Raw genomic sequence first — 144,179 nt, 5'->3', positions numbered from 1 at the left:
CAACTGTGAAAAATTCTGAGAGAGCTGGGAATACCAGGCCACCTGACCTGCCTCTTGAGAAATCTGGATGCAGGTCAAGAAGCAACAGTTAGAACTGGACATGGAACAACAGACTGGTTTCAAATAGGAAAAGGAGTGCGTCAAGGCTATATATTGTCACCCTGCTTATTTAACTTCTATGCAGAGTACATCATGAGAAATGCTGGGCTGGAAGAAACACAAGCTGGAATCAAGATTGCCGGGAGAAATATCAATAATCTCAGATATGCAGATGACACAACCCTTATGGCAGAAAGTGAAGAGGAGCTAAAAAGCTTCTTGATGAAAGTGAAAGAGGAGAGTGAAAAAGTTGGCTTAAAGCTCAACATTCAGAAAACAAAGATCATGGCATCCGGTCCCATCACTTCATGGGAAATAGATGGGGAAACAGTGGAAACAGTGTCAGACTTTATTTGAGGGGGCTCCAAAATCACTGCAGATGGTGACTACAGCCATGAAATTAAAAGACGCTTACTCCTTGGAAGGAAAGTTATGACCAACCTAGATAGCATATTCAAAAGCAGAGACATTACTTTGCCGACTAAGGTCCGTCTAGTCAAGGCTATGGTTTTTCCTGTGGTCATGTATGGATGTGAGAGTTGGACTGTGAAGAAGGCTGACCACCGAAGAATTGATGCTTCTGAACTGTGGTGTTGGAGAAGACTCTTGAGAGTCCCTTGGACTGCGAGATCAACCAGTCCATTCTGAAGGAGATCAGCCCTGGGTGTTCTTTGGAAGGAATGATGCTAAAGCTGAAAATCCAATACTTTGGCCACCTCATGCGAAGAATTGACTCATTGGAAAAAACTTTGGTGCTGGGAGGGATTGGGGGCAGGAGGAGAAGGGGACGACAGAGGATGAGATGGCTGGATGATATCACTGACTTGATGGATTTTAGTCTGAGTGAACTCCGGGAGTTGGTGATGGACAGGGAGGCCTGGCATGCTGTGATTCATGGGGTCGCAAAGAGTTGGACACGACTGAGCGACTGAGCTGAACTGAACCTTAAATTGGCTGAGAGTTGTAACTACAAAGTAAAGGTGATGTGGCTTCAGAGATTGGACAAGCTGGGTCTAAGAATCCAGTTCTTACTCAGATTTTCCAGATGCTCTTAGGAAACTTTGAAGAAGTCAGTTGACAGCTTGGAGTGTCAGTACAGCTGGCTAGGGATTCTTCGAACTTCCATCTACCATAATGTATTGGAAGGGTAGGACATGCCCAAAGCTCTGGTTCTCTGAACGGTAAAACCAGAGAAAGAAGTGGGGCCTCTGCTTCATGGAGTCTCTCGTCTAGGAAGGGAGACTGGTGATCTGCAGCTAAATACACACATAAATGCATACTTACCGATTGAAAAGGTGGTGTCAAACTGGAGACAGAATAATGATGGAGAGCAAAGAGGGAGCTGTACATACGTGGTCAGGGAGGAAAGCCTGAGGATGCATCACTGAAGTAAAAAGGTAGGACAATGGAGGAAAAGCAAGTTCGAGGTCTTGAGGACAGGTAGCGGTTAAGGTCATGTCAAAGACAGCAGGATTACGTCCAGGACACAAAAGGAGTTCCTTGTGGCTGGAAGAGGAGATGCAAAGCAGGAGGGGGCTCAAAATGAAGTCTGAGATAGTAACCCCTATTCTTTGGGATTGTGAAGCCAGTGCTGCTGTATTTGTGGTCTGCACATGGGCTGCAGGTCTGCAAACTATTGGCTACTGTCTGTGATAGGAAAAAGAGTGGTGTACACAGAAATCAACTGTGTTACCTAGGATGCTTTTTTAGTACACTTATACACACACACATGTAGCAAAGACTTTCTCAGTAAAAGAAGGAGTGGGCAGCTTGACACTGATGTTCTGATGTAAATTCCTTACCTTGATGAGGACTGATACTTTGAGCATATGATGGACAATCACTGAAGGACCTTCAGTGCTCATGAATGTATATGTGGTGGTGAGGGAGTTGGTGGGAGGATGTTATGCTGAATTCACTTTTCAAAATAATTTTTGTGACTATCGAATAGAGAGTGGAGTGGGAAGAGGCAGGCGAAGAGTGAGTCAGGACCAGTGGTCTAGGGAAGAGATGGCAATGGGCCTGCACCAAGGTGGTGGCAATAGAAGTGGAGGATTACTGGGCTGATCACTGTCTTTTTGGAGACAGAATCAATAGGATTTTCTCCTGCATTGGAGGATGGGGAATTAAGAGGATCCTTTACACTTGACCTCCATGTTTCTGCTCTGAACAGCCTTTTGAATATTCATGCCGTTGATTGAGATAGTGACAGTTGAGGAGGAACGAGTTTAGAATAGGGCAGATGGTATATTCGGATATTAATAGTGGTAGTTCTAATAGTGGAGTTTTTTGGAAAAAAAAAATAGCCTTTATGAAATCTTCAAATTAATAAATAATAGCACAGTCCACTTTTTTTTTCTCCTAAAAATGCCTCTTTTGAGTTTTTATGTCCTCGGCAGTGGAAGCGTGGAGTCATAACTACTGAACCACCAGGGAATTCCCATGAAATGCTCCTTTTGAGAGCAAAGAAAAGAAAGATAAAAAGTTGTGTTGAGATACAGATGTTGGGAGTGGGTTAGGTTCATTCATCAGCTGAGGGATCTTTTCAACATAAGTGATTTAGCTCTCTGACTCAGCCAAGTTATATAGCTGCCATGATCTTGAAGAGAGCTTCTGAATGGTTGAAATTATAAATGTTATACCCACGAATACCAAGGGGTGTGTCCAGGGTGAGGAATAAGTTTCATCTGAACTGTCAACTCTGATTAATTTTTAGTGAATGCTCAGAAAGCTCTTGTGGAGGCCACATCTGGATTGAGTGAAAAGGCTGCTGCCATAGATTTTTCAGTGTGTACCTTGGATGCAAGAGGAATCGTGGCAGCAGACAGGCCAAGTGTCTGCCGACCCTCTGCATCCTTCAGGTATAGAAAATGAATTGGATAAATGTCTCAACATGTGTGGCACTAGATATATGGTTCCCAAACCTGCAAAATGGAACAAACACTAAACTTTGAAGAGGACTGTCTATGTGATTAAACTTTGGGATGGATTCCAAGAACTGGAATACAATGTTGGAACTGTTCCTTCCTTTGACCATGATACTGGAACCAAAGCTCACTGATAGTAACTAAAACGCCCTCTGGGTTATTAATGCAGTTTTGCTCTGGGATCCATTAGAGATACACCAACAGCCTGATAAAGAGTGGGCAAGTTCCACAGGTCTGCCAGGGCTAATTGCCATGGAGTCAAATTATATGGCTGTACTTGGTGATACAGTGGACCATTCTCAACTTCTCCCATTTTATTCTAAATGCACGAAGACTGTTTTGCTTTCTGTTTACTCATTTCAATTTAATTTGGCTCTATCATCCCTTCCACTACCTCTGAACCTTTCCCAGCAAATGATGGCTTTTTCTCCCCTACCCCAAAGAAGATTCTGGTGACTGTGTAAACTATTTTGGGTTGCCAGAGAAACAGAAGACTAGTTTCAATTCATCAGAGAGTGGCAACATTTTGATGGAAACTTGGGTAGGGTGCTGCCAACCTCTGCTCAGGTTGTACAGATAGGAAGTCTGATGTGTGATATTAGAGTTGGCTATCCAAGGACTCTGCCATGACTTCATCAGTAATAATGATAATAATTTTCATGCGAAACAGAAGGGAAATAATGATTTGAGGAAGTTGCTAGAACAAATTACATTAGTTTTAGGGCCAAAATTCATGAACAGCTTCATTTTTCTAGTGGAGAGAAGACCCTAGTAATTTTTATAATTTAGATACATTTGTCAAGGAGCTACCAAATCCACTTGACATGAGAAAAAAATGAGTCAAATTTTTTAAAAAATTACTTTTAATTTACCCTGGGATGTTTGCTATGGGAGTGAAAACTTAATTGAGATAACAAGTGAATGCTTGTTTATTTGTTAATATTTGGGTAGACTCATTGAGTTGGGGATGATTGAGGTCATTCAGTCGACATAGTTTCAAAGACTTCATTCTTTATAATAGCACAACTTTCTTTTTATTTATTTATTTATTTATTTATTTTTTTAATTTTAAAATCTTTAATTCTTACATGTGTTCCCAAACATGAACCCCCCTCCCATCTCCCTCCCCATAACATCTCTGTGGGTCATCCCCATGCACCAGCCCCAAGCATGCTGTATCCTGCGTCAGACATAGACTAGCGATTCAATTCTTACATGATAGTATACATGATAGAATGCCATTCTCCCATATCATCCCTCCCTCTCCCTCTCCCTCTGAGTCCAAAAGTCCGTTATGCACAGCTGCGTCTTTTTTCCTGTCTTGCATACAGGGTCGTCATTGCCATCTTTCTAAATTCCATATATATGTGTTAGTGTACTGTATTGGTGTTTTTCTTTCTGGCTTACTTCACTCTGTATAATCGGCTCCAGTTTCATCCATCTCATCAGAACTGATTCAAATGAATTCTTTTTAACGGCTGAGTAATACTCCATTGTGTATATGTACCACAGCTTTCTTATCCATTCATCTGCTGATGGACATCTAGGTTGTTTCCATGTCCTGGCTATTATAAACAGTGCTGCGATGAACATTGGGGTACATGTGTCTCTTTCAGTTCTGGTTTCCTTGGTGTGTATGCCCAGCAGTGGGATTGCTGGGTCATATGGCTGTTCTATTTCCAGTTTTTTAAGGAATCTCCACACTGTTCTCCATAGTGGCTGTACTAGTTTGCATTCCCACCAACAGTGTAGGAGGGTTCCCTTTTCTCCACACCCTCTCCAGCATTTATTGCTTGTAGATTTTTGGATCGCAGCCATTCTGACTGGTGTGAAGTGGTACCTCATTGTGGTTTTGATTTGCATTTCTCTGATAATGAGTGATGTTGAGCATCTTTTCATGTGTTTGTTAGCCATCCGTATGTCTTCTTTGGAGAAATGTCTATTTAGTTCTTTGGCCCATTTTTTGATTGGGTGGTTTATTTTTCTGGAATTGAGCTGCATAAGTTGCTTGTATATTTTTGAGATTAGTTGTTTGTCAGTTGCTTCATTTGCTATTATTTTCTCCCATTCGGAAGGCTGTCTTTTCACCTTGCTTATATTTTCCTTTGTTGTGCAGAAGCTTTTAATTTTAATTAGATCCCATTTGTTTATTTTTGCTTTTATTTCCAGAATTCTGGGAGGTGGATCATAGAGGATCCTGCTGTGATTTATGTCTGAGAGTGTTTTGCCTATGTTCTCCTCTAGGAGTTTTATAGTTTCTGGTCTTACATTTAGATCTTTAATCCATTTTGAGTTTATTTTTGTGTGCGGTGTTAGAAAGTGATCTAGTTTCATTCTTTTACAAGTGGTTGACCAGTTTTCCCAGCACCACTTGTTAAAGAGATTGTCTTTACTCCATTGTATATTCTTGCCTCCTTTGTCAAAGATAAGGTGTCCATATGTGTGTGGATTTATCTCTGGGCTTTCTATTTTGTTCCATTGATCTATATGTCTGTCTTTGTGCCAGTCCCATACTGTTTTGATGACTGTGGCTTTGTAGTAGAGCCTGAAGTCAGGCAAGTTGATTCCTCCAGTTCCATTCTTCTTTCTCAAGATTGCTTTGGCAATTTGAGGTTTTTTGTATTTCCATACAAATCTTGAAATTATTTGTTCTAGTTCTGTGAAAAATATGGCTGGTAGCTTGATATGGATTGCATTGAATTTGTAAATTGCTTTGGGTAGTATACTCATTTTCACTATATTGATTCTTCCGATCCATGAACATGGTATATTTCTCCATCTATTAGTGTCCTCTTTGATTTCTTTCATCAGTGTTTTATAGTTTTCTATATATAGGTCTTTAGTTTCTTTGGGTAGATATATTCCTAAGTATTTTATTCTTTTCATTGCAATGGTGAATGGAATTGTTTCCTTAATTTCTTTTTCTACTTTCTCATTATTGGTGTATAGGAATGCGAGGGATTTCTGTGTGTTGATTTTATATCCTGCAACTTTACTATATTCATTGATTAGCTCTAGTAATTTTCTGGTGGAGTCTTTAGGGTTTTCCATGTAGAGGATCATGTCATCTGCAAACAGTGAGAGTTTGACTTCTTCTTTTCCAATTTGGATTCCTTTTATTTCTTTTTCTGCTCTGATTGCTGTGGCCAAAACTTCCAGAACTATGTTGAATAGTAGCGGTGAAAGTGGACACCCTTGTCTTGTTCCTGACTTTAGGGGAAATGCTTTCAATTTTTCACCATTGAGGATAATGTTTGCTGTGGGTTTGTCATATATAGCTTTTATTATGTTGAGGTATGTTCCTTCTATTCCTGCTTTCTGGAGAGTTTTTATCATAAATGGATGTTGAATTTTGTCAAAGGCCTTCTCTGCATCTATTGAGATAATCATATGGTTTTTATTTTCCAATTTGTTAATGTGGTGAATTACATTGATTGATTTGCGGATATTGAAGAATCCTTGCATCCCTGGGATAAAGCCCACTTGGTCATGGTGTATGATCTTTTTAATGTGTTGTTGGATTCTGATTGCTAGAATTTTGTTGAGGATTTTTGCATCTATGTTCATCAGTGATATTGGCCTGTAGTTTTCTTTTTTTGTGACATCTTTGTCAGGTTTTGGTATTAGGGTGATGGTGGCCTCATAGAATGAGTTTGGAAGTTTACCTTCCTCTGCAATTTTCTGGAAGAGTTTGAGTAGGATAGGTGTTAGCTCTTCTCGAAATTTTTGGTAGAATTCAGCTGTGAAGCCGTCTGGACCTGGGCTTTTGTTTGCTGGAAGATTTCTGATTACAGTTTCAATTTCCGTGCTTGTGATGGGTCTGTTAAGATTTTCTATTTCTTCCTGGTTCAGTTTTGGAAAATTGTACTTTTCTAAGAATTTGTCCATTTCTTCCACGTTGTCCATTTTATTGGCATACAACTGCTGATAGTAGTCTCTTATGATCCTTTGTATTTCTGTGTTGTCTGTTGTGATCTCTCCATTTTCATCTCTAATTTTATTGATTTGATTTTTCTCTCTTTGCTTCTTGATGAGTCTGGCTAGTGGTTTGTCAATTTTATTTATCCTTTCAAAGAACCAGCTTTTGGCTTTGTTGATTTTTGCTATGGTCTGTTTTGTTTCTTTAGCATTTATTTCTGCCCTAATTTTTAAGATTTCTTTCCTTCTACTAACTCTGGGGTTCTCCAATTCTTCCTTTTCTAGTTGCTTTAGTTGTAGAGTTAGGTTATTTATTTGACTTTTTTCTTGTTTCTTGAGGTATGCCTGTATTGCTATGAACTTTCCTCTTAGCACTGCTTTTATAGTGTCCCACAGGTTTTGGGTTGTTGTGTTTTCATTTTCATTAGTTTCTATGCATATTTTGATTTCTTTTTTGATTTCTTCTGTGATTTGTTGGTTATTCAGAAGTGTGTTGTTCAACCTCCATATGTTGGAATTTTTAGTAGTTTTTCTCCTGTAATTGAGATCTAATCTTAATGCATTATGGTCAGAAAAGATGCTTGGAATGATTTCGATTTTTTTTGAATTTATCAAGTTTAGATTTATGGCCCAGGATGTGATCTATCCTGGAGAAGGTTCCATGAGCACTTGAAAAAAAGGTGAAATTCATTGTTTTGGGGTGAAATGTCCTATAGATATCAATTAGGTCTAATTGATCTAATGTATCATTTAAAGTTTGCGTTTCTTTGTTAATTTTCTGTTTAGTTGATCTGTCCATAGGTGTGAGTGGGGTATTAAAGTCTCCCGCTATTATTGTGTTATTGTTGATTTCCCCTTTCATACTTGTTAGCATTTGTCTTACATATTGCGGTGCTCCTATGTTGGGTGCATATATATTTATAATTGTTATATCTTCTTCTTGGATTGATCCTTTGATCATTATGTAGTGGCCTTCTTTGTCTCTTTTCACAGCCTTTGTTTTAAAGTCTATTTTATCGGATATGAGTATTGCCACTCCTGCTTTCTTTTGGTCTCTATTTGCATGGTATATCTTTTTCCAGCCCTTCACTTTCAGTCTGTATGTGTCCCTTGTTTTGAGGTGGGTCTCTTGTAAGCAGCATATAGAGGGGTCTTGTTTTTGTATCTATTCAGCCAGTCTTTGCCTTTTGGTTGGGGCGTTCAACCCATTTACATTTAAGGTAATTATTGATAAGTATGATCCCATTATCATTTACTTTATTGTTTTGGGTTCGGGTTTATACACCCTTTTCCTGTTTCCTGTCTAGAGAATATCCTTTAGAATTTGTTGGAGAGCTGGTTTGGTGGTGCTGAATTCTCTCAGCTTTTGCTTGTCTGTAAAGCTTTTGATTTCTCCTTCGTATTTGAATGAGATCCTTGCTGGGTACAGTAATCTGGGATGTAGGTTATTGTCTTTCATCACTTTAAGTATGTCTTGCCATTCCCTCCTGGCCTGAAGAGTTTCTATTGAAAGATCAGCTGTTATCCTTATGGGAATCCCCTTGTGTGTTATTTGTTGTTTTTCCCTTGCTGCTTTTAATATTTGTTCTTTGTGTTTGATCTTTGTTAATTTGATTAATATGTGTCTTGGGGTGTTTCGCCTTGGGTTTATCCTATTTGGAACTCTCTGTGTTTCTTGGACTTGGGTGATTATTTCCTTCCCCATTTTAGGGAAGTTTTCAACTATTATCTCCTCAAGGATTTTCTCATGATCTTTCTTTCTGTCTTCTTCTTCTGGGACTCCTATAATTCGAATGTTGGAGCGTTTCATATTGTCCTGGAGGTCTCTGAGATTGTCCTCATTTCTTTTAATTCGTTTTTCTTGTTTCCTCTCTGATTCATTTATTTCTACCATTCTATCTTCTATTTCACTAATCCTATCTTCTGCCTCCGTTATTCTACTACTTGTTGCCTCCAGAGTGTTTCTGATCTCATTTATTGCGTTATTCATTATATTTTGACTCTTTTTTATTTCTTCTAGGTCCTTGTTAAACCTTTCTTGCATCTTCTCAATCCTTGTCTCTAGACTATTTATCTGTGATTCTATTTTGATTTCAAGATTTTGGATCATTTTCACTATCAATATTCGGAATTCCTTCTCAGGTAGATTCCCTACTTCTTCCTCTTTTGTTTGGTTTGGTGGGCAACTCTCCTGTTCCTTTACCTGCTGAGTATTCCTCTGTCTCTTCATCTTGGTTATATTGCTGCGTTTGGGGTGGCCTTTTTATATTCTGGTATTTTGTGGAGTTCTCTTTATTATGGAGCTTCCTCACTGTGGGTGGGGTTCTATCAGTGGCTTGTCAAGGTTTCCTGGTTAGGGAGGCGTGTGTTGGAGTTCTGGTGGGTGGAGCTGGGTTTCTTCTCTCTGGAGTGCAGTGGAGTGACCAGTAATGGGTTATGAGACATCCAGGGTTTTGGAATAATTTTGAGCTGCCTGTATATTGAAGCTCAGGGGAGTGTTCCTGTGTTGCTAGAGAATTTGAGTGGTATGTCTTGTTTTGGAACTTGGCCCTTGGGTGGAACTTGGTTTCAGTGTAGGTATGAAGGCATTTGATGAGCTCCTATTGCTTAATGTTCCCTGAATTCAAGAGTTCTCTAATGTTTTCAGGCTTTGGATTTAAGCCTCCTGCTTCTGGTTTTCAGTTTTATTTTTACAGTAGCCTCTAGACTTCTCCATCTATACAGCACCGATGATAAAACATCTAGGTAAAAGATGAAAAGTTTCTCCACATTGAGGGACACTCAGAGAGGTTCACTGAGTTACAAGGAGAAGAGAAGATGGAGGGGGTAGTTAGAGGTAACTGGAATGAGATGCGGTGAGATCAAAAGAGGAGAGAGCAAGCTAGCCAGTAGTCACTTCCTTATGTGTGCTCTATAGTCTGGACCGCTCAGAGGTATTTACGGAGTTATACGGGGAAGAGGAGAGGGAGGAAGTAGACAGAGGTGACCAGGAGGATAAGAGAGAGGAATGAGAAGGAGAGAGACAAATCCTGCCAGTAACCAGTTCCTTAGGTGTTCTCCACCGTCTGGAACACACAGAGATTCACAGAGTTGGATAGAGAAGAGATGGGGGAGGAAAGAGACAGAGGCCACCTGGTGGAGAAAAAGGAGAGTCCAAAGGAGGAGAGTGGTCAAGCCAGTAATCTCGCTCTCAGGTAAACTTGGGTAGTGAAGTTTGGGTTTTTCAATGTACAAAATTGACAACAGAAACCTAAGAGCAAAGATTAAAAATCTAGAGTAGAGGTTGGATTTTAAAAAATACAATATTAAAGAAAAGAAGCAGAAGGAAAAAGGAAGAAAGAAAAAAAAAACAAGAATTATTAAAAAACAAACAAACAAACAAACAAACAAAAACCAAAAAACCACCAACAACCATCCAAAGGCTATATATGGTGTTTGCCTTAAAAAAAAAAAAAGTCTTTTTTTTTTTTTTAAATAGTAATAGTAGGTTATAGAAATAAAAATTAGAGGAGAAATAGAAGACTTAACAATTAAAAAAAGTTAAAAAAAAAAAGGAATGATTTTAAAATTATTAAAAATATATCTGGCCGTTCTCTGATGTTTTGGGCCGTGTGGGATCACTTCCAAGGTGGTTCCCTCTGTTTAACTTCTTCTGTTTGCTGGTTTTTTAGGCTCACTAGTTCAGTCGCGCTGTGGGGAGGGGGGATGCTGCAAACAAATAGCACTGTCCTGTGCACAGTGTCTCAGCCCCGCCTGACCTGTCCCTTCTCGCGGCGCACAAACCGCTCCGGCTCTACGATGCTCAGCCGGGAACCGTCTGGGGCCGGCCCTAGGCTGCGTGCACTTCCCCGGTCCAAGCCGCTCAGGTTAGGCGCTCAGGCTGCCCTCAGAGGCACAGATTCGGCTGGGACTGCGTTTTGTGCCCTTCCCAGGTCCGAGTAGCTCAGGAGTTTGGCGAGCGCGATCGCCGCGGCATGTCACCTTTTCTGCCACTGCTGCTCAGCTTTCTGGGTGGACCGCTGGCATCCCCCGTGAGGCAGATTGTGAGTGTCCAGCACCCCCAGAAGTCTTAGCAAAGAGGCCTGCTTGCAGTTAGGTAAGTAAAGTCTCTCCGGGTCTGCAATTGCCCCTTTCCAGTCCTTACGGCTCTGGCTGCCTGTCCCCGGCGGGGGATGGTCTGCAGCCTGCTTTTTCCGTTCGGTCCTTTGTTCTGTGCTTGGTCCTGGCGGTGTCTTATGTTCGAGCTTTTCGGGCGGTAGCTATCCCACAGTCTGGTTTGCTAGCGCAAGTTAGATCGTTCTGGTTGCGCGTGGGGCGTTCCTGCCCGATTCTTACAAAGCACTGCAGCCCGCGCCTCCCGCGCGTCCCTGCCCTGCCCCCACTTCCCAATGGCGGATGCAGGCGTCTGTGCTGCTTTTCCGCTGGGGGAGTTACTGTTGGGCTTGTAATCTCTTGGTTTTAATTATTTCTTTATTTTTCCTTCCTGTTATGTTGCCCTCTGTGTTTCCAAGACTCGCCACAGACTCGGCAGGGAGAGTGTTTCCTGGTGTTTGGAAACCTCTCTTCTTAAAATTCCCTTCCCGGGACGGGCTTCCCTTCCCGGGACGGAGCTCCCTCCCCACCTCCTTTGTCTCCTTTTTCGTCTTTTATATTTTTTCCTACCTGTTTTTGAAGACAATGGTCTGCTTTTCTGGTTGCCTGATGACCTCTGCCAGCCTACAGAAGTTGTTTTGTGGAGTTTGCTCGGCATTGAAATGTTCTTTTGAGGAATTTGTGAGGGAGAAAGTGGTCTTCCCGTCCTATTCCTCCGCCATCTTTATCCCGTCCCCTCTTTTTTTTTTTTAAAAGAAACTTTTTGTTCAAGTTCAGTGCAAAACAGGTAAAAGTGAAAATGATTGTGTGGGCAATGATGTAGAGAGTTGAGAGCATGACCCACTTGGGTTTGTGCCTCCTGGGAAAAACCCACCTGGTTTTTCCATGAGATACCACTGTTCTAAGGACTCGATTTGAAAACTACTAAATGCAGTGTCCTCATTTTATAAACAAGGAATAAGATGACTTACCCAGAACCGTACAGTTGGTTATTGGGTGGACCTGCTCCCCATACATATGATCTTTCCATTACATTATGCTTGGAGTGTCAGTGATGACCCCCCTGTTTCCTGAGCTCCCCTCTAATCCTTCCTATTGCTCTTGTCAACAGGGTTCTATTTATAATCTTATTCTTTCCTTGTTATTTAATAGACTTCATCCCCACCACTGCAATTCTCGTAACAGCCTAAAGAAAAACTTTTCTGACTCCATGTACACATGAGAGTGCAGTGAGGAACAGCGGGTGTGACTTCCTCGATGGCCACTGCTCCCGAGTGTGCGCTGTGAGCAAGGGTACAAGTCCATGATGAATAGTGGGTGGGAGGGGAGCAGGGAAGTGCAAACTGTCTAGTCATCCTGTATTGCACTCTCCTGCCATGTGACAGAAGAGAGTGATGAGAAACTCTCTGCAGGTCTTGGGTTGTTTGAATGCTGCTCTCTTTCCCAGAACTGGCATTTTGTGTGGCCTCTGATAAATGTTAATTCTTATATCCTGTTTTGTGAGATTTTAAATCATGTACAGTTAATGAGCAGACTATTACAAAGCATAATAGTGTCTATCACCTGAATAAAAGAAGCAGTGTTAATTTTATGTGGACTTGTATTTCTAAGGCACTGATTTTTGGAGGTAGATATGGTTTTGAATTTCTCATCCATTTTTTTTTCTCATAATGAGGAAGGTGATGTTCAGAGTGGTGAAGAGCTGTGTCTGTGATGAGTCAGCTAGTGTGAGGCACGGAAACTCAAACTCAAACTCAGTCCTCCTCACTCAAGACCCATTGCTCATCCCACTGTTTGGTTTGATTTGATTGAAAAAAATATGCATCCTCCCATACAAAATATCCATGAGAGAAAGAGGGAGATTTTCCTATTTCTTTGATGGGGAAGGGTAGACAATAAAGACCCTCTAAGTGCTGAAGCCTTTACCACATTTACAGGAAATCTGCTTTCTAAAATCATTGTTTGCCAACTCCTTTGGTCATTTAAAAATTTTTTTTTAATTGGAGAAGGAAATGGCAACCAACTCCATTATTCTTGCCTGGAGAATCCCATGGACAGAGGAGTCTGACAGGCTACAGTCCATGGGGTCACAAGAGTTGGACATGACTTAGCAACTAAACCACTACCACTATGGGCAATACTATTTTTTGAAGAGATGGAGTAATCTATATATGACAATAATGAAAGGGAGAAGCCTTCACTGTATTAGCTTTGTCCTTAAAGAATAAATAATCGTTATTTTTCCTATCTTTGAAAGCAGTCAATTAGAGATTAAGAGTTTGGGCTCTGGAGCTGGACTGCCTGGGTCTGGATTCCAGCCTTGCTTTTTAAAAAATTTCTTGGCTGTAGCACATGGCACTCAGGGTCCTAGTTCCCTGATCAGGAATCAAACCCATGCCCCTGGCATTGGAAACACAGAGTCTCAACCACTGGCCTGCCAGGGAAGTCTATAGACTTGCTTTTTACTGGTTGCATGACCTTCATTGAGTTAGTTAACATTGTGGCTGGTATTTTTTTGCATTTGTAGAGTAGGTGAATAAGAGTAAATACTTCAGAATGTTCTGAAGATTAAATGTGTAAATATATGCAGCTGATAGAATAGTCTAGCATTTATTAATAGTAAGCACTTAAATAAATATTAATATTATTATTCCTATATGGATTAAAGGCACCCTCTAAATCCAGATGCACATCAAACTTATAATTGTTTGAAACTGGATGTGGTAAGTATTTGTTGTTTGAAGCAGCTACAGCTTGAAATAATTTGTTATGCAGACGTAGATAACCATACATCAACCATGATTAAACGTCAGCACCAATAAATATGTAGACAGTCTAGACAGAGCACGTCTGATGTCTAATTCTTGTTTTTTTATGTACTTATTCAATATGCGTTTAAACTATGCTAGGCTTTGTGGACACAAAAGTTATAAATAATTTTTTAAAAAGACACTGTCCTTGCCTTCTCAGAAAAATAAGCTTGAAAAATTTGTGGCAGATGTATTTATGCAAGTAATTTATTGTAAACTGTGGCTTGTTAATTGTTTAATTTGAATAATTTGTTAAATATGTAGTTAAGTATCTTTATAAGACAAGCAAACAAACCAGTCCTTCTGATTGCTGTGGATTCCAATAGCCATCTCTTTCTATGTTCAGAAGCTTTTAGACATTGTCAACCACCGATAGCCTCTTTTGGGATGACTTTGCTTGTTAGGGTCTTCCCTGGTAGCTCAGTTGGTAAAGAATCCGCCTGCAATGCAGGAGACACCAGTTTGATTCCTGGGTTGGGAAGATGACTGGAGAAGGGATAGGCTACCCAATCCGGTATTCTTGGCCTTCCCTGGTGGCTCAGCTGGTAAAGAATCTGCCTGCAATACGGGAGACCTGGGTTTGATCCCTGGGTTGGGAAGGTCCCTTGGAGAAGGGAAAGGCTACCTACTCTAGTATTCTGGCCTGGAGAATTCCATGGACTGTGTAGTCCATGGGTTCGCAAAGAGTCATACAGGACTGAGCGACTTTCACTTTCTTTCACTTTTTGCTTGTTAGAGACCAGAGCTGGTGGGAAGGTCTGTTTTCTGGACTTCATTCTCTCATGCTTTCTTGAGTGTAATTAACGTGGCACATCCCGAGTCAGGTGAACTGGGGGTGGGAGGAGGAGGGTGAGGACAAAAACCTGAGTAAGATGTGGTGTCAACCCTCAGAGAGCTAGGCAGTGAGAGGTGGGGTAGGGTGGGGATGCAAATAAGCAGGAAACGGTCTTGCCTTCAGAGAGCCCATTGTCTGAGCGAGTCAGTAAACAAGCAGTGACAGAGCGCTGAGAATCCTGCAGAGTGCTGAGGGGCATGGGAGAGGAAGTGACTGGGGCAGCCTGAGGGGACCGAGGAAGGCTCAGACAGGAAGTGGTATACAGAGTGGGTCAAAGGATGACTCACGGTTGAATAGAAGAGAGGGTGAGTTTTAAGGCAGGGAAAGCTGCATGTCCAAAGGCACGGAGGCAAGATTCACCAAGCGGTCAGTATTAGGGCACCGCCTAGCTTCAGTGACACGTCATTGCCCACGCTCTCAGCTCAGCCAGCAGAGTCTGGTATGAGCCAGTTCTTGTCCACCTTCGCAGGCTGTTTCTACTTCATAACCACTAACCACATTAGCTCCTTTTATAAAGATTTACATTGTTGTGTTACTTTCAGGTGTACAGCAAAGTGAGTCGGTTAAACATATTTGTATATCCACTCTTTTTTAGATTCTTTTCCCATATAGGCCATTACAGAGCATTGAGTAGAGTTTTCTGTTCTCTACAGCAGGTTCTTACTGGTTGTCTATTTTCGCAGTGTGTATATGTCAATCCCAATCTCCCAATCTTCCCGCACCACCCCCCGCCCCCGACACCCTGCCTGATAATCATGTTTGTTTTCTACATCTGTAACTCTATTTCTGTTTTGTAGGTAAGTTCATTTGTACCCTTTTTGTAGGTTCCATATATAAGCAATATCATATGATGTTTATCTTCCTCTCTGTGTCTGACTTACTTCACTCAGTATGACAATCTCTACAGCTATCCATGTTGCTGCAAATGCATTATTTCATCCTTTTTTATGACTGAGTAGTATTCCATTGTGGAGAAGGCAATGGCACCCCACTCCAGTACTCTTGCCTGGAAAGTCCCATGGATGGAGGAGCCTGGTAGGCTGCAGTCCATGGGGTTGCGAAGAGTCGGACACGACTGAGCGACTTCCCTTTCACTTCTCACTTTCATGCACTGGAGAGGGAGGTGGCAACCCACTCCAGTGTTCTTGCCTGGAGAATCCTAGGGACAGGGGAGCCTGGTGGGCTTCCGTCTATGGGGTCGCACAGAGTCGGACACGACTGAAGCGACTTAGCAGCAGCAGCAGTGTTCCATTGTATATATGTAGCACATCTTCTTTATCCATTCCTCTGTTGGTGAATATTTAGGTTGCTTGTATGTCCTGGATATTGTGAATAGTGCTCCAGTTAACACTAGGGTGCATGTCCCTGGATCATCATAAGCATGATCACTTCAGAGGTGCTGCCCTTTAGGTTTTTCTATACTTTACCTGTGTCTTTAGGTTTTTCTATACTTTACCTATGTCTTAAGGTTTTTCTATACTTTGCCTGTGTTCTTAATCTCTCTTTAACTTTTCTATGACAGTCTGTTTCCTGCCAGGATTTGGAGAGATAGTAGAGGGCTGGTCAGAAAAGGGAATGGCACCCCACTCCAGTATTCTTGCTTGGAAAATCCCATGGATGGAGGAGCCTGGTAGGCTGCAGTCCGTGGGATCGCGAAATCGGACACGACTGAGCAACTTCACTTTCACATTTCACTCTCATGCATTGGAGAAGGAAATGGCAACCCACTCCAGTGTTCTTGCCTGGAGAATCCCAGGGACAGAGGAGCGTGGTGGGCTGCCGTCTCTGGGGTCACACAGAGTCGGACACGACTGAAGTGACTTAGCAGCAGCAGCAGCAGCGGCAGCAGGAGCAGCAGCAGAGGGCTGGGGACCAAGTTAGGAAAGGGCTTGCATGCATGTAAGCAGCTTGGATCATGTTCATTTGGAAATGGAGAACTATCAAAGATAGATCTTTATGTAGGGGTAGGAGATAACCCAAGGAGTGCAGTTAACACATGGGATCAGGATAGATCATATTCTTTACACTTTAGATAGTACACTCTGTTGGTGAAGAATGAGTATGACCTGCTAACATATGCATATCTGTTTATTTGTAAGTTATATCCATGCATTAGTTTTTATTGAAATATAGTTGATTTATACGATTATATTAATTTCAAGTATATAGGAAAGTGATTCTATTTCAGTTCAGTTCAGTTCAGTCACTCAGTTGGGTCCGACTCTTTGCGACCCCATGAATCGCAGCACGCCAAGCCTCCCTGTCTATCACCAACTCCCGGAGTTCACTAAAATTCACGTCCATTGAGTCGGGGATACCATCCAGCCATCTCATCCTCTGTCATCCCCTTTTCCTCCTGCCCCCAATCTCTCCCAGCATCAGAGTCTTTTCCAGTGAGTCAACTCTTCACATGAGTTGCCCAAAGTACTGGAGTTTCAGCTTTAGCATCATTCCTTCCAAAGAACACCCAGGGCTGATCTCCTTTAGAATGGACTGCTTGGATCTCCTTGCAGTCCAAGGGACTCTCAAGAGTCTTCTCCAACACCACAGTTCAAAAGCATCAATTGTTCGGCGCTCAGCCTTCTTCACAGTCCAACTCTCACATCCATACATGACCACAGGAAAAACCATAGCCTTGACTAGATGGACCTTTCTTGGCCAAGTAATGTCTCTGCTTTTCAATATGCTATCTAGGTTGGTCATAACTTTCCTTCCAAGGAGTAAGCGTCTTTTAATTTCATGGCTGCAGTCACCATCTGCAGTGATTTTGGAGCCCCCTCAAATAAAGTCTGACACTGTTTCCACTGTTTCCCCATCTATTTGCCATGAAGTGATGGGACCAGATGCCATGATCTTTGTTTTCTGAATGTTGAGCTTTAAGCTAACTTTTTCACTCTCCTCTTGCACTTTCATCAAGAGGGTTTTTAGTTCCTCTTCACTTTCTGCCATAAGGGTGGTTTCATCTGCGTATTTGAGGTCATTGATATTTCTCCCAGCAATCTTGATTCCAGCTTGTGCTTCTTCCAGCCCAGCGTTTCTCATGATGTACCCTGCATATAAGTTAAATAAGCAGGGTGACAATATATAGCCTTGACGTACTCCTTTTCCTATTTGGAACCAGTCTGTTGTTCCATGTCCAGTTCTAACTGTTGCTTCTTGACCTGCATCCAGATTTCTCAAGAGGCAGGTCAGGTGGCCTGGTATTCCCATCTCTTTCAGAATTTTCCACAGTTGATTGTGATCCACACAGTCAAAGGCTTTGGCATAGTCAATAAAGCAGAAATAGATGTTTTTCTGGAACTCTCTTGGTTTTTCCATGATCCATCAGATGTTGGCAATTTGATCTCTGGTTCCTCTGCCTTTTCTAAAACCAGCTTGAACATCTGGAAGTTCACGGTTCACATATTGCTAAAGCCTGGCTTGGAGAATTTTGAGCATTACTTTACTAGTGTGTGAGATGAGTGCAGCTGTGTGGTAGTTTGAGCATTCTTTGGCATTGCCTTTCTCTGGGATTGTAATGAAAACTGAGCTTTTCTAGTCCTGTGGCCACTGCTGAGGTTTCCCAATTTGCTGGCATATTGAGTGTAGCACTTTCACAGCATCATCTTTCAGGATTTGAAAGAGCTCAACTGGAACTCCATCTATTTATACATATAAAATATATATACTTACATATGTATATTTCAAATTACTTTCCATTAAATGTTACTATAAAATATTGAATATAGTTCCCTGTGCTATAAAATAAATCCTGTTGCTTATCTATTTTATGTATAGTAGTTTGTATATGTTAATCCCATACTCCTAATTTACTTGTCCCACCTCTCTTTCCCCTTTGGGAACCTTAAGTTTGCTTTCTACACCTGTGAGTCTGTTTCCATTTTGTATATAGGTTCATTTGTATTATGTTTGAGATTTATTTAAGTAATATCATGCAACATTTGTCTGTCGCTGTATGATTTATTTCACTTAGTATGATAATCTCCAGGTCCATCTATGTTCCTGCCATGCATTCTTCTACTAACAACTTTTGCATAATGTAAAATATAAAAGTTGGTATTAAAAGGAGCAAGATAAAATAAACTGTATTTAAAATACTTCAAGTTGATTTTCAGTTTTTATGTCACTAAAAACCATGCTATTTGTGTTTTGGTTGCCTCGTTTTTAAGGGTCTTGCTAAAATTGTAGCTAATGTTTCATTATACACTTAGAGTGTCCTTCATTGTTGAAGATGGTGCATATAAATCCATTTTCCAAATAATCTTGATAACTTCTGTTGGGTAGAGGAAGGCTAATCTCTTGTCAGATCTAGTTACAATTGTTTTGGACATGTAGTATGGTGACAAATCACTTCATCCAAGAGTAGTTTGTTAATTTAAAAAATTGTTTTCCATATTTATAGCAAAGAAAACAAAGAAATTAGAATAGTAACAACTATTAAATAATTTGGCCCATGTTATTGACTACAGATGAATAATCAGGAATTTTAAGGTGCCATTTTAAACTCATACTAGGGGGAGAAAAAGAATAGGAGCTTTTGATACATGATCTAAATAAAACTTCAGAACAGTCTTGCAAAATCAGCATTATTTGTAGCTTTTTGTCATGAGGAAACTTCTTAGAAACATGCAAAGATCAAGGAGCTTTCCCAGGAGCTAATAAATGTCAGAGAATTCTTCAATTAAACTCTGGTCTATCTGTGCCTGGAGAACTCGTCCCTTACCTACCTATAAAAAGCTGATAAAGAAAGGGGAAATTTGGGATGCTTTTATCAGATGGCCTTGATTTTCTCAGTAAAATAGAGGAAGAGGCTTAGTAGACTTAAAAGGCTGTGTTCAGATAAAACTGGTGTGAAATGTGATTAACTAGCTTGCAGACAGTGCCCCCTTAAAAGCTGCTCTCTTCACTCCCTTCCACATTAAAACCAAGAATCTGACACTCTCCATACAGCCAGTTCTCTCATATTCCATCCTGGTTTCTCTGTGCTTCCTTCCTTCGCAGCTGGAGGGACCATGCTTGGCACTTATAGTTACTGGTATAAGTGAGTAAGGACTTGGCTGGGGGAAAAAACAAAGAATGCACATTTCCTTTGCTTGTTATTTTTGGCGTATTGTTTCTGGGCCCAAGTTGCAAGATGTTAAGGTGCTTGTCAAAAAATGTGAAGGGTCCTTAGGGAGGAAATGGCTGGAGGCCACTCATGACAACACTTGAAGGGGAAGGCCACCATTATAAGGTATAGAAACCTTGATGAGAAAGTCTGTTTTGATAGCTGGGCAGGTGATGTTAGCATAATTCCTATGGTGCTGGGGCACCATCTCATCTGTATAATCTCTTGAGTCTGACAAATCTGTGTCCTCTTTAACAGAGCCCAGCACTCTGAAAATTCATGATCATTGAAAGGGTTGGGGGCCTGGGGGTATCCTAGTACAGGTGATAAGAGAAGATAGCCTAGGTTTAGAGTAAGCAGTAAGATGCAGACTTGGATGAACTTTAGAAGGACAACCACAGGGCTGAGGACTAGACCAAAGAGTCAACCAGAAGGGAACAGGATAATTGCTGACTTATACACGGAAAAGCGAAAAGTGAAGTCACTCAGTCGTGTCTGACTCTTTGTGACCCCATGGTCTGTAGCCTACCAGGCTCCTCTGTCCATGGGATTTTCCAGGCAAGAGTACTGGAGTGGGGTGCCATTGCCTTCTCCAGGAGATCTTCCTGACCCAGGGATCGAACCCAGGTCTCCCGCATTGTAGGCAGACACTTTACCGTCTGAGCCACCAGGGAAGTCCTCTACGTGGAAAGAGCCCTTCTAAAGTCCCAGCTCGTTAAACCCTGGGTTTTCTACATGCTGTTCTGTGCACCTCCAGAGAAGGTGAGTGGAGAAACAAGTCACTTCAGTTCTTGATAAATACATTTTTTTCAAAGATTATAGTCTAAGGTGGGAGAGAAAACAAACAGAATTTTGTACCTGCAAAGTAATTCATAGTACTCCACTGGGATGCCATGGGAAATTCAAAAGCATTGTGTTAAGTGCATGAAAAGGTAGCACTTTTGATATCCTTCCCATTATTTCTGACTGAATAGGTCAAGCAGTTCCCATTGTTGAACCCTGGACATTTATTGTGGCTTGGGCAATTTTGGAAGGTGTTAAGATGCTTTAATAAGCACACAGAATATAATGTTTCTGCTGGGGCACACACTTGTGGTTCTCCACGCACAAAGGCACACTCCCAGCCTTTGCTCTCTTCTGCGATTAACTTGCTGGCAATAAAGAGTGCATCTCCAGGCCTTGCATTTGGTGGGGGAGGAGGATGGTGGGGGAGTGGGTGGCGGTGGGAATGAGGCCGGCTAACTCATTTACCCTGAGTTGTTAAATGCTTTTGGAAAAACTCACTAAACCTTGAGACCTGTCTGCTCTTTCCTATACTGAGTCCTCACTAAAGCTAAGTATCGTTTATCTGTTTAATGCTTGTTGATTCCTTCTTCTATTTCTTGGTGGCCACCGTAAGACTTGAGTGTTCAACTCGACAATGCATTCCTTACGTTTTCTTATCTCTTCCTCCACCCCATTTATCACACATTGCTGTCCTCCTCCTCTCATAGAAATGGCACACCAACCTGTTTTCCTGAAGATTGTTTTGATTTAGCTTGTTTATTCCTCCCTCAAAATCTTCTGCTTTCTCTCTCTTCTATTTGGTGTCTCTTCTTTCCTCTTTGCCTGGATTCACGGTCACTTGCGTGCTTACTAAGTCACTTCGGTTATGTTGGATTCCTTGGGACCCTATGGACTATGGCCCACCAGGCTCCTCTGTCCATGGGATTCTTGCCTGGAGAACCCAACTCCAGTGGGTTGCCATGCCCTCCTCCAGGGGATCTCCCTGACCCAGGGATCGAAACCAGCATCTCTTATGTCTGCTGCATTGGCAGGTGGGTTCTTCACCACCAGTGCCACCTGGGAAGCCCATTCATGGCCACATCCTTTGCTTATCCCAGATCTTTTCCTGCTGATATTAATTCCTCTAGGTAGGTGTGTGCTCATGTCTCCTGTTTTCCTCATAATACCTGTTTCCTCTTGAAGTTTTAGTTCTTTTTCTTAAGAGGCCAGCTGAACTCATAGCAGTGGAAGTAACCATAACTGCTAAGCTTTCCAAAAAGCATTTCTTTTGTACTTACCCTTTCTGTTTCATGACTCATGACTCTTTTTAACCTCTTCCATTCTTTACCACCACATGTGGAATGATTGAAGGACAGAGGGATGCTTAGTTTGGAGAAGACTCCAGTTCGCCATGTAACTTGTGTTCAGATCCATAAGGTCTCTGAGATGAGGGATGGATTACTTTTCTCATAAGCCTAAAATGGCGAATTTGAATCAAAAGGTAAAAGCTACAATGAGGTAAAATTTTAATATAAATCAGGGTGAATTTTATTATCACTGGAATTACCCAGAGATGAAGTGGATTGCCATGAGTAATAGCAAGGTTCCTGCTGCTGGAGGTATTCAGACTCAGGTTAGGTTGTTGTAGCGATGATTCAAACATCAGATGAGCTCTTAGACCAGGGTGCTTCTGAATCCTGAGATATTCAGGCCTTCACTGTATTCATGGTATGTTTATCTTTCTGTTTTGTGTACATACAAAAATAATAATGATCATTATGAAAAATTAAAAAAAATACAAAGCATACAAATGTCTATGTCCTCCTCCTTCTTGTCCATTCTCTCCCATTCACCAAGTCATCACTGCTAACAGTTTGGTGAGGATTGTTAGATAGATATGTAAACATCTTTCTACCTACCTGTATATGCACCTTTACCAAAATAGGCTTGTACTATATCTAACACATCCCAACTTTTTGTTTGTTGTGGAAAATGGAGGGCTGCCTTCAGGATCAGTATATAGTTCTCCCTCTCTGTTTTGATGGCTATATAGAATTCAGTAGTGTAAACAGGGCTCAGCAAGCATTTTCTTTTAAAGATCAGAGAGTAAATATTTTTGATGTGGTCCCTACAGTCTCTGCCCTAACTGCTCAACACTGTGGTGTAGCGTGAAAGTAGCCACAGATAACACATAAATGAATGGATATGCCTGTGTTCCAATAAAACCTAACTTTTTTATGCTAAAATTTGAACATTGTGTAATTTTCACATGTGATGAAATACCATCCTTCTGATATTTTCTACCACTTAAAAATATAAAAGCCATTCTTATTAGTTTGGGACTGCACAAAGACAGGAAGCAGGCAGGATTTGGCCATGGGATGTAATTTGACAAACCCTGGTGTAAACGGTTAGGGAGGATTACTTATTCTTCACATTTTGTGCCCTTTCATGTGGGCTGAAGCTTCCCTGGTGACTCAGATGGTAAAGCGTCTGCCTACAATGTGGGAGACCCAGGTTTGATCCCTGGGTTGGGAAAATCCCCTGGAGAAGGAAATGGCAACCCACTCCAGTATTCTTGCCTGGAAAATCCCACAGACGGAGGATCGTGGTAGGCTACAGTCCGTGGCGTCGCAAAGAGTCGGACACGACTGAGCGACTTCACTTTCACTCTATGTGGGCTGAACTCTGTTAGTATAAGAACTTGCTTTCTCTATGCCCTCACTGACTCTACCCTTGGGAAAGGAAATAGTGACTTGAAATGATTGGTGAGGTTGCAGGAGAATGTGGGCATGCCCCTTTTCTCTTTTCTTTCTCTTTGGGAACCAGCTGCCTGCAGGGAGCATACACTGGCCATGAGATGGCCTCCCTGGACCAGCATGGCGCAGGGGACAGTCTGTCTAATTCCGTGCCGTAGTATGAGAAAGTCCACCTGCCTTTCTTATTCAGATGTAAGCCACTTCATTCAATATCAACTTCATCAATAATAAAAATAAAATTTTGGTCTCTAATTGCTATACTCATTTGCCTTATTTTTCAGTTGATTTAGGCTACTTATCTGATAATATCTAACAACATCAACTTGGATTTACATAATTTATTTAGCCATTCCTCACTTTTTCATTTTTAATACTTTCTACTCCTTTAGTTAAGCAATCATGATCAAATCTATGGATTAATTTTTTATTCCTTCTTGTTTCTCATGCCATCTAGAAGGCCCTTGTCTTATGTGTCTCTCTTTGAAAACTCTCATAGATATCTCGAGATGATCTATACAGTCTTTGTACCCTGTCTTTTTCCTCTTCTAGTTTTATAGCCTTCTTCTACCAGCTTAATATTCCTACAAAATGACTTTGAGATGTCAGATATGTCATATATATCAATCTCTAGTGACTCTCCATCAATAAGCAAATAAAGAATAATTCCATAGATGATAGTCAAAGTTTTCTGCATTTGAACATTGCTTATTATTTAGTTTGTCTTTTCTTATTTTGCAAAAGTATGATTACATGTAAAATGGTTATAATAGTACCTGGCATATTGTAAACACCCAACACGTCAGCTCCATTAGTCCATTGCACTTACTGTCATCACTTTACAATCAGAGTGTCAACTCACTGTTTGCTATACAACTTGCTTTTACTTGTATTTCCCCATTTATTCAAGTCATCAGGTCATTTCCAAGTCATCGGCTCTACCAGTTGAAATCTTATCCAGTCTCTGAAACCTGCCTGGTGAACTTCTTCTTTGTGCATTATAATCTTACATTTTTAGAAATCTTAATTCAGCCGATGAGCTCAATAATGATAAGTTTTACAGAGAACTGAAGGCCTTGGGACCCCCAAGATCACAGTTATGTCTAGAAATTTCCATGTGAGCAAAAACTTGCTACACAGTGTCTGATGGTAAACTTTATGTGTCAACTTGACAGGGCTAAGAGATGCTCAGATAGCTGGTAAACATTGTTTCAGGGGGTGATAGTGAGGATATCTTTGGAAGAGATTAGCGTTTGAGTCAGCAGAGGGAGTAAAGAAGGTCACCTTTGCCAATGCAGGTGGACATCGGCCATCTAATCCACTGAGGCCCTGAACAGAACAGAAAGGCAGTGAATTCACTCTCTTTGCTTCAGCTGAGATATTCATCTTCTCCCACTCTCAGATATTGCTTCTCCTGATGCTTGGGCTTTTGAACTCAGACGGGAATTCAGCTATCCGCTTTCCCAATTCTCCAGCCTTCAGACTTGGATCAAATGACACCACCAGCTTTCCTGATCCTCCAGGTAGCAGACAGCAAATCATGGGACTTCTTGGATCCCGTAATGGCAGCATGTGTGTTTATTAAAAACTCTATTATTACTTGAGAGCTGGCGCTTAAGAACTGCCCCATTATAAGCAGAGTGGGCTCCTGCTTGCTGAGATAGCCATCAGGCAGTGGAAGTCAGCATATTTCTCTAGGCGTCCTTCTAGGTTTGTGGTCTTGAGTGAATGAAGTCTTTGACGTGTCCTGAGAATTCCAAGCACATTATAGGAATCTTCTGGATATCACAAGTGATTTGCTGTTTCAATGTCTGGCAATCTCCCCTGAGGACTCTACTGAAGTACTTCAAACAAGGCATAATTGTGGCTCATTGTAGCTTCTACAGTGTATGAAGATCAATAGTGAGAACATTAAGAAGGCATTTCTTCTGGTGGGAGAAATCTAAAGGCAGAACAACAGGCACAGAAAGAACTCTTCATTGATTACACGCCAGTTATGTACCAGGCACAGTGCCCAGCAGTTTCATACCCCTTTTCTAATTTAGTGAGCTTAATCATGGCAGGTACTTTGTGAAGTCATTGTAGACCCATTTTGCAGATGAGGGAATTAAAGAAAAGTGAAGCTTGTAGGGTGAAGTGCTTCGTCCAGTATCATGTAGTATATTAGTTATCTTTTGACACACTAATGCTACAGACACGACTGAGCGACTGAACTGAACTGAACTGAACTGAATGCTACATAAGAATGACTGCAAAGCCTATCCTTAAAATAGCAACTGGTTAATTAGTTCACAGGTCTGCAGGTTGGTGATTTAGCTGGGAAGTTCTTTCAGTCTGCACTGGGCTCATTACATGTCTGGGAGGCAGCTGACTATCAGCAGATTAGAGTTGCTTTGACTGGGATGATTAGAAGGCCTTAGCTATGCTCCACTTGTCTCTCATCATCCAGTAGGCTAGCCCTGGCGTGTGCTCATGGCAAAGGCAGAGGACAAGAGCACAACCTGAAACACGCAAGCGCCTTTTTAACCCTCTGCGTACAACATATCTGGTAACAATCTATGGAAAGAAAGTCACCTGGCTATGACCAGCATCAGAATTTGGGGGATTAATGTAATCAGTCTATCAACTTGGCTAGTAAATGCCAACTAAGATTTAAATCTGAAGGTCTGGCAGGCCAATTTTTGTGTACCATGAAACTTTGTTAGAAAGTGCTCCATTTTAATTGATCCTAGGAATTGTCATCACTGGTTTCAAAGAAGGTGCATTTATTTAATCCTCTGCATCTTTGTATTGTTTCCAGTTCACCTTCTGACTCAAGATGGATTTGACTTAATTCACTTAATTTTATGTTTTACTTCATAAAGAAGGAGGTGGTAAGCAGAGAAGAATTCCAATGCAATTGCTACTGATAGGAATCCTACTCAATGACCACTGGACTCTACAAACCTCTGTGAAGGGTGATTCTGCATGTGTACAGCTTTATCTTTTCACTGTCATTTTGATATTTCCAAGAAGAGATGGATGCAATGAGATGACTGTTGCTAATTTGCATCTAAAAGGAACTTTCCTTAGAGTGGGAGCTTTGCCCAAGAAGACTGCAAGTTCAACATAAAAGGTCAGAAATAGTTGTCCACCAGCCAGGATAGTGTAGCTAAGGAGTGCTGTAATTGTTCCCGATACCCTGGGAAGCCTTGATTTAGGAATGCATTCTTCTTCTTCTTCTTTTTATAGAAGAGTTGTGACCAACTCTTTGTATCCTGGCAGGAGAGAAGAATAAGACTTGACCTCCTTTTGTTCTAACAAGAGTCCGCAACTGCCTCATTCCATTATCTCAACGTGTATCATCTGTCAATCGTCAACTCTCCTTCCAGGACAGAGCGGCATTCTTCTTGTGTTATCACTTTGCAGTGTGGTGTCCTTTCTCATCTGGTTTTGGAATTTAAAGGGGGGGGAAAAAAAAGAGACCATGAAGAATGTGTAAGTTGGATGCTATTCATTCACTTATTTATAAATAAATGGAAACTGACAGACACCTCTTCAGAAAACGTTTACTGTGTGGACAACTGTTGATGACATGGGCTGAAAGACACAGTCTGGAGCCACCAGGACCAGCTGCTCCTTCAGCAGTCACCATTGTGCAGTCTTGCTTTCGTTTTGGCTTGGCACATGCATTTTCAGCCTGCCTTTACATTGTGTCTCCAGGATACTTTATCTCTGGCACTGTCTGCCAGAGACAATAGATGGGTCTTTTTACCAGGCCTGAAAGCTTGGGCTTTGTCTACTCTTGATCTCTGGTATTACCGCTGCTTACATAATGGACCTTGCCTGGTGCCAACAGACGCATCTGCTGTTGGCCCAGTGACTTAGCTTCATGAAAATGGGACTCGATTTTCTGTTCTTCATGCTGCCATGCTCACATTTGCTAAACTGGACAAATGTTTTTGTTTCCAGTGGAGAAGAAACACTGCTTCTAGCTTAGCTAAGGAAGCAGTGGATTACGCTGTTGGATTTACGCTAGATCTCAGATTGGCTCAATTCATAGATCCTGAATGATGCCTTTCTCAGCTACTCCAAGGGGTACCATTTAGAGGCGGTTAGGGAATTGATGGTTGGGCTCCTTGGGAATATGCTGCTCCCTGTATGGACTCTAAATTGTACAAGCCTGTTGCACAGTTACAACAGAGGAGTTAAGTCCTTGTCTATGAGTCAATCAGTTGATCAACCAACAAGCATGTATTTAACAGCTGCATGAATGTATGGCGCTGTGTTAGGCTCTGAGAATACAGAGGGGAATTGGTTACAATTCTTGCTTTAGAGGTTTATAGTTTGATTAAGAAAAATTATAATGCACACAAATTATACACACATACACAGTACATACACATAAGGTACATAAATGCGTTCAGAGAGGGAGGAATTTTAATTTAATTAATTGATTTTTAAAATTACAATATAGTTGCTTTATGGGGTTGTGTTAGTTTTTGTTGTACAGCAAAGAGGGGATTTTAGAAAGAGAGATCATTGTGAGCTGATATGCTTGGGGAAGACATCTTGGGAGAAATGAAATTTAACCTAATATGAAAGACTAACTGATACGTTGAGGGTTGAGTGAACCCAGATGGATAAAAATACACAGTCATAAACAGAGCTATTCTCAGATGTACAGTGGTTGTTTTAGAAATGAAAACACCCTATGCCTTAGAACATCATATTTTTAATCCACAGGACACACAGTGTCATTTGTGTTTATTTGCTATATCCTCCAGAGATCATAATAAACTGAGGGGAGAGGGGAGAGGACTAACATTTATTAACCGCAGGAGTTTGCCAAGCACTGTGCTTGCTATCTGCTTTTCATATGTTATCTTGCTGAATTCTTCTGCAGTCTTGCCAGCCACTCATCACTTCTAGTTTCAGATGAAACGGAGGCATAGAGAGGCTAAATCTCATTCCCAGGTCTCCTGGTTGTCAAGTGACAGTCCTCTGCATAATTTGCACCCAGCCAGTAATTTACATGACTTTTAGGGTAGTCAAGCTGCTGCTGTGCTTAGTTGCTCACTCGTGTCTCAACTCTTTGGGACCCCACTGACTGCAGCCCCCCAGGCTCCTCTGTCCATGAGGATTCTCCAGGCAAGAATACCAGAGAAAGTTACCATGCTCTCCTCCAGGGGATCTTCCCAACCCAGGGATCAAACCCAGGTCTCCCACATTGCTGGCGAATTCTTTACTGTCTGAGCCACCAGGGAAGCCCAAGAATCCTGGAATAAGTAGCCTGTCTCTTCTCCAGGGGATCTTCCTGACCTAGGAATTGAGCTGGAGTCTCCCGCATTGCTGGCAGGTTCTTTACCAGCTGAGCTACCAGGGAAGCCCAAAGTAGTCCAGAGAGTAGGGAAATTCAGTATCAGTGCTTTTTTTCCTTAAAAAAATTTTTTGAAATGCTGCTTACTAGATAAATACATCTTGAACAATTATGAAAATGGATTAAAGTTAAAAAAATAACAGCAAAAAGAAATAAACTGAAACAGTTGATGAGAATCCTTTTGGGACACAAACGTCATAGAGAATGGCACACGGCACAGGTAGAACAAGGGGTGTGTGTTGTGTGTGTGTGTGTTGTTGGGGTTGTATTCTTCTGAACTGGGTGCACTCTGCATATTTAGGTATTCACGAACAGGGTCAATATCTGATATATTAGAATTTTGTTACAAAATGATGAACAGTTGCACTTGGACTCTCAAGGTTGACAGATGTTCTATGGTTAAAATATTGCTTTGGGAAAACCAGAATAGAAAACCACTGCACCTAAAATAATCAGCCACAAATATGAGGGAGAAAATGGAACATGGAGACTTGTGGCAAAGGAGCACATTGTATTTGAGCGGCAGTTCTCAGAATCTTCCCTGTGGTAGTACTCTGGCCGGGACAGTCTGTCTCCCTGGGGCTTCCTCTTGTAGAGTCTCGGCCCTTTCACACTCTTGACCTTGGGACCCCTCCTGTCCTATTAAATGGAGCGATGAGGCTCCCACACACCAACCCCCGGGGCAGTGGCTCAAGGGGCAGCAGACTAGGGAATGTAATGATGTTACTTTCACAAGCAATTGCTTGTAGACTGTAACTTTGCCTTGGGTCCTTTAGCTATTCCTGGTGCATTTCCAGAGGCATAGGCCCTTATAGTAAAGCCCCCTCCCTCCATGACCCCAGGCTGGAAACGCCATCTGCTCTCTGTGTGCTCTTGCATTTTGGGCTCTTAAAGGGACCAGAGTGAATAACCTGGGGCCTACAGCCTGGGCTGGGAAGAAGATGAGTTCATCTCATCTAGGCCACTCTCTCAAGAATTTGTCCCTTCATGGCTTGCTGAAAAGCAACTCAATATAATTGCCTTTTTCACCAGGACTACCGGCCTCTGTCATCTATGGCAGGCTGTATTTTGCTGCAGGAAATGGTAAGCCTTTTTTTTGAAAACTTTTTCATGGTGACATATGACACACAGAAAAATGCACTACACAAATTTATATCTTAACAAATTATGAGATGATACCACTGTAATGTCAGAAAGCAGTGAGGAACTAAAGAGCCTCTTGAGGAGGGTGCAAGAGGAGAGTGAAAAGGCTGGCTTTTCAACGTTCAAAAAACGAAGATCATGACATCTGGCCCCATCACTTCTTGGCAAATAGATGGGGAAAAAGTGAAAGTAGTGACAGATTTTATTTTCTTGGACTCCAAAATCACTGTGGATGGTGACTGTAGCCATGAACTCAAAAGGTGCTTGCTTCTCCTTGAAGGAAAAGCTATGACAAACCTAGACAACATATTAAAGGCAAAGACATCACTTTGCCAACAGAGGTCTGTATAGTCAAAGCTATGGTTTTTCCAGTAGTCATGTACAAATGTGAGAGTTGGACCACAAAGAAGGCTGAGCGCCAAAGAATTGATGCTTTTGAATTGTGATGTTGGGGAAGACTCTTGAGAGCCCCTTGGACATCAAGAAGATCAATCCAGTCAATCCTAAAGGAAATCAGTCCTGAATATTCATTGAAAGGACTGATGCTAAAGCTGAAGTTCCATTATTTTGGCCACCTGATGTGAAGAGCTGACTCACTGGAAAATACCCTGGTGCTGGAAAAGATTGAGGGTAACAGGAGAAGGGGACGACAGAGGATGAGATGGTTGGATGGCATCACCAACTTAATAGACATGAATCTGAGCAAGCTCTGGGAGATAGTGAAGGACAGGGAAGCCTGGTGTGCTGTAGTCCATGGGGTTGCAAAGAGTTGGACACAGCTTAGTGACTTAAGAACAACAACAAATGAATTATAAAATGATTGCTCATATAATTGCTACTCAGGAAGGACACGGACATTGCCAGCACCTCAGAAGCTTGCTGAGCATTCCTTTCCAACACACTAACATCTTTTCTCTGAAGATAACCCTTGTTCCGACCTGGCTGATAATCATTTCCGTATGTGTGTGTGTGTGTGTGTGTGTGTGTGTATGTGTTCTGATTGTTTCATCCATTAAGCCTTTGACCCTCTTCAGCTTAACAAAGAAAGACTCCACAATCAAATCTGAAATGCTGCATGAAAGAGACTTTGGTCTCGGACAATGCTGGGGGCAAACCCCTGCTTTGCTGTTTCCTAGCTGTATGGCTTCAACAGGCTTCCTTGGTGGCTCAGTGGTAAAGAATCCACCCGCCAATGCAGGAGACACAGGTTTGATCCTTGGGTTGGGAAGATCCCCTGGAGGATGGCATGGCAACCCTCTCCAGTATTCTTGCCTGGAGAATCCCATGGACAATGGAGCCTGGGGGGCTACAGTCCATGGGGTCGCAAAGAGACATGATTTAGCAATGGAGCATGCATGCATAGCTTCAACATAGGTCATGCGTGGATCACAGATACTTCAGTTCGGTTTCCTTCTTTATGCAATTGTGGTGACAGACCCTACAAACGTGGCTGTTGTACCAGAAGCGAGGTAATACACAAAGCTACCTAACATGTTGTCAGGTACTTGGGGGCTCCTCTTGCTCAAGGACAATGATGAGAGGTACCTTCTGATGACACACATGGAGTCTTTCTTTGCTACTCCTGATCTCCATTAAAGATTCTACTTTTCATTCCCTACCCTAGATGGGGCTTTCTGAGTTGTACAGTTTGGTCATTCACCATTCATTCGTTCAGTGCACTGGGGTGAGTGCATGGAGGTATACAGTACCTGGCAAATAGTCCTCATGGAATAATGTTGGCTGAGTGAATGAATTAGTGAATGAGTCTCGTACCCTGGCCCCTTCTCTAAGACTTTATCATTTGGTAGAAGCAGTATGACGTGCACAAAAATGACGAGAAAAACATTTGTGAAGAGGCTGTATGGAGAATGGTTAAGAGTGCCAGCCTAGGACTTCCCTGGTGGAACAGTGGTTATGAACTTGCCTTGCAATGCAGGGGCACAGGTTTGATTCCTGGTATGGGAGGATTACCCACGCTGCAGGGCAACTAAGCCCGTGTGCCACAACTACTGAAGCTCGTGTTCGGCAACGAGAAGCCACCGCAAAGAGAAGCCTGAACATCCAACTAGAGAGTAGCTCCTGCTTGCTGCAACTAGAAAAAGCCCTTTTGCAACAACAAAGACCCAGTGCAGCCAAAAATAAATAAATGAAGTTTTTTAAAAAGTGCCAGCCCAACCATTCCACTTACTAATTGGGAACTGGGATGGTTTATTTAACAGTCTCTGTTTAGTTTTTCCTCCTGTAAAATAGAGCTAACAACAGTAACTCCCTCAGAGACTTGTGAAGGAGAAATGAGGAAAAATGGGTAAAGTGCTTAAGAAGAGAATGACACTTCATAAGTCTTAATTAAATGATTGTTGTCCTTGTTAGCGTTATGAAGGGGTGATAAAATAGTACAAGAATTTGCAGAAGGGATGCAATAGAGGGATAATATCTAAGGGGGAATTTTTAGGACGTTTTCAGGAGAAGATTTTATTTGTGCTGAGCTTTGAGCTGATGTAGGGTTTAGATTGAACATCTTTTTTGTCTTAGGGTGCTCAAAGGTGCTACTTGCTCCTCTGAGTTCTCCTTTCTCCACCTTCCACACCTGGACTCCTACCCATCTCTCAGTGTCATTTGCTCCAGGAAGACTCTCCTCAATCTACCTGACAAGGTTAAGACACTTGGTCTCAAGACACGTGGAGCCCTGCATGCTTGGTTGGTTTTTAGAGCATTGATTACAGTTCCTATATATAAATTTATTCATGGATGTATTCACTTAATTTCTAATTCCCCTATTAGATTGTTGATTCTTGAGCAAAGTGTTTGTGCCTTTGTTTTTCCCAGTGCTTCATCCCCAGCACCAGTATATACAATAGTAGACCCCAATAAATACTGAGCCTGGATAGCACCCCAATAAATACTTGCTGAAAGATCTCATTTATAGAAATAGAAGTGGGGGAAGTCATTTTGGGAAGAGGGACAAATACACAGAGTGAAGAAATAAGAAGAATCATAGATGTTGTTTAATTAACCTGAAATTCATCTAAGTAATGTGCTAAGAAAGGGAATGCTTCCTTTCAGATAATACGCATTGCAGCTATAATTCCGCAGAGTCCCTGCCCCTACTGCTGTTTTGTAACCAACAAGAAAGTCTCTGGGGGAAGTGGGGGTGGGCAGAGGAAGTAGAGCAGACCAAGGAGGGGCCATCTGGGAGCAAGCAAGTTGGTCTCTGTAAACCTTACTTTTGCTGAGGATGACCCAAATAAAGGACTGTGTGGTGCCTTAGGAATGGAAGTGTGAGTGACACGGTGGGGAGGCAGAGAGCCCGCAGACTGGGACCTTGGACTTAGGAGTCAGACGCTGTGCTCTAAGCCCATGTGGGCCTGCCCTGGTCCTGCCCACAAGAGCCTGGGGTCATGGTGAGGATAAAGAAGATGACAGACATAAGCCACTCAGCCCAGTGCCCAGCATTATGGGATCTGCCTCGTGGTTTCTAGCCACAATCACTGTTTCCACATTTCTCCTATTCTGTGATGTGCATTTCCTATTTCATTTCAATATGTCTAAACTCAGAACCAGACTTGCAATCTAAGTATACTTTTATTGTAACCTTTCCTTTTTATTTAATAAAGCTATCATTATACTGAAGGTAAATTCTAAGATCAATACCGTCTTAGAAGAGGATATTTAATTTTACTATTACATTTTATTTTCCTCAGAAAAATGACTTATATAGAGTTGAATCTTTTTTTGGCAAGATCTTTTAAATAATTTTTATTATTTATTTTATTTTTGTCTGTGCTGGGTCTTTGTTGCTACACAAGCTTTTCCCTAGTTGAGGTGCCTGGGCTTCTCACTGCAGTGGTTTCTCTTGTTGCAGAGCACGGGTTTCAGAGCTCACACTCAATAGCTGTGGCACACAGGTTTAGTTGCTCCACAACATATGGGATCTTCCTTGACCAGGGATCAAATCTGTGTTTCCTGCATTGGCAGGCGGATTCTATACTACTAAGCCATCAGGGAAGCCCCTTGAGTGGAATCTTAACTTGAGAGGAAAAAAGAGAAATGTTTAAAGTTGTCACGGAGAAGCATTACAAATGTTTCTTGTGCGTGCTCAGTCATGTCTGACTCTTTGTGACCCCATGGACTGTAGCCCACCAGGCTCCTCTGTCCATGGAGTTTTCCGGGCAAGAGTACTGGAGTGGGTTGCCATTTCCTCCTCCAGGGGATCTTCCCAACCCAGGGATCAAACCCATGTCTTTTGCATCTCCCGCACTGGCAAGCAGATTCTTTACCACTGAGCTACCTGGAAAGCCCATTAATATTTCTAGATATTTATAAAAGGAGACGATCTTGGGGAATCTTTCCAGAAACTGGCAGTTTGTGAGAATGGGCAGCTTTTGTTTCTGTCCTATTGAGTCACTTGTGTAATATTTTTTAAGAAACATAAGACATTTACTCAACTAGTGAAGAACCCCATAGGATAAAATTCTAAATATAAGCACTCCTACGCAAGAAGTTAAAAATGATTAGCAGATAGTTTATAATAAACTCTTACAAAAAGCATGTGCAGTGAGGACTGGGGTGGAGACAAGTAGGGATGTAAGACTCATTTCTACTTTTCTGTTTGAGGAGGCATTTAAGTAACTTCTCAAAGGCCAGAAAAATCAGGGACAAAGCTGGGAAGAAACTTAAGTTCTCTAATGCCAAACTTATTTTATTTGCTGAATACAGTTACTGTTTCATCAAGTATCTTTGTGTGTTTTATCCTCTCCATTCTACTTACTTGGACAAATTTTCAACTTTTGATTAAAAACAAATTCTTATTTGTTAACCAGCCAGGTGAGCAATAACTATGATTGGCAATTTGTGTATCTTGAGTTAATACCTAAACTTCTGAAAGTAATGTAGATGTCAATTACTATTAAAAACCTATTTCATAAACCTGAAAGTTGGTCACTCAATGTGTGTATATCCTTAGATATAATTTTTTAAGCCAGTATTTTGAAAATGTCTATGGTAACTGATACTATAAATACAAAAAGTATATATAGTTAGGCAGAAATCTGGGAGAATCTCATGTGTGTTGAGTTGTTTAAACCATCGGCATTTCCTTTGAAATATTTGAAATTTATATCATACATCATTTTTGCTATGAATTGGCAAAGGCTAAATCACACTGTTGATCAAAGGAAGGGTCAGTCATATTCTCACATACAAGTTGTGGGTATAAAAATAGTTGCAGCCTTTCTGGAAGGTAATTTGACAATATGCATAAAATTGCAAAGGTTAAAAGTCTTCGACCCAATAATACCATTTCTAAGAAACTATCCCAAGTGACTGATTATGAATGTACTTCACATTTTCGCTAAGGATGTTCATCACAGCATTGTTTACAATAGCAAAGCAATTATATATGTCAAATATATTGATAGAAAGTCATGGTATAATCATATAATGGAATTCTGTGTTGCCATTAAAATGATATCATTTCATGTGATATTGGTTGATGTAAAAGATGCCAGTGGAAAGAGCAGGTTACAAAATAGTGCTCAGCATGGTCGTGAGGATGTGTGAGTGTACGAGGTAATGTGTGTGCATGTGTGTGGACACATGCCCAAAATGTTGACCATCTTTGCGTGTAGTGGGTGGTTTTTATTTCCTCTTTTTCCTTATGCAGGTTTTCTGATTTTTTTTCCCATCAGCATTTATTACTGTCAGAAATTTTTTAAACTAAGTTTTCAAATATTTAAAAAGTTCACAGTGTCTTTTACAGGAACTGAATGGTGTACGCAGGTAGGTGCACCTGTATTGGGTCGTTTATCCCAGTAAGGAAGGGGCCTGCGATGGGAGACTAGTGCCTAAGAGCAGAGCTTGAGAATTTTATGACATCTCCTGGGGAGCCCTCAGGAATGTTAACAAACCACAGAGACGAAGGTACATGCCCTGCTATGTGATGGCACTGAGGGCAGTGTCTTTTCTCTCCGTGTTTTCCTTTGTATCTGTATTCCCCCAAATAAAATGCTTTATTTCCAAGAAAATTCTTCACGTCTCTGGAAGGTGCAGGTGACCTTGCAAGTCACCTTCTGTTAGTTCTGCTTGTCTTTCCCTCTTCTCAGGAGCCAGAGTGTGTGGCTTTACTGAAACATGCATATTTGGCTCCCTTTTTGGAGAAAGTCGGTCCCTGTGCTCCGTCAGTTGGTTCTAATTCCGTTTCTTTTTGCCATGTGTGTACTAAGTTGGTTCAGTTGTGTTGGATTTTTTGTGATCCTATGGACTCTAGACCACCAGTCTCCTCTGTCCATGGGATTCTTCAGGCAAGAATACTGGAGAGGGTTACCATGTCCTCCTCCAGGGGATCTTCCCGACCCAGGGATCAAACCCATGCCTCCTGCATTTCCTGCATTGGCAGGCGGATTCTTTGCCACTAGCGCCATCAATGTTATCACATTCATGATTTTTTTGATGTTCCACAAAGGTCTCCTGGTATTTCTCCTCCCTCCCTCCTTTCCTTCCTTCTTTTTCCCTCCTTTTCTCTTTCTCTCCCTCCTCCCCCCCACAGAAGCAAGAATACCTCTCTTTATGCAAATCCACCCACTCTGTATCTCTGCAAAGCTCTAGACTTAGAGCTTGGACAACCATCTTCCTTCACTGATTCCTCATTTACATTTTTGGTATTTGAAGACTTGAGCACTCTATGCCTGTGACATGCACAGAAGCTAGGAGGGGCCCTTCAGAGTCGGGGTTAGACCAGGGAAGGTAGGGCTCCTGAAAGGAAACGAGAGCTCAGTGAGGCTCCTTTTCATCAAGGAGAAGTGTGACCTGCAGTGCCCCACCACACCTGTCAGAGCGGCAACAGCATGCTCTCAATTCATGCCGCTCACTCCGTAAAAACCATCGGCTGCGAACTTGCTCTATACCAAGCAGTGCTCACCACATTTCTTGAGGTGGGTATTGTCATTTCCTGTGACGGGTGCTGTGGGTGCCCTTCCCTACCACTCACCCATCCATCCTTCACTGCTATGAGAAACATCACTGGGAATCAGGGTTAGGGGAGCTCCCCTCGGCCAATGGGAGGCGCCTTCCTACCCAGACCTCGGCCAATGCCAGACTGACCTGGGGTACAAAAGGCCAGTTCCCTTATCTCAAAGCAGAACTAACTCTCCTGTAATTTATGCTTCAGAGTTTCCTTGTCTGGCTTTTCTCGCCACCCCATCCTACTTCTCTCACTCCCTTTCTCCCGAGAGTACTCGCCTAATAAATAGCTTGAACAGGAATCTCCAATTCAAGCTCTGCGTCTAAAAAGGGAGCCTGACCTAAAACACCTCCCATTTTACAAAAGAAGGGATTGAGCTCAGAGTGGGTAAAGTATTGCCCAAATTAACACAGAAGAGTAGGAATACCAAGTCCAGTTCTGTGCAACTCTGTTTAGTTATTGTATGATAAATTTTTCCAGTGTTAATTTTGGTCAACAAACTTTCCCTCTCCAAGGAAATGTGAAACTCTAATGTCTAGGTCAGCAACTAGCTGGGCTTAAATCTCGAGGGGCAGGGTTGGCAGGCTGTGATCCAACCAGGGCACAGTCAGAGGGTGTGTGTAGGGTCTCTGTAGGGCAGGGCTTCAGCTGTCCCCACACTTCCCACCACAAACCAGGCACAGTTTGGAAAGGTATATCTGTTTCTTTTGTCACCAAGACTGTACAATAGTCTTAACATTGAATGAAGACAGCCAGGGATGTTAAAAATGCTGCAACCTAAGGGGCAGTTGTGTTCAACAAAGAATTGTCCTGCACCCATGTTGAGGAACACTTCAGAGTGCCCAGGGTCAAAGAGTAAGTGAGCCAAAGGCAGCCATCAAGTCCAAAAGGCAAGGGAATGACGGAGAAGAGACGACAGAGCTGGAGGGGCAGCTGGGCAGCCCCCGGGGCTGGGGCCAGCCAGGCTGAGTGTGGCTGCTGTGCACACAGCTGGCGGGCCTGGGCGTCCGCACTGTGGGCGCTGGGCCACTTCCGAAGTTCAGGACAAAGGAGGAATCAGTATGGATGTTGTGGGAACCCAGGCCGAAACTACGTGGCGTTAGATTCATTGCTCATTTATTTCAGTAAACAGGTAGTGAGCATGTTATTTTCTGGTGCTGTAGTGAGCAGTAAGAAAACCCAAACACGCTGATAATTGGTGTGTTCTGAGGGCTAAAAAGTCAATGCTAAGAAGTTGCTGCAGTCATGATTCGCCGTATTCTAATTTTGGCTGCCCTGCATTTGAACCTTATCCTATGTAGGAATTCTTTACCTTTTAAGTCTTGCTGGGCTGGAGGCCATCTCTCATGTGAGAAGCTGAAAATGCCAGATATCCACTTTCCCAGCTCCCCTGCAGGCAGCCTTGGAGAGCTGTCCCGCATTTTAAGCTGGGAAATTGTTACTAAGGAGCAGAAGGAGAGGGAAGAAGTGTTTTCCTGATGAACTCTGGGTGCTGTCTGGGGCCTTGGTTTCTAGCCACAGAAATCTAGAATTTGGATCTTCAGGCTTCCTAGTGGTGCAGGAAACTACCGAGCCTCCTTTGAATACATTCCTTAAATCAGCCAGTTAGTTTCTTTTGTGGGTGGGTGGTTGGACAGCATCACCGACTCGATGGACATGAATCTGAGCAAACTCCGGGAGAAAGTAAAGGACAGGGAAGCCTGGCGTGCTGCGGTCCATGGGGTTGCCAAGAGTCAGGCATGACTAAGCAACTGAACAACAACTGCTGAGAAAACAAAGATAAATCAGACAACGATGCTGTGTTCTTAGGAGGATGAGCAGGTAGAAGGTCAGACTCGGGGAGTGCCGCCATGTAGGCCAAAGCTGCCGCAGAAGCTCAGAGTAGGAAGTAATGATAATCCATACTGGGCTCGATTTGTAGGGGAGATTAAAAGCCAAGGAGACTAGTGTGACACAGTAAAATAAATAAGTAAATAAATGAAGGGCGAAACTCATGGACATTCTGTTACAAGTGATGTGGAACTGAGTCCCAGGATGCGGGAGATCAGCTTGACCTTGGAAGGCAAATGCCGGAAACGGGTTGTGGTGGGACAGAGACTAGAGACTGCTGGTTTCCCAGCCAGCCTTCCAGGGAAGCACTGTCTGTGGGCTCAGACTTCTCCCTGATTGTCTGTGAAAGCAGAGGATGAAGAGCCGTTCATGACAGATTTGTGGCCCAGTTTTCTATAACTTCCCAAAGATTGCGCTATTTCTTCCACTGTACGTTTGAAATCCGATGGTTTCCAGAGTACAGTGCAGCCTCTTGTGGTCTGTGCTATCTTGTGTATATTAAGTAGAATTTTATTTTAGGGAAGTTGGGGTGGGGCATACGTTTAATGCTCTGATTCCCTTTTCTTACATAACTGTCATTCACTGAGCACCTCTTCCATGCCAGACTCTTTGCCACATGTTATCTTTAATCTTTAGAACGATGCTCTAAGCAGGTATTATGAGGTTAGTTTTACAGAAGAGGCCTAAGGACTTGGCCAAGATCACAGAGCTGGACCAAGATGACAAAAATGTGAATCCAAGCGACTCTGGCTCCAATCTTACCTGCTTTCCATGACACACACCATGATTTCTGCCTGCCAGATATCCTAAATCAAGGATCATGTGTCCTACCCTAGGAATAAAATATCCATTTATCCATCTTAAGTTCATAGCACATACCTGGCAGGTGTGCCTGAGATACATATTAAGCATCCTTAAGGGGTTGATTAAGATCAGCTACATAATCTGGAAAGATCAGTGGTGAATAAGTCTTTCTGATTAAAAAAAAAAGCACTGATGGTTAAGATATTATATTGTAAGACCTCTTCCAGGCTTGAGTTCTCTAAATACTAATTAGCTTGGTTGATGGGATAATGCTGTTGTTGCTACAGGGGCCGGGGCTGGGTGGTGGGGTCAGGGGTGGTGGAAGGGGAGCTGGTGCTGTTCAGAGGCCAAAGGCACAGAAATTGACCTATAAGCTCAGATTTGCCAAGCCCTCACCACTGTGCCTGGGCTTTCCTTGTGGCTCAGCTGGTAAAGAATCCACCTGCAATGTGGGAGACTTGGCTTCAATCCCTGGGTTGGGAAGATCCCCTGGAGAGAGGAATGGCTACCGTCTCCAGGATTCTGGCCTGGAGAACATGGGGTCACAAAGAGTCAGACACAACTGAGTGACTTTCACCACTGTGCCTAGGGGGAATATGGACCACCTAGCGTGAGTAGACTATTAGTATTAGTGGTAATAATAATAATTAACATCTTTTGAAGACTATGTGTTTGTACTGTATAATGAATGCATTATCTATCTTTAGTCCTCTGCACAAACCTGGGAGGTTCCACTTTATAAATGAGAAACAGACTCACAGAGCTTCACCAACTACATCACACAGACAACCAGTGAACTCCTTGGAGGTTCAGATCCATACCTTTGTGTCTCCAAAGCCGGAATCTAAGGGATCATGTGGTGTTAACTGTAGATGAGTGGTTCCAGGTACACTTATGAAGAATTACTTTAAAGTCATTACCTGTTTATTCAGCAAATACTTACCACTGCTTATTTTAGGATGAGCAATAGACTCCTAAACAGAAGAGGCATGGCCTCTGCCATCATGGTGGGGGAGGAAAAAAAATCAAGTAATTACACAAATGAGCGTCTAAGAACAAACTATGCTGTGTGCTATGATGGAAAGGCATAGAAAGATGGATGAATACATCACAAGGGGACCTAACCTAATTTATCAGATCAGGAAAATCTGTTTGGAAGCAATGGTGACTGAGTAAATACCAGGAGGATGAGTGTAGTTAACTGGGAGGAAGGGGAGGGACCTGGGAGAAGAAAATTCCTGGCAGAATGAAGGGCATGTGCAAAGGCCTGAAACAGAAGGAAAGAACTTTTAGTCTGTGGTCAGTAGACGCTGCTGGCCTGGGGGATAAATTTAGGTTATAGATGTTTGTTTTGGCTCACAGACTCTTCTGGAAAATTTTAAGCCTTCAAGAGGAAATGTTGCATAAATATTCTGACTTCAAGCTCCTTTCAGAAAAGCATAAGGTCTGACAACCCTCGGCCCTCAGGGCTTCATGGCATCAGTGAAAAGCACTGAGTGTGTGACCAGTTTAGGTGAGGCGTACACTGTCCATTTCACCAGTCTCTTCTGCTCATTCTTGTTTCCCCAATGCTGAAGCAAGCTTCAGTTACCATCTGTCATCATATTTGCACTGTTGCAGTTCTTATACTGGAGAATTCTTTCTTTGTATCCCTGTCTCAATAATAAATGAAAGTTAGATCAAGAGAACCATGTGCTTTGCCTCAAACTCAGCATGTACCGTATTTCTTGGTAAATGTGGGCACTTAAGTCCCCCTCCCACTCCTATTTTGGTGGAAACAGAATAAAGGCTAGTAGTATGTACCACGTTAATGGCCTAAAATATGTCGTCTTTCTCGTCAACTGCAAATGCTTAGTGAGACTAAGACATGCCTTAGACACTGTGAACTCCCCACCATAATAGGCATGGAGAGCAGAATATAAATTGATTTTTAGTCACAGATATAAAAAATGCTGGTCTACATTTCTAAATGTAGGACAGTACCTGTTTTTAATTGCTACTCAATTTATTAAACATGATAGATCATAAGATAGCCCTTGTCCCAGAAATATATGTTACTTATTCCTTCCTCGGTCAGATAAATTTAACTTGGCATCTCCAAACCACTGCTCCTTAGCCAGACAGCACAAATTAATTCTGAACTTTTCTTAAACATTTATAAACATGTCAAGTAATGCAGACATCTCTGGTATGGTTTAAGAGTCCTGGGCTGTGATACAAGAAACCACTTTACTTTATACAATTAACACATTCCCACAGTCAGAGTGTAAATCACGCCACACATTCAGAACACTAGAGAAACTCACTGAGGGAACTTGTGATGAATCATTTTGTAAAGCAGAGAATTTGAATGTAATACCCAACATCCCTCATTAATAATTTTTTGCAAGAGCAAAGGATTTAATAAAGTACATATGCATCATACATGTGATATGATGCCTCAATGTCAGTTTCCTTATTTGCAACTAAAATTAGTTGATTTTGGTGTTTGCCTTGACGTCCATTCTTTCCTTCTTTCCCCATGTTCTCAGTGTGACTAAGCCCTGTGACAAGTCAAATCTTCAGCTCAGACTCAACCAGCAGAGGGTACTGTTTGAGCGTTTAAGTGGACTTCCCATCTTTGTCTTACCCATCCAAAGAAACAATTTCTGAATAATAGTCAGGGACAATATTCAATAGGCAAGTTCTGGCACGATAACAGACAGCAACGATCATGTTTCAGCATCATTTTGCAGGAAATTCCCTTTGTTCTCTGCTGCTCACAAAGGACATATGCAAAATGGACCTGTAGTTCCTGGTGGTAAATGTCTATGAAAGGTAGATGAAGAAGGTTCATAGTTATAGAGTAGAATCTCCTTCTAAATTTACCAAGTACTTATATCCCTTTTAGGTTTAGGGTTCTGAATCAAGATATCAGCCCCACGTGTTCTCAGCTTACTGGTGAATGATAATGAATAATTCCTGCAGTAGCAAATGACATAATAAAATAATCAGGCAGCCTGTGCACATTGTAAATCAATGAGCACAGATGTCTCCAAATGGAGGGGATATTTGAAGATACTTTACATCTTGCTGAGTTCGGAACACTTGAGGGTGGGTTAGCGCCTATTTATTAAAATAAAGTGAGCATCTTCCCACTCTAAAATCAAGCTCAGCATTAAATATAATTAAAAATATTGTAGAAGACTTTATCCCTTAATATTCACATAACTTTGATCAACTTTTGTATAGTAGTGGATCACACATTTCTTAGTAAAATTTCTATGTTTGTATTTTTACATTAATAATTTAAACATTTTTATTGAAACAAAAACCACACATGATAACAACAACAAAAAAGATAAAAACCCTTGCACTAAAAAGCAGTAGTTCTCTGCCTACTCTTTCTTGTTTTTAGTCTTTTCTCAGATACAACTTTTAACTTTTATAACGGGTTCTTTTGGTTATTTACCTCCATATCTTTAAGCAATATCCGTATACTGCTAAATCTTGGGTTATTAGTTTCGGGTATTATGTATTGTCTTTCTATGCTGATTCATGAGAATGTAACTTGATTAAGTCATTCAATACCTCGTTTACGCATATCTCGACTTTAGATCTTTATTGGTTACCTATGCGCTTCTAGATACAATACTTACTCCTTTTGCAACTCTGAGACGCTTATTCTTTTAACAAGAGACAGTGTATTTTGTGTCCCTATCTTTTCAGTTCTTCTCTCCCACTTCTCCCTCCCAATCTGTACCTCTTGTAATCTGTACCTCTACAATATCAAGACAAACGTTTGCCTTTCATCATCATTCTACCATCTTTGTCTATAGGTTGATTCTAAAATTGTAAGCCGATAAGTCGTGCTTATATTGAGACTCAAGCTTGTGTATTACAGTATCACATAGTATATTATTATTATACTTCTTGCATAATTTTTAATTTTTCTGGAGTTTCTAATTGTCTTTTTCTTTTCTGTGGTATTTGCCTTTCTTGTGTTTGCTTTTTTTTGGAGGGGGGGGTCCATTCAGGGATTTTGTTAAGTTTCTCCAGAAACTACTTTCTTTTGAAGCTCTTCATCTTGCTACCCTTAATCAGTACTTGTTATGTAGGCTGGCTAACGGGAATCATCCTGGTGTTATTTTTCTTTGTTTCATCATTTCTGGAATGTGAGTCTTTTGCTTTCTTCATGGACTTCTTTCTGATGCAGTACATACTGACCAAAATTCCCTAAGAAAGGATATGTGAGATGCAACTTTTTTGATTCTTTGAATATGTGAAAATCAGCACCTGCAAGTGAGATCTAAGTTCACACTTGAGTAATAATTTAATGAGATACAGAAAATATGAAATTACGCAGAATTTTAAAGGCAGTGTCTCTTTTTCTTGGTCATCTGTATTGCTGATGTGAAGTTTTGTGCCCGCTTGATTCTGATTCTTTGATGATCTGCTTTTTCTTTCTGCTTTTTTTCTTTCAGGAAAAGTTATCAACAGAGGCTTTTTTACAGTTACTGGTGGGCAGTTCCAATCTAAAATGTTTAGTCTTTCTGCTATCCAAAATGCTCCTATATTAATCCCTTCCATTTTTTCTCCCTTCCATTTTTGCTACTTACTTTCCATAATTCCTATTAATTGCCTATTAGTTCTCCTGATTCAATCCTTTTGCCTTTAAAAATTTTGTTTTCTGGGAGAATTTCTCAATTCTGTATTCTAAAATTTCTTTTTCCTTTGACAAGCATATTCTTTAAATCAAGTTTCCTTCTTAATCTGTTCTTTTTTCATAGTATATTGTTCTTGTCTTATGGATGCAATGTATTCTTCAATCATTCTAAGGATGTTAGTGTTTCTATAAAAATTTCTGTTCTTCACATTATCTCTTTTCATTTTGGAATCAGTATTTCCTATTTGTTTTTTTTTTTTTTTGGTCAGCGTATCTCACATTAGGGATTTATTTAGATGTATGGGAGTCTTTGGTTTTCTGTTCACATTTCAGAGTAAGGCAAACACCATGCCTGGGTTTCTGATTCACATAGTAATGAAATCAGCTGTGTCATAATACAGTTTTAATCTGTTTCCCCCGTATTTCAGTCGTATGTGTCATTCCAACCCCTAGTGTGTCTGAATTTTCAGAATTCTGAGCATCTCAGTGGTTCTTCTGGGCAGTTTATCTCCATCTCTCTTACTACACCACCTACTTCCCTTTTATTTTACTCTAAGCTCACTTCTTTATATATAAATATGCCTTTCATCTGTTAACATATCTCCATCTACTTGTCATCTTCCAAAAATTTAAGTCTTCTGTCAGCTAAAGACCACTATTTATGCTTACCTCATGAGTTTATACCTACTTGCATTCTTCACTGACATTTTAATGGGCTTCTGGATGGAAAAGAACATAAATACATGTGCACACTCTGTCATCTTTATCTGGAAGTCCATGTTAATTTTTGAATGTGTTATTTTATGGTCTGAAACTTCTAAATGCATATTCAGTATTCATTTATATAGCCCATGTCATTTGTAAAAATGTATTTTCAATGGACATATTTAAGAGATCTGGCATGTGTCATTTCCTTGGCTATTTTCTTAATATATGAAGGTAGAATAACAAGTTGAACATTTGTTTAAATCTTTTGAGGTATCAATCAACTGATTATATTTGTTCTTTAAATCAACACTGTGGAATAGGTATTGCCACGATCCCATTTTATAGATGAATGGATTTGAGTGATAAGCTTAAGATCTGGTGAGTGCTGGCCTGGTACCTAGGTCCAAACCTTTCTTTTCTATGAAGACATACTATGTCTCTTAGATACTACTTAGTAAAACCCAGTAAATACAACAGCATAAATAAATAATGTAATCTGCCTACAGAATAAATTCCTGCACTCATAAAGCTTCATGTGTTATGTTTTAGTTCTACTCTTGGTTGTACTTTTAAAATAATATTTAGAACTATTCCTGAATATTTGTTAAGGATGTTGCATTCGCAGCTTCTCCTCCCAGTGAACTCCTGGATAATCTCCACTGATAAAATAAGCCATGTTGCATAAAGGAAAAGCTATTGTTTCAAAACATCAGGGGCAGAGCTAAGGTAGAGTCAGACTCTTCTGATTGTCTTCAACTATTATATGCCTTACTAAATTTTAGGTCAGGTAATCTGGCTCTTAACATTCAAAACTGTATTAATTATGGGATTTTATAACAAGGTTATGCAGTGTATGTTTGCCAATTGGGAAAGAAAGATAATTACGCTTGAATGTAGGTCACATTTAAGAAACTCTCTTAGGCCTAATGGGAACCATTTTCCTTAAAAATCAAGAATTAATGATATTGAAGAGAGTGGTGTCTCTCTCATCCTGTGACCCAGTTCTTCTGGTCCAAGATTTTTTTCTCTACCTCTTTTTGGTGGCTATTGTTAGGAAGAGGTTGTTGTGTGTGCATGCTCAATTATGTCTGACTCTTTGGGGATCCCATGGACTGTAGCCTGCCAGGCTCCTCTGTCCATGGGATTCTCCAGGCAAGAACACTGGAGTGGGTTGCTGTCTCCTACTCCAGGGGATCTTCCCGACTAGGGATCCAACCCATGTCACCTGGGTCTCCTGCATTGGCAGGTGGATTCTTTACCACTGAGTCATCAGGGAAGCCCTTCTTAGGAAGGGAAACTTGCATAATTTCCTATAGACAGTTTGGGCCAGCAGTGGTAGCTGCTGAACTGGGGCCTGTTAGTTGTAAGAAACTGGTGGATGAAGAATTATCAATGAGGATGTTACAGAGACATTTTAGGGTTGATATCATAAGCAGATAATTCTCCTAACTCCCCGCAAAGTGTTTTATGTTGATTTGTATGAGAAGGAGTTTTAGTCTTTGCCCTTGAAAAATTATGGTGTGTCTAAATTGTCAGTGTTTTTTGCTTTCTTTTTCTCCTGAGCTTTTTGAGTTTCAGCATTGTCAAATGGCAAATCTAACAAACATCATTTAAAATTGGAGTGAACTCTCCTCAAAAACATGTAGGCTCTGTTGCATCTAATTAACCATTTTAATTGAGGCATGAAAAAATATTCCACTCACAGATTTCCCAACCACTGCCCTATCCCTCCCAAACTCACCCCTCACCATCAGGATAAAGGCTACAACAAAATAATGGACTGTTTAAAATTCATTGCATGGTCAAAAAAGAAACAGTTTTCTAAAGGTGTATCTGGGTTTCCTTGGAATGGTGCAAAAGCTTTGATTTCACCGCTGTAATTTAAGTGGCTTAGTGTTTTAACTTATGTTGGGACTGGGACAAAATAGCTTTTTAAAAAGAGATAGGAGAGCTAAATTTTAATTTGTAGTTTTAAATTGGCTAGGATTTATATCAGTTTGAAATGTGCTTATTTCCAGTTATTGTTTTCATCTTTTCCTTATCTTATTACTAATGGAATATTATAGTTAACCAGTAGTTGTTGACATTCTGAGGGTGAATTTTACAGTTGTGTTTCTCTTTGTCTCTTTTCCGTTTTTAAAGAATAAAGGTACTTTAACAAGCTGCTTTAGGGAATTAATAGTATCATAGAACATACTGTGTGCTAAGACCATCAGGCATTTTTCACTACAGGTGGGTATGATGCCTTAGAAAGATATCTGACAAATGAAGGATGATTGGGGCATTGGAAAGATGTGGTCCTGAAATAACTCCCCTGATTGGGTCCCACAGCCCTTCCTCCCAGCAGTTACTAGGTCCACAGGACGGATGTTGAGCTAGCTGGAATTCAGAAGTGAGAAAATAGGCCTCGTTCTTCCCGGGTCTGTTCAGACGCATTTGCTGTTAATTGCCACTTTGGAGTTCTTTTTTAATGATGCATGATACCAGTGTGAGAGTTGGACCATAAAGGAGGCGAGCACTGAAGAACAGATGCTTTCAAATTGTAGTGCTGGAGAAGACTCTTGAGAGTCCCTTGGACATCAAGGAGATCAAACCAGTCAGTCCTAACTGAAATCAACTCTGCATATTCATGGGAAAGACTGAAGCTGAAGCTCCTATACTTTGGCTACCTGATGTGAAGAGCCAAGTCTATGGAAGAGACCCTGATGTTGGGAAAGACTGAAGGCAGGAAGACAAGGTGGGGACAGGGCATGACATGGTTGGATGGCATCACTGACTCGATGGAAATGAACTTGGGCAAACTCCAGGAGATAGTGAGGAATGGGGAGTTGTGCTCTAGTCCGTCAGGGCACAAAGAGTCAGACACAATTTAGCGACTGGATAAAAACAACATGAGTGGTGTGTGAGTTTCTTAGGATTTTGAGCCTTCTGTGAATACGAAACTCTGCGATCACTTCTTACAAATAGGTGAGCTGTGGTACAGTAATCCAGCTGCTGCTTGTCTTTGGGGTGTAGTATGCTTAGCTAATCCTATCAACTATAATTCTAACTGGGTGGCTCTTGCAAAAGATGTAATCTTTAGGTGAAGGATATGTGAAGAAAATACTCCAGCCATTCTTGACACTTCCCAGGTCACGAAACAAGAACGTGATTTATTTTTCTAAACAACATTTATAAGGTACCCAGATGGATCTCCACTTAAAGGGTGAGGTTGGAATCTAACCAGGATAGTAGAAACATTGCCTTTATCAAGAAGGGCATTGTTCAGGGTTGTAAGGCAGGATGAAGAAGTAATGAATGTCATGCTTTAAAGACATGTCTAATTGCTAGGAGATCATTCAGGTAGCAACTCAATAGCTCTGCCCCAGTGAAAAACATCTACTTCTGCTTTATTGACTATGCAAAAGCCTTTGACTGTGTGGATCACAACAAACTGTGGAAAATTCTTAAATAGATGGGAATACCAGACCACCTTACCTGCCTCCTGAGAAACCTGTATGCGGGTCAAGAAGCAACAGTTAGAACTAACATGGAACAACAGACTGGTTCCAAATAGGGGAAGGAGTACATCAAGGCTGTATATTGTCACCCTGCTTATTTAACTTATATGCAAAATGTTTGTGTTAGTCGCTCAGTCGTGTTCGACTCTTTGTGACCCCATGTACTGTAGCCCACCAGGCTCCTCTGCCCTTGGGATTTTCCAGGCAAGAATGCTGGAGTGGGTTGCCATTTCCTTCTCCAGGGGATCTTCCCAACCCAGGAGTCAAACCCAGGTCTCCTGCGTTACAGGCAGAGTCTTTACTCTCTGAGCCACCGGGGAAGCCAGAGTACATCATAGAAATGCTGGGCTGGAAGAAGCACAAGCTGGAATCAAGATTGCTGGGAGAAATATCAATAACCTCAGATACGCAGATGACACCACCTTTATGGCAGGCAATGAAGAAGAATTAAAGAGCCTCTTGATGAAAGTGAAAGAGGAGAGTGAAAAGTTGGCTTAAAGCTCAACATTCAGAAAACTAAGGTCATGGCATCCAGTCCCATCACTTCATGGCAAAATGATGGCGAAACAATGGAAACAGTGAGAGACTTTATTTTCTTGGGCTCCAAAATCACTGGAGATGGTAAGTGCAGCCATGAAATTAAAAGATGCTTGCTCCTTGAAAGAAAAGCTATGACCAACCTAGACAGCATATTAACAAGCAGAGACATTACTTTGCCAACAAACCGTCTAGTCAAAGCTATGGTTTTTACAGTAGTCATGTATGGAAGTGAGAGTTGGACTATAAATAAAGCTAAGTGCCAAAGAATTGATGCATTTGAACTATGGTGTTGGAGAAGACTCTTGAGAGTCCCTTGGACTGCAAGGAGAGCCAACCAGTCAATCCTAAAGGAAGTCAACCCTGAATATTCATTGGAAGGACTGATGCTGAAGCTGAAACTCCAATACTTTGGCCACCTGATGAGAAGAGCTGGCTCATTGGAAGAGACCCTGATGCTGGGAAAGATTGAAGGTGGGATGAGAAGGGGATGACAGAGGATGAGATGATTGGATGGCATTACTGAATCGATGGACATGAGTTTGAGCAAGCTTTGGGAGTTGGTGATGGACAGGGAAGCCTGGCATGCTGCAGTCTGTGAGGTCTCAAGAGTGGGACATGTTTGAGCGACTGAACTGACCTGAATGATCTCTGGGAAGACATTCTTAAATGCTGGAGAGGAGCAAGATTTATAAAGGGGAAGGACTATGTTTCTCTGTGTTTCTTTAAATTTTTTTAAAGTCTTGGGATGACATATTAGTGTATGTACATGACAGAATAAATTCAAGTGTTTCTGGGACTCTAAGACTTTGTAAATAAGGAAATTTTAGGTAGGTCTAAAGGAATATGAGGAAAGTTGGATAAAGAGTCTCACAGGGTGGAAGTAAGTTAAAGATTCTGCCTTTCCCTGTTTGAATAACATTCACTGGTTTGAAATTAAAATTGTGGGAACTTGGGAGAAAACTTTAAACTCAAGAGCGAGATGTCTGTTTTAATATTCAACACAGCAAGTTGTGTCTATGAGGAGATGAGTAATTTTTGGATGATTTTTGTGTTTTAAAACACGGTATTTGGTAACCCTGTTATAAACTTTTGGGTATCTGCTGTGCTCCATAAAATAGCTAAAACAGTTTGGATTTTTTTTTTTAATGGCCAGAGCCATTAGATGCTGTAGCACTTGGATCTGATCCATAATGCTTCATAGTCTAACAGCAATCTCTAGAGCCCAGAGCCCTGGGACTGATTCCAACCAAACAGTAGGTCAGCACTGGAAAAGAAAGAAGCTGTTGCCCAGATTGCCACAAATGGAAATGAGAGAAGAGAAATGCTTATCAGGGTAAATAAACTCAAAGCCTTATTATTAGGAAGGGAGCGGCAAGGGAGCAGGAGAAGTAGACACAGGGCTGACATTTACTGAGGACTCACTCCATGTCTCACTTATTGTTAAATGCTTTTATGTCTTATAGTAGTTCACCTGCTGCTGCTGCTGCTAAGTCACTTCAGTCGTGTCCGACTCTGTGCGACCCCATAGACGGCAGCCCACCAGGCTGCCCCATCCCTGGGATTCTCCAGGCAAGAATGCTGGAGTGGGTTGCCATTTTCTTCTCCAATGCATGAAAGTGAAAAGTGAAAGTGAAGTCACTCAGTCGTATCTGACTCTTAGCGACCCCATGGACTGCAGCCTACCAGGCTCCTCCGTCCATGGGATTTTCCAGGCAAGAGTACTGGAGTGAGGTGCCATTGCCTTCTCCAAGTAGTTCACCTAGTCTTCACTAAATCCTAAAGGTTGTATTATGTTCATTATTACAGATAAAAAAGCTGAAGAGAGAGGTTACGAAACTTGCCCAAGGTCACATAGCAAGCATATGGTGATGTTTGTTAACTCAGGTGACTGACTCTGCCACAGGTAGGTATAATTTAGGCGGGTTGTCATTAGTGTCTGCTGTAGACCTGTAACAGTTTAGATCAATGTACGGTGGCCAAGGGTGATCAGATCATCCTGTTTTCTGAAGCTTCGAAAAGTCAAGGTAGAGAATTCATGGAACCTTGATCATCAGAATTATTGATACACTCTTGGCTTTATTCACTCATTCAACAAGTATTTATTGAGGTCCATCTACATGCCAGGTACTGAGCTGAGTAATGGTCCCACAGCAGGAGATGCAATTCTTGTACTCAGGAAACAGTAGACAAGAGGTGAATACATTCATGTTCACGAAGCGACTAGTTCAGTGAGTGGAAATATCATGTTATCCTGATGTACCAGGTTGCCATGGAATTAGATGCACAAGTGACCTGAATATTCTGGTTACTTACATAGACTTTACAGAAGTGGACCTGGCCTCACTGCATGGCACATCCCCAGATGAACATGCCCTCATCCATGGGTTGTTTCGTCCATGGATTTGCTGCTGTAAAATTGTCCTCCTCATCCTTCTCTGTATATGCCACTCACCCTGTTGGTCCTTCAATTTTTTTCCTAGTCTTTTCCTCTGGGGGACTTGCTTGATTCCACTAATAATAAAAGGAAAGTAGTAGGGCATTTCCGTAGGGCTGTACCATCTCCATTTGGGATGGGAGTAGTTTTTCAAGAAAGGGAATGGATTTTTCTTCTTTTAAAGGTCTTTTAAAGGTCACAAGAGATTTAGAATGCCCTTGAAAACATACAGATAAATTATAAGCTTGCAAATTAATGTAATAATATTTATTTAATAATCTATCAAACAATGCTGAATGTTTTTAAAGGTATATACATTATATGCAGAAAAAACTTATAGAAAAAGACATACCAGACCCTGAGGAGAAGGTTGGGATTGCAGCTGATGGCCAAATGGGATTTTGTCCAATTTATGCTATTATAAAATTTTATCTGGATAATATATTTGCATATTATTTTTATAATAAAAAATAATACTATGAAAAGAGGTAACTTGAGTGGAGAGCAGCTAGGAAGCTCTTGTAATAGTCCAGAAAATAGATGGTTAAGACCTGAAATAAAAATGAAGACAGTGTTGTGTAGGGATTGAGAATCAGAGCTCTGGTTCTAGACTGCTTGGGCTCAAATGCCTGCCCTGACACGCACTGTGTACCAGCTGGATAGATTACCTAACCTATTGTGTCATGGCCATTTCATCTATAAATGAATATGTAAAAAAAAATAACACCTACTCATAGGGTTGTCATGATAATTAAGTGGCTTAGTCTGTGTCGAGTGCTTAATACAATGGTTAGTAAGTCCTCTGTTAATACTGGCCACTATTTTAGAGGGGAATAGACAGGATTGGGTTGGGAGGAGTAGAAAGTGATGAATAACTGAAGATCCTGCTACCTTGGATACCAAATTGATGCTGAATATTTTATCTTGTGCATCATCATGCTTTTATGAGCATCACGTCCCACTGGTTGCCCTGAGGTCATAGGGGTATAGAATGTCATAATGTTTCTCTAGTAATTCTATGGCAGGTACTGGAAGTTGGTTTTCTGATTGTGAATTGCAGTCTGGAATGAGATGATTATATCACTTAGCCTCCTGTCTAGTTCTGTAATTAGTAAGTTGGTAACCATATCACTTATCTTTAGAGCTTGGATATATTTTTTCAGTTAATAATGTGACAATACACATTTCAACAGACATACAACATCTCTTCTCCACTTTTCCCTGCTTATTCTAATGCATTTTCAGTCGCTGATGAATCTGCTCCCCTAGATAATCTTTTGGGAAAACAAGACAGGTCAAAGGAGAAACATTACCTCTCAAAGTCCAACTGTGTGAAAACACAAAGATAAATATCACTCAGGGGGCAGTGGGGGCTGCTGCCACTCTGGCATGCTGCCTCTCTCTCTGAATTATTTTAAGGATTCAGTGAGGAAAAGTATGCTTTAAGAAAATATCAAGACTGGACACATGAGTATTTAATCTGTTGGCTTTCAATTTGTCATTTTTTTTCTATCCCACACGAAAACACTGTAGAGAAAATTCTAGATGGCTACGTTCGAAAAACCAGCTTTCACTGAGTTCATATTTCTCTTCAGCTTTATCTACCTGTCTCACCTTTGAATTTACTAACTCTTGAGTAATTGTTTAAGTTTTGACATTTTATTCTCTTCAATTTTTAGAACTCTGCTAGGATAACTGCCGAATCTTTGGAAAAGGGTGAATATTTAGTTTAGATGTTATCCTCCCTTCTCTATCCAATGTATATCTACATGTTTTTTTTCCTCTAATTATGACCCTAAATGAAGCTTTGATGGCATTAAGGCCTTTTCACCTGTGCTTAGGAAGCTCTCTGAGCCTTTCCTGAAGATCTTAATGTGGCTTGTAGTTGCCTTGATTTAAGTCATAATCTAGTCCATTTTCTAGCCTATATCATGCGTGCCTGCTTAGTTGCTCAGTCATGTCTGACACTTTGCAACCCCATGGACTGTAGCCCACCAGGCTCCTCTGTCCATGGAATCCTCCAGGAAAGAATACCAGAACGGGTTGCCATTTCCACCTCCAGGGGATCTTTCTGACCCAGGGATTGAACACACATCTCCTGCACTCTAGGTGGATTCTTTATGGTCTGAGCCATCAGGAAAGCCTAGCCTCATAGGTAGATCTAAAATAATGTAATTCCACATAATTCCTGCACTTTTTCTGTGCAGGCCCATATTCCAGGTCATAATGTCTTTATACACCCTACCTTAAGAAAAATTCTTCTGTTATTGATTGTTTTCTTCTTATTATTTGTAAACCTGGAGTGTTAGTTTATACATTTCTGGGTTTTCACTTCTACTGGATTTTTCTCACTTATATATCAGAAAATATCTTAATATGTTATTATGAATTTGAAGTTGTATTCTCAAATGAGAAGGTATTGATATTTTGTGAAATGCTAAAGTGTGTTTTTAAAAAAATAACACTTTACTGAGGTATAATTGGCAAAAAATAAACTGTACACATTTCAGATGTCCAACTGGAAAACAACTTTTGAGTAACAAATTCAATTCATTTTACATAGAAACTCCAATTTAGGTACCAGCCTATCTTTCTTCTTGTCATCAAAGCTAAGTGTCTGAATTAATCATCTTCCAGTAAAGTCCATTCTTAGTCTCTCTCAATCAGGTTTTTGTTCTCATGCCTCAGGTGAAATTGCTTTGGCAAGACTTCACGGCCAAATCCAGTGGACATTTTCCAGTCTTTTCAACTTGGAGTCTTTGGGACTCTTGCCATCGTCGACCATTCTCTCCCATCTTGAGAGTGTCACCTTTCTGGGCATCCACAAGGACACACTCTGCTGGTCCCTCTCCCACCACAAATATGGTCCCCCCTCATCCTCCTTTCCCTCCCTGGCCTTGAAGTGGTGGCAGTGCCGTGGCTCTACCCTTTGCTAGTCATCATCTCGACACCTGCACTCTCCCTGAGTGAGGGCGTGCACTCAATTTGTTTTCCTGAACAGATGCTGACAAGTTACAGGTGAACAGTTACAGCTTAAACTCCTTTTCTGACATCATATTCATCCACATAAACTTCTTGTTGGACATTTCTACTTGCATATACCTTAGGCACACAAATTTAGTATTTTTAAAACTTACTTCATAATCATTTTTCAAAACCCTTCTCTTCCTTCTCTATTCCTTAGCCGAAGACGTAGGCCTTTTACTGGGCAGATTACAGTGTTGGCGGGAAAACAATGTAGAAGTGTGTGACGTGATCACAAACAAGCTTGTGTTGCTTATGCCAGTTCTGTACAAGGAAGCAGCAAAGGACTCCGCAGTAGTAGCAGTGGTAGTCTCTCAGTCTTATCTGATTCTTTGCGACCACTTGGACTGTAGCCGGCCAGGCTCCTCTTTCCAAGGGATTCTCCAGGCACAGATACAGGAGTGGGTTGCCATTCCCTTCTCCTGGGGATCTTCCTGACCCAGGAATTGAACCTGGGTCTCCTGCACTGCAGGCAGGTTCTTTCCCATCTTGAGCCATCAGGGAAGCCCAAAGACTCAGTGGTACTACACAACTATTTGGGGAAGAGAACCCTCGAGACTGAATTCCCAGTGACAGGGAAGAACGGATGGATGCAGAGTATTCTGAAATGCAAGAATGTCAAAATGAGGCAAGAGATGTCAAAAAAGCCTTCACAGAACCCACGCATCTTCATTCCTTCATTTATTCAGCAGCTGTCTGTTGAGAATTTGCCATGTGTTGTGAACTCGTAGGCTCTGGAGAAGCATTAGTGGGGAAGAGGCAAGACTCCTGCTCTCATGGAGCTTATGTTCTAACTGGAAGAATCAGACACTAAATATGTAAAACATGAATAAAAATATAAGGCTTCCCAGGTGGTACAGTGATGAAGAATCGACCTGCCAGTGCAGGAGATGCAGGTTCTATCCCTGGGTCGGGAAGATCCCCTAGAATAGGAAATGGCAACCCACTCCAGTATGCTTGCCTAGAAAATTTCATGGACAGAGAAGCCTGGTGGGCTACAGTCCATGAGGTCTTAAAGAGTCAGACATGACTGAGTACACACACACAGTTATAAAAATAAAGCTTTAGAGAGAAGTACGCCTGGGCAATTAATAGCATAATAAACTAGAAAATGCTAGAATGGTGGGGAGGAGTCCATTAGAACTTAGGATGACGGAAACCTTTCCGTGATGTTTGAGCTGTTTGTTGAATGAGTAGATGAATCTCCCTCTCCTTTACCTCTAAAGAGCAGAAGGTTTCAAAACCAAATTGAATCATTAAAAGGAACCCACAGAGTGAATTTTGGGCAGTATGAGTTTTCTTAAAGTCTTCACAGCAAATCCAGAACAAATGTTTCTCTGTTTCACTTTCTTTTCTTCAGAATTTAAGATAAGATGCGGACTTACTGGGCTTGTCTCTCTCACTCAAATACTGTGTTTGTGCTTCGATGCTGAGGAAACTGAAGCGTTCTCAGTAGAGAGACCTCTGTCTGGAGTGTCTGTGGTGTGAAATCCTTAGCAGTGTGCAGGTGTTGGCCTCCAGTTTATCTCTGATGGTATCCCCAGATTCTACAGTTTCGGCAACATATAAAGAAAAAAATAGAAGTCTGATTTATAAGTGGCGTCCTGCATGTTTATTCAGGGAATTGAATTCAGGAAGCTCGTTTCTGGGAAAACAGCAATAATTAAGACAAATTCACATAAAGGTCTTACCTTCTAGCAGAAGGAAGTAGATGATAAGTAAACAAATAAAAATAAAATGCCAGAGTGATAAATACTATTAATAAAATAATGGGAGGAGGATAAGGGGAGAAAAAGTCATGGAGAAAGAGCAATCTTAGAAGGTATCTCCTGGGACAGGGGTCTCTAACCATTTTGGCACCAGGAACCGGTTTCAGGGAACATGATTTTGGCACGAACTGAACTGGGGATGGTTTGGGGATGATTCAAGCACATTACATTTTTTGTGTGCTTTATTTCTATTATGATTGCCTCAGCTCCACCGCAGATCATCAGACACTAGATTCTGCTGGTTAGGGACTCCTGTCCTGGGAGGCGATGTTTGCGTGAAGACCCAAGAGGTGAGAAGGTACCAGCCACAGGTAGGAGAAGTAGGCCTGAAAACCAGTCAGCTAAGAGTCTGGTTTATTCAGCAGAAGGATAATTTCTCATTTCAGTAAATGCTATTTATACTGCATCACTTTCACAAACATGACATTTAGACCAGAAAGGGAAGTCCATTTGACCTATAGATCTCGTAAAGATTTTTTTTTTTCCTAAAGTTGTCTTATGATCTTGAATGAACTGATGTCCTCAAAAAGTACATACTCAATTCCATCGTTGCAGACAAGATTCATAAAGACTTGATGTTCCACATATTTAGTTTTGCTATGGAAGCCGCAGAAGGATAAGAAAAGGCAATGCAAAAGAGGTCCTTTATGGTCTCACTGACTTTAAATTCAGTAAAATAAAATGTAAAAGCATGAATGTGTACTTGTCCTTGGTAGAGGGAGGAAGGAGAGCATCTCTCCTTGAAGGCTGCTTTTCCTAAGCTCATGTCTCTGCTCCACCATTGAAAAGCCCACAGCTCCCCTTGGCAGTTATAACTTTTCCCATGAAATAAGGAAAAAGAACTAAGACTCGCTACCACTGAAGAGAAGCCAGAAGCCGTTAGTCTTTGGTTTTCATTGCTTTTGGTTTCTGTTTGAAGATGCTCGTTCTTGGAGAACGCATGATGCTGATCTGGGGAATTTTTGTTTGAGGTTTTCGGGTGGCCCAGATGAGCTGGCTGATGAGACAGAAATCTTTTCTTTAAAAGGCATTTTAGGGAGAAGATAGGGTTTGGAGTGAGAGCTTGAGAATTGAGTCCTGTCACTGTTATACTTGCGGTTTGGCTTTCAGTGAATCACAGAACTCATCTTCTGGGACAGTGAGGACCAGGCGATGAGTCTGTGTTTGGTAATTGCAAGACACCTTGAAAATATTGCTTATTGGTTATTACTGTTCTCATTATCATTGTTTTTATTCTCCTGGTAGACTTCTCCTCCCAGTGACTCATTTTACTCAACAGACTTAATAATTTGAGGTTTTCTGTGCCATCCTGTTTGAAGGAGTATGTCCTAATTAGTTCAACACACAAATACTGAAATTTGAAAAGAAAGAAAATTAAATATTAGAAGGTGTTAACAAAACAGATGAAGCATTAATCTAAGGTGGGTTGGGGAAAAAGCCAGGAAAAAAGCATAAGTCAAGAGTTAAAAGAATGTAACAGAGGGTATGAAGGGTGAATTCTGCCAGGAAGAACCGTGGATATGTGGTGGCTTAGAGAGCACTCAGTTACTGTTACAGAGAGGTTAACAGGCAGAGCAAATGCCTGGCCCGGAAGTGGCCTGACCGCCTGTGCAGGGGCAGGCGTGGGACCAATTGGGCGGGACGTCCACAGCGGCACGTACCTCTGTGTCTCGTAAGCGTGGCAGCAGTCAGCCTGTGCTTTCCCAGTACAGCTGTCAACATCACAGGGCCAAGAGCAGGAAGGAAGGGCACGTCCCCACAGGCCCAGTGATGGGGCAAAGGAGTGAGTGATAATAACAGCTCCTGGCAGCCAGGCAGCAGCTAATCAGGACCAGAAAATCTGGTGTCTGTAGCAGGGTCCCTGAAAGCTTTCCCACCGTAACTGCATCACTCCCAGACCTACAGCCACACTCACACACACACAGAGACACACACACACACACCACCCCCTCTCCCTTTTATTAAAAGTGACAGCTATTTATCAAGCATAGCCACAAGAGTCAGAAGGCCTGTTTTGAGTCACAGTTCTGCCATCTATTGGCTGTGTGACCTTGGGCACGTTTCTCAAAGCCTCTATAACATGGGTCTGCAGGCTGCAGGGTTCCCCAGGACAGGGGTGCTGAGAGGAGTCAGTGAGATCGTGTACAGGCAGTGCTGCAGAGCTTGGCACATCATAAATACTCAATAATTAGGATGCATGAAAATGGAACCAGTGCTGGAGCCAAAACTGGGCCCACACTTGAAAATCAAGGTAGTTCCCACAATAAAGATGTCCTTGAACTTGGAACAGCAGCAGGACTTTGTTCATGCTGCGTCTCAGGGGATGAGGTGAGTTCCCTGTATGTCTGGTCTGCCTGCCTTAGGGTGGGTCTGTAGATTGGCACAGGGTTTGTACCCCAGGTGAAGGGCAGAAAGAGGGATATAGGCTCTGGAAACCTGGAGGGTACTAGTACATTGCCAGGCAGAGGTGTGAGTGTTCTAGAATGCAGGAAGGCTGTAGCAGGAACAAAAGCACATAGGCAGGCCAGGAAGCCAGAAAACAAGGGCTGAGAGGTCAGGGGGCCACGAAGAGGTGAAATCAGCGAGCCAACGAAGAGGTCCGGGCATACAATTCCAGAGAGGTGGAGGCTGGCTGAAAAGGCAAGCAAGCTTGAATGAGAATGCTTCAGGATCTGAAAGACTTGAGTTAATTGTTGTTTTAAGAATAGATGATGAAATGAAAGTGAGGGAGAAATTAAATGAGCAAGAGAGAGCCAGATGGATGGAACAAATCTATGTAGGAGAACGAGAGGGATCACCTGGTTAGGTGGACTTACTTTTGGAATGAAGGAAGCGTTCCTCTTCCAAAAAGGAGGGTGAAGGTGTAGAGAAACAGTGAGGTAGAGAAGAGAGAAGTTGATGAAGCCTGTATCTGGTGGCCTCAGTCTCAGAGGAGAAGGAGACAAAGGCATCTGGTGGGGAGGGTGGGGGCCGTGAGGCAAAGGCTTTAGGAAAAGTGTCAAATAGTGCCTGGGGAATTTGGTAGGAAGCCAACTGAAGATGAATCCCTCCCCTGTAGTGACTTCAGCATGTCTGGAATGCACCTAGCCAGGCTGCCTCATAAGGAAACTGAAAGTTGTCTATACCCACAGCCTCAAATAGCAAAACCAAGCTCATCCTCCCCTGCTCCAGCTGATACAAAGCGCCCCCACCTACTGTCCCCACTTCCTACCACAAACCTTCCCCTCCACACCCACTCCCCTCTGCAGACCCTACTCTCAGAGGCCGCCCAGGCAACCTGGAGGCCATGCTCCCTTCTCTCAGTTCTCATTCTTATTGCCATCCCTAGAGAATAAATATCTTCTTTTCTCCCTTACCCTTCCCTTACTCTCACTCCCTTTCTCTGATGTCTTCAATGTTTTTGTTTAGACCAGTGTTTCTCTAAAGTGCAACAAATCGCCTAGGGAATTTTGGTAAAATGCATATCTTAATTCTGGAAGTCCTGAGAATCTACATTTGTAACAAGCTTCCAGGTGATGCTGGTGTAGCAGGCTCTTGTGCCAGTTCCATGATACTTTCCTAATTTTTCCCTCATCACAGTTAACATTGCTGCTGTTTCTCCTACTGTATTTTGAGCTAGTCGAGGGTGGCATTGGTATCTTTGTACACCTCTTTATTCTCCCAAGTGCCTGGTGCATTCTCTTGTTGCTGGTGCCCAGTAAGTACCTGGGACTCATGACATATGCTGGAAATATCTATTTTGTGTTAGGGCTTTTTTTCTCCCACATTTTTTGTTTATTACTATCTCATTTCACTTCACCTGAAACTTGTCACCTCAGCCCTGGGCCCAATGTGTCACTGGAAGGAATCTCCATACTAAAATGTTAACTTGAACTATTACTTATCTCAAGAATATTTGAAAGAGGAATATCCCATTAGAGGTCAATGTCTAACATACGATATACAAATCATGTACGCAGTGTTTCTCATGTTCCTCTAGGTAATTAATTTTGTAGTGTCTTGCTGAGTAACAACTCTCCTGACAATATCTGAAGCATGGGAAAAGCATTCCTACCACAGAATGTCGTTTAGAATTTGCAGAAACTGAAAACCCCTTACTATCAGAATGGTATGTGTTAGAAAGTGTTAAGTCGCTCAGTCATGTCTGACTCTTTGCGACCCCATGGACTGTAGCCCTGCAGGCTACTCTGTCCATGGAATTCTCCAGGCGAGAACACTGGAGTGGGTTGCCATGCCCTCCTCCAGGGGATCTTCCCAAGCCAGGGGTCGAATCCAGGTCTCCTGCTTTGCAGGTGGATTCTTTACTGTCTGAGCCACCAGGGAAACCCATGAATAATGGAGTGGTTAGCTATCCCTTCTCCAGGAGATCTTCCCAACCCAGGAGTCAAACCAAGGTCTCCTCCATGCAGGTGGATTCTTACCAGCTGAGCTACCCAGGAAGCCCTCAGAATGGTATGCTGCTACTGCTAAGTCGCTTCAGTTGTGTCCGACTCTGTGCGACCCCATAGACGGCAGCCCACCAGGCTCCCCCGTCTCTGGGATTCTCCAGGCAAGAACACTGGAGTGGGTTGCCATTTCCTTCTCCAATGCATGAAAATGAAAAGTGAAAGTGAAGTCGCTCAGTCGTATCTGACTCTTAGCGACCCCATGGACTGCAGTCTCCCAGGCTCCTTCGTTCATAGGATTTTCCAGGCAAGAGTACTGGAGTGGGGTGCCATTGCCTTCTCTGTCAGAATGGTCTAGGTACTTACAATTCTTCTTTTGCCTTTGCTTCTGAATAACTTCCCACTCATCTCCTAACCTGGAGGGGGAATTTGGTGATTCAGGCTTCACAGCTTCCCACTTTCCCCCTCTCCTAGAACTTCACTGAGCATGCTGATTTTAGTTCGGTCCACAGTCCACATAGCATCATGTAATATGCTCAGTCTTGGAAAATGACAACAACAAAATCCCTTCTAGTTCTTCCCTGTGAAATTCCCAGCTGTGTTCCACCCGCGCTTCTCCTGAGGGTTTGTGCTGCTTTCTGCTCCAGCTGCTGCTTTTGAGAATTGATAGACCTTGTGGTCAAAGCAGGAGCTTCCCAGGTGGTGCTAGTGGTAAAAAACCCACCTGCCAATGCAGGAGACATAAGAGACATGGGTTCAGTTCCTGGGTTGGGAAGATCCCCTGCTGGAGGGCATGACAACCCACTCCAAGATTTTGGCCTAAAGAATCCCACAGACAGAAGAACCTCAAATGCTACAGTCCCTAGGGCTAGGGCTTGACAGAGTTGGACATGACTGAAGCAACTTAACGTGTATGCACGTAATTGATGCATAGCCAGCTCTCCACCTAGGACTCCCCTTCAGCCAATACTGATGCTGCTGGAAAGGGAGGGAGCAATCAGTTCATTTTACAGAGGAGGTCACTTACTGTCGTTTTCTTTATCATCTGAAATATGGCTTGCTGGAAGGATATTTTTGACCCTCTGTGAGCCTCTTTCATCCTAAGTGTCTCTCTGCCCTCTCAGTCCTCCAGCTTATGCTTCTTTCTGTGGTACATGCTTCCATGACTGTAAGGGAATAGAGGAACTGGATTCTCAGAAGGGATTCCAAGACCTTTAACACTTAAGCAGTAAAGACATATTTGAACAGAGGGGTCTTCTCAGGCCCTTGAACCCACTCTATGTAGCCAGCCATTCCCTACATGTGTGTGCTAAGTTGCTTCAGTCGTGCCCGACTCTTGGTGACCCTATGGACTATAGCCTACTAGGCTCCTCTGTCCTTGGGATTTTCCAGGCAAGAATAACTTGAGTGGGTTGCCATGCCCTCCTCCTCCATCCCCTCCTGGGGATCTTCCCAACCCAAGGATCGAACCCGCTTCTTTTATGTCTCCTGCTTTGGCAAGTGGATTCTTTTACCACTAGCACGCCTGGGAAGCCCAGTCATTCCCTATACCTGTGCCTAAATTTCACCCTGACCAGAGGAGGCCATCTCATTGAATGAATCATAACTTTAGGATCTACTAGTCACAGTAGCATCATGTAGGCACAAAAAAATTTCTGTGGGTCTTTCTCAGACTACTTAGAGCTTCCCACCTCGAACCACTGATGTTTAGAGCTGAATGTGATGTAGTATGTATGGCAATTTGCCAATAGAATATCATAGATTGAGACAGAGAAGCCTTCAGAGCTCTATTCTTCAAAGAGTTCTTGCCAATCATCTCAACCTTTCAATGTCCACCTTAGTTTTTATTCCATTTACTTGAATAACCATTTGCCCTTAACACAAAACACATGTGTCTTTGTCCATCCATATCATGCTTTATGTGATGGGGGAGGCTGCCACTCAGCCGTTTAAAAGGACCTGTCTTTAAAAAGGACATGTTCAGGGTGTGGCCAAAGGCTCATCTGAAACCCTAGAAATTGTAGGTGGAAAGTATTTCACGGGTTGTTTGAGCAAGGCTGCCTGGGGGAATTATAAGAGTCCAGAGCAATAACTATCGTGTTGGCTGTTTCAGAAATTAACTGAATGGGAAAATAGATGCCATCTGACTTGCTTAAGTGTAAGGACAGGGAGCATGTGGGTCCAAATTTGGCTTCAATTTCGCTTTGAAGTTAATGGGCGTGGCAAGTGCTTATCTAATTGTGACACTTGGACCAGTATATTTTGCACATTCAGGATTTTGTTAATGAGACAATGATTATTTATGTTCTGCACTCTTCCCCACAGACTGCAAAAATACCCTTTGCTCAACTCTGTCTAATCATTGCATGCATCAACAGTCAAAGGTAATGACAAAAGGTAAGTTTATGGAGCAATAACCCTGTTAGTTAGTATAAAAGAGCTATTCCTGGAAAAAAGATTTAAGTAATCGTGAACTTCAGTCTGACTGAGAGGGCCTCAGTAGCTTGGTGATCCTAACATAACCATCTTTGGTCAGGTTGGTAGTCAATGTAGAAGTGAGGGGTAGGTGGGAAGGTGCAGTTGACGGTTGTTTAACATATAGAACATGAGTCTCATGTTATTTCTTTCAAGGTCAAGTTTAAATTTATAAGTCTGCTGTCTCTGTCCACCATAACACTCACTGGTCACTTTCTAAATCAAGGTCTATTTATTAAACACTTACCAAATACATACTGAATTCTAGATGCTGGTACCTTGGAGAGTCAAAAATAAGTGTGACCGAGTTCTAGGAGTTCTCTATCTAATGCTGAATCCCTTCACCACAGTTCACCTGGAATGTGATTCACAAACTTACTCGTGGACTCATCACTGTTGCTTTTAAAATAGTGATGCCTAGATCTCTCCCCAGATACGTCAAATGAAAATCTCTGGGACTGGTCTCCCAAAGCTGTGTATCTCACAGGTTCTCAAGACAATTCTTTTTCTTCCCCCAAGACAATTCTCATGCTACTGTCTCGGCAAGAGTCTACAGATCTGAGTTTGGGGACTAGGCACGTATTTTGCTTATTTGTTACACAATGTTATGATATATATTTTATTGATTGTCTTATATGTCAAGCTCATACAAACCAATTTAAAATTATTTGAAGAACTATGACTTCTAATCTTCTCAAAGTCAATCGTAGTATTGTGTTCAGACCATTAATAAATCAGCATTTTTTAGCCCTGAGTGCATTCTAGAATTTTTTGGAGCTTTTTTATTTTTTAATGCTAAAGCCAGTCACTACATACCCATTAAGTTAGAAACTCTAGACACTGAGTCCTGGGTATTGACATTAAAACATTTCTCCAATTGATCCTAATATGAATCCAGGTTAGAGGGCCACTAGAATAAATCTTTGCTGTTGATGACAATGAGCATGATGAATCCTTATCTTCCTGGAACCAGCATGCACCTTTTGATAATTCCCTCCATTTGTATGACTATCCTGAGTGTTCAGAGCGCTTTCATCTTTCATCATGAATCTTGTAAACCCCTGGAAGAGGCCTGAGAGATATTCTAGCCAGATGTCAGCAAGTGCTTCCTATAAAGGACTAGACGGTAAATACTTTCGGCTTTGTGAACCGTGTGTCACAACTATTCTGCCATAAAATGAAAGCAGCCATAGGCAATATATATATGAGCAGGCGTGGGTGTGTTCCAATAAGCATCATTTCCAAAACAGGTTGGAGCTGGATTTGTCCCTCAGGCTATTATTTGCTAATACCTGATCTACACCAACACTCTTATTTTACAGACGAGGAAATTGAGGTCCAATCATTGACGTGATTTGACTCAGATCTTACAGTTAGAAAAAGGCAAAAATAAGCCGAAGTTCAGGTATTGTTGTTGTTTAGTTACTAAGTTGTGTCTGACACTTTTGTGACCCCATGGACTATAAAGCCTCCTAGGCTCCTCTGTTCACGGGGTTTTTCCAGACAAGAATATGGGAGTGGGTAGCCATTTCCCTCTCTGGGGGATCTTCCCAACCCAGGGGTCAAACCTGAGGTTCCTGCCACATCTTTTGCATTCGCAGGTGGATTCTTTACCACTGAACTGCCTGGGAAGCCCCGAAGTTCAGATAGTGAGGCTTAAAAAAAAGGCAAACAAACCCAAATGATGACCCACAGTCAGTGAATAGTGTTTTAAAGGGTTTCTCATCTGTGCCCTCTATGTTTGTGTGGACTTTCTGTGTAATGGTGGCTGCATGCGTGTTTATTCCTCAACTCTGTCTGCAAGCTTCTAGAAACTAGAGCCTGAACTTGTTCTGTGCTGTGTCCCCAGGGTCCTGGGACAAAGTAGCGCCCAGTACCTGTCAGTGAATCAAGTCCATCAGAGCCGTGCCTTTGGAGCTCAGTTTCATGTGTTTATTTTCAAGATATCCTGATCCTGGCTGGCTCATCAACTTCCTTGACTAACTTCTGTTGATATCTAGCTTACTAGGCTTGTGCTCTTTGTAACTTCAAATAACATTTGCATAATGACAGAAAAAGTCTTGAGGTTGTCACAGTGGATAAAGCAAAGGTCAAGAGTATAATTACTTTGAAAAAGTCCACCTTCATGTTTTGCCAAAAAATGGTAAGAAATCAATGTGAACACTATTCTCCCTGATATTGTTTGCTGTTCACTTTTTTCCTCTGTTCAGGAATGTGGGGCAGTATGTTTCTCTCATACATTACATCCAGAACTGCCTTCCCACCCCCAGTGCCCCAAACCACTGTGCAGACTCTCCAGCTTAACCTTGAGAGGCACTGTTTACAGTTGGATGAACCTGGGACTCTCCCTTCTTGATTTAAGCTTAGCAAATGGACAAGAAGAACCAGCAGAACCTGTACAGCAATTTCAGTCTATTAACAAGCAATCCAAAGGGAATGAAGGTAGATATTACTTTATGACTGCAATTATTGTCTTCTCTCCCAAGGTTGTCAACACACCAGGCTGAGCAGTGGCTTGAGAAAGTTCCTCACTTCCCAGGCAGGTTTGCTGGTTGCCGTGCAAGTAACACCATCCGGGGTGTTTGCTTCATTCAGGTGCAGTGGGCTATTATCTTACGTCCTTTACGTTATCAAAGCATATGTTTTTCATACACGTACACATGTTCCTTCCCACACACACAGCGTTGCTAATGTTGCAGTACAGAGAAAGAGCAAAACAGAATGTTATGTTCTCACAAAGGCAAAAAACTTTTAAAAGATAATTCATACTGGGGAAGAGTGGGTCAAATGCTTGGGAAATAAATGAAGGTGATTTAGCCATCAGTACAAGGTGTGGCTCTAATGTCATATAATTTGCAAAGCCTCTGTACAGAACCATATTATTTGACTTTTAAATTCTGTACCCTGATAAATAGTTTGAGAGATATAAAAAAAATAGATGACATGGTTCCTGACATCTACTAGTTGACAATCATTTGAGGAGAAAGAACAGTGCATGTATATGTCATTGAATGAATGAATGATTGATCTACACATGTAAAAAAATGATAAAGCCTCCCCATGAATGAAATAGGTGATACCTTTTACATGAATTCAGAGGGGAGGATTTTCTGTGTGGAATGGAATGGCTAGGAGATGGTATTTACATTAGGTCTTGAAGGATGGATTTGGATAGTAGAGGGGAGGTGAAGACCATGCCAAGCTGGACGGTGAATCAACAGGCACATAAGTGAAATGTGCCATCTGTTTGGGGTAGTGCATTTCGTGATGGTGCCTTGGTTGCAGGGTAAAATGGAAGTGACTGTGGGAAACTAATAATGCCGTGGTAAAGTCTGTGGGCTTGGGTTCAAATCCTAGCTCTGCCATGCTTCATCTATAACTTGAGAATAGTGGTTTAATCTTCCTAAACCTCAGGTTTTTATTCTATAAAACTGGCTGATAAAAATGTCCATCTCATGAGTTATTTTGCAGATTAAATGAAATTATCCATGTTAAACTGTGCAGTGCTTGGCACACAATAAACACTCCATCAATAATAACTATTAAATTATGGCAGAGCCTGAAGGTCAAAGGGAATTATAATTTCCCAGACAAGTTGGTACTCATTCCTTTTTAGACATCTGCTGTGACCTAAAAATCTCTTCTCAGACTGCCACTTCTTTTCATTCTTGTCTGTGATCCAAGCAAGGTCATTCCCATCGTGGAGAGCTGCTCCAGGAGCTCTTGGTGGGACTCTGAGACTAAACACCATGAGTCAGGACTTTGAAGCACTAATCTGATTGCTATGACTGACATGTTCTCTGGGCCTTTGATTATCTAAATTCAACATCTATAAAATGGCCTTTGATGCTGATATAGGGAATGAGTCAACATCACCCCACCACCATCTTCCACTCCCTGAAAGGTATAAAATTCTAAGTAAGAATAATATTTCTCTTTGTGTACTTTATTGCATGTGTGCTAAGCCTCAACAAGGAATTAGGAAAGAAAAAAATGGTAAGCGAGCGTGGGAGTATTCAAAAGAACCCATATGATGTCCCCTTAAAGAAGAGGTTTATAAAGGAGGAAACTGAAGCCCAAATCATGGCAACCCACTCAAGTATTCTTGCCAGAACAATCCCATGGAAAGAGGAACCTGGTGAGTTACTGTCCATGAGGTCACAAAGAGTCAGACTCAAAGAAAGCGACCTAGCACACACGCTCAAAGCCCAAATGGTAGATCTAATGTGCTCAGGGTCACACCAAGCATGAGATCTCCTGATGCAAGTGGGAAGGCTCCTTGTTTATCCTACTAATCCTGCTTGCTGATTAATAGAAGTATCGGCTGCTTTATTTTCCCAATAATTAGGACCTTCAGTTAGGACTGACAGTAACTCTCATTACGGGGTCCAGAAAGGATTATGCCAAGGAAAGATTATACCTGGAACATTTGTTATGCAAAGCGCTGCCTTCCTAAGTAGAGAGATCCCACAGTGTTCCCTCCCTGGAACTGCCAGTGTGTCTCAATTGCCAGAGCATCTCCACCAGCCTGCAGACACGGGCTGCTCCCTTGATGGGCTTGCCGTGGCTGTTTGATGGCCATGAAATACCATTTAGGAGATGGTCTTTAATGTCTTTTTGTTGTTGATCCTTAGCCTTCATGGAGCCTGAGCCTCTGAGGGGTTTGCTCTCAGGCCATGTGCCCAGAAAGGGTTTCTCAGTCTGAGTCTGTTCATTGCTGGTTGCTAGGGCCAGGGTGTGCTGGTTACCGCTGTGTTTCCCAGCAGTGCCAGCAGGATCTTTTTCTTCCTCTCTGTGCCTCCAAAGCAGTTCTTCTGGGGTAGCTTTGTGTGTGCTCCTGCCTGGGGCTGAATGGTGAATGGCCTGGGGATGTATGCATCCTGCCCTTGCCCGTTGTGTGTGAGTCTTTGGGGATCTGACTTCCAGGGCAATTGCAGTTTGGCTACACCCCAGGGCATCATCATCAGAATTGGCTATTTGTCCTGTGCTGTTTGGAGAGCCTAGAAAAGTCCCTTGGGAAGCTTATCAGATGGTCTGATGAGAATAGTTTCTCAGAGTCAAGTTGCCATTTTCAGCATCATCTTTGCTATTGGGTTTCTCTTATAAGAAAGACATAAAAGATAAACAGACTCTTTTCCAAAGAAGTATGGACTTTGATCATGATCGTTGCCAGGAGCTTCACTGTGTAAATACCTCTCCTCCCACAGCCATGTGGCAGCCTCTCTGTTTGCTTTGAACCTGGGTGAGACCAGGTGGCTTTATTGATATAATCTTCCCCATCCCCTCTCATCCTTTACTTCTCACTCTCTGCTCTCCCTTGACCTTTCTGATTCCCAGAGGGTGCTAGGGTAGTGCCCTCAAGAATAGGTTGAGCCAGATAAGTTTCTGAAGGTATCTGGACATCTAAAGACTCCTAGCAGTCACAGTGACCACATCGTGGTCAACAGTTTCCAAGAGAGACGACTCAGGCCTGAGGTCCAGACAACTTGACACAATAATAACCATTAGCAAGTACCGAGCAGCTGCTCTTTATCAGGCCAGAGGTCAGAAGTATATAGGAGTTGTATTAATATTATTTGATGTTTACAACATTCCAAGAAAATTATTTCTTCTATTATTCCCATGTTATAGATGATAACACTGAAGCTCTAAAAGCTTAAATGAGCTGACTGAAAGCACATCCATTGTGGTTAGTGTTGGTTAATCCATAGTTAGCGATGGGGTCAAAATTTGGACTCCAGGGCTGTCAGACCCCAGAGGCCATACCCTTAACCACTATGTTATCCTGATTTAGTTCTGGTGCGTGGTGGCTATTGCCAGTTTTAAGAATAAAGTATATTTAGATATAAATAAAGCACAAATATTCCTTTCAAACTCCAAAGGACAAGAGGTCATCCTCGTGACTTTGATAGGAGGCATAAGACAGGTTGTGGAGTGTTTTGGGTAATTCTAGGTATCTGAACACCTGTTCAGCTATTCTGGGATTCAGTGGTAGGGGTGAGGGGAACATGGGGAGGGTGAGGTCATTATTGCAAAAGCCATTTCCTGAGAGCGCGACTTCAGGAAATGCTGGAGCATTAAAAATACCACTTGTGTGGGAGTGTGGTAGAAGCATGACTCATATTCGGCAATTGTGTCCATAGGTCACAAAGGATTTGGGGAACACAGGGGATATTCATACAAGATTGTGCTTGTAGGCGGTTCATTACGAAATTTTTAGTAGGTTGAGCAGCATGGTCAAATTTCAAGAAGAGTGACATTTAAGATTCTCCATGAAAATAGTGTGACTTGACTCATCCATTTATACATTGATTCACAAACCTCAATCGTCCACCTACTCCATGCAAGGCCTTGTGCTGGGTGTCTTGAGGGAAGCATAAGAGAAGTCAGCATGAGCCCAGCTCTTGGGCAAAGAGCTTCTGAATTGGTAGCAGTGAAACAACATGCTTTCTTTAACTCTTTCTTTGCTCCTTGAAGCCCTGATGAAAGGAAACCAGTCCTTAAAGGAAAGAATTTTGCATTATTTTCCAACCCAAACTTCAAAAACCAGGTCTGGTAGCTCCTAGGCCTTCTGAACAGGATGTGATTGTGAAGAGGAAAGAATCAGGAGTTTGGCATGGTTTACACACCTTTGATCACTTTAGGGTGAGTCAGGGCAGAAAGGATAGGAATTGTTCATTGCTTATTTGAAGTGTGCCCAGAGAATTCTTCTTGCTTTAATAGTTTAAAATCACACTTTATATAAACTTTGAGACATACTAGAGTACAAAAATATAGTGATGACCTGTGAAACTGTATCCCGAGGTAAGTACCAGAATGGTATCAATAACTTGCATCTCCGTGTGTGCTCCTGCTCTAGCCTAATGCCCTCCCTCTCCACTCCCCTCCCGGAGGTAGCCACCACCTTGAGTTGGCATTTGCCCGACAGAGTTTGGATATTTCAAGTCTGCTAAGCTGTACATGATGCTGTTATATGAAGGAAGACTGGAGAATTCAGAGAAATGGCTCGATGATCAGGGCCTATTTTGCCCCTGCTGGTAGATCTGTGACTATGTTGCTCCCATCCAGAGGATCAGTCTGCTCACAGATGCAGTTCCTCTTGAAGGGGCTTCAGAGCACAGGACTATGAGTATGGGCTGGAAGTGTGGGTTATGAGTACCGAAGTCTGGTAGATCAGTCTTCATCTCTAACCTCCGTTGGCATGAACCAGTTGCATGACCTCAGCCTAATAGCATAACCTCTTTGAGCCTCATTGCAAATATGGAGATGAAGGGACTTCCCTGGCAGTCTAGTGGTTAAGAGCTTTTAAATGGTCCACATTAAAAAAAAAAAAAATCTTTAAAGAAATGGAGCTGAAATGAGAAGTACCTGCATTTCAGTGTGGTGGTAAGAATTAAAGGAGTAAATGTGCAGAAATTGCTTGGTTGCTGCTGCTGCTAAGTTGCTTCAGTCGTGTCCGACTCTGTGCGACCCCATAGATGACAGCCCACCAGGCTCCCCTGTCCCTGGGATTCTCCAGGCAAGAACACTGGAGTGGGTTGCCATTTCCTTCTCCAATGCATGAAACTGAAAAGTGAAAGGGAAGTCGCTCAGTCGTGTCCGACTCTTAGAGACCCCATTGATTGCAGCCCACCAGGCTCCTCCGTCCATGGGATTTTCCAGGCAAGAGTACTGGAGTGGGGTGCCATTGCCTTCTCCGAACTGCTTGGTTAGTACTCAATTACAGGTAGTCAGAGTTTCAGTTCAGCTCAAAGAAAACCTAAATGATTCCTTGAAATACCGTACAGTGTGCTGGTTATTGTTAAGGAAATATACAGAATCTAAATTTGGTCATCTGTATTATTTCTCCTTTTGCTTTTTAGTTTTTCTCTTTTTTAATGGTCTTTCTGTCACCGTCTACCATTGGATCTTAACATGTTTGCCAACCTTTCATATAGGTCACCAAGAGAAAAATAACTCAAAGTGGTAAATGTTTTTTTAGTCAAGGTGTGATGTGATAGAATGCTAGGTTGCAAGCATGACACTTTTAGTGAGCAAAACTAACACAGACAGGGGAGTTCCCTGGTAGCCTAGCAGTTAGGGCTCTGTTTCCACTGCAGGAAGATCCCTGGTTAGGGAGCTAAGATGCTGCAAACTGTGTGGTGAGGCCAAAAAACAAACAAACAAACAACAACAAAAACCCTAATGCAAACTAAATGTAACCAGAAGAACTGATTTTTAATCATTTCTATGTTGGTGGCATTGGATTAGCAAAATTTTGATGGTTTAATGAATTCAATTAACTTTTTCAATTATGTTAATCTTTACAATTTATAGGTAGCAGTGCATGAAAGTAAAACAATTATTTAAAAAGCCTTTTTATCTGTTCCTTAGCAAGCAAAGCTTTTCTTACTTTTAGAAACACTTGGGTTCTGAATAATATGTGTATACATGTTGTGCATGTGTGCATGCGTGCCCAGTTGCTTTAGTTGTGTCTGATTCTTTGTGACCTTACGGACTGTAGCCCGCCAGGCTCCTCTGTCCATGAGATTCTCCAACCAAGAATACTGGAGTGGGTTGCCATGCTCTCCTCCAGGGGATCCAGCTTCCTGACCCAGGGAGTGAACCAGCATCTCCTAAGTCTGTTGCACTGAGGGCGGATTCTTTACCTCTGAGCCATGGGGAAAGCCCACATACATGTCTGTGCTTAGTTGCTCAGTCATGTCCAACTCTTTGCGACACCATGGACTGTAGCCCACCAGGCTCCTCCGTCCATGGAGATTCTCTAGGCAAGAGTACTGGAGTGGGTTGCCATGCCCTCCTCCAGGGGATTTTCCCAAGCCAGGGATCGAACCCAGGTCTCCGGCATCACAGGCAGATTCTTTACCGTCTGAGCCCCTAGGGAAGTCCATGAATACTGGAGTGACTAGCCTATCCCTTCTTCAGGGGATCTTCCTGACCCAAGAATTGAACCTGGGTCTCCTGCATTGCAGGAGGATTCTCCACCAGTTCAGCTACCAGAGAAGCCTATGTGCATGTCTGCTGGGCTGCTAAGTCGCTTCAGTAGGCGTGTCTACCTCTGTATATATGTCTACCTATGTATATATATAGGATGTGTATATATGTATATATGTAGGTCTACCTATATATTCCTTCTCCAGGGGCTCTTCCCGACCCAGGGATTGAACCCAGGTCTCTCGCATTGCAGGCAGACGCTTTAACCTCTGAGCCACCAGGGAAGCCCCATATATACATGTCTACCTATGTATATATAAACATGTATATATGTTTGTATGTGTATTTACTCAGTTTTCACATTCCTTCTGCTGGATTTGACAAAGAATGTTATTTTCAATTGTGAATTGTTATCTATGAAATACTTGGGGAAAACAATCTTAGAGACCTTTTGGAATTAACTGAGCTTATTCATTCAACAAAATATTCAGCAAATATTTACTGCGTAGGTATTATGAAGTGTAATTTTAGGGGCTAGAGATGACTTATAAATTCCAGGAGATGTGAAACTGAAGATGCCTTTTGTTTTCTTATGTGCTAGCTTCCAAGTTGTATTTTAATCACAAAGTCACAAATACATTTAAGAACTATCCATTTGAATACCCATTTATAATAGAAACACTAGAAATTTAGGAACAGAATAATGGATTTCCTTAATAAATATATGGAATATAAAGAATAGATGGCTTTGAAATGTATTGTGATTACCTTATGTATCAGTGTACTTTACATATAACAGCTCAGTTATTTCTATGGCTGTAAGAGATAAATATTTATATAACTTATTGATGAAGAAACTGAGAGACTGGATTTGTTATGGATTCCAAACTGAGAGAGACACCATCAGTATAGAGCAAACTTCAAGTCTTGTTCCAAAGTCTCTTTTCTCCTGTTAGAAACTTCCCTGTTTAAATCAGTTTTTTAAAAAAAGACAACCTTTCTAATATGTGTTAAATATTGTTTTGGAGTTCTAGTCAGTGCAGAAAGATACAAAAATCAGAAGAATTAGTATTTGAAAACAAAATTAAAATGTCATCTTTGCATACTGTGATTGTATACTTTTAAAACCTAAAATCAAAAGTCTAAAAAAAAACAACTCTAGGCATCAATAAAGCAGAAAGATCAATGCAAAATAAATACATACAAATCCCAAAGAGCCTTTTCTCTCAGGTCAGAATAATGAAAAAGCATCTAAATTATTCGAGAATATATATTCTTACTAGGGAGTTGCATGTTTTATTTAATGTAGACAAAAGTGTAAAACTTTACAAATATTAGAAAGATAATATTAGAGAACACCAATGGGGAGATGAACAATTATCCTTGAAAGTGATGATAAATCAGAAAGACTTCTATTTAATTCAGTCAATTTATAGGTTAGGCATAATCCAACTCAAAATCTGAATAGGATTTTTTTAACTTAATGGTGATTATAATTTGTTTCTGCAAAAATACATATCATTTTGGAGCACTTACTATGTGATGGACATTATTCTAAATGTTTTACATAGAATAAGCACTTCACATAAAACAGTATCTTTATTATCCCCATTTTACAAATAAGCAAACAGAGGCCAATAGAAGTTGAGATAACTTACCCAAGTTCACATGACGACTAGTAAGTTGCTGAGCCGGGGTTCTGAAGGCCCACGCACATGCACCACCATGCTCAGCTAAGAGCATTAACGAGCACTTTGCAAAGTGGAACATTCAAGTGGAGCTAGTCTTCCCAAGTAAGCATGTGATGGTGGTGGTTTAGTTGCTATGTCATCTCCAACTCTTGCAATCCCATGGACTGTAGCCTGCCAGGCTTCTCTGTCTATGGGATTTCCCAGGCAAGAATACTGGAGTGAGTTGCCATTTCCTCTTTCAGGAGATCTTCCCAATCCAGGGATTGAACTCGTCTCCTGCACTGCAGGTGGATTCTTTACTGCTCAGCCACCAGGGAAGTCCTCAGTGAGCCTGTAGATAAATGGAATAGCATAGTCCAGAAATAAGCATATCGTATAGAAGGGTATAATAAATAACAAGAGACATCTTAAATGAACAATGAATGAATTATATAATCTACATTATTTGAGATTCATAGCTAGCATTTTTTTTGAAAAAAGAAATCAGCTTCCTAGCCCAATTTCACACCTCATGATAAAAATAAATTTTGAATGGTTAACATGGTAGGTAAGAAAGAACATAGCAGAACAGATAAGTTATTGCATGGAGAAATTATTATTACTGTTACTGTTATTTTTTTACTATGAAGTGACAGAAGAAATCACAAAGGGAAAGACTGACCCATTTGGCCACATAAAGACTTGTAAACACATGTACAACAACAAGAACAAAATAACTTAGGTCACCAGATAGGAAAGGATCACATCAGACATAACAGAGGCCACCATCTGTGGTGGAAACCCTCAGAGCAGAAGCGGAAGCTATGGACCGGTTCTTTCCTCCATGCTGAGCTTTGGGAGCAGAGAAGACCCGCTTTCAAGCAGGAGCAGGGCTTGTGTTCTGGGGATGCATCTGGGGTGTCTGCATTGGACTTGACCTCTGCACAGGGACTGACCTGTGGCTTGGTGAGGTCTGGCAAGGCTCTGGGGGGGCTGGTGGATTGGAGTGGTCCTTGGGTAGCACAGAATGTGGCCACCCAGAAATTTTGTATCTAGGAAGGTCTTTGACTCCAGAGGAAGAAAAGAAGGAAGAACTGAGAGGATACAGTCTAGAGGTGGAATGAATCAGGAGAGCCAGCCTGGAAAATCCACCTCACTGCCAAGGAGAGGAAGTGCTTTCATGGGCAGAGAAGATGGTGGGTCAGTGTTTCCCGTTGTTTCTCCACTGGAAAATGGAAGGTCTGTAAGCAGGAGAAACAGGGCGCCATGGGAGGTGGATTTTTCTTAGCTGTACGTGAATTCTTTATGTGGTGATGACAGGACAGTGATTTCTAAGGACAATCCCAGGACTCAGGAGGCCACGTGGGAACTTGGAGGGAAATAGAAGCTCTGAGGCATCTCATGAGCTTTCACATCAAGAACTCATTTAATACATGGGAAAAAAAAGACAGGAATAAGCAATTCATACAACAGCAATGACAGCCAGCTAAGAAACAGGACTCAGATCACCTTCACGAGTACCCAGGCACATGAAGCTGATACAGCACTTCGGGAAAATGACTTTTTGTCTGATAAACCAGCCTCCTTCTGCTAAATCTAAGCTCAGAGCTGACAGAGAGTTTTGGATTTTATTTGGTGCTCTGCTACACCTCTAACAGTGATTAGTCAGAGTAGATACTCAATAAATATTTGTTAAATGTAAAAGGCAACACTTAGCTGCCCTGTTTGTGGCAAAAGCTTGATAATTCAAATATTGCTGATGACATGCTGAATTGGTTCAGCATTTGGGAAAAATAAGGAAACAAGGTCGTGTTTCACTGTGCATATGCCAACGTTCAAATCTTTTGAGTCCATCAATGTACTCTTGGGAATTTGTTCTAAGAAAATAGTTGAACCTTCAGTTCAGTTCAGTTCAGTCTCTCAGTCATGTCCGACTCTTTGCGACCCCATGAATCACAGCACGCCAGGCCTCCCTGTCCATCACCAACTTCCAGAGTTCACTCAGACTCATGTCCATCGAGTCAGTGATGCCATCCAGCCATCTCATCCTCGGTCGTCCCCTTCTCCTCACGCCCCCAATCCCTCCCAGCGTCAGAGTCTTTTCCAATGAGTCAACTCTTCGCATCAGGTGGCCAAAGTATACATGTGAACTTCTACAATACCAGGGAAAGAAAATAGAAACAGAGGTTAACAAACCTGACAGATTGTATAAATAATGTTATTTATCTATTTAAAATGACATTTAAGAAGACATAGACATCTCCATAGAGATGTAGAGAAGGATTCCATAATGGTAAATGAATAAAGCAAAATATAGAGGAGCCTTCCTGCAGCCTCCAATGCCCTTTATGGAAGCACGTCTTCCTGCCTCTCTGAATCTTGTGACTGTAGGTGCGGACCCTGTAGATGCCTGATAAAGCTTCCAGTGCTACACGATGCCGCCGTTGCCCAGCAAGTGTGCCTGCTGCTGTTGTGACACTAGATGTGATGTGCTTGCAGGTTAGTGTCACATCTCCTACACTGAGGTCCCCAAATTGCACAACCTCATCTTCTCAAGGAGATCCAGCCAGTCCATCCTAAAGGAGATCAGTCCTGGGTGTTCACTGGAAGGATTGATGTTGAAGCTGAAACTCTAATACTCTGGCCACCTGATGCGAAGAGCTGACTCATTTGAAAAGACCCTGATGCTGGGAAAGATTGAGGGCAGGAGGAGAAGGGGATGACAGAGGATGAGATGGTTGGATGGCATCACTGACTCAATGGACATGGGTTTGGGTGAACTCCGGGAGTTGGTGATGGACAGGGAGGCCTGGCGTGCTGCAATTCATGGGGTCGCAAAGAGTCAGACATGACTGAGCGACTGAACTGAACTGATTTCAACTGGGTCAAAAACATTAAATGGTAAAGATGTTATGTTGATCTTTGTCCTTATGCTGTGTTCCAAATCATCCTCCCAACACTGTTTGACCAAAAGTATGTGTCCAGTTCTAACTTGTTAGATTTTCTTTGAAAGCCCTGCAGTTTCTTATGCAAATCAACCCCACTGGGTCTGACTCTGTGCATGCCCGTGCATGCCCGAACCCTACAGTGACAAGAACTACTTAGGTGCAAATTATGACCTGCTGATGTGAAAAGAATTTTTTGTTAAGTGCTGAGATGTGATGCTTGCTCTTATTTGAACAATGTTTTTATATTTTATACAAAATATGATGTAATATGTAAAATATATTGTAAAATACAGGAAAATGAAAATCAATTTTCATTAGCAAACATCAATCACTGATATCTGTTCATTTCTTGACAGTTCTTAAGTTACTCCTTTGTGTGTTATTCTCTCTCTTTTTTTTTTTAATTTAAAAAGTACTAATATAAGGTCTGTTTGAAACCACTGGAGTGTTTATATATAAAAAGTTGATAATCTTATTCTGTCCAATCCATTTTTCCTCCTCTGAAAAACAAATCTTAGTAGTGTGACGTATAGGTTTCCTCACATTTCTCTTTTTCTTCCTGTTTATACAAATCTAAATTCACATCCTCATATATGGAGAAGCTGTGTGTGTATTGGAATCACCCTATACACACGAATTTGAAGCTTGTTTTTTTCACTTACGAACTCATCTGGACATCTCTTCTGCTCATCTAATATGGATCCCACCAATTATATTTATAGAAGCACAATTTTCTGTAGTATAAGTGATTCATAGTTCAATTGACTTAGAAGTCTAAATTTCTAGGCAGGGCCTTAAAAGCACTGATGATCACAGACTTCTTGAGAGGAAGTCCATATCTTATCTATTTTGTTATAACAAAGAGTTTAGTACATACGTATGAAAAAGCCAATTTCTGGGGAAAAAAAATCTACCAAATACATGTATTCCTTTAGTGTCAGAAGCTAGAATTAATTTTACATGTCTCCTTTGCAATTACTTGAGTAGTTTTCTAATGAATCATAAATAAGAACCACTGTTATACTGGATGCCATGAAAAAGGAGGCTCAAATTGAGGAATGAGAATAAAACCTTTTGAACAGATACTCAGAAGTGAATTTATTATGCTAATTTTATATCTTGAAGGCTTTGATGCATCTTCTAAATTGCTTCTAAAAGATATTGCTCATGTTTAAAACACTTCAATCTGTATATTAAAATCTTTAAGCCTGAAGTATCATGGTGTCTGCAACTAACTTTCAAATGGTTCAGCAAAAAATTATACATATCATGTGTGTATATATGTGTGTGTGTGTATATATATATGTATATATATAATCACATATGTATGTATACATAAACACACAGATATACATATGCATATGCAGAGAGAGAAAGCAAATTGGACAAATGTTAACAATTAGTGACTATAAATGAGAGGTACTTGGATATTCATTGTACTGTACTTTTACATTTTGAAGGTTTGAAAATTAGCAAAAGAAAATATTAGGAAAAAGAATGCCAACAGTGTTTGAAAGCGTGAATTTTAAAGCAAACCAATACAGTATTGTAAAGTAAAAAATAAATAAATAAATAAAATTTTAAAAAATAAAGCAAATCTCAATAACCCTAACATTAATTTTAATTATTTTAAATTATTAATAATTTTGAAAAGATCTTTCATGATTTAAAAAAAATGGTATACAATTTTAGCTTTTTACTTCTTTAGTTATAAAGATGAGTATTTTCCATATGTTTCCAAGAACTTTAACTTTCCCTTTTATGAATAGTCTTTGTCCATGCCTCTGTGGAAGGCTTATTTCTGAAGAGCCTTTTATAAATGATATAAGTATATGGATTTGAAAATTTGAAAGTGAAACTCACTCAGTTGTGTCCAACTCTTTGTGACCCCATGGACTATACAGTCCACGTTTAATTCTCCAGGCCAGAATACTAGAGTGGGTAGCCTTTCCCTTCTCCAGGGGATCTTCCCAACCCAGGGATCAAACCCAGGACTCCTGCATTGCAGGTAGATTCTTTGCAAGCTGAGCCATAAGGGAAGGCCAAGAATACTGGAGTGAGTAGCCTATCCCTTCTCCAGGGGATCTTCCCTACCCAGGAATTGAACCAGGTTCTCCTGCATTGCAGGTGGATTCTTTACCAACTGAGCTATCAGGGAAGCCCCTAAGTATATTGATACTTCATGATATATAAACAGGTAACTCTCAAACATATGTCATATGAGAATTTTATATATTAAAGTACAATAACCAATGGAAAAGGGAAAAATTGGAAAAGTTGGCAAATTCTCACATACCCACATATAGATTTTTAACATATCTCATACTATTTTAATTACCAAAATTAAGGATATATAATTAAGTTGATTGCAAAAAAAGCGTGAAATCCTAAAAACCGTTAAATACAGATAGTTATTAGTTGATCTTGGGACTGGGAAGAACTTTGCATAAAAATGATGGCGGAAAGAACAAAGAAAAATCTGGCAATCTATTTCATTATATACAACTCTAAAAAAAAAAACTGTATGTAGATAAACACCAAACAATTGAAATCCTTAAAATATCCCCTGGAGAAGGAAATGGCAACCCACTCCAGTATGCTTGCCTGGAAAATCCCTGGAAAATCCTATGGACAGAGGAGCCTGGTGGGCTACAGGTCATGGGGTTGCAAAGAGTCGGACACGACTGAGTGACTGAACACACACACACACAAATATTAAAAAAAAAAAAACTGTACATAGACAAACACCAAAGAACTGAGATCCTTAATATGAAGAGAACTCAAAATCAATAAAAACAATAATGTCACAACAGAGAAAAACATTAAAAAAACAAAAACGCAGAAGAAAGAAAATTCAAGTCATGAAAGAAGAACTCGAAATGCCTTTAAAACATCGGAACAGATGTTTTAAAATGGACAATGCAGGGCATTTGTTCAGTTAGTCTATGGCAGTTTGTATGAGTGGGATTTAGCTTCAGCTGATGATGATCCAGAAAACTGGCAATAATACTTTTGGAAATGTTAATGTAATACTCAGCTCTCTGTTAGCAAAAGCATGGCAGGCAAGAGGGCAGATTATCCAGCCATATTTGGCACTGGTCAGGCCCTTGTTAAAGTAATGCAATCAATATGGAGTTCCACCCTTTAACATGCATGTGGGGAAACTATAGAGGATCTCCTAAGAGGCATGGCCGAAATGATTACAGAGAAAGTCAAACTGATGGGGGAAGATTAAGGGGATTGTATTTATTTAGTCTAGAGAGGAAAAGCTAAATAGCAAATACATAGCTATTTTCAATTATATAAGTATGTGAATAAAAATGATTATCCTGAGGAAAGCTGGATTATTCCATCTGTATGAGAGACAATAAGCTAAGAGGAATATGCTTAAATTACACCAAGAGACTCTAATTAACTTTAGGCCTTGCAAAACTTCAGGGCAGACTAACAAAGAAACTAAGGAACCCTTGCCTTTGTATATCTTTCTGAGCAATTTAGACAACTGCCCATCTTGTGGCTTAGTTATAGAATAGCAGGTGGCTGGGTCCTTGATTAGAATTATAGGCTTATAGAATCTTAGAACTGAAAAATAGCTTCAGTAGATTAAAGTTTCTCATTTGTGTGTTCTGTAGATTTCTGTTGCCACTCACCAATAGCATATTCAAAGGAGAGAGTAGGATATAAAGTGTTAAAAGTTACAGTTCTTACATGGTCAAATGACTGGAGCTTTTTAAAGCATCTACTCTGACAATGTGAACAAATCTTAGTTATCTGGTAGGAAAAAAACAAACTGTAAGTTGAGTTTGGGGAGAATAGTACTGTGATTCTTAAGCTTTTTCCAGGTTAGATAAAAACTAGTATTTATCCCCCACAAAATGCAAATAGTTACATGCACACAGGTCCACAAACATATAGGCCAAGGTGGAGGTAGTGTGATATCGTGGTTAAGAGCACAGCAAATGGACTTCCTATATCTGTATTCAAATCCTACCTTTTCCAGTTACTAACCTGACAATCTTAAGAATCTTAATTTCTCCATGTCTGTTTCCTCATTTCTAAAATAGGGATGGGGGCTTCCCTTGTGGCTCAACTGCTAAAATAGGCATACCTTTTATATTCTGGAATATTTTGATAAACAGCAATCAAGTAACAAAAGTAAATTAGAAAATATTTTTAAGTAAATGGACTGACACAAAGCTGATGGTATAGAAAAATTGTAATTAGTAGTAAAATTCATTCAGTAGGTAATGATTCATGTTAAAAAATGAAAAAGAATAAAATGCATTCCTTGCACTTAGTAATTAATAATTACTTTCAATAATTTTTTTCTGTTCTTTATATATGTGTGTATGTGTAAGACTGATGTGGAGCCCTTGTGTTCAGGTAGTGATAGATATATGATATTATTGTAGGTCATGGTCAAAATGCTTGTAGTCATTACAGGTTATTGCTTTTGATCATTTTTATTCCTTTAAAATTTTTTTTCTAGTGTTCTCTATTGGAACATAATATATATCCCCACCTCATTTCAAGTTATTTTGAAATAACATGACTCCACCTTGTATGTAAGGCAACAACCTAACAATATACTTCCATCCACCCTCTCAGCCTTGGTGCCATGAACCTTATACATTTTACTTCTACACATGTTACCAACCCTACAACATATTGCTGTCTTTTTTGCTTTAAATGGTCAGTTAAGTTCAGTTCAGTCGCTCAGTCAAGTCCGACTCTTTGCGACCCCATGAATTGCAGCACACCAGGCCTCCCTGTCCATCACCAACTCCCGGAGCTCACTCAAATTCACATCCATCAAGTCAGTGATGCCATCCAGCCATCTCATCCTCTGTCGTCCCCTTCTCCTCCTGCCCCCAATCCCTCCCAGCATCAGAGTCTTTTCCAATGAGTCAACTCTTCACATGAGGTGGCCAAAGTTCTGGAGCTTCAGCTTTAGCATCATTCCCTCCAAAGAAATCCCAGGGCTGATCTCCTTCAGAATGGACTGGTTGGATCTCCTTGCAGTCCAAGGGACTCTCAAGAGTCTTCTCCAACACCACAGTTCAAAAGCATCAATTCTTCGGCGCTCAGCCTTCTTCACAGACCAACTCTCACATCCATACATGACCACTGGAAAAACCATAGCCTTGACTAGAGGGACCTTAGTTGGCAAAGTAATGTCTCTGCTTTTGAATATGCTATCTAGGTTGGTCATAACTTTTCTTCCAAGGAGTAAGCGTCTTTTAATTTCATGGCTGCAGTCACCATATGCAGTGATTTTGGAGCCCCAAAAAATAAAGTCTGACACTGTTTCCACTGTTTCCCCATCTATTTCCCATGAAGTGATGGGACCAGATGCCATGATCTTCGTTTTTTGAATGTTGAGCTTTAAGCCAACTTTTTCACTCTCCTCTTTCACTTTCATCAAGAGGCTTTTTAGTTTTTCACTTTCATCAAGAGGCTTTTTAGATTATGGCTTATTTTCTGCCATAATATAATCAACTCTCCACCAAATAAACTGAGAAAAAGGAAAAGAAAACCTCCACATATATTATCTCTGGTATGCTTCAGTATTTCCTGTAGAACTGAGCCTCTATGCTCCATGGTCCTCCCTCAACCTAAAGAATTTCCTTTCGCATGCTCTATAGTGAGAGCCTTCTGGCAATAACCTCTTTCACCCTTAACAATCTAAACACATCTCTCTCTCATTCCCACAGTTGAAGGACATCTTTCCTGGTTGTAAAGCTACAGACTGATAATCCCCTTTCCTCAGCACCTCAGAGATGCTATTCCATTGCCATCTGGCCTGCTTTGCTTCTGCTGAAAAGCAAATATCCCTGTCTTTGTTTCTTTGTGTACAATGTCCCCTCTTAACTCACTGCATATGGTTTTCTCTTTATCCTTGGTTTTCAGTAATTAGACCGTAATATACCCCAGTGTTATTTGGCTTGTATTCTTCCTGCTTGAAATTCAGTGAGTTTCTTGACTTTTGAATTGGATATTTTAAATAAAATTAGAAAGTTGTTCAGTCATTGGCCCTTAAAATATTTTCTGTCTCTCCTCTTCTGACGTTTAAGCTGTATGTCTATTGGGCCATTTGATTTGATCTCTTAGGTCACTGATCTACTCTGTTCTTTTTTCTTTTCAATCATTTTTGGTTTTTGCTCTGGAAAATCTTTACTGATCTGTTTTTAATTCCACTGATGATTTCTTCTGAAGTGTACAGTGCTTTTGTGTTTGTTTGGATTGTTTGAGAAGCAAATGTAAAGATGGGATTCAATTTCCAAAAGATATGTTGAGAAAATATCTGTGAAGGATAAAAGATGAGGGAACATAAAAAAAAGAGAGAGAGAGAGAGAGAGAACCTTCAGATTGTAAAGTTTGATGCCTGTGAAGGACATGAAAAGGATATGGAAAAATGATTGTATGGGAAATACAGACTTTGTTATCCAGAAGTAAAAAAGTTTTGCCAGGCTGTTGGAAATTTCTCAATCCAAAGGAACCCATTGGAGAGTTCCTAGAACTCACAGGAAAGGACCTTTTTGCCTCTGTCATTCTCAGCCATTGGCTGGGAGAAGTGCATAAGGAGGCTTGGCTTTTGTATGACTGCCGTGAAAGATCCAGAGAACAGTTGTGAGCTCTTAGTCAGTTTTGTTTCATACAGCAGGTCTGAGCAGCACCCGTTTATGATGAACCTAGTGGTGTTAGGTCAGTCAAATTATTTTTAATTTCTGATATTGTGTTTTTAGTGCTATAATTTTCCTTTTGGCTCTTTTTAATGTTTTTGTTTCTTTCCTTAAAACCCCTATCTATTCATTTATTACATTTATTTTTCTTTAATAGATTTGTAATAGTTAAAAATAGTTGTTTTTCTTCAGTCACCAAGTTGTGTCCAACTCTTGGCAACCTCGTGAACTGCAGCACACCAGGCTTCTCTGTCCATCACTGTGTCCCTGAGTTTGCTCAAACTCATGTCCATTGAGTCAGTGATGCCATCCAACCATCTCACCCTCTGTTGCCCCTTTCTCCTGGTGCCCTCCTTTTTCCCAGCATCAGGGTCCTTTCCAATGAGTCAGTTCTTTGTATCAGGTGGCCAAAGTATTGGAGCTTCAGCTTCAGCATCAGTCCTTCCAATAATATTCAGGGTTGATTTCCTGTAGGATTGATTGGTTTGATTTCCTTGCAGTCCTAGGGACTCTCAAGAGTCTTCTCCAGCACCACAGTTTGAAAGCATCAATTCTTTGGTGCTCAGCCATCTTTATAGTCCAACTCTCACATCCATACATGACTACTGGAAAAACCATAGCTTTGACTACACAGACATTTGTTGGCAAAATGGTGTCTCTGCTTTTTAAAACACTGTCTAGGTTTGACATAACCATTCTTCATAAAAGCAGGCGTCTTTTAATTTCATGGCTTCAGTCACCTTCTGCATTGATTTTGGAGCCCAAGAAAATGAAATCTGACACTGTTTCCACATTTTCCCCATCTATTTGCCATGAAGTGATGGGACCAGATGCCATGATCTTAACTTTCTGAATGTTGAGTTATAAGCCAGCTTTTTTACTCACGTCTTTCACCTTCATCAAGAGGCTCTTTAAGTGTCTCTTCACTTTCTGCCATTAAAGTGATATCATCTGCATATCTGAGGTTGTTGATATTTCTCCTGGCAATCTTGATTCCAGCTTGTGATTCGTTTAGCCTGGCATTTCACCTGATGTACTCTGCATATAAGTTAAATAAGCAGGGTGATGCCTTGACATACTCCTTTCCCGATTTGTAACCAGTCTGTTGTTCCATGTCTGGATTGAACTGTTGCTTCTTGTCCTGCATACAGATTTCTCAGAAGGCAGGTAAAGTGGTCTGGTATTCCCATCTCTTTCAGAATATTTCACAGTTTGTTGTGATTCACAAAGTCAAAGGCTTTAGCATAGTCAATGAAGCAGAAGTAGGTGTTTTTTTGAAATTCCCTTACTTTTTCTATGATCCAGCATATGCTGGCAATTTGATCTCTGCTTCCTCTGCCTTTTCTAAATCTAGCTTGTACATCTGGAAGTTCTTGGTTCACATACTGCTGAGGTCTAGCTTGAAGGATTTTGAGCAAAATCTTGCTGGCATGTGAAATGAGTGCAATTGTACAGTAATTTGAACATTCTTTGGTATTGCTTTTCTTTAGGATTGGAATGAAAACTGACCTTTTCCAGTCCTGTGGCCACTGCTGAGTTTTCCATATGTGCTGGCTTAATGAATGCAGAACTTTAACAGCATCATCTTCTTTTAAGATTTGAAATAGCTCAGCTGGAATTCCATCACCTCCACTAGCTTTGTTCGTAGTAACACTTCCTAAGGCCCCCTTGACTTCTCATTCCAGGATGTCTGGCTCTAGGTGAGTGACCACATCATCATGGTTGACTGGGTCATTAAGAGCTTTTTTGTATAGTTCTTCTTTGTATTCTTGCCACCTTTTTAAAATCTCTTCTGCTTCTGTTAGGTCCTAGCCATTTTTGTCCTTTATTGTGCCTATGTTTGTATGAAGTGTTCCCTTGGTAACTCCAGTTTTCTTAAAGAGACCTCTAGTCTTTCCCATTCTATTGTTTTCCTCTATTTCTTTGCATTGGTCACTTAAAAAGTCTTCCTTATCTCTCCTTGCTATTAACTCTGCATTCAGTTGGTTGTATCTTTCCCTTTCTCCTTTGCCTTTAGCTTCTTTTCTTTTCTTAGCTATTTGTAAGGCATCCTCAGACAACCATTTTTCCTTCTTGCATTTCTTTTTCTTGGGAATGGTTTTGGCCATCACCTCCTGTACAATGTTATGAACTTCCATCCATAGTTCATCAAGCAGTCTGTCTACCAGATCTAGTCCCTTGAATTTATTCACCAACTCCACTGTATAATCATAAGGGATTTGATTTAGGTCATATCTGAATGACCTAGTGGTTTTCCCTATTTTCTTCAATCTGAGCCTGAATTTTGCAATAAGGAGCTGATAATCTTAGCTACAGGCAATTCCTGGTCTTATTTTTGCTGACTGTGTAGAGCTTCTCCATCTTTGGCAGCAAAGAAGGTAATCAGTCTAATTTCAGTATTCACCATCTGCTGATGTCCATGTTTTAGAATCATCTCTTGTGTTGCTGGAAGAGGATATTTGCTATGACCAGTGTGTTCTCTTTGCAAAACGCTGTTAGCTTTTGCCCTGCTTCATTTTGTACTCCAAGGTCAAACTTGCCTATTTTCAAAGTATCTCTTGACTTCCTACTTTTGCACTCTAGTCCCCTATGATGAAAAGGGGGAAAATAATTAGTTTATTAATAAAAATCTATGTATGCTAATTCCAATAGTTAGATCACCTGTCAGTCTGAATAAGCTATGCTTTTCTTCTAAATATTTTCCTTTTTCGTTGCCTGTCTCATAATTTCTTACTGTTTTCTGGACATAGAAACGAACAGTGGAGACTGAGGTACATTATTTTTTGTTTGTTTTATTATCCAGAGAGTGTAAATTCTTTGTTTTTGATTACAATGAGGGACTAGTAGTTCATCTCTCTCCTATAGGGGTGTTCAGCTGGTGCTGAATCACAGCTTTCATTATATCGTATTCACCTGATTAACCACATTCCCAACTTCCTTCACAGACTCTTTGACCTTGTCAGTATTTGAGCTGGGAGGAGGGTAGGCTGTAGTTTCATCTTTGAATCAAAATCTAGAGGATCTCTAGAATTTGAGCATCATGAGAATGTGAGAGACTTTGTAATTATGTTTTTTCTTCCAGTCTCCCTCTCATTATAATCTGGGGGTATGTCAAGGAGAGCACTGTCAGACTGCACAATTAGTTTTTCCTCTAGGACTCATTCAGGCTCTAGTCTTCTCTGCTAGGCTTCACTGTTGAACAACATTTGTCTGATTTCTTTTTCACTCAAAACATCCCAAACTACAACAAGCTGGCTCCTCTGTCCTCCTCTACCCAGATCATGTGCTCACATCCAGGTGTGGGAACTTTGTTTATCTAAGAAGGCATACTGTCTGAAATTCAGTTCATCAAGTCTTCCTTGCACCTGCCACTCTTTGCACATCTCACAGAGAAGTATGATTTTTATTTTGTCTAAACATTTCTTATGATTACCATATATGAAAAGGTCTTTTGTGTCTGTGTAAGATTACCTGGGAACAGAACTATGTAACAGTTTATTGATAAGTGGTAGATGAAGACTTACAGCTCACTGATCTATTGTTGAGCTTGAAGCTATTTAGTATTGATATAATACTAAATATTATTTATTAAAATTTGGTACCCAGATAGGATGATGGGTCTGAGGTCAACAGGTTTGCTTATTTCACAACATCTCCCTTTGGCCTGATGCTTCCTGTTGCTCCTTCCCACTAGTAAGTGGTGATCTAGGGGGATGATCACTCCCCCTTGTGTGTTTTCTCAGTGCTGAGTAACCTTTAAACTTACATAGTTTTGCTTGGCTATTATTGTCCCTCCCTAGAATGCACTTTTTCTCTTCTTCTACTACAATGAACTCCAGAACCCATTTCATGCATACTCTCCTTTGAGAAAAATCTTTAAAGCTTTTTCTTAAACTTTGTCTGCTAAGGACAAGAAAATACTTTATTTTGTAGGCTCTTCTCTGTCAGCACTGTTCAACTCAGCTAGTGAGGTAAGAAAGCTGCAATTCACAAGACTTTTTTGGTCATTCTTGCTGTCTTGCAGGTTCCAAGATCACTACACTACAGATAAGATGTAAATGAATAAGCTCGGCTATGTCCCCATAAAATTTAATTTACCAAAACAGCCAGATTGTAGTTTGCTGACACTTTTCCTAAAGAATTAGTAGACCTACATAATTGTGCTTGTCGAATTGTAAGATGGTTAATTGTTCATTTGGGCTACTTGGAACACAGTTAATGTGCAGTGTACTCTGTTACTAGCATGTATGTTGGGCACACAGTAATTCTTTGCAGTATAAACGAAACAAGGAAGAAATGGAGGGAAATGTGAGATGACTGTGGAAATGGAGAGACAGAAGAAAATGAAAAAAATAGCTGTCTTTGATCAACAATGCTAGTTCCTGTACCAATGAACCCTTCAATGTCAGGTCTCAGTTTCTTAACACAACAGATCTATTTCATGTGCACGAGAGAGCTAAGTCAGTTCAGTCATGTCTGACTCTTTGCGAGCCCGTGGACTATAACCCACCAGGCTCTTCAGTCCATGGAATTCTTCAGACATGAATACTGAAGTGGGTTGGCATGCTCTCCTCCAGGGGATTTTCCCAACCCTGTGATCGAACCTGCGTCTCATGTCTCTTGCATTGACCGATGGGTTCTTTACAACTAGTGCCACCTGGGAAGCCCTGCTTACTTATAGTTCAGTGTGAACTGGCAGGGTTCGGTGGCATAGACTCTGTTCTGCACAATCATTCAGGAAGAACCCAAGTCCTTCCATCTAAAGGCTCCACCATCTACTCTAGGTCCTTTCAGACAGGAAAAGAGAGCAAAGGTCATGAGTAGGAGGTTCTAGTGGCCCAGGACTGGACATGGTACCCATCACTTCTGTATATGTTCTGTTGTCAAGATCTAAGCAATAGGTACCCTGCTATGGTTAAAAAAAAAAAAAAAAGAGTCTGAAAAATTTTTCCTAACTCTGTGCCTGGCAAGAAGAAGGGGTTATGGCTGTTGGTAAGCACTAGCAATATAGTTTGGGTTGCCTTGAATGAAGGCAATGAGAGAATAAAGCTATTGAGATGAGAAAGCAATCAAAAGACACTTCCCAGAGAGAGGGAGCAGCATTTCCAACAATAGTATACAGGTTAATTTTCTCAAAAGATATTGCAGCCCTTGTAAAGGCTATCATTTGCAAATATATAAACTATCTTAGATAAATGTAATTGTGTGCCAGTGTGGGAAAAAAATCCACAAAACAATGATTGGCCACACTTCAAAATATCTTGAAACAATATGGCAGATGTGTGGGAAGGTACCTGCCCTCAGTCTGGGTGAGGTTACAGGCACTAGATTTGGTTATTTTGAAGCCCACGGTATAATTATCAGTCTTTGAAAACAATTTTATCCTAATTTAATCTTAATTACCTTGAGTCTCTTTCTCAGTAGCTGCAATTATGTCCTTTAGAATAATCCCACTGGCCATTTCTCAGAGTTATTGAGAGTGTTTTCTTATCAGAGCTGGTGGGAAATAGTGATAGGAATGGGAAGGTAGAGATCTTACATATAAGAAAGCAGTTTATAAAGAATAAAAGAAAGATATTGATCATTAAAATGTATAGTTATTAAAATATTATTATTATCATTATTTTAGTTTATTTATTGCAGTTGAATTGTTTATGGAGTTGAAATACCAGTCATTATACCTGCCTAAGGGAGATTAATCCATGAGAACTTTTTTTTTTTAATGAAGGGATTACAGGGAAGCTGTTTTCCTGCACATGCAAAACAGGATTGTGGGTCCCTTCCAAAATTCTACTTCCTTTAAAATCTGGTTTCAAGATGGCTTTCCAGAAGAGTAGGTAATTTGGATATGCTGTAAGTAAGTTCCTGGGCCTGAATTGCCATTGTCAATATAGTGGTTGGTGAACAAATGAAAAATATCTGCAATGAGATTCAGGCTCTGGAGCTGAGGCAGCTTGAAGAAAGCCACTAAAGGGGTTGGAAGGGAACCACTGCCCTTTCATTTACGAAAGGATGAGGCATCTCCACTGAAGCCTTGGTTTCCTAAACAGGCCCTGGGACTCCATCCTGACAGCTCACAAAGTATCTTAACGCAGTCTCTCTCGCAGTCTCTAGCGAGGTCACCAGCTTTCACAATTGCTTTCATGGCTGTGGCTCTCGGCAGGATGTACAATCCCTACTGCCGTAGAGCCTGGATGTATTTAGCTCAGTAACCATGCTCAGGAGTTGGGCGGAATGGGTGTCGTGACTTCTGGTTTCTGTCCTGCCTTTTCTTTTAGGATGTGAGTTATCTTGGCTGAAACTGAAGAATGAAAGAATGCAGGTGCAGTTTGGTTGAGTGAAGGCTATACATTTTTTTGTGATTGTTAAATTCTCATTTTATACATTCAAGGAGTGGGCCTGTGTGTTGAAGAGTGTAAAATTTTCTGTTACAGAAGATTAAAATGACATGTTTCTGTGTGCTATCAGCTAATGATTGTGCTAACCAAAAAAAAGGAAACATTAAATAGATAGTTGAGAATTGATTTCACTTTGGAAAGTAGAAATCCATGACAAGAGTTCTAAGGAAAGTGTGAGCTATATTAACTGGGTGCTTGGAAACACAGTAAGCTCTCACTAGATGTTAGTCTTTAATAAAGAACTTTAACGTCGGTTGAGTGCTCATTATGTACCAAATCTGTTCAAATGACTCTATGACATAATAACTCTATAATATAGGCAGTATTATACCCATTTTACAGATGATGAAACCGAGGCATAGATAATCTTGTCTAGGTTCACAAAGGAAGCTCAGAGTTAGAATTCAATTCCAGCCATCTTGACTCCAGAGCCTCATCTGAGAACCTTCCCCATATTCCATTGCCCACCAACCTGGCATATGGTCGGCTTTCCTATGCTTCTATTTTTTTAATTTTGAAATTTTATTTATTTTTTTCTATTCTTCTTCAATTCTTTCACCATTTAGGTTGTTACAGAATATTGGGCAGTTTCCTGTGCTATTGGAGAAGAAAATGACAGCACACTCCGGTACTCTCGCCTGGAGAATCCCTTGGACAGAGGAGCCTGGTAGGCTGTAGTCCGTGGGGTTGCAAAGAGTCGGACACGACTGAGCGACTTCACTTCACTTCACACTTCCTGTGTTATACAGTAGGTCCTTGTTTGTTGTCTATTTCACTCACTTATTTTTCTAAAAGATTTTTGACGTGGACTGTTTTTAGAGTCTTTATTGGCTCTATACAGCATTGCTTCTGTTTTATATTTTGATATTTTGGCCATGAGTCTTGTGGGGTCTTAGCTCCCCAAGGAGCTCCTCAGGGATCAAACCAGCATACCCTGCATTGGAAGGTGAAGTCTTAATGACTGGACCGTGGGGCAAGTTCTGCCTTTTTTTTTTCTGGGTTTTCAGGATGTAGTTCTAAGAGAAAGAGGGAACTGTCCTTTCTTAGGTGATGCCCATAGCTTTTCTACTCCTATGCAGACAGCAGCCCTACCTCCAGGAGGAAAGGGCAACCTAGTCATTAAGGAGGCTCTGAGTCTGCAGCCCATGCTGAGTCAGGGTATCTGGAGGAGGTAAGGAGGATGTAGGCTAGTGGAGAAAGGGGAAATGAAAGGCTTACTCTCCTCTCCAAATTTCCCCAAAGAGCTCCAGCACAGATTAGTTGGAATAGTTGCTTTGGAGCAGGTTGAAGAAACTTTTTTTTTTTTTTTTGACTAAGAATAATTAAACCACAAATAACTTCCCCACATCCTTAGCCACACACATTCATGCACACACATATGTAGAGTACACATTTGAATTTTTATATTTCAAACATTAAGCAATTGAAATCTCTTCACATTGTGGCTGCACTGAGCAGATGAAAATCATTACAGCTTAAATATGTCTACTTTTTCTGCACAGAGAGTAAGAGAAGTAATAGTCTTAAGATGTATAGGAGAATATTTTTCAGCTTTGGCTTCAAACCACTTTTAGAAAAAACTTAGAGGTATACTCATGCAAACATGATATTGGTTATTTAAGTGAAAAAGACTGACTTTTAAGAAGTGTGCCTAAGTGTGTTCATATTGATGAAAGCTATCTGTTCCTGTAGTCAAGATTGGAAAGCCGTGTACTTATCCCAATGTTTTTATCATGGCCAATCAGAATTTCTTTAAATATTTTAGAGAACCTGATCAATATTCTTTCCAAGTGATCTTGGTTGGTAACAGATGGTTGCCCTTTGAAGACATGTTTCATTTTTTTAATAGTAGGAAATAATTAGGAGCTGAGTCTGTAGAAAAACATCAGTGATTTTAAACAAGGCCATAGATTTTTGATGAAACACAGGGTGTGACTATAAGAATCAGATTAAATTTGATTGTGTAAGTTTATTGCTGTATAGGTGATTTCCAAAAGAGCAAGTGCTATATCAACAAAAATTGTGACAATGTTGAGTTTGTGGTCTCCTGACCTAATAGTAATTTTTTATATGTTTGAATTCATTTAAGTGTTTATAAGACTCCATTTCAAATTTTATAGCCACATGCTATATATATTTGAACAATAGCTCTTAATTTATATTCAGATTTAATAATAGGAAAAATTATGTTCTAACATTGTCTGATAATAAGAAAAGTCAAATTAAGTCAGCACTTCTGGTTTAGAGATAATTTTACAATAAAACCATGTCTTTTTTTTTTTTTTTTTGCCATACCTTACTATAATCCTTTAAGGAGTTTTCAGAATGGATAGGAGTAATGCAAAGTTACCCCAAACAGAAGATAATTTACGGAGTTATCTTGGTAGCTTGATATATGAGTAGCAAGTCCTTTTTCCTATGGCACAGGGGAAAAAATGAACATACTTGAAACTTTTATAATAAAACTTCATTCTTGTTATTGCTGCTAGATTTAAAGTTTCCAAGAGATATACTACAGTTTAAAATTTTAATACCAGTAAAAATTTCACATTTTATGCTTCTTACTCCTGGGTTCAGTTTTGGGAAGTGGTAGTTGTTGCCAAATGGCATGGGAGAGAGGAAAGCCCTGTGCTAGGAGTGACAGAGTGGGCATAATCCTTTCTGTATGTTTGTTATTGCTATGTTTGTACTGGGGAACAAGGTACCCCTGTCTCTGGGCCTCAGTAATCGCATCATTAAAAGTGAAGAGAATAAACTACCAGATGTCACATAGTTCTGCTCAGTTCTAACCTTTGGTCACTTAGTGTTCTCTAAAGTCATAAACTGGGGGTTTTATGGTTTTGATGACACAGATATCTAAAGGCTCTGCCTTACTTGTCATCTGGCATTAAAGAAGAGAGCCAGCTCAGCAAACCTGTTTTGTCTTCCTTCACAGTCTGAGCTGGGAGAGGGAATGACCTACCCAAGCTAAACAGGGTCATTACTCTCCTGGTGAGGCAACTTAACAACCAGCTTTTCTGTTTCCTGGTTGGCATACCCAGGAATTATCATCATTATATGCTTCATGTATTGCTTAACTGATGCACTGTCGTGTATTTGGAGTATTTTGCAATGCTCCCTTTCTCTTGGTGATTTTAAACCATAGAACCACTATGAAAAATCAACTCTCTCTCATATATACATATATATAATTGGCTTTGAAGAGCTATCTAATTATAATCATTCACATTGGACTAGGGCAATTCAGAACAAAGAATAGTTCATCATATTCATGGTCATGAAATTGTAAATCATTTACATTTTTTTGTTAGGTTACAAAAATATTATATATAAAATCCTTTTAGAAATCCCTGTGTTCCAACCCAATATCCAGGACTCTTTGCCCTATCTCACAACTTTACAAACTATTTGCTGAGTACAAAAGTAAATACAAAATATTTAGTATGACCCCTCAGATTACCAGAAAACCTTTGCAGATTCAGACACCTTGGCACATAAATCTAACTGCTTCTACTCCTAGTTTTAAATGGGTTTCACAGGGACTAAACACCAAGGTGTCTGAATTACACATAGATGCTCAGCTTCCAGAAAGTGACTTGAATGATTAAATGGTAAATCTAGTTTGACACATACAGCTTTTAAAAAACTTTCCACGTTTTAGAGGTGGACAGTATTGCTTGACAATAGGTAGTAATAATTGGTAATGTATACCAAAATTCAAATTCAGGAATATTAGTGTGTGTGTGTTGCAGGGGTGCTGTTAAACTGGAATTGATCTTGGGATAAAAGGTTCATGACAAAAAGGCTCTTCAGTAAGATAACCTGTACTTTCAAACTGCAACTTGTACATGAAGAATTTATGGTCCTAGCAGGCACTCAAGGAAGGCTTATGAAGCTGAATTAAAGCGTTCATGGCCAGCTAACCCTGGGGGGAATGGGAATATACTTCAGCATACTTAAAAGAAAGAGTCAAAAATCTCTTAAATTTCAAGCAGTTTTTAGAGAGTTTTTCAAGCTTTAGAGGTTTAGGGTTAAGCAAATTCTTTTAATGTTTCTGAATTATGAACTGAACCCCTAGAAATAAGTGGTATATTAATATTTTGCTTTAAATAGGGATATATCTAAAATTCTATATGTCTATGTCTATTTATATCTGTCATCTTTGCATCTTTCAAAGATGGCCATGAGTAGATTTGAGGCAAGGACAAGGGAGAAAAGAGAGAAGAGGAGCAGTAACAGGGGGAAGTGGAAAGGAGACAAGGAGGAAGAAAGAGTGTTAGGCAAGAACTTCTGCCTATATGCTCAGTCGTGTGTCTGACTCTTTGTGACCCCTGCAGCAAGAATACTGGAGTGGGTTGCCATTTCCTCCTCTAGGGGATCTTCCCAACCCAGGGGTCGAACCTGGGTCTCCTGCAGCCCCAGCACTGGCAGGCAGATTCTTTACCACTTGAGCCAACTGAGAAGCCCACACAAGAACTTAGCCAATTTTTATAAATAGTTTTTTGTCTTGAATAAGTTTTTTTTAATTTCTTTATGAGATGATACTGTTAAAAAATTATATTATGATGAGATCTGACTCAGCTTTCTTTTTTTTAAAGTAATATCAGCAGGTTTATTTATTCATTGATTTTCCTTTCCCCAGAAAGGAAATCCTCATATAGTTGTCAGGCATCTATTGGTAGTGTTCCTCTCTAGCTTAAGTGGAATCTTCCTGGATGTCCAGTAGTAAGCTACAAGGCAAGCTGGCTTCCCTGTCTCTCCAGTCAGTGAATGCAGAAATTAAACCAGTGGCTCCAGCAGTTGAGAATTCCACTTTCTCCCTTGTGACTTCTGTTTACTTTTTGATGCTGGGCACTTGGATAAAAATGGCCCACCCAAATAGGAATGATTATTCTTTCCTTAGGCGTATAGCTCTAAATTTGAGTTGAATTATATACAGTTTTGTGAAGGAGAGTTTATCAGTCGTCTTTTTCTGGGTAATGTTGCACAAGCAAACCCTCTAATATCCCGCGCTTTACAGGAATGAAAGCTAACATGTCGGTCATGTTACATGTGGGCGGTAGGTCAGTTATGGCTCTGTTCCTCATCTTCTTCGCCTCGACATCCGGGTTGGTAGAGCTTCATTGACGACTTGGTGGACCTTGTGTCAGAGGGAAAAGAGAGAGGTGGTGGAACCTCACAGCAGCTCTCAAAGCTTCTCTGTATATCACGGCCACTGCTGTGTCATTTGCCAGGGAAAAGTTACATGACTGAGATTTGTAGGAACGTAAAATCCTCCCATGTGGAAACCCAGTGAATATTTGAAAAAATGATACAAATCTACCAGAGAGAGTATGAGACACAACGATTTAAAGTTTTGTTCTCCATATGATCCAGCAATTCCACTCCTGGGCATAAATCCAGAGAAAACTAATTTGAAAAGATAACATTCACCACAATGTTCGCAGCAGCACTATTTACAGCAGCCAAAACGTGGAAAGACCTAAATGTCCAGCAACAGCTGGATGCTAAAGAAGAGGTGGCATAGATGTGTGATGGACTATTACTCAGCCGAAAGAAATAAAGCCATTTGCAGCAACATGGATAGACCTAGAAATTATATACTAAATGAAGTAAGTCAGATAGAGAAAGACAAGTATTATTATATGATGTCACTTATGTGTGGAATCTAAAAAAAATGATACAAAGGAACTTATTTACAAAACAGAAATAGACTCATAGAAAACAAACTTACAGTTGTCAGAAGGGAAACCGGGATGGAGGCAGGGGAAGGTCCTACCATCTAGCACAAAGAACTGTATTCAAAGCTTATAATAAATTATAATGAAAAGGAATCTGAAAAAGAATATATATGTATGGATATATTTATAAGGAATATAAGAATATATTTATATACTCTTTATATATACAACCTTTTTATATTATATATACAACCTTTTTATATTATATATATATATATACACACACACACATGCACTTACAAATATGTGTTTAACTGAATCACTTTACTGTATACCAGAAACTAACGCAAGGTTATAAATCAATTATATTTAAGTATTTTATATATATATGTGTGTATATATATACACACATATATATATAATAAAGTCTTGTTCTCTGCTTGGGAACTAAAATGGCATCCTAATCTTTGCCTTGCCACCTTTCTCATAATTGATGGCTTTACCCTTGTGATAACAACACAGAAAAGCTGGAAAGGAAGATTTGTGGGGAAAATCTTTTGTTGGCATTCAGGCTACCAAATATATTTCAATAAAGGAGTGTCATAAAGAGGCCTTCAAACTGTCTCTCCCCGGAAATCTTCGTGGATTAATCCAACAGTCTCTTACCAGTTCCTTGTATTGATGGAGTGAGAGCAGTGGGAATGCCCTTATTCCATCAATGAGCCCTTCCCTTTGTGGTAAATAAAAATAATGATAGACACATGTTTTACTGCCTGTTTCTTCTATTGTATTAGACGTTATCTAAGAGAAGAGATTGCTGTACAGCACGGTAAAGTCGTTGCCTAACTGTGGAGTTCCTTAAAATCATACCATTCACTAACTTGGTTATTCTATTCACTTCTCAGAATGAGAAAATAACTTGATTTTAAGACCCTTCATCACTTCGCTCTTTCTTTCTCGAGATGTAGGGTAAACACCATTCACAACAGTAGTTCATTCACTCATCCTCATTCCTCCAACATTCAGTAAACAATGAATGCCCATTATAGTCCATGCACTAAGCCAAGTGCTGAGTTGTGGCACCAGGAGCTTACAGTTTGTACCCTCATGGACCTTCCTTTTGAGTGGTAATGACCCAGACAAATCAAATAATCACACATACTTATAAATGATGATGATCATTAGGAGGAAGATTTACAGGGTGCTCTAAGAACATATAGGAGACGTGACTTACTCTATGTGTCTCTGAAGGCTTCTCTGAGGAAATGAAAGTTGAGCTGAGATCTGGAGGAAGGATGGAAGTCAGCTATATATAGAGAGAATGAAAGGAAAGCAACTTAACAGATGCTGCAGGGGCAAGTGCAAAGGCCTGAGGTGGGAGGGAGGGAAAGAAAGGCCAGTTGGAGGGAGTGAAAAAATGAAGCAGCACACAATGTGAAGGGGTTACGTCTTTATCCTCTGAAAGGCCTTTAGGAGGGAGTGACATCAAAAAATTAGAGTTTTTAGATATCACTCTGGTTGGCATGTAACATGGATTGGAGAGTGGCAAATGGATGGCAGGATACCAACATAAACTCTTCTGCAGTAGTAGAGAGAAAAATTTCTGCTCAGCACAAAACTGGCATTTAAAAGTTGGATGACACGCTGCTGATATTATGGATCTCTTAGTTATAGCATTTACATTTAAAAACTCAATCCTTCGATCCCTGAGTCAGGAAGATCCCCTGGAGAAGGAAATGGCAACCCACTCCAGTACTCTTGCTTTGGGAATCCCATTGGGGAGGAGCCTGGTGGGCTACAGTCCGTGGGGTTGCAAAGAGTCAGACAGGACTGAGCGACTTCACACTCTTCACTAGTTATAGCATTTACATTTAAAAACTCAATCCAGCAAGAAAAATAATCTAAGTTTGTCCCTGGTTCATGATTTACAACACTATTCAAAATATATCTCAAGCCAAATATGCCAGTTACACCAAGAGTATAGGTTTATGGCCCGCTAATTACTTCAGTGATGGGCTATTTAGGACGTCCATGAAGCTCTTGAAGTTCTGTGAAAATGGTGTGTGTTTATTATGCTTATATATTATTCTAGGGAGAGAATCCATAAATTTTATCAGATTCACAATCTCCCAAGCAGTTAAAAACCACTGGTTTGCATTATCACTTGACCAACCCATAGTTACTCTGTCACCAGAATGCAGGTGTGGGTCACATGTCTTGAAATAATGAGAAAAGGTCAACTGACTGCTGAAGATTTGAGCTCTTTTTTAGTGCAAAGTGATTGCTGGTAAGCTAGAGACTATTTCCTAGTCCCTGGCATCTTTGGAGGGGTTAGGGGGGTTATGACTACTTCCCACCAATAAAATGTGTGTAGACATTTTGATTGCCATTTATGTGTAGAGTTGAATATGTATCTCATAAGCCTTTTCCATAATTTTCTCACCTTCTCTGGTGACTTTAAGGGCCACATTTTGAAACTGGCAGTATCACATGATGAAGGAATCCTAGATTACTGAGTCATGGAGGCAGTCAGGAGGGCTGTCCAGCTATTAACACCTGCACTGGATTTTGGTGATTAAGCAATAAATTTTATTGTCATATGCAATTGAGATTTAGAGTTGTTTGTTACACCGGTTAATCTACTCTGGCATACAAAAACAATACTTCATGTAGGAAGATACAGAAAAATGGTTTTGTTGGCTGGGGACAATTCCTTTTTGGATTTCTTCCTGGAACCAAGAAATAACGCTGCCTTGCAGGCCCTAGTTTCTCGGTGCCATTTGGCCATGTGTAGGTTACTCTGAGCTCAAATTTCTTGCAAATCTAATCCGTGGTTGCATGAGAAGATGATCACCATAGAGAACTATTAATAATGAAAATGTCTTTTAACCATATGAGAAAAATTAATTAAGGTAAAAGAGAGACATGTTTTCAGTGGGTAGAGATAGTCATTTACTGATTCATTTAACAAATATTTGTTTATTCAATTTCTTTAATGTGTTTCAAAATGTACCCAGAATCTTGTTTTAGTCAAATATGGTTAAGATAACAGACACAGTTGTTTTTGAAAGGAGTGTTTTGCTTATAGTTCCCAAGACGAAAAGATACACCAAGCCATGCAGAACCACTGGAGAAGCAGCAGGTTTAGTGAGGAGGCAGAAGGAGTAAGGGGTGACTCTCGGGTGACTGAGGGCAGGGGGTAGTGTCCCAGATTGCAGGTGCCTCATTAAAGGAGGGGGGTGGGAGTACTCGGCATGGATTGGTTTGCTTATGAAAGGTATGCTTACAAGCACATTGTTTAATATCCACAAGGCCCCTGATACCAAATTACCATGAAATATAGAATATTTAAAAAAATGATTAATATATAATGTTGTTTAGTCACTAAGTCGTGTGTGTACAATCCCATGGACTGTAGCCTGCCAGGCTCCTCTGTCTATGGGAATTTCCAGGGAAGAATACTGGAGTGGGTTGCCATTTCCTTCTCCAGGGGATCTTCTTGACGCAGGAACTGAACCTGTGTCTCCTGCATTGCAGGAAGATTCTCTACCACTGAGCCACCAGAGAAGCCCAATATATAATGTACCAGACATATTTTTAAAAATTAGTCACCAGGGTCTATGTAAATCAAATTAACTAAATAATTACATAGATTACTAGCATTCAATAGACATGTTTAGTGTCTCATTACTCTACTCCACAGAAGTCATTTTGACCACTGCACATTTCTACCAAACTTATTCACTTAAGTATATATCCAGTTGTTCAAGGTTAAAATGAAGCCATAGGTATTTAAAATTATTGAAAGGAGGGTCTTACAGAATTGTCTAAGGACTTCAGAGTTCAAATTAGAGTTTGTACTGAAGCATGAACTCAAAAAGTTTGTAGTCTACATAGGTTCTGGAAGAGAAATGCAATCCCCCTTAATAAATACCTCTAGTTCTCCAACCCACTAGCCCCCACAAAAACAGTGTTCTAGGATATAGTCCATACTTAAAACTTTCCACCAACTCCCCGTTGCTTATTACCAACATTTTCAAACTTTAATCATTTATAAGCCACCTTCTTAATTTTTGCTGTATCTGTATAATACTGTCTCTTGTATTTTCTTAATTTCTGCTATAGATTAACTTACCATGGTTCTATCTGTGTTCACTTTATCTTTAAACAATTTTTGTACCTATATAATTTTGGATTTTCTAACTTGTACATAAATAAATACACACTACTAAAAATCTTTAAAAAAATTTTTATTGAAGTATAGTTGATTTACAATGTTGTGTTAGTTTCAGGTATACAGCAAGTGATTCAGTTATATATACATGCATTTTTTTCAGATATTTTCCCTATGTGTTATTACAAAATATTGAGTATATTTTCCTGTCCTTGTTGGTGATCTATTTATATGGATTAGGCTTCCCTGGTAGCTCAGCTGGTAAAGAATCTGCCTGCAGTGCAGGAGACCTCGATTCGATTCCCGGGTTGGGTAGATCCTCTGGAAAAGGGATAGGCTACCCACTCCAGTATTCTGGGGCTTCCCTGGTGGCTCAGACAGTAAAGAATCTGCCTGTAATGCAGGAGACCTGGGTTAAATCCCTGGGTTGGGAAGATACCCCTGGAGGAGGGCAAGGCCACCCAGTCCAGTATTCTTGCCTAGAGAATCCCCATGGACAGAGGAACCTGTCGGGCTGCAGTCCATGGGCGTGCAAAGAGTTGGACACGACTGAGTGACTTAGCACAGCACAGCATCGCACAGTGTATATAGCAGTGTGTATATCAAACTCCTTAAAATAGGAGTTTGGATAAGGGATAAAATTCCCTTCTGCCACTCCTTTCCCCTTTGGTAACCATAAGTTCATTTTCTAATGTCTGTGGGTCTATTTCTGAACATAAGTTCATTTGTATCATTTTTTAAAGAATTCCACATATAAGTAGTATCATTTGATATCTGTCTTTCTCTGTCTAGCTTACTTCACTTAGTATGGTAATCTCTAGGTCTATCCATGTTACTGCAAATGGCATTCTTTCATTCTTTTTTATGGCTGAGTAATAGTCCATAACATATCTATCTATACCACACCTTCTTTATTCATTCACCTGTCGATGGATGCTTAGGTTGCTTCCATGTCTTTGCTGTTGTAAATAGTGCTGTGAACACTGGGGTGCATGTATCTTTTTGAATTATGGTTTTCTCCAGATCTATGCCCAGGAATGGGTTTGCAGGATCATCTGGCAGTTCTGTTTTCAGTTTTAAAAACTTTGTTTATTTATGGCTGTGTTTGGGCTTTGTTCCTGCCTATGGGCTCTCTCTAGCTGCGGTGAGCAGGGCTGCTCTAGTTGTGATGCACAGGCTTCTCATTGTGGTGGCTTCTCTAGTTGTGGGACACAGGCTCCAGGGCATGTGGGCTTCAGTATTTGCAGCATATGGGCTCAGTAGTCGCATCTCCTGGGTTCTAGAATGTGGGCTCAGTAGTTGTGAGGCACAGGCTTAGCTGCCCTGTGGCATGTGAGATCCTTCCAGACCAGGGATCGAATCCTCATTGGTAGGTGGATTCCCAAACACTGGACGACCAGGAAAGTCCTTTTTTTTTTTTTTAAGGAATCTGCTAAAAATCTTTAAAATATTATTTGTAAACCATGAAACAGCATATTGATAACTACCAGGAGGGCCCATGCCATCCTGTGGGAAATCCCAGTTAGGAGGATGATGTTAGTCCCCTAGTTCAGTTCAGTTCAGTCGCTCAGTCGTGTCCGACTCTTTGCGACCCCATGAATCGCAGCACGCCAGGCCTCCCTGTCCATCACCAACTCTCGGAGTTCACTCAGACTCACGTGCATCGAGTCAGTGATGCCATCCAGCCACCTCACCCTCGGTCGTCCCCTTCTCCTCCTGCCCCCAATCCCTCCCGTTAGTCCCCTAAGGGTACTTTTAAAGGCTCTTCATTGGTGGAGGCCCCGACTCTCTTCTATCTTCCTCTTCAGTTGTCTGGGCATCAGTCATGAGTACTGACCTTAACTCCCTCAATACGCTAGGCTTTAGGGCTTCCCAGGTGGCGCTAGCGGTAAGGAACCCACTTGCCGATGCAGGAAACATACGAGTCACGGGTTCGATCCTCCCCTGGAAGAGGGCATGGCAACCCACTCCAGTTTCTTGCCTGGAGAAATCCCATGCACAGAGGAGTCTGGCGGGCTACAGTCCATGGGGCTGCAAAGAGTCAGACACCCCTGAAGTGACCTAGCATGCACGCACTCATGCTATGCTGTGTCTTGCCTGCCTGAACAGGCTCCATACCTTTAACTCCGCCCTTAACAACCGGACAGCCCCTTAGCCTGCCTCTAAAAACACCCTCCAGCTCAGTGCAAAGGCTTCTCTCTAGGCTCTTACTCCTACCCTAGCCCCATACCTGCGTTTCTTCCAAGTCCTCCTTTGCTATTGCTGCTTTTTTCCTTCCTACTTGGTCCCATTAGGGTCATGTGTGGTTATTATTGTCCACTGGGTTTGATTCTACCTTTATTCCTAAATTCTGCCCTTGGGGGCTTCTTGGTTTTAAACTCTGAAGTCCAATCCTATCTCATTTCACTCCACTTTTCATCCCAAGTTCCTAGAACCCAAATCAGAGTCCACCATTGCAGACTTCCCACCTTACCCAAGGGGAAAACGAGACTTTTCCACGACTATTCCTTCTGCTTGGAACACTCTTTCTCTCCTTCGTCTTCTGGTATGCTCCTCGTTAGCTCCAAAAACTCAGTTCTAATATCATCGCTTCCTGGGTGCCTTCGGTTCCCTCTGTCTTCTCTTGTCTCATAAAACTTACTGTAATTGCTATAGATCTTGGTCTGATAGGTCTCTCCTGCTTGTTTGAGGGCATAGAAGGCAGGGGATACATTTTAGTTCTCTTGGTTTCCCCAGCAATTAACACAAGGCACCATACCTAGACAGTGCTTTTAAATGATAGTTATTGAATGCATGGATAACTTAATAAGCTGGAAGTATTAACTAATATGAACTTTGTCATAGAGGTTTGAGATTTAGTTCATAAATATGATATAAGAATGGGGAGAGAAGTGTGTTACTACACTAAAGCTCACTGAGGAATAATTGTCTTTGAGCTCCCCCTTCTCCCCATTCCGTACTCCTCACACTCCTATCTCCTACTCATACCTCGACTGACTCCTGGGCACAGGAGACCCATGGGATTGGGAGAACTTTTAACTTACAGGATGGGACAGGAAGCCACCTGTTACCCAGGGGTGAAAAGTCTCAATCACACCTGATCCCCAGAAATCCACCAAACTAAGTCCTGTGAAGAATTTTGTTAGGGCTAAATACTAGGAAAAACACTGGTTATTTACATAGTACATTTTCCCCTCATTTAAGCTAAAGAAGAAAAAAAAATTGAAAAGAGGAGGAAAAGCCAAAATTAAATAAGCCAGCTGGTTTAACTTCTCTTTTTACATATTTTCCACTGCAATCCTCTCTTAGTCACAAGGTCTTTCTCAGCCATTTCACTGCTTTTCATTCGGCTGAAATGTTTCCATTTTTTTCTAGGTTAAAAAAATGAAGAATGAAAGAAAGGCTGAGTGGATTGTGACTTTATTCTGTCTCCTGTATCTTTCCCCCCACCCCCCACACACACTATTCAACTGTGTTTGGTTAAAACCAGTTTCTGATAACAGCTACCCAGAAACAGTATCTCTGCTCTTTTTAAGAAACAAAGCCCATCTTTCTTGAGGTGCAGAAAATATTAGCTGTTACTCCCCACACGCCCTGCCTGCCGTGTCACAGCCTCCCTTCCCCGCATCCACTGCAGGCAAGGCTTCCGAAGGAGCAAGCAGAACAGCTGCTGCCCCACAATAGTTCCTTACAGAGCTGGTAAATAGACAAGGCCCCATTTTCTTGACCTTTGCCACCTCTGCTCCATCCTCAGAATGAGTGTTTTGAGTCTGGGCTGTGAGGGGGAAGGGAAGGAGGATAAGCAAGGCTCCTTTTTCACTTTGCCTTTCTCTGTCCTTAAAAATAAGAGAAGTGTTCATTGGGAAATTTTGCTTAGTAATTTTGTCCCCCGTCTTAAAAACAACCAAAAAAAACCACACACACACACAAAAATGATGTCGTGTGATGTGTGCATGTGTGTATCTGTTTCACAATCTCATCTTAAGAGGAGTTGCTTCATAAAAGAGGCCTGTCTTTCTTTAGAAGGCTGTGCGATTTGCTCAGTGGAGGAGAAGCTCACTGCTATTGTTCAAGCAGGTCACTGCACTTGGACGAGCTGGCCAATGAGGGGGGGCTCTGAACACGGGTAGCAGCTCGGCATTTCCAAGTGGGTAAAAATAATGTTCGCTCCTTCAGAGAAGCAAGTGGGAATCCATATGCTCTTTCAGCTCTCAGACAACGACCACCCAATAACGCCTTTCACCATGCAATAAAGGAGCATTTCTTCCTATAGGAGCATTTTTTCTTAGCATGTTGGGAACGTTTTATCTGCACAGAGTTCCAATGTGACCCTGGCTTGGTGGCTGTGAACTGCATTTTGGAAGCACCAGTCACCCCAATCCACTGCCATACAAGCTTCCAACAGAGCAGCCCGATGCGATAGATCTTTTCTTTTTTTGAAAAAGTCAGAGAGCAAGAAGTAAATCAAAGCTTCGAGCCTTGCCTGCTAGGCTGTCCCTGTGTACGGAGCTCAAAGGTGATGCTGCTTGCTCTCGCCCCGTCACTAACAAAAGACTCCCTAATCCTGGTTCCCTTACACAAAAAAACGTGTAAAACCAGCCTGAGGACTGGAAATAAAATGAAGACTGCAGGAGCAGCTGGCACATTAATGCCCCCGAAAAGACTAGCTGGCACCTCACCCTGAAACCCAATCACCCTGTCTCGGTAGGGACTGGGAAGGGGTTTAGTTTTACTACAATACAATGAAGTATATTTTTAACAAATAAACACACTTTTGGCAGAGTAAAGACCCTGACGCTGGGAAAGATTGAGAGCAGGAGGAGAAGGGGACGACAGAGGATGAGATGGTTGGATGGCATCACCGACTCAATGGACATGAGTTTGGGTGGACTCTGGGAGTTGGTGATGGACAGGGAGGCCTGGTGTGCTGCGGTTCATGGGGTCGCAGAGTCGGACACGACTGAGCGACTAAACTGGACTGAACTGAGGCGTTGTTAGCTAGGAGATGCTTTATACATGTGCTGTAACTCTCTGTACACCTTCCATCCTCAGTACCACTCCCCCTCTACACACACCTAGGAATAATAGCTGAGGAAAGAAGTAATTGCCCACAAATGCAGTAAATCAGAAAAGAATGGCTCTACCCCAACTTTACAATCAAATATTACTTCCCCTTCTGATGAGCCACTGCCTGAACAACCCTCAGTAATTTTATTTTCATTTCCTGAAGGCTTGAGTCTTTCCTTGTAGCTAGCAAGGTTTGCATTTGATCACCATTTTCTGAGCTCTGTCTCTTGTCAGCTTTGCTTTGCTTTTCTCAAAGTAAACCCAGCCCAAACTTCTGGGAAATTTAAGTGTCGCATCTTCAAGGTGGCTTGGATAAAGAGTTGTGTTTAGAGAGCTATGTAGTTTTCTTTGCATTAGCGTCAATGTCTGCTGATTCTTTGGGACAAAGGATGAACAAGGTTGAGGAACACAGCTTTTGCTAGTTTCTCAGCCACATCCCATGCTGGGAATTCATAGCTGCTGTGTGGTGGCATGGGGGAGGTTTATTGGGAAAGAGTAAGTTTTAGTTAATTCCAACTGCTCAGCAGAGTCACATGTGGCTCTCACCCAAGAGTCCAGACCCCCTCTTTAAGGGGGGAATAACCGTGAGGGAAAAGTGAGAGGAAAATGCTGAAAGCAGGCAAAAAGAGTGATGGAAGAGAAATAACATTCACTTGGGATTCAGGCTGCAAACAGGGAAAATTGCAGAGAAAGAAACCCTTCTCTGTTTCTGAATGCTGCTCCCAGCTCCCCATGGCTCCAAGCCTCTCGTAATTGAGGTCTGAATTGGAGAGCTTCCTAAGGCTGCTGAGTGTGATCACACTTAATTTCAAGTAGCAAAGTCCATTTCAACCCATATTCTCACACTGACAGGGTGAATCTGAATAATAGCTGTATTGAGGCTGGGTTTTGAATGACTTGCCTGGCCAGTATGAATGTTACTTTTTTAGAAGAGAATGTGTTTAATAGCTCAGAAACATCCTTTCGCTGACCCCAGAATCATCTCAGGAATTCCGTCCAGTGCAGCTCTTTGAAGCGCGAGTTCAAAATGATGATTGTCTCCCAGTGTTCCCTCCCAGGTCTAGCTCAAATCTGTCTCTACTGGGGTGTTTCACCCTGGCCCAGCCTGTCCATGTCTGTCTTCTTTTCAGTTCCCTGATTCCTCGGTCTCAGAGGCTAACTCGATTATCTTTATCTTCCTAGCATCTGACCAATCCTTCTCTGTGTTTCGTTGGTTTCGTCTCCTCTCTAAGATCTTTGCACTGGAGTAATTTCCCAAGGCTTGGTTTCTGGCTGTGTTACTGAATGCTCGTGTCCATTGAAGCCTGACTCTCCAGGGGCCCAGGATGGCAAAGCAGTTCCGGGTTTCATGTCAAGACAGAGACAGAACAGCTTCTAGAGGAAAACAAGAGGCCATCGCCTCTCAGACTTACCTACAAGCTTCTCAGTGGACTTGTCAGATCTCATTGCCTAAATTTGTGTCCCGAGCACATTCCTAACAACAATAATGGCCACTATTGGCTTCAACTAATGGGGATCCATCTTCTGGATATGGGTACAGGTTGGAATGAAGCTTATGGCTGAGAGGATGTGGGATGATAAGGGAACCAATTAAGAATTCAGTTAGGAAGGTCAAGGTGGGGAGTAGTGGTTGGGAACCCACTGTGTCAACCACACTGCTTTTCTTCATTTTTCTTGGAGACTCACAGACTCAAGATTTTAATTGCCTCAGTGCAGATGAATCTCATCACCACTTTTGACCAAGACCCCTCTTGATTTCTAGTTACATGTGTGTGCTTGCTAAGTTGCTTCAGTTGTGTCCGACTCTGTGAGACCCCACGAACCATGGCCTGCCAGGCTCCTCTGTCTATGGAATTCTCCAGGCAAGAATACTGGAGTAGGGAGCCATTCCCTTCTCAGGGAACCTGTACTCATAAGTATATTGGTCAAGGCATTAATTATCTGTTGTTGCATAACAAATTGCCTCAAAAAACTTAATGGCTGAAAATAATATATATCTCACAATTTCTGTGGGCCAGATGTGGCTTAGCTGGTGATTTTGGCTCAAGATATTTTAGTGAGGTTTCCCTCAAATTGGTGGCTGGGAGTGAAGTTTCATCTGAAGTCTCAGCTGGGATGAAGCATCTATTTCCAGGCTCACTCGTGGGTGTTGGCAGATCTGAGTCCCATACCACATGTGCTTCTGCACATGAGAGTACACCCAAGATAAAAGCCACGTTTTTTTAAATACCCTAATTCCAGAAGTGACGTTCTGTCACTTCTGCCACTATCTATTCATTAGAAGTGAACCAGTAATCCGATACTCAAAAGGAGGAGATAATATTGATACAAGGACATGAATAGCAGTGGGCAGGATTCACTGGTGGCCATCTTTGAGCATGCCTACCATAGTCGAAGGGGTTTCGCTGGTGGCTTAGTGCTAAAGAACCCACCTGCCAATGCAGGAGATGCAGGTTTTGATCCCTGGGTTGGGAAGATCCTCTGAAGAAAGAAATGGCAACCTACTCCAGTATTCTTGCCTGGGAAATCCCACAAACAGAGGATCCTGGCGGGCTACAGTCCATGGGGGCCACAAAAGAGTGGGACATGACTTAGTGACTAAACAACAACCTTAGTCAAGGACTCTTGGTGGACAGGAAGTTAGCTCAAATTATTTTAAGAAGACAGGAAATTTATTGGAAGAAAATAGAAGTATCCTATAAAAACGGAAAAAAGAGGTCCAGAAACAAAGGGTCTCGGGAACTGCATGTAGTACATCAACCATCCCTTCCCTAACATTTTCTTTACATTAGTTCTAGAACATGGCAGCCTGCTCGGTTTTTCTTCTACTCCTTGAGATGGTCATTCTCAGGTTTGTTTACTAATTTTTCACTTTTCCTGATTTTTAAATGTTGAAGTGCCTCAGGGATTAGGCTTCGAACCACTTCTCTGCTCTGTCTAAGCCAGTGGTCTCCAAACTTTTTGGCATCAGGGACTGATTTCATGGAAGACAAGTTTTCCAAGGACCAGAGGTGGAGTTGGGGGATAGTTTGGGGATGACTCAAGAGCATTAAATTTACTGTGTACTTTATTTGTAATCTAATGCTGCTGCTGATCTGACTGGGGGTGTTGGTCTGTGGCCCAGAGGTTGTGGACCCCTGATCTAAAGCCACTCCTCTGGAAATGTCATGTAACCTCATGTTTTAAATGGCATTTTTACATTAAATAATTTCTTCATTATTAAGATAATGCTAGCCGCTATAACACATTCAGGCTCATGCAGCCTGGTAGACATCCATTTCTAATGGACAGAAAGTCCAGAGTGGGTGTTCTTTATCAGTTGACAGATCTCAGGGTGGAGATTTAGGCTCCTTCTATTGTGTGGTTCTGCTGTCTTTAGCTTACAGCTTTTAAAGTTGTCATGTGTATTTGTAACAGGCTAGAAAAAAGATGAAAGAGTATGAAGGCTCCGGCACAATAGATTCTCGCGAACCAGTCCTGGAGTTGTATCTATCATTTACATTTGTATGCGTGGCTAGAATTGTCATCTGGTTAGATTAGGTTAAATTGCAGAGGTGGCTGGAAAGGTGAATCCAGATCTGAACCCAGGAAGAAAAACAGAAAGGTTTGCAGATGAGTCTGTAACCACGCTCATAAGTTTTTATCTTTTTGCCTGTGGCCGCAAACTTTCTTTTAACTCCTACTCAACTTACTTACTTGCCTAATTGCCATCAGCCTGGGTAACATCCTACACACTATGTGACTAGAAAGGAAAAATAATTTATCTTTTGGAATTTCAGTTTCAAATACCCTGGGGGAGGACGCTGCCTGGCCCTAGTGGGTTACCTGACTACAATTTCCTATGACCAGGGAAATGGGCTGTACTGATTGATCTCGCCCTCTCTGTGGCTAAGAAGACTGAAACCAAATGAATTGGAGGGGCCACTGGAACCATTTCTTTGAGCCAGGCAGATGCCACAGTTTGTGCTTTCCTTACAAAGTAACTGGTGATAGAAAGCGTAGAAGTCGAGGTACATATTGCTAAAGCACAGACTTTAACCCATCAAGTTCATTGGTCTTGTGTGACATGTAGCAAACAAGTGTGCGTGCTAAGTCGCTTCAGTCATGTCCAACTCTTTGCGACCTTATGCACTATAGCCTGCCAGCTTCCTCTGTCCATGAGATTTTCCCAGCAAGAATACTGAAGTGGGTTACTGTGCCCTGTGACATTAATTTAATTAATAATTAACTAACTAACTCAGTGTTCATAAGGCCCTGCCATATACAAGACCCTGTGTGAGAGGCATAGAGTATTCTTAGTGGTGAGGAATAAAGTAGGCACTCAGAAACTACACCTGAATCACTCATGTTCTTGTGACTTGGAGATTCTTTTCCTCCAGGCAGGAAACTGTCCTGTTTGACCTCTGTACACGAGGACTCAGCCTGATCAGTGCTGTCACTGGAATCTTTGAGGGGTTTCTGTTGGTGGTACTTAGATTCTACTCCTGGGAGGAGCCACAAAACCTAAGATTTCTGGAAGTGTGGCAGTTGAAAGGTCATGTGTTTCCTGATTCTTTATCAATGAAGATTGCTGAGGAGAATCTTATCTCAAGCCTATTTCCTCCAAGAGTGATGAATAAGCTGCACTTATTTATAAATGTTTGAAGCAGTATCTCCTGTATCTCAATTTTGCCACCTTCTCCTGCAAAAGGTGATCTGGGAGGTGCTGGTAGGTTAGGGATTCTATATCGCAAGCAAGCTGATTGCAAATTGACCCCCCGCCTTGCCCCGCTAAGAAGCATTTCAGCTGCAGGACTGAACTGATCAGCTGAAGCACATTTTCCTTTCCAATGATGCCCTAAATGTGGCTGTCACAGTGGGTTCTCCAGACCAATAGGATCAGCAGCATCACCTGTAGACTTATTGGAAATGCAGATTCTTGGGTCCTGCCTCATGCTCGCTGCATCAGAAGCTCTGGGATTGAGGTTGAACAGATTGTTTCAACAAGTCTCTCTGTTCCTTCTTCCCCCCACCAGATGACAGGATGTCAGCGAAAGTTTTAGAACCACTGACTTCAGGTTCTGTTCTACAGAAGAGATTTTCCTGATGATGAATAAAATTCCACAGAAGTGATTTTTTTTTTTAATCTCTTCTTGGCTCTACATTTCTGATGATATTTTCTCTGAAAATTGCGGTAGTGGTAGACCAGTCAGTATCCTATTTTAAGTACTGACTCTTCCTATATGACAATGAAGAAATACATTTGAGTATTGGGTGTGGATGGTTTACATTTTGCTTGGCTTATTCAGCCTGGTATATATAATATATATCTAAACCAAAGCCAAAAACAACAGTACCCTTTCTGAATAAAGGAAAATGGGAACATTATAATCTGGGATCCTCTGGTGACCACTTAAATTTTCCACATTACATTCGACTATGCATAGATATTCATACGGAGAAAAAAGAAAAAGATATCACCTCAGATCATTGGAAGCTGCTAAAATCATGGGGAATGATGGGAATTGCATTCCTTCCAGGAAGGCTGCTTTAAAACTGATGAGGAATCTGCATTTTTCACTATTTTTCAGTGTATTTGTTTCCACAAAACTATCATTCCCAGCAGAGTTCCCCAAGTGATAGGACTCTAGCACTTGTTCTATTTATGACTATTTTATAACCAGGAACAGAAAGCTGGTTTGTTGGCCTCTTGAAACTGAACTAAAGAACTTTTAAAAGTGTCAGGTGCAAAGTTTTAAATTCACTACTCAAGTCATGGTAAATAAGCCATGGTATCTCAGTGACTGCCTTCAGACCATCTCCTATCTCTGCTGCTGCTGCTAAGTCACTTCAGTCGTGTCTGACTCTGTGCAACCCCATAGGTGGCAGCCCACCAGGCTCCCCCGTCCCTGGGATTCTCCAGGCAAGAACACTGGAGTGGGTTGCCATTTCCTTCTCTAATTCATGAAAGTGAAAAGTGAAAGTGAAGTCACTCAGTCGTATCTGACTCTTCGCGACCCCATGGACTGCAGTCCACCAGGCTCCTCTGTCCATGGGATTTTCCAGGCAAGAGTACTGGAGTAGGGTGCCATTGCCTTTTCCTCTCCTATCTCTAGCAGCAAATATTAGTGGTGGGACTGATCCAGTGGGTTGCTGAATTACAATGTAGGTTGAATTGATAACTTCATCAAATCTCTCAGGTAAGAGTCATCAATAAAATTTATTGAGATAGTCTACATTTTTTGTACTAAGTTTTCAAACTATGATGTGTATTTCACATCCCCATCACAGCTCAGTTCAGGTAAGCCACGTTCAAATGCTCAGGAGCCACATGTGGCTAGTGACTGCCATGTTGGACAGCTCAGGTATGGGCTGTTGGGCTGAGCAGGCCAGTTAGCATTCTAGCAGTGAGACGATTTGATAATTGGAGTAAGGAGAGCACAAAGACCTCCTTACTTGAGTACGTGAATGAGTAGGAGACACGTCCCAAGGGTTCCTACTCTTCCTTTCCACCGGCTCTACTTGAATCTGCTCCTAAGGGTTCTTCTTAGGGATGGTTTTGGTCAGTTCCTCCTGCAGAATATTACAAACCTCTGTCCATAGTTCTTCAGGCGCTCTGTTTACCACATTTAATCCCTTGAATCTATTCATCACCTCCACTGTATAATCACAGGGGATTTGATTGAGGTCGAACCTTGACAGGCCTAGTGGTTTTTCCTGCTTTACTTTAAGCCTTGTTATGGCACCCCAGGCTAAGATAATAAGGAAAGAAATACTCTACTAATGCCTCCCTCCGCTGTAGTTGTGAAAGATAATGGACAAAGAAGAACTGGAGTAACTGGTGTTGGGTCCCAAAGGACAATGAACAAGGGAAACTCTCCCAGGGATTAGGACTAAGGGCTGTCAACTGGGTCAGCCGTCAACCTCCCCTTGCCATAGTCCTGTCACGGGTGTGCTGTTCTGCCCCTCAGAATTTGCTTGTTGCTGGGGGACTGTAATGGCTGTGTATTTCCTTTTTGTTCTTCCTCCAGAATTCTTTATTGCAGTCTCCGTTACATTCACTACCATTTTCTATTTGGTTTAATGGGGGGTAATAACTTGTCTTTCAGTCTTACAGCAGGCCCATCTGAACCCAATGGACAGGAAAGCACACAGAGACTCTAGGCTTTGAGCACAATGTAACAAACAGGTGAACCTTGTTCCATGCATGAGAATGGGTACATAGACATGTTTAGGTGGCTGAGAGGTTGGAGTCCACTACTCGCTTCCCAATAGCCTTTCCTCTCTTCTTAGTAATGGAACCCTGGGCCATGGCTAAGTTCAATTGTATAAGACAGGAATAAAGCCTGTAGAAAGTAATGTGTTTGATAGTTATTCACATACTCTTGAGATCATGCTTAATTCACTTTTCTTTTCAGTGAAGTGATAGCTGTGAAATCATTCAAGGGAAAACTGTGGTAGTTGTAGAATGGACTTTTTAATTAATCAGCTGTCACAAATGTAGTGGAAAATTCAGTGAGATTTCTAAATGCCCAGTAGCATCTGACCAGTCAATTGTCACATCTGTAAATGCTATTTGTAATGAGGATTTTTCAATTGTCAGAGTTTGTCCCCACTACATCTCCCATACGGAATCTAGGTATAAGTTGGTTCTCCGGTTATCAGAGTTCCAAAATGAGTCTGTTTTAGTGTCGAGATTGGAACACAATAATTTTTTTTGGATTCTGTCTTGGACCCTCAAATCATACACACTGACATAGGGGGCTTAATGACTTTTCTTATCCCCATAATATTCATGTAATATTGGCATAATTCAGTAGAAAATATATCACTTTGTCACTCTTCAATCTCAAAAACAAAGGGATATTGAAACAGAGTGGAGTGTCTTAAAGATGATATTCTCTTGCTCTTATTGCCAGAATCCACTAATAATCTCAGTTAAGCAGGCTGTTGTCATAAAAATGGGGTGTGAAAACATCCACACAGACAGTTTGCTTTCCATTTTCTTAATTTTAAACATTAGATTTTCAACGCATGGAATAAAAAGCCAACTTCAGCATAAAAGTAGAATTTCTCTTGTTTCTTACATAGCTACCCACTTAAGAAGGATTTTTTTTTTCCCCAAGGAATTCATGCACTGAGTATAGGGCTCAGTCTTACATACATACTTTCCCACATGTGATCCTGAATAGGCTGCTGAATGATAAGATGATAAGATGAACAAAAGCAAGACCAGAAGCTTACTTTTCTTTCTTTCTTTCTTTTTTTAAAAAAAGGAACAAAAGGTTTATTGTGCAGGCCTCCAAATAACAAAATAGCTCACTAAAAATGCAAGTTTGAAGCTAGTTGATGTTTCATTGCTGTTCAAAAGCTCTTTCCAAGCCTTGATTAACACACTGATAATTGCAAACTATCTGGACATGTTATATGTTCTAGATACTAATCTGAGGCTTTCAGGAGTCCGTATACCTTCAGACTAGCTAAGCTGCCTTCAATCCTTTCTGGAGGGAGGGAGGGTAGAAATAAACCCAATGGTTGAATTAAATGAATACAGTTAGATGTTCCACATTTGTTGAGACAGCTTTCAATCCAGAGAGTATTTGGTCCAGTTATCTAATCAGCCTCATTATAAGCTGCAGCTGCCCAGAGCAGCTTTATGAGAGCGATACACCCTGAAATAATCCAAATTAATGATTTCTTAGGGCAGTGTTAAAGAGCTTCCAGATAGTTGTACAATGTCATGAGCCAACAGGATTAACTTCATCTTGCCATTGCCCTTTTTTATGTAAAAAGATGGAAGTTGTTTTTTTCCGGAGAGATGTTTACTATAAGATGGTTTGCTTACATTTATTTTCATATGAACATAAACATCTCCCAACTGCAGAATTACAAACAGATATCAAAAAAAGGAAGGCTCCACTAATCATTGGCTATTGTGATTGGCAATGGGTTTTCTGGGACTTGTACCATTTTAGTGACTATGGAGGCTTGAATTTGTGTACTTTGAGTACATGGCTAAACTAGGGATGTACGGCTGTCCTGAACCCTTAATTGAGGATGGTGTTTCTCCAGGTAGTTTGCTTAAAATGAGTTTCTCAGGCTTACAACTACCAGGCTCAAGTCTCATATGCACGACACCTATTGTGTTCCATGAATATCTGTGTTAGTTGCTCAGCCGTGTCCGACTCTCATGACCCCATGGACTGTAGCCCACCAGGCTCCTCTGTCCATGAGATTCTCTAGGCAAGAATACTGGAGTGGGTTGCTGTGCCCTCCTCCAGGGGATCTTCCCAACCCAAGGATCGAAACCCGGTCTCCTGCACTGCAGGCAGATTCCTTACTGTCTGAACCACCAGTGAAGCCTGTTCCATGAGTAGATGTAACCAGACTCTGACTTGTCCTTTTGCCTACCCTACTTAAAAAAAAAAATCTTCTTTGAGTTGCTTCTTTTAGTTTGTTCCCTTGCCTTAGAATTTATATGAACTAGCATCCTAGAATATAATTTTAAATTTCAAAGAAGGACTTGGATTTGAAAGCACTTTTTTATTTCCTCCACATTTGGTCTGGGTGGTGATTGTATTAAATCAGGCTTTTATGGAAACACTATCATTAAAAAAAAAAAACTTCTCATAGTCTCTAGGGACAGGACTTGGCAATCTGACACAGGCCTTTCTGATTAGGGGTATGAGAACTCCCACTTGTTAGCAATGGTTTTGTTTTGTTTTTGATTTATAATAACTCCCAGCTAATGGTCCTATTTTTAGAACTATTTAAAGAAGTTCTAAACTAAAGTTGTAAAGGAACTAGATGAAAAACATTAACAAAACACATTAACACAACAAATAGATTTGTGTCTCCACCCTGGCAGCGCACAATCTGTCAGTGCTGTCTCCTTATTTTTCTGCCCTTTTCTTGGATTCGACTTGCTGCCTCCTTTTCCCCTTCCCTCTTCGCCCCTCAGGGGGCCCGGCCATTTCTCTGGCCTCCAGAGTCTTGACTCTGCTTCCTTTCATTCTTTCTCCCGTGATCCTCCAGACCCTCAGTTCTGTTCTGTCCTCCCACTAATTTTTCCTGAATTTTCCATTGCCTGATCCTCCTCTGGGCTGCTCCGCCATCCTTCTCTTCATTCCTCTTTGGCCTGAAGCCTCTTTTCCTTGCCTTCCTGTTCATTCTGCTGTTAGTCAGAAGCCACCTCTTAACCTTGGAGGGACTTTTGTTTTGATTTTTTTTTTTCCCTGAAATTAGTTCAAATTTAGGCAGATCCATTTCGGGAACTTTCAGAGCAGGGATTTCCTAGCAAAGCAAACACCAAAGCATAAGATGCTGTGTTTCAGAAGGAATTGTTTTGGGTTAAGTGTGATAATTAAACATGCCCTTTCCCACCAGGAGCTATGAAAACTAAACAGATGACAGGAGGTGGATGGGAGATCAAATAGTCACTATTCCTAATAAAGCTGGACTAGTGACCCTGACTTGACCTGTGGTCAAAACCAAGCTTCTACTTTAAATTGTGTCTTCTGGTCACTGGCGGAGCAGCCAGCCAACAAACGTTGCGACCTTTCCCCAGGTGTCTCTCAGTATGAGGAGCCACAACTGAGGGTCTGCTGAGCACTCTTGTTTTTCAGCCTTGGTGATGCCCCTCTAATTCTGTCCACTCTTGGGACACGATGAATGCAAGTGCACAGTGAGTGCTCATGCTCAGTCCCCAGTTTTATCTATTAGATCAGATCATGTGTAATAATTAATTTAAATGTATCTGTCCTTTTAGCTAATACAAATTAATAAGATGCATTTTTATACAATTCAATATATTTTTCTAAAATTCTGACTGAACACCTGATAACTTTTTGAGCACCAAGGACACGAAAATGAATTGGATGTGGATGACTTTGGCCAACAAGGAACAGGTGCAGGAAAATTAATTAGACATAACAGGATGCAAAAACATTGTTATCTAGGAGTCCCGTATGAAAAGGCCTCATGGGGGAGGGCCATCTCTGTTTCATAAGTACTTTCATAAATCCTTTAGGCAAAAATAAATAGGTTTTGTAAAGCTGATGGAATTTGGAGTGCCCTTTTTGAGAAAACATAAAATTATTAATTCAAAATCAGACTCCAAAGTGACTATCCAGAATAAGAATAGAAACCACAGGAAAATTGCTAAAGCCTTGGAGATACAAGTCCTTGGTTTCTGAGTTCTTTTGAGGCATTTCTCCAGAAATGCTCCATTTTGCTATCTAGTTTCTTGCCTGATGGCAAGAACTCTAAGGTTCCTGGCAACTTCCAAAACTCATGGGGTATATGGAATTGGGGCCTGAAACTTAACTGTCACTGGCTTCATGGTAAATCTACTCTGGGGCAGATTTCCAGAGCTTGAGTGTTGGTTGGATCATGACTTCAAATAATGGAGGAATAACTTTGCAAAAAAGGGGAGGAGCATGGAAGAGCTCTGTACACTGTGACTGCTCCCCAAATCCCCATCAACCTTCAGGAAAACTGCAAAAATCACATTTGGCCCACTGTGTTTGTTTCTTCTGAAAATGGGTGAAGAATTACTTCTGCATTTTGATTGGTGTGAGATCAAAAAAGAGTTGAGAAGTGATTGACATAGGTGTTATCTATGTTGCAGTTTCTTAAATGCCATGATCTTTTTCTGAACTATGTTATGACATGTAACAGTATATACATCAAACCCTTCAAAAATATATGGTTAGGATATTTGCATTTGTATCCAGCACTAGATTAATTTATGTCACATTATCTCTCAAACCGAAAATATCTAAAATCATATATATATATATATATATATATATATTTCTTTTTCTGAAGCCTGACTGTTTCTAATCTCAGTTAATGGCACTTATGTCCATGCTGTGTATTCAGACAGAATCCAAAGTCACCAAGTCTTGTCCATTGCACTAATGAAATTGCACATTTAATTCTCATTCCTCTTTCCCCTATCTTGACCAGAAAGTCAAGATATCTACTTCTGCTTTATTGACTATGCCAAAACCTTTGACTGTGTGGCCCACAACAAACTGGAAAATTCTTAAAGAGATGGGAACACCAGACCACCTGACCTGCTCTTGAGAAATCTATATGCAGGTCCGAAAGCAATGGTTAGAACTGGATGGAACAACAGACTGGTTCCAAATCGGGTAAAGAGTACATCAAGGCTGTATATTGTCACCCTGCTTATTTAACTTATATTCAGAGAACATCATGAGAAATGCTGGACTGGATGAAGCACAAGCTGGAATCAAGATTGCCAGGAGAAATATCAATAACCTCAGAAATGCAGATGACACCACCCTTAATGCAGAAAGTGAAGATGAACCGAAGAGCATCTTGATGAAAGTGAAAGAGGAGAGTGGAAAAGTTGGCTTAAAGCTCAACATTCAGAAAACGAAGATCATGGCATCTGGTCCCATCACTTCATTGCAAATAGATGGGGAAACAGTGACAGACTTTATTTTGGGGTCTTCAAAATCACTGCAGATGGTGACTATAGAAATGAAATTAAAAGATGCTTGCTCCTTGGAAGAAAATTTATGACCAACCTAGACAGCATTTTAAAAAGCAGAGAGATTACTTTGCCAACAAAGGTCCATCTAGTCAAAGCTTTGGTTTTTCCAGTAGTAGGTATGGATGTGAGAGTTGGACTGTGAAGAATGCTGAGTGCTGAAGAATGGATGCTTTTGAACTGTGGTGTTGGAGAAAACTCTTGAGAGTCCCTTGGATTGCAAGGAGATCCACCCAGTCAATCCTAAAGGAAATCAGTCCTGAATATTCATTGGAAGGACTGATGCTGAAGCTGAAACTCCAATATTTTGGCCACCTTATGTGAAAAACTGACTCACTGGAAAAGACTGTGATGCTGGGAAAGATTGAAGGCAGGAGGAGAAGGGGATGACAGAGGATGAGATGGTTGGATGGCATCAGCGACTCAATGGACATGAGTTTGGGTTAAATCTGGGAGTTGGCGATGGACAAGGAAACCTGATGTGCTACAGTCCATGGGGTCGCAAAGAGTCAGACATGACTGAGTGACTGAACTGAACTGAACTGACCAGAGAATGCCCTTTTAAAGAGCCCTATTGCCTGACTTCCCTGGTGGCTCAGATGGTAAAGCGTCTGCCTACAATGTGGGAGACCCAGGTTTAATCCCCGGGTCGGGAAGATCTCCTGGAGAAGGAAATGGTAACCAACTCCAGTATTCTTGCCTGGAAAATCCCATGGATGGAAGAGCCTAGTAGGCTACAGTCCACGGGGTTGCAAAGAGTCTGGACACGACTGAGTGACTGCACTTTCACTTTCACTTTCACTATTGCCTGCTGAGGTGATGTCATTCATTGCTAAAATGATGAAGGGTGCCTATGCTAGACAGAAATGTATCTCCATCAAGTATGTCTGTATCCTAGTGCCTGGAACCTATGAACAGATTACCTTACGTGGCCAAAGGGGCTTTGTAGATGTGATGAAAGATAGAGACCTTGAGATGGAGAGACTATCCTGATTTTTTGGGTGGGTCCTATTAAGAGAGAGGCAAGAGGCTCAGATTAAAGAGTAGGGAATGTGACTCTGGAAACAGAGAAAGGAGAGAGGTAGAGGTGAGGAAAAGGGGGTTTTGAAGATGCTACCTTACTGGCTTCGAAGATGGAAGAAGAGGCCACTAGACAAGAAATGTAGACAGCTTCCAAAACCTGAAAAAGCCAGCAAAGCAAATTCTCTCCTACACCCTCTAGAAGCAGCACAGCTCCAACAAACTTTAATTTTAGCCCAGTAAGATCCAGTTTGGACGTCTGACTTCCAGAACTATAGAATAATGAACTTGTATTGTTTTTAAGCCACTATGTTTGTGTTAATTTGTTATGGCAGTAATGGGAAACTGTAACAGTGACAATAATTCATTCTTTGCCACTGTGGTCAAAATGGTCCATTAATCAGCCTTGAGTATTGAAGAAAGCTAACGTTGTAAAAAAGAAAAAAGAAAAAAAATTGAATCACTATAACCTTCACTTTTCTCTCCCTTGAGGCTTTTCTCTTTCTGTAAGCCAGCATCTCGGGACTCAGTCTACAACAAAAAGGCCAGTGCTGCATGAGAGAGGGGACTCTGATCCACCAGAGATGGCTGTGGGTTTCCCAGTATCTCAGTGCCAACCTGTGAGGTTGGCACACAAGTGCCAGTAGCTGTGATTATGGCCTTTCTGGGCCAGGGCCTCGGTGGTTCAGGTGAGGATGATCTTGGCCTTTCCGAGGGGCTCAGCTATTAATCTGACACTCATATTTATATCAGGAGGTGCCTCCAGCCTTAGCCACTCTGTGTCAGAACCCCCAAGCCCTGACTTAGAGGTGTATAATGAATCTAGACATCTTTCCCCTAAGAAAGAGCCCCCTTTTTGGTTCCTTTTACTGCCAAGAGGCTCACATATCATCCCAATCCATTAATGGTCTGAAAGTCTGTTTAATCTTCAAGAGAATGGTTGGAATTATACCCTCTCTCCTTCTAAGGAGGTAGCTTGGTTCCAGTGCAAAATTCCTCCTCCATTCCCTGTGACCTACACTGGGAATATTAGGAAGAGACACAAGAGATGTTTCCACGTTCCCTAGAGCAACAGGTGCTTGTTCCCCTTATCTTACATAATTGTCCAAAAGCAGGAACAGTAAGTTACCAGGAAACCGATTTTCAATATTATAGAAGAAACAATTTGTCTGCTGTGGACTTTCACTGAAAGAACAAAACGTAACAGTTAAAAACAGTAGCATCCTCAGGAAGAGAGACGTATGCCACGCAAAGTTCCCGTCACTTCTGTGACTTGAAGTCTAATCATCGCCACAGCCCCAAAGAGCTGTCACTATGCATGTGTTGTTGGGGGGTTTCTGCCTTAAGAAATAGTAAACTGGTGGAATCACCTCACAAATACTCCAGTTTTATGGAAGATGACTGTCAAATGCTGCATTTCAAATGGTCTTTTGGTAATCTGAAAACTGACTTTTAAAACTTTAATTCATTTACTGTTACCTTCTGCGTTTTAGAAGCATATCAGACTGTCTTGGGTGACTTGATTCTGTTAAACATGTTCTGTTATTCTTGTTTTTAAGATATTTTAAGTTTGAGCTTAAATGACAAGAGAGCAAATCTATCTTTATATTTTCACTAACATCTATTTTTTGTCGTCAATTTCTATCCCAGGCTTTCATCTAGGCAAAAGTAAATAAACAAAGATACAAATAAAAGCCCTAACAATTTTAAAGAAACTTACTGAAAACATTGTCTTCTAGGCACCAGGCCAGTTGCCAAAAATAGAAAAATGAATTAAACTCAGTCCCTTTTCTAGAGAGGCTCCCTTTTTAATGGTGGAGAAAAGCATGGCACCACCATAAAGTACAGAACCGCTCAATTGATATTTATGTTCATATTTTGTGTAAACCTCTGTAGTTTCAGAAATAAACATGACAGACATGAAGCCTGCCCACAAGTAGCTTAGAATTTGGTGAAGAGACCAGCCTTTGAACTAATTTTCACAAGTATAACCAATGTCTCAGTGGAAAACCAAAACACTGTATGAAAATGCTTAACAGGGCCACCACTTCATATTTGAAGGGCAGGACCAATATTAGTTAGGAAAGACTGGAAACATTTAGGGTGGGATGGGTGAAGTGGGCAGTGAGAAGATTTCAACATAGCAGGTACCAAAAGCCTTGAGGCTAGAAAGAGGATGAAATGTCTTGAAAACTAACGGCCCTTATTAGGGCTGGAATAAAGAAGGGCAGTGGAAGAACATTGTGTGGGTTATGTTTTAAAATTAAGCGTAGATGAAGTCTCTTAAATATAGGCCAACATTAAGAACTTTGAAAGAAAACCCAGTAAAACCATTGTACATTGGTTGTTTAGGTACTTGCTCATTCAGTGAACACTTATTAAATGCTCATTATGTGCCATCTCTCTGATAAGCACTGAGAATAAAAAAGATGAATAGACAGGGTCTCTACATGTACACTAAGTAGTTTGTATCGTGATGGAGGCAGACATAAGACAGGATGAAAACCAGAGATGAGGAGACAATCCTATGTTCATACTGTTTTAAGAAGAGGTACAATTCTCATGCAGCTGTGATGAGATGTCTGGCTCAAATCACGTCTAAAAATGAGGAGAGTGCTGAATGGCAGTAGAACTCCCATCTGGTTGCACATCAGAACCTGGGCAGGTTTTCCTATTGCAAGTGCCTGACTTGCTCCCTCGATCTAGTGAATTTCAGTCTGTCGGAGGTGAGACCCAAGAATCTAGAATCTTTAAAAGCACCCCAGTGATTCTGTGTGTGTTCTGCAAGCGGCATCTGGGAACGACTGAGACAGAGCGTGACCTGGGAGGTCGCAGTAACATTTCCCAACATGTGTGCTGCAGACTGTTCACAGATGATATTTGAACAGAGGATCGACGGGTGTAATGAGTTGAACTGTGTCCCCTCCCCTCCTGAAAGTTCTAATTCTCAGAGCCTAAGAATGTGACCTTATTTGGAGATGGTTTTATGAGGTTATCAAGTTTAAATGAGGTCATTTGTGTCGACTGTCATCCAATATAACTTGTGTCTTACCAAAAGGGGTACTCGGGCCTGGACAGACATGCACGGGAAACAGCATGTGAATATGAAGATGACGTCTGTAAGCCCCAGGGAGAGGTCTGGAACATCTTTTCCTCACAGCCCTCCGAAGAAACCAACTTGGCCCACACCTTCATCTTGGCCTCCTAGTCCGCAGAACTGGGAGACAAAACATTTCTGTTGTTTAAACCATCCCTGGGTACTTTCTTACAGCGGCCCTAGCAAACTATTTTCATACCAGTGGTTGAATAAACGTGGGAAATTCTGAGTTAAAAGGGTTTTTCTGCTACAGGGCCCTCAGAAGCTCAGATGCTAATCTCACATGCTAATATGACCTGGGGCCCTCTAAGAGAAGGCAGAGTCTGCATCTCATTTCAAATTTGATAACAGAGTGCTTTTCATCCATTGCAGAGGATTTCGAGAGACTGGTATTGTGTGGTTCTGACGCAGGCAATGTTGGACTCACTTCTCTGGAGGAAGTAGTCATGCTGTGGGTCTCAATACTGGAAGGTCAGTCTCAGGGAGTTTGGCTTTTTCAGTAAATAAGAGCAGGGTAGGGGTGGAACTTGGGGTGGGGTGAAAATTTTTGAATGCATTCCTTCAAATCCATCACATCTCCTGGAAAAAAATAAGCTCCCAGGGAAGGACTTACTGGAAATGATCTGAAGCCATCTCTCTTGGTCCATGGATCCTTTGATTCCTGACATTTTACTTCAGTGATGCTGGAAGCCGCTTGTGGAAGGGGAAAAGGGCAAACAGTACTATGTTGTCTACTTTTGTGGTTCAGGAAATGCAGGAGAAAAATTGGAAGGTGATTCTGTTAAACCGAGCACACCACGTCCCCCAGCCTTCCGAGGCCTCCATTATTCCCACTGTTGTTCCCTCATACCTTGCCGGCCTGGTGATCCGTCTTTGTCGAAACGGAACATTGGAAGAGAAATGGACACTTGTTATTGTCAAGGGATTAAAAAAATAAGACTGCAAATATTTAACTTGCATTATTTTAGTTATTAAACACAGAGTGAGCGAAATGTGTGGACTTGATGAGCCCAGACTTTAAAAAAATTTTTTTAATTGGAGGATAATTGCTTTATAATGTTGTGTTGGTTTCTACTGTACAACAACATGAATCAGTCATAGTTATATATATATATATGTTGCTATTGCTAAGTCGCTTTAGTCGTGTCTGACTCTGTGCGACCCCCATAGATGGCAGCCCACCAGGCTCCCCTGTCCCTGGGATTCTCCAGGTAAGAACACTGGAGTGGGTTGCCATTTCCTTTTCCAATGCATGAAAGTGAAAGGTGAAAGTGAAGTCGTTCAGTCATGTCCAACTTAGCGACCCCATGGACTGCAGCCTACCAGGCTCCTCCATCATGGGATTTTCCAGGCAAGAGTACTGGAGTGGGGTGCCATTGCCTTCTCCGATATATATATATATATATATATCCACTCCCTCTTGAGCCTCTCTCCCTCCTCTCATCCCACCCCTCTCGATCGTCACAGGGTGCCAGGCTGAGCTCAGGCTTTTTAAATTTTTTCAAAGTTGAAATACTTCAATTTATTTATCCAATGTGTTTTACATTATTTAAGATTGATGCTTTTGAACTGTGGTGTTGGAGAAGACTCCTGTGAGTCCCTTGGACTGCAAGGAAATCCAACCAGTCCATCCTAAAGGAGATCAGTCCTGGGTGTTCATTGGAAGGACTGATGCTGAAGCTGAAACTCCAATACTTTGGCCACCTCATGTGAAGAGCTGACTCATTGGAAAAGACCCTGATGCTAGGAGGGATTGGGGGCAGGAGGAGAAGGGGATGACAGAGGATGAGATGGCTGGATGGCATCACCGACTCGATGGACATGAGTTTGGGTGGACTCCGGGAGTTGGTGATGGACAGGGATGCCTGATGTGGTACAATTCATGGGGTCGCAAAGAGTTGGACATGACTGAGCAACTGAACTGAACTGAACTGAAGGCTAGATTTAAACATAAGAAAGTTTTAGACTTGATAATTTGCTCTGCAATCATGACAAAGGTTTGTGACTATTCCATGAAAAGTGGAGATCGTGCAAACCAAACGTTCGTTAATCTTTGTTTCATATTTGTAAACCATTATTTATAAACTGAATGGACTTCCCTAGTGGCTCAGTTGGTAAAGAATCCGCCTGAAATGCAGAAGACATGGGTTCGATCCCTAAGTCATGAAGATCCCTGGAGAAGGAAATGCCAATTGACTCCAGTATTCTTGCTGGGAAATCTCATGGACAGGGAAGCCTGGTGGGCTATAGTCCATGGGGTCATAAGAGTTGGACACATCTTAGTGACTAAGCCACCACACCATTTATAAACACTACGCATCCATCACGGTCAGATTCAGCTCCCTTTCAACCACCCTCACAGGCTGGTGATCTAACTTATCCAGTGTTTGCTCCAATCTCAACATTTCCTCATAATCAGTGCTCATCAAACAAAAGCAGTGCCCACTTCAAACAAAAGTGCATTTTCTTTGGCTCTACTTTTAGAGCTTCTGACTTATTAGGGCTGAGTAAGTTGAACATCTGTATTTTTAACAGGCTTCTCAGGTAAGGCTAATGGCCAGCTTAATTTGAGAATTCAAACTACTCCCTGGGCATTTACCGTATCCTGCCTCATACTGTTAGGGAGCCTTCTTCATCTGGGATTATCTTTTCCTCAACTGAATTAAATTTTTAAAATTGAAAGACTCTTTTTGATTGCCAGAAAATTATTTTAATGCTTCTTTTACATTTCTGTGTGTTTTTTATTGTTTGTTAAAGTGGTTTTCTGTATCCTCTGGAAGTTTTATGTTAACAGAAAATATTCATCTTGGTGTGTGGATTGTTTTTCACTGATCTAAGACCCCTTGGGGGGTGTTCATTATTTTCACTGCTGACCACTGCTTCTAATTGCCTGAGTTAGCATTTAGGACCTTGAGTTGCAGGAATGGAGGGAGCTACATCAGTCCTGGTTCCTGTTTCAAACTGTCACAAGGAAGTCACTTTCCCACAAAGCTGCAAGGTGGTTCATCAGCCTCAAGGGCAGAGAGGACTTGAGCCCACCTGTCCAGCTCTATCCAGATTTCTGCAAAGCAAAAGAGACCAGCAGGTACTCTCGGACCATCCCTCAAGCGGCCACATTATCCTGTAAGGTTCACAGATCCCGCAGGGCCTCACTCTCTCCAGGAAACTTGGTGCTCTGATTTTTGCTCCCAGCTCATCATTGCTGGGATGTGGAAACCAGGTCTGCACCAACTCTCTCCAGTGGACTGTGGACTCTCACAGATGAGAGGTTTGACATGCATCCTGCAGACCCCATCCATCACCCTGCCCCAAAGCTGCTCTGCTTAATATAGGGAGAAGTTGATTAGAATGGGAATAGAGTGGGGAGACAGGAGAGAGAGGTAGCAGGGTGGGTGCTTGGGCCACCATTTTCCCAGAAGGTTTGAACTTTCCATCTGTGTTATGTCTGATCTCTCCAGCTAAGGGGTTTTGACTATATATTTTGAAAGCAGAGATGATAATAACCTCCACATAAAATTGGCATTGAAATCACAGCTACCACCATTGCGCTCTTTCTGTGCCAGGCACCTGGCTGAGTGGTTTACATGTGTTAATGCCAAATGAGATGATACAATTGATGCATTTAGCTCGTTGCCAGGAACAGGTAGGTGTTCCATACATGCCAGTTGTTCTCCTCTGTTTTGCTCTTAGCTGCTGACCTCATTGAGGGCAGATGCTGTCTTGCACACTTTTAGAGTCCGTCCTCCCCTCTGCACGTTACACCCTACCTTGCAGAGAGACACTCAACTTCTTTGTTGGTCGAGAAACTGAAAAGATCATATGTTTCCAAAAGGCAATTTCCTATTTTCTCAGCATCAGCATGTGGTCAGTTCCATTCATTTTACATGTTTCTAAAAGCCCTAGCTAAAATTCACTTCTTTTGCAGAACTGCATGTAGTTGCTGTCCTCTGATCAGTTGAGTTCAGTTCAGTCACTCAGTCATGTCCGACTCTTTGTGACCCCGTGGACTGCAGCACACCAGGCCTCCCTGTCCATCACCAACTCCTGGAGTTTACTCAAAATCATGTCGTTGAGTTGGTGATGCCATCTAACCATCTCATCCTCTGTCATCCACTTCTCCTCCCGCCTTCAATCTTTCCCAGCATCAGGGTCTTTTCCAATGAGTTGGCTCTTCACATCAGATGGCCAACGTATTGGAGTTTCAGCTTCAGCATCAGTCCTTCCAATGAATATTCAGGACTGATTTCCTTTAGGATTGGCAGCTTTGATCTTCTTGCAGTCCAGGGGACTCTCAAGAGTCTTCTCTAACACCACAGTGCCAAAGCATCAATTCTTCAGCACTCAGCTTTCTTTATGTCCAACTCTTGCATCCATACATGACCACTGGAAAAACCATAGCTTTGACTATGTAGCATCTCCTTTGATAGACATATGACATTTTTCTCATAGCATGTCCTCTGATAGAGTCTCACTACACATAGGTATTTATCCCCAGTCTATCTTAATATTCAAGTGATATATGCATGTGAACTTAGATCTCTTACTAGAATCCATACCTTTTCTGCTCCAAATCAAGGACTGTTCTATATCTGAAATTCCTTCTTAGGAAACCCTGCCCCTAAAATCTGAGAGAATTGTCATAGGAAACCAGAATTAGAGAACTTGTCTTTATCTCTTTGAGAGAAAAAGCGGTCGAATGGGGAACGGATCGTGAGGCAGCATGCCCACTGAGGGTGGATGTGCAGGAAGAATATGGTAGGACATCATGGTTAAAGTGTTGTGTTGGCCTGCCTTGGGCATCCTGCACTTTTGTGAGGACTTTTTAAAATGACTTCTTTTCCCATTAATGCTCATGTGCTTTCCTACTCAAGTAAAGTAGCATATCCATCTCAATTGACTCAGCTTTTCTTTCTAAATGAATAACCAGTTTTTTAGTATAGGCACCCCATATTTTAGAAAATCTTTCTTTAATAGGTTATTGTGGTTATTTTTTCCCCTTTTTTGGGGGGGATATAGTTGCTTTACAACGTTTGTTAGCTTCTACTGTACATCATGCATAAGTCATATGTATGCATATATCCCTTCCCTCTTTGAGCCTCCCTCCCACTCTCCCGCTGCACCCCTCTAGGTCCTCACAGAGCACTGAGCTGAGCTCCTTGCGCTATGCAGCAGCTTCCCACTGGCTGACTGTTTCACACAAGGTAGTGTGTATACATCAGGGCTACTCCCTCAGTCCGTCCCCTACCTCCCCTTCCGCCCATGTCCACACAAGTCCATTCTCTTCCCCTGTGCCTGTCTTCCTGGCCTGCAGATAGTTTCATCAGTCCCATTTTTCTAGATTCCATACAGCGTTTTGTGAGTTGAAGTCAGGCCCTAATGTCTGACCAACAGCCAGTGCCAGTAGGCGTCAGGGTTCTGTTTGGTAAAATTGTCTGGTGTGGGCTCTGTGTTGTGAAAGGAACTTTTAGGAGAACCAGACTTGAGTCCTGCCTCAAGTGATTAGACAAAAGCAGAGGTCAGGAGAAAAAGAACGTGGATATGAACATTTAATCAGGGTTTGAGTCCTGAAATACCGCCTGTATACCCTCTGGATCCTTATAAGCTTGACATACAGCAAACTTTTAATACATATTAGCCATTATTACTGATAATGAAATAAGATACTTGGAAAAATTTGCTAAAGTGCATGCTACTGGAACACAAGATTCCAGTTTGATTTATTTTTGAAAATTGCAATGCCCAGCACAGTATCCTATCATAGGTACTGTAAACATTCCCAGAGTATGAAACTGTCACTGGAAGGTGGCTGCCCCACTGGGAGATATACTTTCACATCCATCTCACATCTAGGGGTGACTGTGTGATTTGTTCATTTCAATAATGTGTGAGCAGAAGGTGTTACAAGCAGGGGACCCTTCACAAGCATCTTTTTCTCTTATCTGGGATAAATGTAGAAGACTCTGAGGCTCTAGAAAGTGCAAGAAATACAGGCAAAAGGGATTCTGACTTTGAATCTAAGTCACTCTCATTGTACTACTTCTGTCAATGACAAGTAAATCTCTATGGTACTAAAATTTGCCCATTGAAATGTGAGGGTTTACTTAATATGTCCATTTGCATTGCCTTAACTAATACTACTGTTAAGCATATTTGCTGAAGGAGTAAGTGGGCTGTATAACTAAACCACTCCTAGCACAATGCCCTTTTATACCTAAATATGGGTATATGATATACCTGTCCATCTTATTTCATCAATCTGTCTGTGGTCTCAAATAAAAACAGTGATAGTCAGTCAGAATTTGAAGTGAGGGCAGTGAGACGGAGTAAATTTGAGGCAATATAATGGCTTTTCTTTTTTATTTTAAAAAAATGCATTAGCCCCATGCTATAAAAAAGAGAAGTTGAAGAACCCCTGAGTGAGGTGGCAGTGGGGAAACTCTTATACATACATTGTGGGTGTGTTTCCATCTTAGTAGTCAGCTGATGAATAAAATAGAAAGCATTTGTCTGTATGTTTTCTATTCAATCTGTTGTATATTTTTGTCTTTTTATATAGAAAATATAGTCAACAATTCCCTTACTAAACTGAAAGAGAATTAGAAAAGGCTGCTAATAGCTTTTGTGTTTAGAAGTATAATATCTTCCCAGGAGTTATTTTATGGGTGAAGTGCCTGGAATTGCTTATAAATCCTGGGTTATAGATTTTTTTCTTTCCTTTTCCTTTTCTCTCTCTCTCTGTTTTTAACTAAGAGAACTTAAACTTGATATTAAAGAAACATTTTATCTTGTGGTAGAAATGTCAGTCCCATTTCAATTCACTCTAAGGCATCCCCTAAAAGGAATGACTTTTACATGTAACAATAGTCATGTTTTTATAAGTGGCTGGTAATATCTGCAAATGTGTAAGGCATTCATTTTCCAGGAGCTCTTTTCTCCCTGGTAACACTCCAGGAAATACAGAGTGTTGTTATTTGAATTCTTTCTCATGCTCTGCCTCCCAGATGAATTGAAATTCAACTTCACAGTCAAATGAGTAGCCATTTAAAGCTCAGGTGTGTATTTCCTAAGACTTTTTCAAAGGATATATAGCTGCATATGTCTTTCCTAAAGACAGTGAACTGAGTTTTAATTGGACCTTGCCACTCCCAAGAGATCATTATACCTCTACTCCAAGGCCATATGAAGCTTCAATATGAGTTAGAACATGGAGTCTGGGTTTGGGCTTAATATTTAAAAGTGCAGTTATAGTAGCTGACGCTTGGGTCATTTTGTCCACTCCCCAACCAAAATTTTGCTTGAGTCCCTCAGAAGGTAAACGAACACACACACACACACACACATACACACACACACACACACAGACAAACTTGCCTGTCAAAATTCCATAAATTTTCAGATTATGAAAAGCAATTTGTTTTCTCAGGAAATAAGTCTCAAATAAGACTGGTTCCAAACTTTTCTTATCTCAACCTCATCTTGACCTTATCAGATAGATTTTTTTAAAAAATGATATAGTGGTTTCATATATATAGGACTTCCCTTGTGGCTCAGACGGTAAAGTGTCTGCATACAATGCAGAAGACCCGGGTTCGATCCCTGGTGGTTATATATATATATATATATATATATAAACCACTAGTTTAGTTTATATATATAGTAAAGATGGATCAGAACCAGGCCTGGGGGAACTTTGTGTTTCCCAGCATGGCTGGTAGAGATACAACCGAAGACCATCTAAGGCATCAGCACATCTACCACTAGTCTTCTTCTGATCTAAGAAGTAAATAAGACATCTGAAAGGAAACCCAAAGCTGTGTGTGGTTAGTTCACCAACCCTAAAAAGCACAGCTATATGGCTTCTCTTTTCTTTAGGAATCCATGTAATTTTCTTGATGTCAATAAGACTATGAAGACCAAGGTTGAAAATACTGTAAAAATATGCCAGAGCATGCTAAAGAGTGGAATTCATACTTTAAAACTCTTAAGGGGCAGTGTTGTGGTCTTGCCTTATACCATAATAAAGTGGATCTTTGTGTATTATATGTAGTTAAGATTAGCTTTTCTCCCCCTGGAAAACTCAAGTGGTATCTTTATTCCAGATTTGAATGCTTTAGAAATCTGGATTTTGTTTCCCCTTAAATTTGTAGACATAGAGTTGGATTGGCAATCAGGGTACTGTGATAGAGAGTATGTCTCTTAGTTTTTTCTAAGACGTGGTTTCTTCAGTTATAACATTAGGGGACTGAAGTAAGTGATCTCTAGACCAGTTGGAGTTACAACATTTCATGATTCTAAATTTTGAGTAATTTTTCTCTATTTATATATATATATATTTAATTTCAGCGTTTTTCTGCCATGAAGTAAAAGACTATTCGGGATACATACTCAGCACTGGAGTCTTAGACAGGCTTCAGTCTGTCCATTGATTTCTACTTGATTATCTTCCTCTGATAATAGACTTTTTGCTTCACCCTCTTTTTATCTGTCAATAGTATCAGCAGCTTCTCAGTTACTAGGCTCAAAATGTTGAAGTTTTCCTGAATTTGTTCATTCTCCTCTGTCCCTAACATTAAATCAATCATACAGTTTTGTGGGGTACACCTCTGTGAAGGGTCAGACTAGTTTTACAAAACAGAATAATAGAATTGCAGAATTATAGGGGACTCCATTTTTTGGTTCAGATTTTATAGAATTGCTTTGAGGATCTGAAGAAATATATGCACCATCTCTCTGGGAGGGGGATGGTGAACACACACACACACATACACACATGCTTTTGAACTGTGGTGTTGAAGAAGATTCTTGAGAGACCCTTGGACTGCAAGGAGATCAAAGCAGTCAATCCTAAAGAAAATCAGCCCTGAATATTCAGTGGAAGGACTGATGCTGAAGCTGAAATTCCAATACTTTAGTCACCTGATACGAAGAACTGACTTGTTGGAAAAGACCCTGTTGCTGGGAAAGATTGAAGGCGGGAGGAGAAGGGGACAACAGAGGATGAGATGGTTGGATGGCATCACTGACTTGATGGGCATGAGTTTGAGGCAGCTCTGGGAGTTGGTGATAGACAGGGAAGCCTGGAGTGCTTCAGTCCATGGGGTCACAAAGAGTCAGACGTAACTGAGTGGCTGAACTGATACATACATATAAATTATGCTTATAATTTCCAGAGATTCAAGACTTCATGAAGGTCACCTATGGAACTCAAATTAGGAAACCCTCAACTAGGCTAAATATCTCTAAAAGCAGAATTTCACTCTGAACCCTGGTGGAAAGGTCTCTACATCTGCTGAGTACTTCTGGTGATGATAGTGCTCAGTCCTTTTGGAGCTTTCTCTTCCCTTGTGTGTAATGAAACTTTTATTGTTGGAAAATTTTTTAGGATTCAAATCTGCCTGTAGCTTCCAGTTTACCCATTAGGTCTCAAGTTTTTGAAGCTATCTTCCATATCCATCTTCCATATCCATTTTTCATGTTATATGTTTACTATCTCTTCAACTATGCCTTTTATTGCATGACTTCCAGATTCCTTACCATCCCAGTCATCTTTCTCTGGACGCTCATTCAGTTCAGTTCAGTTCAGTTCAGTCGCTCAGTCATGTCCGACTCTTTGCGACCCCATGAATCGCAGCACGCCAGGCCTCCCTGTCCATCGCCAACTCCCGGAGCTCACTCAGATTCACGCCCATCGAGTCAGTGATGCCATCCAGCCATCTCATCCTCTGTCGTCCCCTTCTCCTCCCGCCCCCAATCCCTCCCAGCATCAAAGTCTTTTCCAATGAGTCAACTGTTCGCATGAGATGGCCAAAGTACTGGAGCTTCAGCTTTAGCATCATTCCCTCCAAAGAAATCCCAGGGCTGATCTCCTTCAGGATGGACTGGTTGGATCTCCTTGCAGTCCAAGGGACTCTCAAGAGTCTTCTCCAACACCACAGTTCAAAAGCATCAATTCTTCGGCACTCACCCTTCTTCACAGTCCAACTCTCATATGCATACATGACTACTGGAAAAACCATAGCCTTGACTAGATGGACCTTAGTTGGCAAAGTAATGTCTCTGCTTTTGAATATGCTATCTAGGTTGGCCATAACTTTTCTTCCAAGGAGTAAGCGTCTTTTAATTTCATGGCTGCAGTCACCATCTGCAGTGATTTTGGAGCCCCCCAAAATAAAGTCTGACACTGTTTCCACTCTTTCCCCATCTATTTCCCATGAAGTGATGGGACCGGATGCCATGGTCTTCGTTTTCTGAATGTTGAACTTTAAGCCAACGTTTTCACTCTCCTCTTTCACTTTCATCAAGAGGCTTTTGAGTTCCTCTTCACTTTCTGCCATAAGGGTGGTGTCATCTGCATATCTGAGGTTATTGATATTTCTCCTGGTAATCTTGATTCCAGCTTGTGTTTCTTCCAGCCCAGCGTTTCTCATGATGTACTCTGCATATAAGTTAAATAAGTAGGGTGACAATATACAGCCTTGATGTAGTCCTTTTCCTATTTGGAACCAGTCTGTTTTTCCATGTCCAGTTCTAACTGGTGCTTCCTGACCTGCATACAGATTTCTCAAGAGGCAGGTCAGGTGGTCTGGTATTCTCATCTCTTTCAGAATTTTCCAGTTTATTGTGATCCACACAGTCAAAGGCTTTGGCATAGTGTTTTCATTTAATTTGGTTTCCTTAAGATAAATAACATTTTTTCAAGGTGATATGAATAGCTAATGCAAAGTTCTTAAAAAAATTTTTTTCATGAATGGCATCCAGCCTTGACTGAAGTCTTGGCTGTGCTATTTGTTAGCCATTTTGACCTACTGCTGGTTACTCACTCTCCTCCATTTCTCATCTGTAAAATGGGAATAGTTACACCATCATTATGGGTTTGTTCCCTTACCACAGAGAGCTATTCAGTAAATGCCAGATGTTATTTTTACTGTTAAATCCATTTAAGATTACTTGGGATATTTTGGAGGTTACATCACGTCTGATGATGGACAATAGCAATCTCCAAACTATTTTTAACCAGTATTAAGTTTGGTTTCTCCTTCCCCAAAACGATATTACTTTTTGAACTTAAATGCAGAATTTCATAATCAGTATTGCTAAATTTTATCATCTTGTGTTTGGTCCACGTGCTGTGCTCTTATGCTATGACTGAATCCTGATCCAGTCATTCAGACGTGTTACCTGCCCTTCCTGGTTGTGTGATCTCCAATCAGGTATAGGGCCAAGGACCAAGCTCAGCAGCACACATTAGCCACTTCCCCACATGAACTTTAATTGAGTAAAACACTCTCTGTTAGGAGCATCAAGACCAGAGTTTGTCATAATGCCTTGCTGACATATGATATAGTATGTATTTGGGATTCCCCTGATCTAACTACCAAAAAAAAAAAAAAGAAAGAAAATGACATTAGTGTGAAATGAGGTGTCCTGGGTGAACTCACCATGACTCAGTTGTTTGAGTTTTTTCCCAAGTCCCGTGAGTCAGAACTAAACTATATGAAGAAGGCAGAGCATGCACCTTATTTATACAGAGACTAACATATTTTGCAGTACTTCCCTAAATGTATAATAGATTGCTTCTTTGACTCTCAGAGTGAAGACAGTTTCAAGGGCAAGTGAAGGAAGAAGGCCTGAGTCTTCAATGCATGGTCCAGTTATCTCACAAATATAGTGTCTCTTAGTTCTTCCAAAGCATGGCCAGGGACCATGATGAGGGAGATCATTAGCATCTCTAAGGAGAAGGGTGGCTTGCCAGCTGTGAGTCAGTCTTCTGTCCTCCCCAAGCTCAGAAACAGGAGATGGAGAAATAATAAACCGGGCATTCATACCTTCCAAAAGATCTGCTAAACTGAAACTCTGAGAAATCCTTCAACAATCTTTATGAATGAAATTTTTTGAAAAATTTCCTTAGATGAATATTCCAAACATCCTTTAGTGCTGGGGGGAAAAAAACGAGGACTCAATGCTAACACACTTCTTATGAGCTCAGTCTGTTTTGTTCTTGCCTCCAGCTGTTGCATGAGTTAGGGTCATATTTGGAAGGACAGCCTATTTGGCTGGGAAGGTCATGGAAGGGAGTGTGGAAGAGGAGGGGCACAGAGATGCCAGACAGATGGGCGAGCCAGCAGACGCACGTGGACAGACTCAGCGAGCTCCTCTTACTGTTGAAGTGTGGCTGCCTGAAACGGAATCTGCAGATCCACCCCGGGAGTGCAGGAGAACCATGGCCTCTCTGCAAACCTGACAGTGAACTCTCCTAGAGAGGGCCTTTTCTCAAGGTCCCTGACTCTCAGGGGAGCTTCGCTTTGAATTTAAATTAATTGAGAGCTCTGTTAATATAATTGAATGTGTCTTTCCATCCCTGCCATCTACAAGGAAAAGGACATTCAAAAAAAATTTCCTCTCATTAAGACCCATCCTGAAGTTTTAAGGTATGATAAAATGTAAGATCCGTAAAGTTTCACTTTCTCTAGAGGAAGATGCAATAGCCAATCAATATATCTCGCTTATCTTAACCTAGGCTTTTACTTCAAGCAAATAAGAAATGTTCAAAGACATCTGGCTTTCATTTCCTGGGTAAAATTCAGGAATGAATTGAATTCCCCCAATACATAAACTTCTCCCCACAAATTAGCACATGGAATAAGGCAGTGATCCTTTCAGATAAGTATTTAGTATGTGAAATGAATGCCCCTCAAAAGAGCACATAAATGGCATCCTAGGACAAAGCAAGGAATTAATTTAGCTCTCCTCAAACCCTTACTTTTTAGGAATACATTAAGCTATGGATGAAACTGGCACTCTTAAGTTCTATGTGACTCCTTTGAAAAGGTGATTCTTTTATATCCTCTAAGCTATTTTTAAAAAATGATATTTATCTCTTCTTTGTAAAATAGATAACTAATGAGAACCTACTGTAGAGCACAGGGAACTCTACTCAGTGCTCTGTGGTGACCTAAATGGGAAGGAAATCTCAAGAAAGAGGGCTTATATGTACATATATAGCTGATTCACTTCACTGTATAGTAGAAACTAACATGACATTGTAAAGCAACTATACTCCAAAAAAAAATTTTTTTTAATGATATTTATCAAATTGTGTGGCCTAGGACCACATTTTTATGACTCAAGTTCCTAATCTGAAAACAAATGCACCTCATTCCTACCTGGCAGACTTGTGAGTATTAAAAATACCACATATCAACACAGTTCTGGAGGGTGCCCTCAGCAAATGACAGCTTATCATTCTTCTAATGGGAGACTGAGAAGCGAGGACCTGGGGAACTCGCCTTGTAATGCCTGCAGTTCTGTTGCAGAGACCCTCTGGGGTTCCCTCTTGCCTGTCCTGTCTTATAGTAAGCACTGTTGGTACTTCAGTCATAAATTCCTCTTGAGTTGATCCCATGCTGAACCTCTCATCTGATGTCCGTTAATTTTAAGAAATACTGTTTATTTGAATTTCAGGGATCATGGAAATCTTCTATTCCAAGTGGTTTTCCTCCTGGTGCATCTGGAATTTATAAGGACTTGAGCTGTTCCTGAGCATCATAAGATGGTATGACAGTGAGTGTTTTTAGAGAGATCTTTGACTCAGGAAAGGCTACCAGAGTCCAGGAGATGGTTGGAAGGATGGACTCATAGGAGAATATGTGTTTGTCTTCCTTGATGGTGAATGCCTTTGCTGATAATGTTTCCTGGGACTCTGGGGCAGTGAGTCACTACTGACTGAACCCAATTTACTTAAGAGATAGTAACTGAATTTAAAACCCAGATATTTGAGGAAGGCCATTTCATGTTCCTTCACATAGCAGCAACAATAAAACATGATGATAATACAGAGAGGTAGAATAAGAGACCTAGAAAACAATATTCCTTAACTTGGGTTTTCATTTATAGATGTAAAAAAAAAGATGAAGGATATATTTCAAATTTTATCTTCCTCCTTTGACTCCTGTATCTGCCTCTTTGAGATCATAAAAATCAGCAGATTCTATTGGGGGAATAAATGTTTTGAAGAAGTAATCCATTGATCATTTCTTCTAACTTGACATGTTTAACTAGACAAAATCAATACTTAGAGTAGCAATGGCTTTGTTTAAAAAAAAAATAAGCACAAATTGGGTGACATGAAGAATAAGAGGATTAAAGAATCCTGTAGACAAAGTCTTTCTTTATTCCTTATCCTATCTGTGTATATCTTTGACTAAAAAGCATATGTGTATGTGTATACTGGATATATTAAGTTACCAAATTTATGGAGTCAGGGCACAAAAGAATTATTTTTCTTCCAGTGCATTTACTTGCCAACCAAGCTGCCTTAAGTGGCGCACATGAAAACAAAGAATTTTAATTTTAAACCAAGCCAAAGAGATTGAAAATATAACTCTGTTAAACATCAGAAGTCCCATTTTAAAAAGACGTTGCTTAATTTTAGAGTATTTAGAAAACAGTGCCCCTGCTTAACACACTTATTCAATACATCAGCTCACAGGCTTTATTCCCTGCCATTCAAGGAGTACAGTATTTCAACTGGAGAACTTGAAACAAACACAAACAAAGGCTTTCAAAAATGTTTAATCCCTTCAGAGAAAACATTAAGGGACAATCACTGCTTCATTTTGATTGTCACCTGGATTCAAAAGTGTGCAACCAAAGACGGTTGCATATGGACAGATGGCCCTGGCAGTTAAGAGGGATGGGGGGTGGGAAAAGAAATAAATGAATACTCTGTTTTCTGTATAAGCAAATAAAAGGGAAGAGGAAACAAAAGAAATGAGCCAGCCACGGTTGAATCAGAGAATTCCTCTAAACATACCTTGACTTTCCTATAAGAGATCTACTGCGCCAGCACAGTTTGCAAAAGCTCCTGCCGCTGAACCTAAGAACGCTTGCCTGTCAGAGATGGACGCTGCGTGTTTGCCCTGTGCCCGCAGAGGTTGCTGAAACTTGACAACGCTGTGTGCGATAACCAGTAATGGAATGCTGATCGAGTCAGGGGACTTGAATCACACTCCTTTGATTGGAGTGAATTGCACATCGTGGGCAGCGTTTGGTCCAGGGAACGCTGCATGCAAAGACCCCGATTTCCCCGGCGCGCTATGGGGGGGTACTGAGCCTAGGGGGATTTGAATGACGTCGACATTCGTGGTGGGGAAAATGCATTTGAATGTTGGCTGTTGAATGGTGCTGGGCATCAGAGCTTTTGTTTACTTCATCCTCCATGTGAAGCTCACAGCTGTTTCTTTCAGTAAAAAAAGAGTAGAAGAATGCAGCAACCTACCTCATATTTTCCCCCTCCTCCAAATGTTTGTGGAGCCCAACAGCTGTCTTTGCAAATCCTGCCACTCAGGATTGGAATGGCTGTACATAATCAAGAATGGAGTGGTGAAGCTAAGATTGTTGGCTGGCTCCAGGCAGCAGGTGGGAATAAACTGTTCTCTTAATGGGCTCACATGGTCGGCTCCTGCAGGGATTGACTCAAAAAAGAAAAGGAAAAAAAAAAAGCATTTAAAGGAGGCTATGAAGAGTTGAATACATGCGTCTTGTATTTCATACTTATAGATCTCAATGGCTGTAAGGCATGAATTCACTGGTTGTTAGAGCTGGAAGGGATTTGAAAGGTCCTCTTGTTTAGGAGTCTTCAAATTATTTTTAGCAGCAAACTTTTTTTCTGCCCAAACACATCTTGGACCTGGAGTGTGGGTTTCCCTAGAGTATCATGTCATAAATGAAAATACCCATATAGAACAAGCAGGAACATTAATGGTGGAAAAGTGGTGAAATATAAGAAACACAGCTCCAATAATGAATGAACCCAGTGTTGGAAACTCAGTGGGAATGGTGGGGACTGTGGCAAACTGGATAACCAGAGGGAGCAACTGCTGTTCCCTGCTAGTATATTGTCATCTTTGCCAGGTGAGGATTCATCCATCCATTCATTCAACTAATAAATATTTATTAAATGCTTACTACATACTGGGTACAGTTTTAAGCACACACAAAACAGACAAGATCCCTGCTCTTATAGTGCTTTTGTTCAAGGGAAGGAGACATCAAACAAAAAAGGGAATATATAAAAACATATGTTTGTACTAAGTAATGATAAATGCCAAGAAGCATGAAGGAGGGTAAGGGATACGGAAGAGGAGGTATTAGAGAGAGGTATCCCGGAGGGACTTTATGTGTGTGCTACTTAAAAAAAAAAAATTATTGAGTATAGTTGATTTAAAATGTTGTGTTTTTTCTACAGTACAGCAAAGTGGATCAGCTATACACATACATATATCCACTCTTTTTAGATTATTTCCCGATATGGTCATTACAGAGTACTGAGTAGAGTTCCCTGCACTAAACAGTAGTGGGAGGGACTTGTAAGGGAGTGCGTGCTCAGCCACTTCGATCATGTCTGACTCTTTGTGACCCCGTGGACTGTAGCCCACCAGGCTCCAACGTCCTCGGGATTCTCTAGGCAAGAATACTGAGGTGGGTTGTCGTTTCCTTCTCCATTTAAGGAAGTGCATGATAGCAGAGAATCACATGATGGGAAAGAATGAGCTGTGCACAGATCTAGGGGTAGAGTCGGAGTGAGGGGGGTAAAGTTGGGGGTGATGAACATTCTAGGGAATGGAAAAGAGAGTATGAATATCCTGAGGCAGGCTTTGCTCTTCCCAACCACCCCACTAACGGAGCACAATTTGCAATTCTATCTCAATTCAATCTTTTCTGTTTACCCTAGCTAGACCAGAGAGGTAAAGATGCTTATCCCAGGTCACACAGGGATGTGCAGGGACTGGAACTCAGGTCTTGCAAATTCTACCCAGTCCACTTCCCTTTTGCTTAAAAATACCTCTGCAGTCAACATTTTCTCCCATGGCCCAAGGGAGGGATAGTCTTAATAAATACTACATGACCAAGGCTGGAATGACTAATGAACAGCAATCATATAGTAGCAGTTTCCAATTAGAAATTCAAGGAAGACATTTAAATTTTTATAGAGTTCTGTCCCAATTCGCCTAGCCAGATTCTACCTCAGGGTATAATTCTATGTTGTTTACAGCCTTAACATCTTTTCTGTGGTTTTTTGTAAATGTGATTACAGTTTAAGTCATTTACTCTTACCCAATAGATTAAATCCCACAGCAACAGAGGTATCTGGAATATAGAAAAAAAATCCAAATTACTGATAAAGAAAACAAAACATATCAGCTAAGTCTGACCAGTTTCAAGAGGCACACTGATTTTTTTTAAAATATGCTCAAATGATCTGGCTATCTCACGTTCTTAGTTCATTTTTCACTCTCCTGTTAGGTCAGCCAGGAGATGAAATAACAGTCTTTGATTATCTCTGGGTTCAAAGAACAGAATACAACAGATTGCTTCTGCTCAGTCAACCAAGTTCTTGCTTTCCAGTCACCCTAACATCAGCTTCAGATGGAGAAAGAATATTGCATATCAGAACAAATAAAACTTGATGCCAGTGGTAAGACCCCTCTTCCTCACCCTTTCCTATCCACATGGACTATAGCCAGAACCAAGGATAGACTTTGCCTGTTTTGAAGGAACTTGACTTAGTAACTGACTCCAAGACAAAAATGTATATTCTTCTTCTGGAACAGGGCAAAATATTCCTCGATGTTAACAACCTACAACTCTTCTCTTCTTATCTCTTAAATATGAATAAAATTTGTCTTTCATTCACACTGTAACTTTTTAAGAAACATATAGGGTTGAAGACTTACAAAGAGTATCTTTTTCTGTGTTTAGTTTTTCTCTGTAGACAGGAGATGTGAAAGGTAGAATTATGCCCTACTCATTGAAATCTTTTGTAATGTCTAAAATAGACTTTCCCGAATCTTTCAGATAACACTAAAGGAAATTGTTAGCCATCTTCCTGGGTGAAAGGTGTTTGATGATCTACTGTATCACTCATTTTGTTTAACCTATTAGAAGGCAGTCAGTTGTTAAATATTTGCTATAATTCATTCTTGGGTGTTTATAGAGGCTTCAGTGGTATATTTTACTTATCAATAACAACGGCAATGCTAAAGGGGGAAAAACAAACTATGAAATTCAAGGTTTCCCTTTTATTAAAAGTACAGTGGAAAATTATTTTGAGATAAGCATGGACTATGGATTGGACATATCTCAGAAACATGTTGGTTTTTTTATATCTGTGCGGCTGCTGCTGCTGCTGCTAAGTCGCTTCAGTCATGTTTGTATCTGTACTTTGGGCTTATTTCAATTTAATTAAGTCTATGAATTATTTTATGAAGAATTTAATTTAGTGGATTTTACAGTGGGGGAGGTTGAGAAATGTGGGTGCAGCTTTTATGATTGCCAGTATTCTCCACAGAGACTGGACTAACCCATAAAATGTTAATAATACAAGTATCATCAAGTATGACAAAATTTGTACTATGAAAATTCTTAAGGCTGAAATTACTAGAGAAGAAAGAATTCATGGAAAATTAAGGTTGGGTTGGATCTGAGATCATGAGTAGAGTCTGGGTCTGTGGAGAGAAGTGAAACAGCAGACAGACAAGCAATGACCAAGACACCGAGCAGCTCAATAGATGAAGGGTTGTGGAGAGGATACATAATAGATACTGCTAGGGCATTCCATGTTCTGGAGAAGCCTGAATCTCAGGCAGAGAATCTCCCCTTGTTTTGAGAGTCACTGGAGAAGTGTTGCTGGAGGCTTTGCGATTACACTGACAGTGATATACAGAAAAAATTGGAGGGAGGGAGGATCAAAATTTCAAAATCACTTGGAAACATTACAGCATTCCTGCATAAGTGGCCCAAAAATAGTGGTCACAAAAAGAAAGGAGAGCTAAAGAAAAAGTAGTTTGTAGAGTGATGCTTGGCTCCAGGATACTTTTATTCACACGATTTGGATACCTCCCTGTGTCGTAGGTATAAATACCCAGTACTGCCCCTGCCCTCTTAGGGCATAAGCTCTAGGAGACCATAACCAGGATTGACTTTAAGACCTACATGTGGATTTTTAACAAAATGTTATATCAAATAACTCTTGCAAAAGGTGTGACAGAGCCCAGAAAAATAATGAAAGCACATTCCAAGTGCTTAGGCTGGCCTTTATCCTTAGAGAGCTTGGTCAGCATGTAGGAAAAACACCAAGGAACAAGATGTGCTTGGTGATCCCGCATCTCCATCAGCCTCGGCAATGGATTGAGGGTTGACCTCTGAACCTCCAAAGCGCCATTTCAAAATCCCAGTCATCTTTTTGATGTCAAAACTGATGAGGAAAGCTCTGGAGCAGCAAGTCTGCTGATTTGAGTTTTAACTCTGCTACGTGCTTAGTAGTGTGGTCTTGGGAAGTCATTTATATTCTGAGTCTCATTCAACTTCCTCATGTACTGGGTTGGCCAAAATGTTTGTTTGGGTTTTTCCATATGGTGTAATGGAAAAACCCAAATGAACTTTTTGGGCAACCTAATATAAAATGAGACTAATTATCACCTGCCTGGCAAACTCAGAGGGTTATCAGGAAGATCAAAGGACAAAACATACTGATGCCTTTGGGCATAATGATGATGATGAGGGAGTGGAGGAGACTGAAGAACTCTCTTTGGTAACTCTCTGTCGTGTCCTAATTGTCAGGGTGTGATTTTTTTTTTAAAGGTACATAAGAATCATTCTCATACTAGTGATTTCAAGCCTTAATCTTTAAAAAAAAAAAAAAAATCATTACTCTAAAGAAACAGACTGCTCAAGTTAAATGTTTTTGTTGGGGAATGCCTTTTTTAGCTCCCAAGGAAACCTTACATGAAACTTCAATATTTAAAACAGAAAACAAAACAAAGCAGTGAGTCATTTTTGGTATAAAGGTTTTTTAAAGTAAATTATAATATGTACTTATTATAAAGTCAGTTATTGAGAATAATTATGTTTTTCCAATTAACACAAAATTAGAAATGAGAATTTTAAATCCATGTCAACTTCTAACTTTCTACTTTTTTTTTTACTTTGGTTGCACAATGGCAAGACCATTCTGATTCACATAGATAAGTAGTTAAAAATGGTCTTACCTTGAATTCACTGCAGAATCTTTAAATAAACAGGAAGAACAGGAAAAGCTTTGCTCTAATATCTGAGCACAAAAAAAGCTAACAGCACAAGTTAAAATACAGAGGAAGAAAATAGATTAAGTTTGGTATGCATTTCTTTTTATGCAAGTGTTTTAAATAGTGAAAAACAACATTGTTTGGGTCAAATATTTGTGGAAATTTTGAGAGAACTCTCTGGAGCCTTAAGTGTCTACAGAATTGTTTTTGTAGCTGGCCACACGCATTGAGCACAGGATAGTGTTCCAGACACTATTTGTGGCTTATTAATCCTTGCGACCACTGTCTGAAGCATGTGAAGACACTGAGACACACAAAGGTCGAGTCATTTTCCATAAAGCACACAATTGATAAACAGCTGAGGCAAGATGCAAGCCCAGGTTGTTCAACTCCATGGTCTTAAGTCCTAGAGGAGAGTGAATTCATGGTCTCACTATACAACTTAGTAGCTAGGTAATTTCAGTTTCACATCTGAAACCAAATATGGATCAGTTGTAAAGTTTAGTTATGACACTCTCTGAAACCCTTGACATTTAGTAGGTGTTTAATAGATGTTTGTAGACCTGGAATTTACCCTATGGCTAACTCCCTTTCACAAAGCCATCTATGTCGTGATCATTTCATGCAGGGGTTGGCAAACTACAGCTGCAGGCTAAATCCAGCCCATAACCTGTCCTTGTAAATAAAGTTTTATTTTAACACTCCTGCTCGTATCCTTTTATGTGTAGTGTAGTCCATGTAGTTGTGGCAGAGACCGCGTGACTCACAAAGTCTAAAGTACTATCTGGTCTTTTATAGGGAGAGTTTGTTACCCCTAGATCTAATATAAGGACTGTATTTTCTGTCATCTCCGCATAACACAGAACCATCTAAGATAGCAATTCAGGTGTGTGTAGCTGAAGATGGCAAGGTTGAGGCCTCGTGAATGAGCTTGCATGAAACCAGAATTGATGAAATTGTTTTGGGTGCAGTAAGTATTCTCCTTGCCACCACCCTGACCCTGCTCAGTCTACTGATACATTTTGGTTTGCATTAAAAAACTTTTAGCTTGTCTTGTACATCATAAAACGTGGCTATGTTTATTAGGATTTTTTTTAAAAACTTGGGATTAAGAAACTTAAGCTACTGATGACTCAGAAATGAGTTAATAGTTTAATAATGTTTCTAAAATTGAAGAATGGATTTTTCTTTTTTAAGGAAAAAATGTGGGCTCTTCTCTATCGTGAATGAAAACCAAACAAAAGAAATAGTATTAACTAGATTGTTTCTAAGTTAAAGTATTTCATTTGAGTTTAAATTTTATGAAATTTAATGAAAGTTTATGAAATTTCTGTAACTTAAGGAATAAATAATTTGAGGGAGGTAGGGAAGTGAATGTAGTACACAAGTCCTACATTCCATGCTACTAAGTGAACAGGTCCTTTTCAGTCCAAAAATTTCATCATTATATTTATTAATAATATCACATGGATAGCTTCAAGCCTCATACTCCCTTTTGGTAACATATTTGAAAAGTATTAGTAAGTGAATATTGACAATGTTTTATCATTCCAGTGCTTACATGCCTAGAGAAATGTTTCTGTGGGTGATGACTCCCCTACCTATGGAAATATATGTGCATTTAGAATATAGGGGATACTATTAAGGTGTAGCAGAAGGCAATGGCACCCCACTCCAGCACTCTTGCCTGGAAAATCCCATGGATGGAGGAACCTGGTAGGCTGCAGTCCATGAGGTTGCGAAGTTCGGACACAACTGAGTGACTTCACTTTCACTTTTCACTTTCATGCATTGGAGAAGGAAATGGCAACCCACTCCAGCGTTCTTGCCTGGAGAATCCCAGGGACGGGGGAGCCTGGTGGGCTGCCATCTATGGGATCACACAGAGTCGGACACGACTGAAGCGACTTAGCAGTAGCATTAAGTTGTAAGTGTACAGGCATCAACTAAAAATTTGAATAGAAATTCCTGTAATTCATTCATTCAGTAAATATATATAGAATACCAATGATGTACAGTACTAACCACTGGCTAGAGATGTTATCTGGCCTAATGGAGTTGAAGAAGACAGATAAGACGTAACACTTAAAAATATTTCTTTTGCAAATTTTATAAGCACTATAAGGAAAATAAGCAAGGGAAGTGACAGAGGAAAAAAAAATGTTAGAAACCGTTTAAAAATGAATTGTGGTGGTTGGGGTGGGGGCAGGAAAAATTATCTGGATGTGCAAAGGCCCCAAGGCACAATGAATAAGCTTGAGGTGTTCAGTGAACTGAAAAGATGACACCATGGTTGGAGAAAGTGGAAGGAGGTAAGGCTGGAGAATGAACAAAGGGCCTCCTGGGTCATGTCAAAAATGAGGAGCAGTTAAGGTTTTATATATGAAAGGTTGAAGGCAGGAGGAGAAGGGGACGACAGAGGATGAGATGGTTGGATGGCATCACCTACTCAATGGACATTTGGGTGACCTCCGGGAGTTGGTGATGGACAGGGAGGCCTGGCATGCTGCAGTCCATGGGGTCGCAAAGAGTTGGACACGACTGAGCAACTGAACTGAACTGAGCTGGTATTTAAATGAAAATGTATAGCTTGATTTATTAAATGAGACCAGTTCAAGGAAGCTTGTGTGAATGAATTTTTGATATCTCTTTTGAATGACACCGTTTCTCATCTATTTATCTTTGAAGTGTCCAGCTAAGGGAAAGAAAGGTAGTGATGACGTAACATGACACACCCTTTTGTGGATAATTATTTAATGCCACTAGGGTAAAAGCATTTAAAGAGAGGAGGAGGTAATTTTACTCTTTTCAGCCTGGAATTTTTAGTAGATAAAGATAAAACATTTCAAGCTGTCTCTAATACAGTGCCATCTCTTCAGAGAATCAAATTACTCTCCTTTCTCTCTTTTACAAAAGACTCATGTCTTAATTTATCACATGAAATAAAACATTTACGCAAACCCTGAAAATTGCATCCCTGAGAAACCACAAAAATCAGGAGAAAGTAATTAAGGCAGGATTAATCAAATATATGGTAT

This window comes from Budorcas taxicolor, chromosome 5 (assembly GCF_023091745.1).
Source record: "Budorcas taxicolor isolate Tak-1 chromosome 5, Takin1.1, whole genome shotgun sequence".
In the NCBI taxonomy this organism is placed as follows: domain Eukaryota; kingdom Metazoa; phylum Chordata; class Mammalia; order Artiodactyla; family Bovidae; genus Budorcas; species Budorcas taxicolor.
The sequence above is the reverse complement of the archived record's forward strand: the minus strand, read 5'-3'. Positions refer to the sequence as shown.